General features: G+C 37.4%; 2 protein-coding genes and 2 non-coding genes across 4 annotated transcripts; 3 read left to right on the forward strand and 1 right to left on the reverse strand.

Annotated features, from left to right (window-relative positions):
* Positions 1–7,089: 7,089 nt before the first annotated feature.
* LOC105439441 lies at positions 7,090–8,192 on the reverse strand. The gene is made up of 2 exons (XM_030993752.1): positions 8,081–8,192; positions 7,090–7,595 (listed from the first exon to the last, which is right to left on the reverse strand). The coding sequence occupies exons 1-2, from the start codon at positions 8,124–8,126 to the stop codon at positions 7,090–7,092; spliced, it is 552 nt and encodes a 183-aa protein (XP_030849612.1). The 5' UTR covers positions 8,127–8,192.
* Positions 8,193–9,245: 1,053 nt separating this feature from the next.
* Positions 9,246–9,318, forward strand: TRNAK-UUU. Its single transcript has one exon. It is a non-coding gene; the product is annotated as a tRNA-Lys (tRNA).
* Positions 9,319–9,498: 180 nt separating this feature from the next.
* Positions 9,499–9,571, forward strand: TRNAK-UUU. Its single transcript has one exon. It is a non-coding gene; the product is annotated as a tRNA-Lys (tRNA).
* A 42,255-nt stretch (positions 9,572–51,826) lies between these two features.
* LOC105444566 (sn1-specific diacylglycerol lipase alpha-like) lies at positions 51,827–114,684 on the forward strand. Its single transcript, XM_030994107.1, has 18 exons — positions 51,827–52,066; positions 68,613–68,714; positions 74,526–74,688; positions 84,402–84,486; positions 86,709–86,921; positions 87,584–87,708; positions 88,134–88,284; positions 93,912–93,980; positions 98,381–98,542; positions 99,686–99,766; positions 100,358–100,500; positions 101,331–101,472; positions 102,454–102,668; positions 103,831–103,957; positions 104,684–104,863; positions 105,843–105,990; positions 107,954–108,544; positions 111,531–114,684. The coding sequence occupies exons 2-18, from the start codon at positions 68,666–68,668 to the stop codon at positions 111,911–111,913; spliced, it is 3,027 nt and encodes a 1,008-aa protein (XP_030849967.1). The 5' UTR covers positions 51,827–52,066; positions 68,613–68,665; the 3' UTR covers positions 111,914–114,684.
* The last annotated feature ends 2,428 nt before the right edge of the window (positions 114,685–117,112 follow it).

Here is a 117,112-nt window from a genome sequence, read left to right on the forward strand (position 1 = left end):
CAAATTGGTTTTTAAAAAAGCAACACATTTACCATTTTGGCAACATTTTTACCAATCACAGGCAACAACTTTACCAAGAAATGGCAACAAGTTTACATAGGAAATCCCTGTCTCCCCCTCCCTCCCCCTCCCTTGCTTTGGGCAACACATTTACCAAATTGGTTTTTAAAAAAGCAACACATTTACCATTTTGGCAACAACTTTACCAATCACAGGCAACAACTTTACCAAGAAATGGCAACAAGTTTACATATCAGGAGAAATCCCTCCCTCCCTCCCTAACTTTGGGCGACACATTTACCAAATTGGTTTTTAAAAAAGCAACACATTTACCATTTTGGCAACAACTTTACCAATCACAGGCAACAACTTTACCAAGAAATGGCAACAAGTCTACATGTCATGAGAAATCCTTCCCTCCCTCCCTAACTTTGGGCAACACATTTACCAAATTGGTTTTTAAAAAAGCAACACATTTACCATTTTGGCAACATTTTTACCAATCACAGGCAACAACTTTACCAAGAAATGGCAACAAGTTTACATAGGAAATCCCTGTCTCCCCCCTCCCTCCCCCTCCCTTGCTTTGGGCAACACATTTACCAAATTGTTTTTTTTAAAAGCAACACATTTACCATTTTGGCAACAACTTTACCTATCACAGGCAACAACTTTACCAAGAATTGGCAACAAGTTAAAATAGGAAATCCCTCTCTCCCCCCTCCCTCCCCTTACTTGCTTTGGGCAACACATTTACCAAATTGGTTTTTAAAAAAGTAACACATTTACCATTTTGGCAACAACTTTACCAATCACAGGCAACAACTTTACCAAGAAATGGCAACAAGTTTACATGTCATGAGAAATCCCTCTCTCCCTCCCTTGCTTTGGGCAACACATTTACCAAATTGGTTTTTAAAAAAGCAACACATTTACCATTTTGGCAACAACTTTACCAATCACAGGCAACAACTTTACCAAGATTTGGCAACAAGTTAAAATAGGAAATCCCTCTCTCCCCCTCCCTCCCCCTCCCTTGCTTTGGGCAACACATTTACCAAATTGGTTTTTAAAAAAGCAACACATTTACCATTTTGGCAACAACTTTACCAATCACAGGCAACAACTTTACCAAGAAATGGCAACAAGTTTACATATCAGGAGAAATCCCTCCCTCCCTCCCTAACTTTGGGCAACACATTTACCAAATTGGTTTTTAAAAAAGCAACACATTTACCATTTTGGCAACATTTTTACCAATCACAGGCAACAACTTTACCAAGAAATGGCAACAAGTTTACATAGGAAATCCCTGTCTCCCCCTCCCTCCCCCTCCCTTGCTTTGGGCAAAACATTTACCAAATTGTTTTTTAAAAAAGCAACACATTTACCATTTTGGCAACAACTTTACCAATCACAGGCAACAACTTTACCAAGAATTGGCAACAAGTTAAAATAGGAAATCCCTCTCTCCCCCTCCCTCCCCCTCCCTTGCTTTGGGCAACACATTTACCAAATTGGTTTTTAAAAAAGCAACACATTTACCATTTTGGCAACAACTTTACCAATCACAGGCAACAACTTTACCAAGAAATGGCAACAAGTTTACATATCAGGAGAAATCCCTCCCTCCCTCCCTAACTTTGGGCGACACATTTACCAAATTGGTTTTTAAAAAAGCAACACATTTACCATTTTGGCAACATTTTTACCAATCACAGGCAACAACTTTACCAAGAAATGGCAACAAGTTTACATAGGAAATCCCTGTCTCCCCCCTCCCTCCCCCTCCCTTGCTTTGGGCAACACATTTACCAAATTGTTTTTTTAAAAAGCAACACATTTACCATTTTGGCAACAACTTTACCTATCACAGGCAACAACTTTACCAAGAATTGGCAACAAGTTAAAATAGGAAATCCCTCTCTCCCCCCTCCCTCCCCTTACTTGCTTTGGGCAACACATTTACCAAATTGGTTTTTAAAAAAGTAACACATTTACCATTTTGGCAACAACTTTACCAATCACAGGCAACAAGTTTACCAAGAAATGGCAACAAGTTTACATGTCATGAGAAATCCCTCTCTCCCTCCCTTGCTTTGGGCAACACATTTACCAAATTGGTTTTTAAAAAGCAACACATTTACCATTTTGGCAACAACTTTACCAATCACAGGCAACAACTTTACCAATCACAGGCAACAACTTTACCAAGAAATGGCAACAAGTTTACATGTCATGAGAAATCCCTCTCTCCCTCCCTAACTTTGGGCAACACATTTACCAAATTGGTTTTTAAAAATGCAACACATTTACCATTTTGGCAACATTTTTATCAATCACAGGCAACAACTTTACCAAGAAATGGCAACAAGTTTACATGTCATGAGAAATCCCTCCCTCCCTAATTAACTTTGGGCAACACATTTACAAAATTGGTTTTTAAAAAAGCAACACATTTACCATATTGGCAACATTTTTACCAATCACAGGCAACAACTTTACCAAGAATTGGCAACAAGTTTACATAGGGAATCCCTCCCTCCCTAACTTTGGGCGACACATTTCAGTGGTGGATCCAGGGGGGCACAGGGGGCACGTGCCCCCCCCCCCCCGGCCAAAAAAATATGTTAAAATCAGCCCTAAATTCGCCCAAAATATACTGAAAAACAGGGGCGTGGCCTAAAAAAAAAGCCAATGGCTGACCTAAAAAGGTGACCTTAACCCCCCCCCCCCCCCCAACGGAGCAAAATGTCAAATTTAAAAATTTCGTGAGCAAAATAAAAAAAAAAAGTTTCCTCTGACCCCACCTCCCGCTTATTTTTTTGGGGGGACTAAAATAAAAGAAAAAAAAGTGTCCTTTTACTCCCCCCCCCCCCCCGCTTATTCAGCGGCTGACTGAGTCGTTGCGATTTTTTGGGGACTAAAAAAAAAGGAAAAAAAGTGTCCTCTTACCCCCCCCCCCCCCCCCCCCCCCCCCCCCCCCCCAGTATCCCCCAGTACGCTGCCAAATTGGCTGTCAGTTTGCCAGGTTGTTTGCCGGTCGGCATGGTCGGTGTGCAATTTTCAGAATTCTAAGTCGTACTTTCTTTGGCACAGGTTAATTCATAATGATTGATATTCAATGAGATAAGCGGTATTCGCATTTCCCATATCGACCTTTATTTTTGTAATTTCATGCAAAAGAGAAGTTCTACACTAAGTGGATGTGATGTAAACTTATCTATCTGAGTATTTTCTACCGGTTCGGAGGTTGATTGCAACATCTCTCCATTTCATTCTATCTTCTGCCATTCTGGTGCACTCTTGCAGTTTTAGTACATTCCAGTTCTTAACATTCTCTTCCCAGTTGATTCTGGGTCTCCCTCTAGGTCTACTTCCTTCCACTCTTCCTTCCAATACATCCTTTAAGAGGCTTTGGTGCCTTTTAACATGACCAAAGTATTTGATTTTTCTCTCCTTAACTAATCCTACTAGTACAATTTGTTTACGCCCTGCCATGTGCAATATCTCTTTGTTGGTTTTCAATCGTTTCCAGGATATTTTCATCAAACTTATATAGGTGTATAATAGGCTAATTTGTGAAATTAAAAGACGGAAATCAAGAACAGCAGTTCATTCTGAGTAAACATCAAACATCTGTTACTATTGTTATTCTCATCATCAGCAGCAGCAGTAGTAGTAGTAGTCAGTAGTAGTAGTATAGTAGTAGTAGTAGTAGTAGTAGTAGTAGTAGTAGTAGTAATATAGTAGTTATATTATTATTATTATTATTAGTAGTAGTAGTAGTAGTAGTAGTAGTATTGTTATAATCTTTATCATCATCATCATCTGATTCATCATAATTATAGCAATAAAATTAGTAATCCTCATCACCATTGTTGCACTTTTGTTTTCATTTTTGCAGTTCATACGTGAATTTCTTGCTGTTGCACAAAAATGCCACACGTTGCGCCCCTCTCTTTTCCACTTCCTGTCTTTTGAATTGGATGCTAGAATTCTTCTAGAAGCATATTGCCGATAAAACGTCATTACATTATGTGAACTTTTAACTTCAAAATTTATAACGCATTTTGTTTACCCTCTGTTACATATCGTAAACTTGATCTATTTCAGAGTGTTCGCTGTAACGATGAAAGTTTTTCATAAATAATATTTCATCATACATTGACGCAGAGCTTTGTTTTACGTTCTCTCTCTCTCTCTCTCTCTCTCCCTCCCCTCTTTCTCTCTCCTTCCCCCTCTCTTGTTAAAAATGATTACAAAACATGAGCAATGATATTACATTTCCCGCTAATTTCACGATGTAAGGTAAAAATGCGGTTGGGCTTGGGCAACCAGCCAAGTGTTTCCGACACTAAAAAAATCATATCCAGAAATAAATGCGACCATTTGGTTTTAATTTCAGTTTCAGTTTATTGTTTCATATTTCACATGTTTCTATTTGACACAATGTTTATACAAAATAAAAGTTACTAACAAACAAACATGAATTATGTTGTCAGATATAAGAACAAAATAAGTCTCTACCTGTTTGCATGGAGAGTTACTTGAACAGATACTGCAAGAAGATCGAATTATGGAGGGGGCAATGAAAGCAGCGCATGTAAGTTATTGGCCTCAAAGGTTATTGGGATTTATAATCTTTGAAAATAAATGGAGCGAGTAATGCATGAGTTAATAACATATGTATAAAGAACGAAATCAAGAAAGCAGGCTCAAAATGCTATAGTTATGTAGGAAATTTTTTTGATCTTCAAAAGGTCGTGGTATAAGAGCATAGATGATGACTCTTTAAGAGGGACCGTTCTCAATATGTTTAGTATAGGGTCCTACAGTGGCGGATCCAGCCGGCGGGAAGAGGGGGGGGGGGGGGGGCCCAATCCGTGGGGGGGGGGGGGTAGGCACTTTTTTTGTCCAATTTTTCAGGAAATATTTTGCGCCGACTCAGTCAGCCGGTGAATAAGCGGGGGGGGGGGGAGGGGAGTGAGACCACAATTTTTTTTTTTTCCACCTAATTCGTGAGAATTATTTTTTTTAATTCTTTTTGTTGTTGTTGACCCGTCAGCCCCCCCCCCCCCCGTGGATCCGCGCCTGCAGAGGATCCAGACGGCGTCGAGGGGGGGGGGGGTAGCCAATTCTGAATACAAAATTGAGTGCCGACTCAGCCGGCCGGCGAATAAGCGGGGGGGGGGGCGCTTTTGTTTTTTTGTTTTATAAAGGTTAACTTTACGTTATTAACCTACTTTTTTATCGTTTTGGGGGGCTAGGGGGGGGGGGGGGGGAGGGGGCCGGGCCGGGATAATCGCTACTTGGATTCGCCCCTGCTTCAGATTACCAATCTATACAGATTATTATAAGGATAACAAGAAGAAGATGACGATGATGATCATCAACAACAACAACAACAGCAAAGAAAAGGAAGGGAAAACAACAAAACGTTAGAAGAGACGAAGAATAAGAAGAAAGAAAGAAGAAAAAGAAAAGGAAAGGGAGAAGAAGAAGAAGAAAAGATGATGGAGAAGAGGAAGAAGAAGAAGAGATGATGATGGAGAAGAGGAAGAAGAAGAAGAAGAGATGATGATGGAGAAGAGGAAGAAGAAGAAGAAGAAGAGGAAGAGATGATGATGGAGAAGAGGAAGAAGAAGAAGAAGAAGAGATGATGATGGAGAAGAAGAGGAAGAAGAAGAAGAAGAAGAGATGATGATGGAGAAGAGGAAGAAGAAGAAGAAGAAGAAGAAGAAGAAGAGATGATGATGGAGAAGAGGAAGAAGAAGAAGAAGAAGAGGAAGATGATGGATGATGGAGAAGAGGAAGAGGAGAAGAAGAAGAAGAAGAAGAAGAGATGATGATGGAGAAGAGGAAGAAGAAGAAGAAGAAGAAGAGGAAGAGATGATGATGGAGAAGAGGAAGAGGAAGAAGAAGAAGAAGAAGAAGAGATGATGATGGAGAAAGAGGAAGAAGAAGAAGAAGAAGAAGAGGAAGAGATGATGATGGAGAAGAGGAAGAAGAAGAAGAAGAAGAGATGATGATGGAGAAGAGGAAGAAGAAGAAGAAGAAGAAGAGGAAGAGATGATGATGGAGAAGAGGAAGAGGAAGAAGAAGAAGAAGAAGAAGAAGAGATGATGATGGAGAAGAGGAAGAAGAAGAAGAAGAAGAGATGATGATGGAGAAGAGGAAGAAGAAGAAGAAGAAGAAGAGGAAGAGATGATGATGGAGAAGAGGAAGAGGAAGAAGAAGAAGAAGAAGAAGAAGAGATGATGATGGAGAAGAGGAAGAAGAAGAAGAAGAAGAGATGATGATGGAGAAGAGGAAGAAGAAGAAGAAGAAGAAGAGGAAGAGATGATGATGGAGAAGAAGAAGAAGAAGAAGAAGAAGAGATGATGATGGAGAAGAAGAGGAAGAAGGAGACAATGAAGCAACAAAATGTCAAACTTTAAACTCAATTTTAAATCAATAATTTGTTGATCCATTTATTCAGCAATCAGTCGATTACTTCAATTTTTCCTTCCTTCATCCAACAACTCTTGCATGAATTAAACAAACAACCAGTTAGTCAATTATAGAATAGAGTTACTCATTCATCCACCTGTAAATAATTACTTATTATACAATACAATTCACTTATTCATCCATCTATCTCAAACCAATTCACCTTCTATCCACTAATCATACGCCCATTCACACATTCTAACAATCTCACAAAGTTCTGATTTATAACAGGTAAATTAATAAGTAGTCCATGTCCGCATTATTTAACGTTGCCTCATTTAACATTTATTGAACAAAATATACAATACCATGACAGTACAAAAATATAAATATCAAAGATGGAGTATTAGTTCATTAGAAATGTATTATTACAAACTCACAGATCATCATTATTTATAAAATTGAGCAGCAAAATGTTAATACAATGAAAATTCATTTTTAATCTACACCTCAGCATTAGTTATTCGAACTTCATGATTCTTAACATATTGGATTCATATCAATATTCGGAGACTAATCGACAGTATAGATAACGGTTGCATTTAATTGACAACAAGGAAATCGTTCATTAGAGTATCCTCATTACAAGTTCAATTATCAGACCCGGACAAGAACTGGAATGCTATGTCGGTATTTCTTGAGGGTGAAGGCTGCAGCTGCTACGATGACGGTGAGAAGACCCATCACTGCGAAGGCGATGCCGACACCACGACCCGACGCGCCCGACGTCCTGCTCAACAGCTGGTCCGCATTTCCTGCTTCAGGGGCCGCTGCTCTTCCGCCGGCTCTTCCGCCGCTGAGGAAGGGGAGAAGGTTACCGCCAACTTGGTTGCCGTTAACGCCGACCATGGCAGGTGTGTCAGCAGCGTCGACATCATTGATATCGGTGTCCATATCGAGGTCGGATTCTTCGGAAGATTCTGAATCTGAATCCATGCCGAAGACGCTGGTAGACGCCCCCACGGAGCCTCCAGCGGCGGAGCCCCCGACGACGGTTTGATCGAATGGGAAGTCGAACATGGTTTGTTTCTGTGGTGCTCCAACAACATGGCGGACTTCCCCCGTCTTTCCTGATCTCCTTGCCTCGGTCACCAGACAGCATGCTGTTGAGATAAAGAAATAAAATCATGAGAAATGTGATTATTCAACTTCTATGTTATAGATCAGTAGCACAGTCAAGAGCCTCACTAAACCATTTTCAGAGGGGGTATATTCAAAATTTAGCCACAAGAAAAAGGGGACGTTTGTCGGATTGTGAAAAGGCCTTGTGAAAAAGATATCTAGCAGTATTTTTCTTTCTATAATCTATTAACAAAAATGGTACAGCAGAACTATTCAAGATCTTAGCGTGCACCAGATATCATAACCCATGCACAGAATTGCATTTCTCAAAGACAAAACACAAATAAAATGCATTAAAAATTAGCATGATGGAACAGAACTCCCTGAGCATTGTAGAAATAATTTTTTTCTGTGACGTCTTCTAAGTTCTAAATATTAAGCCACTTACAGCTAGAATCAAGGGAAAGTGCAACAGTTTATTAAACTATAGTAGATATAAATATATAAAGACAGAAAGTTAAACTACCTGCAATAAGAGCGAAGAGGCAGATTAATTTTCCAGATGAAGCCATTTCGATTTAGAAGAGAGAACTTGAGAAGAAGATGCTACTTTATCAGTTCTTGAGCTGGTGTTCTTTTGATCTTAGATCGCAATGTGCACTGAAGATTCCAACAAGAATCTACCGTATTTATACCTTTACTTCCCGAGCAAAAAAGTGGGCGGGGCTGGAACACCTTGCGGCAGTTCGGATCTTTCAGTTCTATTGAAGACGGTGTAAGAATACAAGTTTGGACGTCTGTTTCCTCTGACTTGGCATCATTGGACTCATTGATTAATTCAACAAACTCAATTAGAGGCTGTTGTAACTGGTAAGCACGGAAGACCCATCGGTTGATAAGCTTAATTTCCTTCTTTGAAGCATACAATTGTTTTAGGCATCGCATTTGACAGGTAGATTGAAGATGAGGAGCCAAGTTTAAGGAAGAGAAGGGGGGGGGGGGTGGGAAACACGATCGTAGTTAAATGCTTTTTAAGAGCCAACATAATAGAACAATGATAAAATAGAGCGGTGATGAAAGAGTTCGAGAAAAGTTCATGTTGGAGAAACAGTTCTTCTGTTCAGGGAGGAGGAAGAGGGTGTGAAGGAAAAGAAGAAGAAGATGAGAAAGAAGGATCAAAAAAGAAGAAGGAGAATAGGTGGAGGAAGATGAAGAAAAGAAGAAGAAGAAGAAGAGAAAAAATGAAGAAAGACGACCAAGAGCAACAAGATGAATAATAAGAACAAGACAAAAGAAGAAGAAGAAGAAGAAGAAGAAGAAGAAGAAGTCTTAGAAGAAGAAGAAGAAGAAGAAGAAGAAGAAGAAGAAGAAGAAGAAGAAGAAGAAGAAGGAGAGGAAGAAGAAGAAGAAGACGAAGAAGAAGAGGAAGACGAGGACAAAGAAGGAAGGAAAATGAGGAGAGGATGAAGAGGAGGAAAGGGGTGATGATGATGATGATGATGAAGATTATGATGATGATGAAGATGAAGAGGAGGAGGAGAAAGACGAAAAATAAGAAAACAAGTAAGAATGAGACAAATGAGAATGAAACAAAATTTCATTGTTATTCTTTGCGTTTCCTTCTATTGTAATATCATTATTCCCTACTTGTATGTGCTGATGTTATTCTATGTTTTCATAACCTTGTCGAAGCCCGGTTAGCTCAGTCGGTAGAGCATCTGACTTTTAATCAGAGGGTCGCGGGTTCAAGTCCCTCATCGGGCGAAAGTAGATTTTTTTTTTTTTATAGCGCTTAGAGACTTTGGTGGTAAGCGCTTTAGATAAGCAACGTTTTCATTATTATTGTTATCATTATTATTATTTATCATTCTATTACTATTATGATTATCTCTTATCTGTCCCTTTGTTCTGTGTTTTGTTTTATGTTTTCATTTCTTTGTCGAAGCCCGGTTAGCTCAGTCGGTAGAGCATCTGACTTTTAATCAGAGGGTCGCGGGTTCAAGTCCCTCATCGGGCGAGAGTAGATTTTTTTTTTTTTTTTTTTTTAGCGCTTAGAGACTTTGGCGGTAAGCGCTTTATATTAGATAAGCAACGTTTTTATTATTATTGTTATCATTATTATTATTTATCATTCTATTACTATTATGATTATCTCATATCTGTTCCTTTGGTCTTTGTTTTGTTCTTTCCATCTTCTCTTCTTTTCATTATGACTAGGCTATGTATTATTTATCATTTTATCTTTCTATTTTTCCTTGTTTCTTCCCCGCATTTCTCCTTTCCACTTGTGATACTAAATGTACGTTAATGTATTTTCTTTCTTCAATTTCTACCTCTTCCCGAAAATATTTCTTTGCCTTACTTCCAAAACTCATTACTTTCCGGAGAACATACACTCACTTTCAGGGTTTGTTTCCACTCTGCCCTTTAGAGCGGTGGAAGAGAACCGGTCCAGAAGACCACATACCCGGCGTGGTCTTGGTCCATGCAGAGGTACGCTTCTGGTTTCTGGTGTATCTCTTCACACTCACGTTAGACCGATTTAGCTAATATATAAAACCGGTCCAATGGAGTGAGTGAGAATGGGGTCTGAGTCATAAGCAATCTTGTAATTAACGATGACACCCAGCCCAATATTGATGTCTGAAAAGTCTGAGTGGTGCGGGTAAATATTGGATCCTGACCAAGTTTTTTTCTCTTTCATTGGCGTATCCAGCACAAGATGGAGCCGTTGTACGCCCCCCCCCCCCCCCTCGTTGGAAAGGCCAGGGGGGAAAATCGTTTTAAGTGTAGAAGGCCTACATGTATATCTACGCCATGTTGGGCTGCTCCAGTCTACTCCACCTCCTCTCTATATAGAAGGGATTCCGTCCCTATTTTTTAACCAATTTTTGGAAACGTCACTGATTTTAGCCGTTAGAAGACACTGAATTGCATAGAATTACTACGAACTAATTAAAAATCAGTTTAATCAGTAAACGTTGATTATTTTTCTTAATGTTACAGGGACGGTGTTTGGTAAATATTTCAAAAAGGTAATAGCAACATAGAGAGTACGTATGCTCGAGGATTCCGATCAACAACCTACATTTACTTTATCTGATCCTCGTCGAATAATTTTCAAGCTAGAGTTCAAGGGCTGATCAGAATCAATTTAAATCAACCTCGAGCTGGGTTGAAAGAATTTGTCGACAGGCTTAAATACCTGCCATTTTAGCGCACGTAAATGACAGAAAAAAAGTAAAATACCAAGGTGAGCTCTCACCAACAACTATTTCATAGCACAATGCCAAGGGAGAAAGACACATGCAACTCTGCCAAGCATTGTGAGCCTTTGACTCTGTCAATGGTATTCATCTGGCAACGGAAGTACAATACCTGGAGAGTTGGTTTGACAGTCCAAGTCGAGACAACCCGTTTGACAGTCATGTCGTGACGTTGCCAGAGCGAGTATTGTCTGATTCATGAACTTGATATTGCATCTGTTGTAAAGAAGCCGTGTAGATATACGATATTGATGCCAGCATAAATTGGGCAAATCCGTATAGTGATAATGGGAAACGATCAACCTGAAAAATTGTATCTACTCCAGGTTGCGACGTAGATTTTGCCAGCCAAAGATGGAAATGGAGTTTTGGGTGATCAAGATGAATAGAATGCAGGTAGTTCAAATATGCGCGCTTATAGGGCTACCGAATATCACCCGGATACCAGTGGCGGATCCAGGGGGGGGGGCACAGGGGGCATGTGCCCCCCCCCCCCCCCCCGCGGCCAAAAAAAAGGAAAGTTAAAATCAGCCCTAAATTCGCCCAAAGTATACTGAAAAACAGGGGCGTGCCCCCCGGCCCAAATATTATTTTATTATATCCCCACTCCCTTCCCCTCCTTCCCCCTCCCTCCCTCCCTCACTCCCGGGTCCCTCCCTCCATCCCTCCCATGCTTAGGGCAACACATTTACAAAATTGGTTAAAAAAAAGCAACACATTTACCATTTTGGCAACAACTTTACCAATCACAGGCAACGTCTTTACCAAGAAATGGCAACAAGTTTACATGTCATTGGAAATCCCTCCCTCCCTCCCACCCACCCTCCCTCCCTCCCTCCCTTGCTTTGGGCAACACTTTTGGCAACATCTTTACCAATCACAGGCAACAAATTTACCAAGAATTGGCAACAAGTTTACATGTCATGGAAAATCCCCCCCCCCTTTCCCTCCCTCCCTTGCTTTGGGCAATACATTTATCAAATTGGTTTTTAAAAAAGCAACACATTTACCATTATGGCAACAACTGTACCAATCACAGGCAACAACTTTACCAAGAAATGGAAACAAGTTTACATGTCATGGAAAATCCCTCTCTCTCTCTCTCTCTCTATCTCTCTCTCTCTCTCTCTCTCTCTCTCTTCCCTTCTCTCTCTCTCTCTCTCTCTCTCTCTCTCCCTCTCCTTCTTCTTGTTTTTATCTTTCTACTTCTTTTCCTTTTTAATTGAAAAAATTAAGTTGGCGAACAAAAAATAGCTGTGATGGGATTATCAGAAAGTGCGAATTTTTGTCTGAATATTGTTAAACTGTTATTCATTTAGTCGCTCATATATTACATAAAAATAACCTAATCGGCAAGTGTGGCTTTCATGACTGATAAGAATTAAAGATTTAACTGTAAAGAGGACCTTCAAAATCGATGTGTTTTTAAACCTGGGAATTAATTGATATACAGTACCACGATAGCCTCTCGCCTCCCAGTGCGGTAGGCCTACCCAAAACCATTCTTCACCGTCTCTGATATAATTTCTCTTCAAGAATCCTATTTCTGGAGCTGTAACTGGGGCACTTCATTGGTAACTTTATTTACATTTTGATTCATTCATTCATATATTTTTTTCCCTCTGTGGCAAATTCATTGATGAAGGATGCAAACCTTTGCCTTTTGGGGCAACAACCTCAGAAAGAGAGAGAGAGAGAGAGAGAAAGAAAGAGAGAGAGAGAGAGAGAGAGAGAGAGAGAGAGAGAGAGAGAGAGAGAAGAAGCAGCAGCGCGACTCCTAACATGAACAAAGAAACATAGATCAATATCACCAGTTTAAAAAAATTGACATTGGCTGCCCATTCAGTCCCATATCAATTTTAAAGTTTACTATTATTAAAGATACTATGTCCCTTTTGCAGCCAACATCAAATTCTGTAGAACTTTGCAGGAATAATGAATATGTCATGTATGTCTTATCTGTGAAATTTAAACGTTAGCAGTGTCCTAATATTCAAATTAAACAAGGAAGCTCGTTTAATTGCTAGACTTCACTGTCAGACACTATTGAGTGACTGACTGGCTTTTTTCTTCTTTGGTAATAACATACAAATGAGCTGTAAAGAGTACATGAGCATTTGTCTACATCAATAACCCACTTCTTGTAATGGCCAAAATTGAACTGATTGAATCTTTACGCAGCATAAAACTGACGACCATTCAGTACAATGGTCTGAAAATCAGACTATTACTTAATACTGGCTCTATAGCTCTTAAGTCGATCCGACAACAAATAGTCGTTATTTTCCCACTTAAAGACATTTTCAAGCCCCCTGTTTTTTAGGGAAGTTGTAAATTAGTATTGTCTTTCAAATGCCGTTGGAATTTAACATTTTCCTTTTTTGGCCTGCAAATTGGACTATAGTAGCTTTAACTTATCAACGTTTCTATCAGTTTGCGCTATCATATTTCATTGAATTGTTAATAGTTTAAAATCCAGAAAGAATGCTGCAAACTGTGAATAAAATCTTATGAGGAAAAGTCATTTTCATATAAGGCATTAAGCAGTCGTCACTCTTAAAGAAACAAATAAAAAGTTCAGAAGTAATTTGAAACATAAATATTTACCAGTTTGTAAGATCTCACAAATATGAACCCAGTTATACACCATTTTCACTCCTTCTGTGTTCTGTAAGGCTCGATTATGTTCTGTGAAGCGCATAGAGTCATGCAATTATGCCTATGTGTTAAGCGCTATATACAAAAACATTTAATTATCATGACATTAGGAAAGAATCTTGAACCTTAAAGACACAGCAATAAGGGAGTTTACAGATAGCACATGGTACAAATGACCCCAAATATCCACAGATCTTTTACACATGGAGAAGTTCCACTTTGAGCATATTAGAATAATAGCTGCCAAAGTCCTAGATGTGCTTCATGAATACCTTTTGTTTGCCCTCTTGAAAAAAATACTTCCACCTGCGTATCATAGAATGTTTCGTTGGTGCATAAATGAATAATGTTACATAACTTTCATGAGCGCATATCCAGTATTCATCTCTGTGAGTTTTACATTTTTGGTACAAATGACCTTTATCTGCCCATGCGCAGATTGTATCTGTAAACTCCCTTATTGCCGAAGCAGCTCTCTCAGGGATAGGAAAGAAAGAAAGAAAACAACAACAACAAAAGAAACAGAGAGAGAGAAAATTCAACAAAGAGTGAAGAAAGAAAGAAAGAAGAAAATCTAGTGTCTTGATTGACAAGCAAGTCAGACTATGTTAACGACCTAAGCAATTAAGGTAAGCTAATGAAGAACGTAATTAAGATAAGGTGAGCCACATGGGCCAAGAATCAGAGGACCATTTTGTTAGCTATAGTAAATTTCAATTTCAGTTCAATTTCAATTTATTTATGTTTCCAACAAAACATTACAAATCAATTATAAACATTTACAACAATTTAGGAATACTATTGGAAACAGAGGGGTCCACTAAAAAGCAATGCTTGTACAAGTGTGGACACCTCAAATGATTCTTAGGAATAATGATTAATTCAATTAACAAGTCCGTAACTACAAAAGGAACTACAATATAGGGGGGATGCCAACAGAGACGAGAACGGGACTAGACAGTAAGTCATATGTCAACTATTCCACTGTAAACGGTTTTCATTACTTTATTTTCATTTGTATACTAAATTTATCACTGATCTTATCAACACATCAATCGAAAGCTCTTATTTTTCTACCAACTATGTTTCCTTCTTTCCTTTTTTGATATTTTCCCCATTTTTGTTCTTCTCTTCTTCTTTTGTTCCTTTTCCCTTTCTCTTTTTATTTCAATTTCTCTACTGAATGTCTTAATTTTATATATATCACTTTCATATCATGCAATTTGCATGTATTTCATATGTTGCATTTTCATTTGTAAATCCAAGATGTATCAGCTTTGAGCTGTGAATTTGAATTTTGATCAATAAACCTTGTCAATCAATCAATCAATTAACTATAAATGGAGGTAGAATGTTCAGTTGGATGCCCGGCCTCAATATTAAATTGAAGTAAACACACCTACACACCTAAATATTGCTCTCTGACATGGTTAGTCTTCTGATTTAGATGTGATGCTCGAATGCATGAATGAAGAATGCTTTAGAAAAGAAGAAAGAAAATGAAGAAGAAAAGAATACAGAAAATAAAGGCAAGAAAGTAAAAAACAAAAACAACCGAATCTCAAAATCAACGGGCAAAGCTTTGATGTATCTACCGAGAGAGGGAGCTGGTACAGTTTTCCATAAAGAAACTTCATTGAGTAAATAAATACCAATTTACGGGCGGGCACTTCGCGGATCGGAGCATCGACAAATATGAAGGGTAACATTCTACCATCGAAGATTCCGTGTACGGGGAACGAGACGGTACCTAGATGCGGTTGTAATTCGTACACCTGCAAAAGGGATCACAACAACCAATATTCTTACTTGTTGGAGCTAAAATCATGGAATTGTCAACGATTTCTAACAGGTGTGAGTATACCAATGGATATACCCAGACCTAAAGGATAACTTAACTGGATTATAATCAGTTTCTTCTCCTGCGATTTGGAGTGCAAGTGTCGCTTGGATCTTTAAGAGTTTGTGTCCTCGAGTTTGACTAGTGCGGAAGTGGGTTGATCTTTCGCCGCCGAGATGCCGGGGTTGATAGCGCTGGGCCGCCGCTGGTCGGTCGGCAGTGATGATCTGGTGGTTCCGGCGATTGTGTTTCTTGTGCTTCATGTTATATGGTAAGTTTTTGTCATCTTTGTAATTATCTGAAACTTGACGCGAGGGAGTTGAGATGTAAAGCTCCACTAACGCAAGTGTGTCTGGATATTACCTGTAAATTGTGGTGTTCTTCTGTGCCAGCGATGTATGGCTTCTATTATTTCTAAATTACAGTTGTCAGTTTTCGAAGTGGCTCCAGTGATTAAATTTAAGTGAATTAATTTTGATTGACTAAATTTCCACCACCATGCACCACCTCATCCTATCATTATCACCTTCTTCATAATCATCTTCTGCATAATCATCACATTCACCATCACCTCATCATCATCATCATCATCATCATCATCATCACCTTCATCATCATCCTCATCAACATTTGGAGGAGGCGAGTTGGCTCAGTCGGTAAAGCGTCTGCCTGTCGAACCAAAGATCCCGGGTTCGACTCCCACCGAGGCGGATGACTGAAGTCTGCGTTGTGTGCTAACGTGCCCCTTCCCTTGTTCATAGACGCAGGTTATGTCAAGTGGAAAACACTCCGTCCCTCGGATAGGACGTTAAATGGAGGCACCGTGTACAGGAGAGTCACCACCCTTGCACGTTAAGAACCCATTGCACTTTTTGTATAAGAGTAGGGGGAAACCTCGGTGTAATGGTCCACCTGCACACCCCAATCAGGCCGAGTATACGGCATCTGCAAGAATCTTCAGTATTGAAGGAGGCAGATTATCTTGAAGAAGAAGAAGAAGAACATCATCACCTTCATCATCATCATCATCGTCATCATCATCATCATCATCATCATCACATTCATTATCATCATCATCATCATCATCATCATCATCACATTCATTATCATCATCATATTCATTATCATCATCACCTTCATCATCATCATCATCATCATCACCTTCATCATCATCATCATCATCATCATCACATTCATTATCATCATCACATTCATTATCATCATCATCATCAATTCATCATCATCATCATCATCATTATCATCATCACCATCATCACCTTCATCATCATCATCATCATCACCTTCATCATCATCATCATCACCATCATCACCTTCATCATCATCACCATCATCACCTTCATCATCATCATCATCATCACCTTCATCATCATCATCATCATCATCACCTTCATCATCATCACCATCACCTTCATCATCATCACCTTCATCATCATCATCATCATCATCATCATCACCATCACCTTCATCATCATCATCATCATCATCATCATCATCACCACCACCACTACCAACACCCTTACTATCATCACCATCACCAGGTCAACTATCATCATCACTACCACCACTACCACCATCACTACCACCACAACATTACCATCATCACCACCAACCACACCACCGACACCACCACCCCAACTTCCACCAGGCACTGTATCATCACAATCATTCATAAATAATTATATTGACATCTTCCTAACCTGACCGCACTGTCAGCACCAATCTACATGCTGAAGTGTCAACTCAAGATCTACACCTGACCCTGATTCATTTGTCTGGTATTGCCGTCGAGGAATATCAATAAACTTGCGTTTAAATGATTTGAACTGATAAATATAATGCTGTTATAATGATTATATATATTTTGTTTGTTTGAATGTTTGTTTGTTTGTTTGCTTGGGTAATTGTTTGCTTCATACCACTATCTTACAGGAGTATACAATATGGGGCTTCCATTTGCATAGATCTGTCTTTTTCATTCATACATAATATTTTGGTAAAGTACTGTAACCAAGTAATTATGGTGAAAAAATAATACTGATGTTATGATGGTGTTGCTAATGTTTGATGATGATGATGATGATGATGATGATGATGGATAATGATTTATAAGCAGGGCTGATTAATGGAGTAGGAGAGTGAGGCAGTTGAAGTGAGATAATATTTGTATTGATGATAATTTACATGTACATGAATCTGAAATGAGGTTCATGGTGGATACTCTTTCCTGCACACATTGAATGAGAGAACATTTACTGCTTTATTTTGAACTAGAGTCATTATTGCTAATGTATCGTCTCCTTTCGCTTTCCATCTTTGTCAGTCAAGTGTGTAATGATCGAAAGTGTGCATTGATAGAACATACATGTACTTGCATTATGTATTCTAATTAATTAACTTGTGCACCAATTCAACTCTTTATGCACATTGCACACTACATTGAATGAGAGAACATTTGCCGCTTAATGTTGAGCAATAATGTATCATTTCCTTTCACTTTCCATGTTTGTCAGTCAAGTGTGTTATGATCGAAAGTGCACATTGATAGCACATACTTGCATTATATGTACTCTAATTAATTAACTTGTGCACCAATTCAACTCTCTAGAGCTACATTATAGTCTAATTCACTCTTCACACGTTATATCATTGGTAACATGTGTTAGAGTGAGTCACTGTTTGATTGGAGTGATATATATTGATTTTCTTTCTTTGTTCCTCCCCTCCTGGACTTCATTACAAGCAGATCAATGAATCAGGCTGTTCACTAATTGAGAGATTGCTGCATCTACTTGGTCCTCCATTATTGGACAGCCCATTAATTCTTAGAGATAGAGAGAAATATGACCTTTTTGTCCGATATGACAAATTAAATTTACACTGTACAGTACAGTACAGTATGCACACTTCAGTGTAGATCAGATTGTTTATTTATTTTGTTAATATATTGTTTTTGATAGCTTTTTTGATTACTTACTTGTAGCCATAATTAGGCATAAATAAAAAAGTTGTAACTCATTAGGAAGTTTTCTTTGAGGAAAGAGCTTTATGACTAAAACTACTACTATACCACAGCCAAATTAGGGAGGGGGCACAACCACTTTTGCCCCTCTTTGAAGTTTCAAGTACGCATTTACTGTACCTTTTGTACACAATCCTAAATGTGTGCTTCCCTTTCAAGTTTCAATTATAACCTATTAAAAATACCACCCCAACAATACTGCTAAGTGCTAACCTCTGTTTCTTCTTACCTGTTGGATTTTTTTTCTCATAAGACTACCCCTTTTTCACAATATCCCGAAGTATGACACCCCCCCCCCCCCCTTAACAAAATCCTGAATCTTCTCCTGGGTCACATATAATGCGTACATGTAGCTTCCTGTTTTTTGGCCTTCAAGTTATTGTTTTGAGCCCTAGATTTCTCTCTTTCCCCGAAATATTCTGTTTGCGAAGGATACAAAATTGACTGTATTCCTAATTTTTCCTTGAAAGATTCCTAACTTTTGGTTGTGAAAGGCTGGCAGGTATGCCAATGCAGTAAATCCCCAGATTATAAGTTTATATCCGAAATCTCTGTGTGATTCACGCAGTACTCTATACTGCTAACAGTAACATTATGGTTGCAATAGCTTGCAGGCAGGTATGTAGTTATTCAATTGGCGCGCTTCTAGGACTTGCTACTCTATACATTTGGTATTTGCCCTTTGACGACACAACAAGAAGGGTTTATTTGATCTCAGCCTGTGTAATGTAGGTTTTGTATTTCAGCTGCTGCTTAGCACTTCAATCGCTTACAGCCTGTACTTTGTACATGCACAGACCTAATCCACATACCAAATACATACTGTACATGTACAGTGAAGTTTAAGCATGTGACAAGGCAAGGCATTAATCTATATTTGCCACTCCATACCCAGGAAAGAAATGGGGACCTTGTACGATGACAAAAGCAGTTGTGTTAGTAATTGCCATGTGACCTCACAGTCACCATATATGCTAGGAATACTCCCCAGGGAGTGGAGAACTGGAGATGGTTCACATTGTGAATGAATCCGATGAACAGGATAATGATTTCTGTAAAGCACTTAGAAACGGTATATCCGTATCAAACGCTCTATAAATCCAGATTAATATTGCTATTATAGCATTCACCATCTAAAGATGGAAAGATGAAATATCCTCAAACACAAATGTTTTGTCTTGTCTTTATAATTAATGAGCTAAAGTGCACAAAAAAAGAAGATAGAAAGTTCTCTGACTGACATTCCTTACTACCGGTACGTCAAAAATGTATCCAACTTGGCACATCCCCTTGGGACGAGTAGGAGTTTAATAATTGAGTTTTACAAATGGAGCACCCCTAATGAATTCCCCAAGACCCAGGCGTGATTGCCAATTTAGCATCGTCCGTGTCAGTAGTGGTTAGGTATTACCGTTTGATTTACGTGCATGGACTGCAATTTCATATTCACTTCAGGAGGGTATTTTTAGGCATGTCACAGCTAATTCTTTTACTAGAAGAAAATTTGTATCAATTATGTTTTTTTGACTGGTTTATTTAATATGAACGTATATGTTGTTGTACATTTAGTTTTGTTGAATATATCCTTACATGTTTTGTAATCAATATGTAAATTGTGAGCAATTAAGCCATTGGCTACCATTCACAAATGTAATTTAAAGTTAAACCTATGAAACCATGAATAAATGAATATGAAGAAACATACAAAAAACTAAGCTGGAGGGACTTGTACAGAGACACATATTGTATGAACAAGCTTGGAATATAGAAATTTGTCTGGGAAAGAAGTAATTTATAGTTTATATGCATGTAGATGATCTATATGCAAAACATATTTCTAACAGGTTACACTATATTTCCATGAGATAAAAATAGCTATACTTTGGTCAGCTTATTTGACCTACAAATGTTTATGTTTAATTTGTCATGATAAAAACGTTTATCTTATCACTGGGGTGTCTAGATTAGATGATATCAAACCAAGTTCAATTTGTTACCCTACTTATTCCAATTTTGCTGCATACATTGTACATGTACATGTATAGCATTTGTTATTTCATTTTGTTCATTTCTGAAAGAAACTTCAAATTAGTCAATTATTCCACAAAGCAATTTTTCATCAATGTTCATCAATTTAATTTAGTTGAAGAAACTTCCTGTACATTTCACACCATAATGTGACCATATTTAGCTGAATTAGTCCCTTTTAACTTTCGACACTGAAGTGAAAATGTGTCTTTTTTTCTGCAACAGTTGACACTAAACTACAGTGTATCATTGTACGTACCCAGGTATATACAAAACTATGAGGAAGTATAGCCCTTTAGAAATGTCATGTATGATTGAGCAGGGTTGCATGCTGTGCTGAAAGCAAGTTAATCATCTTGTGCAGAGTTTGAGATATTAATTGACTATTAAACCTGGAAAATGCTGGGTTAAGTGGTCAAGATACGACTGTCATCATGGAAACAATTTACTGGATGGAATGTACTTGTTTTCTTACACTGTATTGGGCAAAACACTCCTTAATTTTCATGTAATGAATTCAGGGAAAAAATTAATGTTTATTTTTCGGGGGCTACTTTTCAAGCTTGCCCGCATGAATATAACATTCTTAAACTTGTTTTGCATTGATTGCATTGAACTCTATGCAAATTTATGGGGGCTCTTTTCTGATTTTCAGGGGCTCTTTTGGGCATTTCGGGGGCTAATTCGCCCTGAGCCCCCGTGTATTTTTTTCACTGAATGAATTATGAATTTTTCAAATCAAGCACAAACCAATTATGACAATGAATATGAAACATGCTCATGAAAGGGAACTATTAAAATTGAGACCCCCTTTACATGTACAACAATACTCTGCTAACTATGATATGATGAATTGGAATTTATTTTTTCAATAGTTCCCAGCCAGTTATCTCATTTTCAATATGTAAATGTACATGAATGACTAGATACCTGTGAATAATGCTTTTAAAAGTATGTTTAAAAACATTTCATTATAATTAAAACTGTTTTCCAAATGGATTTACATGTACACACTGTAGTAAAAAAGGAACACAACAGAGGCAAATTTTTTGATCATTTTGCTTGGATTTGTTTTAGAAACATTTTGTCTAGCTTGTTCATGACATACCTGTACACATTGTAGTTTCACATGGAGATGAAACTAAAAGGTTATGATTATGGGAATTATACTTATAATTATACTTGATTCAAAATGGATTCTCAATTCTCTTTCTGCAGTACATCGTAGACTGAGTACATGTACTACTCTCATTTATACTTAGTCTACTGTTTACACATAATGTCACTGTTAAACCATTCCATTCTTTTTTGTATAAAATATCCTAATGGTTGCTGAAAGAGATGTTATTCCCTTCAGTGAGATGGAACGTGCCGTGAACTTTAATTCAATAAGCGACAAGTATTCATCTATAATGCAGACAGCCATGCATGGCATGGCTGTGTCAATGGAATCAGTGAATTTCATTCAGGATGTTTTGGAGACTGAAAAGTCAATAGAATTTAATGGAAGGTTGTGTGTTTTGTTCGGGGCATGGGAGTGAACTGTTCGGCATGCTGACCGTGGCAGTATATGTGGAAATGGATAATGGAATCTTTAACTTGATGATGAATACATGTACTTACAGTATATACTTTACAATTCATAATACGTGTAGTCCCCCCCCCCCCAGAATTGATACTATTTAATTTGTGTGAAGAACTAACAAATGTTCAACTCCTAAAATCAGAGATGGAGCTAGGAGTTGGAACGCAAGGGGGGGGGGGGGGGGGAGGGGGGCAAGTCTCCCCTCCTGGCACAAGTAAATCTAGTGCAAAAATATGCACAGAACAGAGTCCCCCCCCCCTCCCCCTTTCTCATGATTTGTTCTTGTGCCTGCTGGTACTACAGTAATTTTAGATCAAAATTAAGGGGCTCTTAAAATATGAAAACCTTCTTTTCTGTTTGTCAAAGATTTTTCTTTAAAGCTCTAGTGCCACCCTCCCCCACCCCAACTCCCACCTGTCTTGCAAAAGAAACCAGAGTCCTTCTCTGATTTAAATTGCTCTCAATCCTCTTCACTTTTTTGTCTATAAATTTTCTTTCACTTTAAATATAAAGTTGAGTTCTGGTCATGCCATTGCATTGTGAAAGAAACGGTGGGGAATCGATCAGAAAAGATTGATCATCTAGCATATAAGTATTGGTGTGTAATGCAAGGTTCTGGAATCATCAAAATGATGAAAAATTTAGCCCAGTCTTGGTAAAGTTAAAGGCACTGTACACAGAAAGGTGTATATTGGGCTACACGAACATGTGGCATAAATATCCTTCCCGATTTTTATGTCGTTACATGCCATATTTAGAATATGAAAGCATTCAAGGGGCCTTGCTTTTCAAGGGGCCTTGCTTTTCAAGGAACATTTTTTATCTGATGGGCTTCCACACTTGCATAATAACAATAATAACGCTCACAAGTTATTGTTCACCTCTTCCCAGAACTCAACCTTCTCTTTAAGGTATAGTCAGCTCTGGTCTAGCGCATTGTAGGTATTTGAAGCTGAGATGGGGTTGGGTAGACAAAACACATGAAATGCATCCTCCCCTGCCTTACAAGATTGATTTCTTGTTGTTGATATCCAATCTGGCTTCATGAATATTTGGTCCCAGTACAGGGACTGATGTAATCACGATGTCATCGAATAGGACTGTGTCAACCCTTTCGCAACAACGTCTCCATATTTTGTGGTTTGGCTATTCGGAGTACGGCCTACAAAATTTGCAAGATACATGTGTAGAAAGGGCAAAAGATTTCTGCACACACTGCATCCATTCTTGTTTCATGACTACAGTTGTATTGCATTTGATGCTAGAAATTTTGAAATTGAAAAAAAGCTTTAAAATTCTTAAATTGGCAACTTTTTGTAATGACAAGGTTTTCCTGAATTTATTTTGAGTAGTGCCCCAAGGGAGAAGGCACTTAGGAGAAAATCAGAAATGACATGTTATGATATTTTTGTAGATGACAAACCCATAACTATACATCACAATCCACCAACGAAACTGCAAATTTATCACTTTAAAATATCAGTTAAATACCAAGGATGCATCACCCTAGAGTGACCTCAAGATTGTTTTTCTTCAAAATTTTCTTTAGTTTCACAGACATCTCATAAAAATAACAGAATGGTGATGACTGACTCAAAGTCATGGTTGCCATGGCGACATGAGTCAGTCAGTCAGCCTTTTGTGGTGAGCTTTGTTGTGGTATCGATGTCACAAGTTTGAAATCAAAACATATCTTTTATTCCAGCTGCTCTTGAAACAACTTGGTTCTTGAAGTTGGCATTGAATTTGATAATGTGATACATGTATGCACGGCACAGTCAGTCTCCAAACCCCATTTTATATATAATTCCAGAGATGTTTATGATGTCAGTAAAAGTAAGGAGAAACTCCTTAAATTGTAAAAGTAAGGAGAAACTCCTTAAATTGAGGAAGGTTTTGTGAACAGTGTGTAGCAAAGGTTGCTAGCCACATCATTTTCTTTCTAAACAAAAACAATGATTGATACTCTGATTAGTATTGCAAACCAATGTGTACATACATGTACATGTATAACAGTAGGCCTACTGAAATCCAGGTAAAAGGATTATGGAACCAAAGTTGAATTTTCCAACGATTTTTGGAATCTCAATTTGTCTTACATCATGTTCTCTGTTGTTTTAAAACTTGTTTGGGATAACAAGGCTATTTCAGATTTTCTCTGAAAAAAGAAATTGAATCTACCTTCTTTTTTTTTTGGGGGGGGGGGGGGTTGGCCTCCAGGAAATGCTGTAAAAGCCATCATTAAATCAGAATACATTGGATAGTTTATACATGTAGGATAGAGCCTCTTTCAAACTGCATTTTCAATAGGTTGTCTATTTGCAATGCACACAACTTCATTAACAATATCCTACATTGTAGTCGTGATTCATCTACTTGTCCAAAATAATGTACATACATCTACAATGGACCGGTTACTGAAAATTTATTGATCTACCGGTACCTACAGTGTATTAATGGGCAATTTCGGCCTCCAGAAATCTTTGTAAACACCACCACAAATACAAATACATTTTATAGTTATAGGATAGTTAAAGCCTCTTTAAAAATGGTTTTCAATAGGTTGTAAATTTGCAATTATTAAAATTTCAAGAACAACCCTACATGTACATGTACATGTATATTGTATTCATCTACATGAACATACATCCACGTAGATGAAAAGTAGCTTTTGAGGATAGATATTTTAGTACCCTAAAAAGGTCCAATAAGACCTGTGGCACTCTTTCTGGATGGCCTTGTACATGCGAGTGTCTGACTAGATGATACAAGCCTGTCTGTGTATTTTTCTATTCTTTGGCCCTGACACGATTAAACTAAAGGGAGCTACTTTACACGTAGATACAATTTACATTGTTAATGAGTTATACTCGCTTCCCTTCAAGAAGAGACTGAGAGATTTCCTACTGGCAAAGCTTTACAAAGAAAAAAACAATCCTTCAGGCTTTTGTGACAACCGATTCAGATGTATTTGTTAGATCTATAGACACTGATTTTGTGTCTTCAGTGACCTTAGGCTGAGGCCTCTAAAGTTTTGTTTGACTACCCCCCCCCCCCTTCCACTCCCAAAAAGGAAAATAATAAAAAGGGGTGTGTGCATTGTAGTCTTCATCACAGACTATAATTCAACACTTAAACACAATTCCATAAATTCTTGAGCCGAACCTTTGGCTTACGTGTCAGAAGCAGGTATATTAGTAATAATAATGTCAACTTTAAAAAGCATACATCCATTTTATATCCATTTTAAAAGACTGCTCAAGGCACTCTGTACAACATTAAAATAATTACTGTATATAATACTAAAACCAGAACGTAAACAAATGGTGCTTACATGTATAAGTTTCTTCTTGAATACTTCAATCAATATGGTTAAGTGTTCCATAATTTGGGTGCAATGTTAGCAAAAGCTCTGCCCCCCCCCCCCCATTTGTTATTGGTTTGGGTGTACACAACTGGAGCTGTGAACCTCAACGTAAGTTCCGTTGTGGGGTGTAAGGTTTCAAAATCTAAATGGGGTAAAGAATGAAGAGTGTTTTGTATTAAAGTAATGAGTAACAGCTAGCTTATACATGATTCTTTTTGAGACTGATAACCAATGAAGAGAAGGTATAGTACAGAGCCTATGGAGTGCAGTAAACGGTGTAGTCTGTCTAGTATCACAGTTTAGACACTATTTTACACACTATAAATGACAAGGGGTCTGTGACGGTCCGCAGGCTACACTGGTGCTGGTTTTTGCTGTGGATTGCAGTACATACCAATGCAGTCTACATGTACATGGAAACAAATATTTGAAGATGATAACATGGTACAAGCAAATATACAAAGAAGATGATATTAATGTAAATGTGGTGGAATCCTAGAAAGTTTGGTACATTACAGATATGTAAAAATAAGTACATTAAAATACAATTTAGAACAGAATTGTAAATTAATAACCATATTCAATTTTTAAAAATATATATGTAAGACATATATATATATATATGTAAGCAATAAATACTGTTTAAACTTTAAGTTTAAGAATGAGTGTACTTGATGTGTTGTATATTATTATTGTTCTAGACTAGATGGAATCTGTATTACTAATGCGCTTTATCTACATGTATACCTGGTCCCAAAACAGCTGTAGTGTGAAAGAGGCATGTAGTAATACCTATGGAGGCCCACTTGTCTTATTGGTAATGGATAATTTATGGGGAACATTATTGTGGTACAAACAGAATGCCATACCCCAAGGGAAATTTAACATGCAATTGTCAGATGCAGTAAACGTTGACATCTTTCTTTTCCCTAAAAGCTACCTCTCCAGAGTGGTGGTCCTACATTTACATTTAGGTCTGCATGAAGTCCATGCCTCTACTGCAAAGTAGCTGCATCAAATATTGCATTTAGAATTTAGTAGTTTAAGAGAGGTCCTTAGTGTAAATGGCAGTCCCCCCAAAATCCCGGATGGTGTTTGATAGTGGTTTTGGGGCTGTATGTCACATGGCTTTCTGTTTGATTCCAGTTACCAGGACATGTATTTACTGATTTAAAAAGAAGCAAGTATTTGAACAAAATAAAAATAAAGACTTTCAAGTTTTTATTTAATATACATATAATACAATGTATGCTCTTGAATATATAGTTCAATACTGGTCGTTTGGTTACAGAATGCATTCCTATTAGCATAATATTCCAAATATGAATAACAAACTTAATTATGTATTGAGCATTCACATACATGTAACCATTGGCTTTCTGAATGTGTTTTGTGCTTGCATTTATAATGGTATTAGAAAATGAAAATAACACACTAGTTAGTTAATACAATTTTTGACTGTTCAATTAACCATTAATGTGTTTTGTGCTTGCATTTATAATGGTATTAGAAAATGAAAATAACACACTAATTAGTCAATGACATTTTTGAGTGTTCAATTAACCATCGGAATATAGAGATACAAAGTAGAGAATGGAAATTATACTTAGAATAATGATAGAGTTAGCTTGCACATGGACTATTCATATTCAGGCTGATTTGCATTGCGTTTACCTCATATATGTACACTGTACATGTAATCTCTCTTTCTCCTTCCCTTCTCTTGGGTGAGTGTGTGTGTGTGTGTGTTGGATGTGTCTGCTTGTGATTATTATTAATGTTTTACTTATAATTTGTTAATTTTGTCAAAGGGGCACCAGTCCACAAGATCCTGATCTCTTTTGGTTGCCCCTAACAATATGTTAATTTTATACATGTATATGATTATGTCAATATGTTTTATTGCATTGTACTATTTTCTTTTATATCGTTGAATAAAGATGAATCTATTGCATAAATGATATATTTTTTCTTTCCCCTGTTTATTCTCTTTGGGGACGTGTCAAAATGCAAGTTATTCACCTGACCAAATACCATTTGTTTTGAATTTGAACTTGAACTTTTGTTCTTTTCTGCATGGTTGCCAAAAGCAAATACAACATTTGCTAGTTACATTACAAATATTTGATGTGTTTAAATCTAAAAAGTGCTGTTGGTTTAGACTTTAGAGGCAAATATTTACGAAGTCAAAGGATGAGTACAGTCATGGCAAGAGTCATGATGTTAATGGAGATACAGATTATGCCAACTGTACATTTGTTGTTGTTAGAAAAGTTGTCAATTTGAAATTCAAGATTTGAATGGAGAAAAAGTAGTTGAGAATGAGATCTACATGTAGATGTAAGGAATTGAATTATTTGTCACCTGTCCTGTAATAATCCACTTCCTGAAAAAAATCTTTACATAACAGCAGCTTAGAAAACAAGAAAACAATGAAGTAATGATGTGTGCCTGTAAATATACTGTATGTGCCTGCCTGCAAGCCAATTAAGTTTGTCTGTGTCTCAGAATTGCCTTGATGGAGAAAATGCCTTTCACATTTTAAAGACTTAATAAACTAATTTGACAATTTGCATGGTTGAGTGAAAATGATTCTGCAGTGTATTAATGCAGTGGACCATGGTACATCTAGCTTGATGTTGATGGTAATGATCTGCAACAACCGTAAAGTTCTTCAAAGTATCAAGTCCACAGGCACCCCCTACTCTGTTCAGACACGAATCTCACAATGTTTCATGAAATAAACCTCCAGCTATACAGGTTTTAAATCTGCTTGTGTGAACAAGACCGAAAGATGTACAACAAAGACTAAAAAATGTCATATGTAGCAAATATACAGAATAACAACTTAATTAAGAATAATTAATAATTCAAGAATAAAAAATGGAATTGTTGAATTATTGCCTTCATTGAATACTTTCATATACCGGTATATAAATGTGAGCTTTGATAAATGTCACATTTTTAATAAAGGTTAATCAGAACAACTCAGTTTTTCAGATACTTAAATAAATTACAAAACTAATTGATAATGGTATGAATAATTTAGTTGTTAACTGTAGAATAAAATGATGAGCAGTAAAACAGTCTTTTGTATCATGTTGGTACCCAAAACACGATAGCAATTACTTTTGAAAAATCACAGAAAGCCAACTTAATATAGCCTTGTGCTGCACCTGTTGAAATGTACGAACATGACAATTACTAATTACATAATATGAATTATGAACATGATTTCTGGGGGAATACAACATGGTATTGAAATTGCCCTTGGTTTGATTTCTTGAAAGTCTTTGTGACCGTGTCTGGAGTGTATGTGGTCATTTTTAAGTGCTTCTTGTTTTTGAATGACTGTTAAACAATCTCTTTCTCCTATGTGAATTAAGTGGCCGTTACCTTCAAATAAATTGAGAACTGATGGTTTTGATTGAGCTAAATGTAAATGACCCGTTAAATTGCAAGACCGGATCTAATTAAGATTCAATCTATTAAACCATGAGCTTGGATAATGATAGGGAAAAAATAATTTGTGAGCCTTCTTAGTTTTAGTCATATTTGGAAGAATATCATAGTTTATTATTGAGCAAACAATTAAACAAACAGTAACAAATTCAATAAGTGACTTTTTTCAAATTTATCTACAGTATATATGTTTGAAAACCTAATGGCTCAGGAGTGTTCAACTTTTTTTTTCTTCAACTTTTTTAATTGTTCCACATTTTACAAAAAATATAGACACACATATAAAATAAGAAATTATATAATACATGTAGTATAAATGAGCACGTCTCAATGATTCTCAATTCATATTATAGATTATAAAGTAGAATCTGAGGAACCTATTAAAAAGCAGTGCTTGTATAATATAGGTTCCTGGAAAAATAAGTATTGTAGAAGAAAAAACCGAAGCATTAGAGAAGGACGTAATTTAGAGGGGAGCCTTTTGAAACACAATGGAATATTCTTATGACTTGTGGTGATTTCCTCCTTATATACAGGGCGTATCATAATAAAGGATATTGAAGTTTAATGACGATTTATATGAAAACTACTGATTTCATAATCAAGCATTTTATGTCTGTTGTAAAGGACAGAATGTCCTATTGTTAATGACACCCCGATCATACTACTGTCACAGTTGACTGAATAACAAAGCACTGCACCTTTCACATGGTGGACAGCAATGCTTTGTTATTCAGTCAACTGTGACAGTAGTAGTATGATCGGGGTGTCATTAACAAGAGGACATTCTGTCCTTTACAACAGACATAAAATGCTTGATTATGAAATCAGTAGTTTTCATATAAATCGTCATTAAACTTCAATATCCTTTATTATGATACGCCCTGTATGTCTATTGTAAAGGCTCAGTGACGTAAATGCTGTACTCCAATTCATTCAATGGATTTACATTAGTTTGCAGTCCTCAAACAGAAAATGTGATTCAGTTTACTATCAAACAATTAGATAATTATTACAAATTCAAGTGACTCCTTCAAAATTACCTGCAGTATATGTTTGGAAACCTAATGGCTCAGGAGTATTCTCATATTCATATTCATATGTGGTGATTTTCTACTTGTATTTTAAAGGATTAGTGATGTGAATTCAGTCTTTCAGAGCGTTTCATCTTAAACTATTTCAAGCTCAAACTATTGAAATGCTGTTCCCCAATTCATTCAATGGATTTACATTAAGTTGCAGGAACTGCAAATGTGACACATCATCACTGTTGTATCACTTGTAGATCATTTTCAGCCGTACAAAACAGACTTTGTGGACATTTTTTCAATTTAAACATGAGTGTGAAAGGAAGGGGATGACTGGTCGGCGTCTGTGTGTGATGAATTGAACCGTTAGATTTCCCAAGTGCATTGGATATGCGACAATCGCTAATGTCTTCCGCAAACAGAAGCTTTTTGTAGTTGGAGAGAGCTCTCGGCTCTTCAAATAAATGGAGCGGAATGATGGAATCTATTAAGATTTATCTAGATCGGGGCAAGCTTGTGTTGTTTGTGTACTTTGGAGAGAGACAGAGTGAGAGGGGGGAAGAGGTAGGGGCAGAGAAAGAGAAATAGAGAGAAAAATAGAAATAGAGAGAGAAAGAGAGAGAGGGAAATAGAAAGAGAGAGGGGGAGAGGTAGAGGTAAAGAGAGACAGAGAGAGACAGAGAGAGAGAGAGAGAGCGGGGATGTTGAAGTAGAGAGAGAGAGAGAGAGAGAGATAGATAGAGAGAGAGAGAGAGAGAGAGAGAAAGAGAGGGGGGGTGGGGGAGGGGAGAGGGAAAGACACACACCCAGCTGGTTACTTCTTGGGAGTACTGGTAGGCCTTCATGCATTGTTGCAACGTACTGAGCGGGAATATAGAGGTGTCATTCTTGCAAAGTAAAAGAAATCTATGAAAAAGTATTGTGTACAAATTGTTGAGTGTCTGACCCTGGAGAGAAAGAAAGAGAGAGAGAGAGAGAGAGAAATGGAGAGAGAAATAGAAATAGAGAGAGAAAGAGAGAGAGTGAAATAGAAAGAGAGAGGGGGAGGGGTAGAGGTAAGGAGAGACAGAGAGAGAGAGAGAGAGAGAGAGAGAGAGAGAGAGAGAGGATGTAGAAGTAGAGAGAGAGAGAGAGAGAGAGAGGGGGAGAGAGGGAGAGAGAGGGGGTGGGGGAGGGGAGAGGGAAAGACACACACCCAGCTGGTAACTTCTTGGGAGTACTGGTAGGCCTTCATGTACATTGTTGCAACATACTGAGTGGGAATATAGAGATGTCATTCTTGCAAAGTAAAAGAAATCTATGAAAAAGTATTGTGTACAAATTGTTGAGTGTCTGACCCTGGAGAGAAAGAAAGAGAGAGAGAGAGAGAGAGAGAGAGAGAGAGAGAGAGAAATGGAGAGAGAAATAGAAACAGAGAGAGAAAGAGAGAGAGTGAAATAGAAAGAGAGAGGGGGAGGGGTAGAGGTAAGGAGAGACAGAGAGAGAGAGAGAGAGAGAGGATGTAGAAGTAGAGAGAGAGAGAGAGAGAGAGAGAGAGAGAGGGAGAGAGGGAGAGAGAGGGGGTGGGGGAGGGGAGAGGGAAAGACACACGCCCAGCTGGTAACTTCTTGGGAGTACTGGTAGGCCTTCATGTACATTGTTGCAACGTACCGAGTGGGAATATAGAGATGTCATTCTTTCAAAGTAAAAGAAATCTATGAAAAAGTATTGTGTTCAAATTGTTGAGTGTCTGACCCTGGAGAGAAAGAAAGAGAGAGAGAGAGAGAGAGAGAGAAGGAGAGAGAGAGAGAGAGAGAGAGAGAGAGAGGGAGGAGAGAAATGCACTTTCCAGGGTCTGTTGAGTACCAAGGCCAAGGTCACATGTTCAATTAGGAGGTTTGAGTGGTAAAGGAGTACAGGTGCATTGTATTAGTTTCTTTGTATGAACAGATCATGAACTTGATCTTTGAGAAAAAGGGATATGTGATGCTTTAAATGTGAAGAGCTGAACATTTTCAAATACACAAGTTTCATGCACATGTACACTAAATGTATGTAGGACTAGAATCTATGCATCTAGGGTTGCGTTTATCGACCAGATTTTTTGCTAGGATCAGGTTTCTCAAACGTCTTTCAGGCAAATTTAGAAGGTGATAAACGCAAAGCCTTTTTTAAAGGGCTTTAGATATGGGCATATCTAAAGACGCAAAAAGGTGTGTTTTGTATGTGACGTACAGCCAGAATCACGTTTCTGAGAGATCGATAAACGCAAAGCTGTTTTGAACCTCACATACAAATAGGACCACCCAGGTGTTGTGTACAAGCATGTGTGAAGTTGACCTCCGAGAAACTATCTGCTTCCCGGGTCAAAACAGCTGGGCAGACACAAGGCCTTTATTTTGAATCGTGAAGGGACGATAAACGCGACATCCCGCAAATCACGATCGTATAGTGGGGTATGATAGTGAGGTTCAATAGTGGGATACGATATGTACATATCTAGTGGCAAGCCCCGATAAACGCGCCCTCAGAGTGGTTTCCATATATATGGTATTTGAAATGGAGATGTTCAGAATTGAATGAAAAAAAAAAAACATATACAGTTAACCCATTGCCTGTGGGAACCGAGTGATCCCTGTATTAAACCAATAGGACTTTGACCATGCAGTAGTCAACTGGTTCACAACTAAATTATTCATACTCTTACCAAGACCAAGTTCTGTAAATATTTGAAGTATGTGAAAAATTTGATTTGTCCTGAAATAAATTTCTTGAGAATTGTGATACATATTTAAGCTTACATCCAAAAGTAATTTACCAGTCTAGCTTTCATTCTCTTAGACTTTGAGTTATGAAATAACAAAAAAAAAAAAAAACACATATCAACTTTACAAAGGGTATGAAATAAATAGTTAAAGATAAACTTTAGTTCTGGTTAAAAAAAGAAAATCAATTTTCACAGAATCTAACGAAACATACACTGAATGTTCAAGATTACAAATAAATGTCATATGCCAAACAATTTTGGAAGAAAATGTATACTGGCTGAGTAATGAGCATAGAAAGATAAGGAAATCAAGTAGTACCAGCCCCGACGCCATTTGTATTGTCCCATATCCATCTTTCTGTGTAGTGTGCTTGTTACTTTACCAAGACTGAGCCAAATTTGTTATGAATTTGATGACTCCAGAACCTTGCAGTGCACACCAATACTTACAAGCTACATGATCAACTTTTGCTGATCATTCCACACCTTTTCTTTCACAATGTAATCGCATGACCAGAACTCAAGTTTATCTTTAAGTTGTTAACTGTATATACATGTACTGTAGACTGCATTTGTAAACTTCAGGCTGATTTGTAATTATATAGAGGAGCCAACATTTCTTATCAACAAATATTTGCTCCAATCAAACTTAGTTTATGTGCATGTACATTTACATTTACCTGTAGCGTGTAGAGGTGTGTATATTGGTCCATACATACATGTACATGTACAGTGTAAATACATGTAGCAGACCAGCCAAAGGGAGTGTCGTGGTCGAGTGGTTTAAGGCGCTTGACTGGAGATGCGAAGGTCGAGGGTTCGATTCCCGACACGGCAGTAATATCCTTTGGCAAGATATTAACCTGCACTTGCTACTCTCCACCATGGTGTCAAATGGGTACCCGGTAGGATGCGGCCGTCATTGTTTGTCAAACAGCTTGTGAGCGTCAAGTAATGCCCGGCTGGAATGCTCCCCAGGGAGTGGAGATTGTGCACACAGTGTGTGTGGGCAAGCACTGAATCCAATGACTGGGGTAATAGTATATTTGTAAAGCGCTTAGAGACATTTGTATTCAGCGCTATATAAAAATTGAACATATTATTATGTAATTTTTTTTCTTTACTTTGCACAGCATTTGAGGGTATTAATATACAGTATGGAATTTTATTAGAACTCTTGTGAAAATACTCAAGAGTAACATAGGGGTGGATGCCAATTGGATTTAAAGATAAAATTGTCAATTTGGGCTCAAAATGTGAAAAGTTGACAAAATTAATGATTTTTTTTAACTTTTTGACCTTATATTTTTTATCTGATAAAAACCTTTCAATTGATACAAAATTGTTATGAGTTTGAAGTAATAAACGTGTTTGATAACTTTTTTTGGATAGTAAAATTATAAAGTCAATGAATACATGTACATGTAACAACTGACTCAGCACCAAATTTTTTGCATTTCACAAAAGCTTCTTGAAGTTACAGGTTTTAGAGTAGGTACAGTAGGTGTAGGTGTTCCTCCCCAACTCGTCCTGTATTTGACCCAATTCCTCGAGTCCCAACCACCTTGCTGTGTTGGTAGACACAGTAATGTCAATATCAGATGGCTAGATAACCTTCCATGACCTTTGTGAGAGCCTTACTGTAGCTGAACATTGTAACTTACAGTGTACCATACTCTGTAGGCCTACTGAACTTGACATATAAAGTGCTTTTCAGTATGAAGTAGAAGAAAAAAAAGATGGATTCAACTTGTCAAAACACCCATTTCTACTTTGTAGTTTGTATTATTCTTGTGCCCAAAACGCTTCTGTCTGCTGAGGTTTTAGCTAGTGATATTGTTTTGCAAAGATTTTAATAAGTTTTGAATATAGGCTCTCTGGGAGAAGTTTCAATTATTGTAAATTATTATTTCTATAAAATAAAAATAAAATCATCAGGTTTTCTGTTAGTTGTTCAAGTATGGAAGAAACACCAGAATGTGAGAAAATAGGCAATTTTTGCTTCTAGTGTAAAAGCAGCTAAAGACAATTACCTCACTCATTCAATTAAGTTCATTTTTCCAAACCAAGAACGATCTATTTCAACAATATCACGCTGAATAAACAAAGGTCCTTTTCAGTCTTGTAGACTCTCCTTCCCGAAAGCTTTTAGTGACTGTATGACATTGAATTCATTAAAGAAACAAGAATGATTTCAGTACCTACCACTCCCTCGCAGATGCTATGTTCACATGAGAATCCATAAACCTGAGATCACTATTATAGTTTAATTCTATGCGAATCTCAAATTGGCAATTTGGTCAGTGGATTGTGACATCGATCATGCTGATAAATTTTCTATACGTCATGTACAAAAACTTAAAAGTGCTTTCTTGCCTTTGGGAATTCCTCAAAATATTTTATGGTTTAACTTTAATAGCAAATTTTTATAGGTCCTGTAAAGAGATTAGACCCTCTTGAGTCATACATTTTTGAAGAAAAAAATAGTCATATTGTATGTTGGCACAAATGGGAAAATTGTCTGTCACTACTTCACAGAGACATTACCGATTCAGCCAATTTGAAGAGCCCATTCCCATAGTGATTACAATTATCACTACTTTCACATTTTTGTCTGATTTCATTCAAACTTTCACCAGTCTACATGTACTTCTCTGATTTTCTGCTTTCTTCAGAGTACCGGTAGTTTGATATCAAGGTTGGGTTTCCCTTTAAAATTAAAAATTATGTTGGCCCATGCGAACACAGCTCTTGAAACTCCATGCATAAAAATTCCAGGGACATAACCTGTGTAAACTTGGCCTTGGTCCTGAGGGCTTTGTACTTTTGTCAAGGGTTTGAGTTCCCTAATCCTGTTTCAGACCCTCAATGCTGCATTCACACTTTACTGATTTATGGTTTATTAAAACACTGAACCTGGCAGTCCATGGGCTGAATTACGTTCAAATAATAAGATAAAAACAACAAAGTTTTGGTATGGCGTCATGGATTTGGTTCAAATGAACATATTGGAAGCAATATTCAATGATCATTGTCGCGGATGAAATCGAGTCTTTATAGCTCCCTCTCAACAAGATTGATATTACTTTAGCTATAAAACAATGTTTCTTGACTATAATCAACCGATTTGCTATTCCTGTTTGGAAATTATATATCAGAAATGTTTTAGGGGGTAAATTTTGTACATCCCCAGGGGCATCCAAATATACTAAAATGTTAAAGAAGTACTATCCATCCAGTTTTCAAAATTTCCCAAAACTCTGCCCTACCTTTAAAGGAGTTTTGAAACGTTGCTTTTCGTCATTCTGACCCATGGCTGACCCGGATCCTTTCATTAATGTGAATGGAGTATAACACATTTAGATAACAGATGGTGTGTCCATGCAGGTTGAAGAGATTTACAATTAAGAAACGCTGGATTGCGTCTGTTGGTATTTTATAGAAGCATCAATTAGAAGTTGATTGCACCGTAGTCCTACAAGTGTTCAGGCTGAGAATGCTTACGATTTGGGAATGAAAGGATGGATTTACATGTACGTCTGTCAGAGACACATCGTTTATAGTGTTTAGACTACTGCACTATACCGTCCCTTTTCTAGATGAAACATCCAAGCCTCCATTGTGACATAGTTGTTTATTTCAATCAGTGATTGATGAGCGGGCTCAGTCCTGTAAGAATTGCTCAGATGAAAAATGTTCTCATCAAGATAGGTTTATTTGGGTCCAGCACATTCAACAGCAGATACTTGTGTATATATTTATCTGTTCAAATATAGCATATTTTTTTAATTATCCATAGTCAGTCATTGTTATTATTGTTATAAAAAATTGCATATTGTCAAATTGAATTGAGATGTGATTGTCAGCTAGGCGAACGAGATAAAGGAGGAGAAAAAGAAAGCGGAGCAGGACAAGAAGTGAAAGAATAAGATGAAAAGATGATAAGGTGGAGGGAGGATATGCAAAAGGAGAAAGAGAGATGAAGGAGGAGAGGAGGTCCAGAAGAAAGATGATTAGGAGAAGGATGAGGAGAGAAAGAGGAGAGGAGAAGAGGAGGAGATGGAGAATGAAAAGGCAGAATGTTAGAAGGGCGAGTAAGATGAAAAAAAGGGTGCTGCTGAAGTGCGGATGATGATTGGAGAGGTGGTAATGAGGAAAAGGAGGGGGTAATAGAAGGATGGAAAAGAGGACAAAGAGGAGGAGGAGGAGGAGAAGGAGGAGGAGGAGGAGAGGAAGAGGGGGAGGAGGAGGAGGAGGAGGAGGAGGAGGAGGAGGAGGAGGAGGAGGAGGAGGAGGAGGAGGGGGAGGAGGAGGAGGAGGAGGAAGGAGGAGAAGGAGGAGGAGGAGGAGGAGGAGGAGGAGGAGGAGGAGGAGGAGGAGGAGGAGGAGGAGGAGAAGAAGGAGGGGGAGGGGGAGGAGGAGGAAGGAGGAGGAGGAGGAGGAGGAGGAGGGGGAGAGGAGGAGGAGGAGGAAGAGGAGGAGGAGGAGGAAGAGGAGGAGGAGGGGGGGGGGGGAGGAGGAGGAGGAGGAGGAGGAGGGGGAGGGGGATGGGGAGGGGGAGGGGGAGGGGGGGGGGGAGAGGGTGTAAGACCAGAAGGATGCTGATGAGAGTGATGAGTAATAATCAGCATCCGATCATCCTCTGATCTTGGGCTCATGGCAGGATGCCATCTACACTATCATCTGAGGGCAGACAGGGAGGAGCTGAAAGGTCAACAAACTTTGCCATTCCTCACCTATCTTCCAGCTTGAATGAATAGGCCTATTATAGGCCTCTGCCTCATATACATATAAGAGATATTTATGTACATGTATGTATACTTTTTACAACACCCTCCAGTTAGTAATAGTCCTCAAAATGAGTTATGTAGCAAAATAGTGTGCTACAGTTTGGCAGTTACAATTACAACCTCAAATGACAAATGTGAGGTATTAGTTTAACGACCTGTTGCTGCTTGTTTAATAGGGCATTCTTGCAGTGCCTATGGAAAGGTGTAACTAGTTAATGTCTGTATGCTGCATGAGACTGACATCATTTACCTCCATTCACTTGTCATCGGTCGAGAGAGAGAGAGAGAGAGAGAGAGAGAGAGGGAGAGGGAGAGGGAGAGAGAGAGGGAGAAAGAGAAAAAGAGAGAGAGAGAGACAAAGAGAGAGGGACATCTATAGGACTTTCACTATAACTGCATCTAAATATTGGAATAGGCTACCTTTAATACTCATTTAAAAAGGGACTTAAACCTTTCTTTTTGTAATCCAGATTTTTAGGATTCTGTAAGTTTTCATTTTATTTTTTGTAGGATTCTTCTTGTTGTAAGTGCTTTGGGCTGCTCCGGGAAAAGCCCAGTATATGAATAATAATAATAATAATAATAATAATATTAGACACCACCTTATGGTATTGAACCAGGATCTCTGCTAGTCTGTGACACAGACCCCTTTCTCTACTTCCTCAATTTTCTACTTGATATTTTCCATGTCTCCATAGGTGTAGGACAAGGTGTTTTTTACTTCTCAGAATGATGTGAGTCCAAACCTGTAGGGAAATTCAACCTTGATAGCAAACTACTCTAGAGGAAAGCAGAAACATCAGAAAATGTGACTGGTGAAAGTTTTAATGAAATCAGACAAAAAATAGAGAGCTGTGAAGTTATTGCAATTGGTGGACCACTTTCCCATATGTTCCAACACGAAAAAATACTAAAATGTCCATTTAACAAACAAAACGTATGACTTGGGAGATGCTTTTCACTTTAGAGGATATAACGTGCTATCCAAAATATATTTCGAGTAATGCCCTTTAAAGGGAGAAGGCATTTTATAGGAAACAAAGATGAATTCAATATTTTTGTATGTGACAAATGGTAGAGTTATCTGTGAATATGAGAATTAAGAAAATGTTGAAAACACTTACTTTTGCTCTACGGTAGTTGTATTGTTCAATATTGATGAATTATCTGTATGTACATGTAGGTAGAATTCTTATGGATGTTTGTCAATATCATTTTCTCCACTTTTCAATGATGATTTTTTTTAAAGAAATGGAGAGATGTCGCTTAATTTTCTTACATTCTGGGTGAAATTGATTCACAATTCAGCTATAGCTTTTTTTTCATGACTAAATATGCATCAAATGTTAAATAGTGCCTATAAATGTTCCGGGTTTACTATACAATCAAAAGTTATGTCAAACTTGAGAAATAGCGCAGGCGTATGGTTTAACAAGTCTGAAAGTGAAGACTAGAAAATATTAGCAGTATATTTTCTCCCACCATTTAGTTTATGACAACTCATCAATTTTCTGTCTTTGTGAGGGCATCCCCAGCTACAACTTCATCATAACTAGATATTCACACTTTCATTTTTTATTAGTCTTAAGTTAGCAGACCCGCATGTATCCAGTACATTATCGTTTATTCTCTTGTTGCTTTATCATGCTTGAAAATGCTTGTACATCGTATTTGATAATAATAATGATAATAGTCTGGATTTATAAAGTGCTTACGGTAATACGGAGTACCGTCTCTAAGCGCTTTACAGATATTATAAACTCCAGTCATCGGATTCATTCACGCATAATGTGCACGATTTCCACACGCTGGGGAGTATTTCCATCTTATGGTCACCGTGAAGGCATAATTATGGCAATTACTAATAGAAATGACAATATTTATTAATATTTCAATATTGATATAGTTTGACTCTGATATGTTTTGAAGAGTAATATGGCAAAGAAAATTTTCAAATAGCGAGTCAACAGTGGTTCTCTCTCAGATGTTTGTTCTGGGGGGGGGGGGGGGTAAATAGCATGGTTACTAGTTCATTCTGGTACACAAACATTAAAAGCAAATACAGTAGGTGTAATTTCTATTTTAACAAAATAAAAGATAATGTTTTCCTTGAGACTGTCCAATATGTTGTCCATGCAGACATACATTTTAAATTTGAATGTATTACAAAAATGGCCTCTTATTCACATGCTTATCAAGTAAATTTCAGACGGCAAAACTGTTCAATGTACCGTTAATTATATTTCCAGAGTAGTGGTTAATTGTTTCTTATGCCTTGTTTGTATTGCTGGGAAAGCAACAGCTGGCAATCTTTGCTTGAAAATCAAACGGCTTGCTTTTCATCAGCTCCGTGTTCAGATCAATAACTCATTTCAGATCAATTTCATTTTTCGTGGTGGAATTTATTGTTTTAGAAAAAAAAGTGAAAGGAGAACTAGCATGTTGTTAGGCACCTGATAAAATAATTGTGGTCATGTAGATTGTTTTAAAAGCATATCTGGTGGTCTTAGTTTAACCTTGACATGCCTTTGTGTATCGGGTTTTTGTTTTAATGAGGTATGATCATATGGCATTTTGGCTAAATCATGATTGAAAACACACATTTCTCAGTGTTTCAAATAGGGGATCTCATTCTCAATCATGATTAAATGATCCATGTTCGTGTAGGTAAATGGGAGTTATTACTTGCTATACCTTGGTTCTAACTAAAGGTTTATGTGGAAAGTAAACCCTTCATTAGTACATTTTCTTGTCTTGGATTTTCTAAAAAGACTGTCTTCATTGGCTCAAGTTGTCAACAAATAAATTGCCGAGATCCGCACCTCCCCCCTAAGAACTTGATCTATATTTTACTTGAAAGACGAGAAAGTACACAGCGCTTAGGGACATGTTTTAATACTATGCGTTAAGCGCTATACAAGAACGGTTAATTATTATTATTATTATTAATAATCACTCTGGATTGAAATAACCAGTTGCACAAATATCATGCCTGTGTTCCATCACGTAGACACATGTACTGTATACACATCAGGGAATCATAACTCTATTCTGCTATCATGTCCTGGGAGTTATTATTTGCTGTCCCTAAGGTCTAATGAAAGCTTTTCATGAAAAGTACACCCTGGCTACATCCTCTTGTCTTGGCTTTTCGAAAAGGGCCTGTTTTCATTATCCCTAGTTTTCAAATATAGTATACAGGTAACTTGCTAATTCAGAGAGAATTTGAGATCTGCACCACTACTCTAAACCGATGTAGTCTTGGCACATCTAGCAGAAATCTGTTACTCTTAGGATAGTAGCTAGAGCTATTATTCCCCACCAATTTATATTTTGTTCTTAAATAATAATATGGTATAATATGACATTCATGTATATAGCGCATATCACATTATGATATAACATCTCTATGCACTTCCAAAGGACTTTGGATATTATTAGCCAGACTTCAGCTCCAGCAAGGAATGAATTCATGGAATGAATCATACATGGTACCCAGTTACTACTCTTGGGTCAAGTGTGGCAAATGTAGATTAATGTCGTGCCAAAGGGCATTAGTGCCGCGGCCGGATCCAAACCCAGTACCTTCCGCAGTATTGATGAATTATCCACTAAACCACAACACCTCCACATAGTCTCCCAGTTGACCAATTAGCAAGGTAACATATTAGTGAAGACGCACTTCAAGTACAATATGTTCTAAAGCTCGATTTAAAGCCACACTGTCCTACTTGTAGCTACTTGCTCCCTCTATATAGAAAACAATGCCTAATCGGTGACCATTAGCCCCCAATAACCTTTTTTTTTGAAAGTTAATTTAATTCTACGGGTTATAGTCTTCTCTTAATTAGAACACTGTGCGCTTAGAAACATCAATATTAAGCGCCTAATAAATGTTATGTATTATTATTATTATTATAGGCTTTAAAAGCTTGACTTTGTTCGGCCAATGCACGATCGATCGTCGTCTTCCCAGGCTAATGGTGATCAAGCCCTTGATGTCTGAGCGTCTCCATGGATATGCATGGGGATGATCGTGTCGACCGTGCCCTGGGGCAGCAGCTGCAGAGACACGCCTTATCATTGGAGACACGGGCCTTTAAGAGCCTGTTCAGTCTGTAGAAAATATATTTTAAACTTGTATAAAGAAACGTGTAAAGAATCATCATACAGTGAAAGAGGTGTACAGACTAGTCGCCTGTTCAGGTTAGAGGGAATTTATGAAATAATAATAATATTTGATATTTTTATAGCGCAAATATCCACCACACAATGTGCTCAAGGCACTCTAATACTTTCCCGGCTCTGCTAGCTAGGCTACCATTTTTGGTGCTCACAGCATTCAATGAATTCCTTCCTACCGGTACCCATTAAACACCTGGGTGGAGAGTGGCAAATGTAGATTTAGGACATTAGTGCAGCGCCGGGAGTTGAACCCCGAACCATGAGATCCAACGTCCAAAGACGTACTCACTAGACCATGACATCTCTATGAAACTTGTTTAAAAAAATGTTGTTTTAAAAGAATCATCAGACAGAGAAAGGGGTCCTTTATAGACAGGTTTCACTGTACAATGTAGTATGGTAATCTGAACGGGGGGGATAGGCCTCTCATTAGATCAATTTCACACCTCAATACAAGCCGCTACCATCAATATGCACTGTCAGGTTTTATTGGCCGCTCTCTGAAGTGTGTAAACTGCCATCGTGTCTACACGGGGCAGTTTTCACGCGTGCAGCGGTCGTTCGACACGTGCTCTGGTGACAATTTCTCAGTGATAGATTTCCTATGCTAATTGAACTAACTGCAATCCTTCACGAAACTCTGTAATCCTAACCCTATATCTAATCTGACTCCCAATTTCAACCCTAACCCTGACACTATGTCAGAGCTTGACACTGACTGTCTTGGAAGGGGGTGCAGATTTAACTATTTAAGGTCTGTACATGTACATGTATGCCTGAGCCCATATGTGAAAATTTAACTATTTGGGGGATCTTGGATTAGAATTTGGGCACCCATACATGTATGTGTTCAAGTCGATATAGCTGGTCTTAATGTTGACAACTTCCAATTTTCAAAGCTTTAGATTAAGAGTTTTCAGATAGCTGTTACCGGTACTTTTCTGATAGACACTCTAGCTTATAAGCTAAAATTGCATTCCGTGTGCATAAATTTCATGTAATTCTTTACTTTCTTCCTACTCTGCATCTGCTAGTTGGGCCATAGAATGGCGGATGAAGTTTTGTCAAGTTGATTTCAAACACTCTAGCTGTAGACATAAAGTTTTGGGAGTGATTGTTACCCTTTTAATACAATCACAGTGGAGGAGAGAATGCGAAATATTCAATTTTTAAATGAATAATACTGACACTAATGATGACTGCCAGATGATATACTAATGTCTAGTCGCAGTAAAATAAATTACTTTGTTTAGAATTACTTGAAATCAGACAGTGAAAAATAGGCATTAAATGAGAGAAGGGATTCATGGCTGCCCAATCAATTTTGGATGCTAAAAAAAAGAATTAAAACGCTTTATAGACTGTATCATAGATCAATGTTCTTACACCAACGCTTTAATATGGTATCTAAGAATGGAAATGATTTTTACAACCAAGTGTACAGAGAGTTGGATTCACAATTAACATTGAAACATGTGGTTTACCACAACTCATTGAAAAGAAAGAGGAATTCAAGGTTGCCATAGTTGTATACCGAAACAAAAAGATAAATTACTATTCAGACAAAATCAGAGTCAATACTCGTACACCTACACTTTATATACTATCAGATAATGAAAAACATCTTATCGTTACGCATATTTAAAAAAAATGTGTTCACCATAGACAATGACGATCAAGATCTATCACGACTCATTGAAAGAGAAAAGAAATTCAAGGCTGCTGATTCATTTTTTGTACACCTAAGCAAAAAGAAAATACCATATGCTATATATGGACATATGTGTAGATGGATATTCACATACACAATGAAAACTTTATATCCAAACATACATTTTATAACATGTGTTACGATAAATAGTAAATAATGGAAAATGGGTTTTACATGACTCATTTTTTAATGAAAACTTTGTGGAATTCACAGCTGCAGAATCAGTTTGGAACGCCTAAACAGACAATCATGTATATAATATAAAAGAAATATTATCAGTTGAATGATATCATTTAATTGTATACAAAGCATATACTGCTCTGAAACTAGGAATTTTTGCACATGCACAAGACTTAAAGGGGAAGTCCACCCTAGTAGGTTTTAATAAAACAGAAAAATTAGGAAAACAAATTAGTGGCGTTCCCCTCCCATTCGCTTTGTACTAAACAATTATTTAATCACAACTGGTTCAACACTGGATCTAGACAATGAAAAAGGCGGTAAAAACATTGCGTATGGAATGAGTATTAAATTGCGAGCACCTTAACATGAAGAAGTCCATTCCAGACAGCAGAATCGATCAATATTTATGCGTTTGAAGAACGAAGATGTCTTGATCAAACCGCCGCCTGTTTTGATCGACTGAGGTGATGTTTGAAAGCAATAAGTGCTGCTTTTGCCCCTTTGATGGAGATGTACGTGTCTGTTAATTTAATTAAAGTCCTTGCCTTTTTGTCTTCCACATGCACACTCTTCCTCTCTCTCTCTCGCTCTCTCTCTCTCTCTCTCTCTCTCTCTCTCTCCCTCCCTCCCTCCCTCCCTCCCTCTTTCTCTCTCTCTCTCTCTCCCCCCCTCTCTCTCTCTCTCTCTGTTTATCTTTTTTTCTGTAGTTCTTTATTTCTTTCTGTCTCTGCCTGTTGCATGTTTTCTTGAGCCTTTAAAGGGATGGCTCACAACAAATTCCATTAATTTAAAAGCTTAATGTTTAACCATTTTGGGTAAATATCCTTTTATAGAAATATCTTTCTCTTGTTCTATCTGAAATTGCTTTGTATACCGGTATTTTCATTCATAGTATACCTTGTACAATCAATTCTGAACTCATTTATTACCACGAAACAGCATCATTCATCACCCACTAGTGCCGCTTGTACACCTATATCAAAATGCAATTACCCAATATCATGAGGCACAATTTGATTATCTCTCAGTATTGCCAATTTAAAGGGGCAGTCCACCCTGATATTCAGTTGGTATTTAGAAGTGGAAAATGAGAGGAACAGGTCAGTCAGTGACAGTTTGAGCAAATGCAGATTAAAACTGAGAAAGTTATGAATTTTTGAAGTTGCGATCAATGAAACACAAATTGGCAACTGTGTGACATATCTTGCAAACTCCCTTCCCATTTGCCCTGTACTAAAAACTTAAAAAATATATAGTATCCCTTAATGAAATGTTCAATCATACATTCATTCTAAATATAATTGTTGCAAATATGTTTTGAGACAACTCCTGTATAAAACAAATCTATTCCGTCTCAATAACTAAGAAAATGTAATTTTATAACATTTTCAGTTTGGACAGGAGCTCACAAGAAACATCACCGTGTAACTTATTTGTGTAGCACTGATGACTACTTTAAAAATTCATAGCTTCCCTATTTCTAATCCGATATAGCTCAAACTGTCACTAATTTGTTTTGTCTCATTTTCCTGCTTTTATTAAAACCAAGTTAATATCACGGTGAACTTCTCCTGTAACAACCCGACTCCACGAACCTGCCACATGCCTGTATCACCCGAACATACATGTATGGATGAAATTGTATTTTGTTTGAACTTGCCAATAGTGCAAGCGGGAATATATCAAGTGTACATAACTATATACTTTCCAAGGATTGAACCCATTATACATGGACATATGGTTCGTAACATTCTGATCAGCAAACCAAAAAATATCATTAGAGTATACGTTGCTACGGGCCGAATCTAAATTGGTGCTTTCGCTCTTTGTGCCATCTGCCTATAGATAAGGACGTAACTGACATTTTAGTTATAATGATAAGAATAATAATGTATGAAACAAATAATATAATGAGCATTTTAAGATCCTATTTTCTGTGTAACATGAACAAGCCTATTATAATCATAATTCCCATTCTACATTTATTTTACAGTTATTGTTCTACATATCTAACATAAATTTTACAATTCTTCATTTTATTGTCACCATATACATGCTACAATTATATATCATAAGTAATACTCGTGTCTATACACTTTGCTGTCATATATGTACATGTTTATATAACATTTAATACATATTTTACACTCATTTCAATCAAGTAAACATTTCACATTGAGGAATTTACATTTAGGAAAGGGAGGCTCTTCTTTTGGTTGTACGACACTTGCTCCATGATAATTTTCTACACTGACTGAATTCCTAACTTCATTGCTGGACACCAAACTATATACCTAACCCTATAACCTTTACTCTAAACCTATACTTTTGACCAACAAAAATAAAGCCTAGAGCAATAGAGAAAATATTGGAGCTCTATTCCTGTTCGTAAACAACCTGCAATAGATGCAATAAATACACAGCAGTTGTATGACGTAATTATACGCTTCCTAATGCAAGAACATGGTACGGTAGACCATTTTACGTATGACTGATGACCTGTGTAGTGGTAAGGGGCAGTTGCCTGCAATGCGGCATTCCAGATATGTGTCGGAACCTCTGCCATATGTTTTTGTGTTCATTGCGTTCATTTCCTTCATGCTTTGATTGAAACATTACAACGAAAGATAGATGGAGAGCAAGAGAGAGAGAGAGAGAGAAAAAAGAGATTGAGAGAAAGAGAGAGAGAAAGAAATATCATCTGTTTATAAATATGCATAGAAAGTGATGATAATAATGATGATAATAATTAAACAACAATGATGAAAATGGCGACAACGGCTGCCTATTTCAGGCTATGTTTGCTATGATGTGATGCTCACAGCTCTTCAAAATTATCACCTTGGCTACAGTTGAGCCACCATAGTAGCTAGTACTCAAGCATACTCTATTTGCACCTGAGTGGAGAGTGGCAAACACTGATTAATGTCTTTTCAGAGGACGTTAGTGCTGGACTCCGGTTTGACCCCTCAACCTTATGAATGAAGGTCAGTGAATGAACCACTGTACCATGACACCTCAACAAACGTGCAAGCTTCCTCATCAGGCCTGTTTTCATCAGCTCGAGATTGCCAAATAGCCAGCTATTTCGGATTTGGGAAATAAGTCTGAAGTTACAAATCGCTTCTCCATCAGCTCAAGAAATTAGCGCGAGATATTTTACTCAGTGTTCGCACATAGTGCTAGACTTCGGGCTTGCGAAGACACACTGGACAAATAGCGGGATATTTGGCAAACTAACCCAAGATATCTTGGATCATTATCTCGACCAAATAGCAACTGCGGGCTGATGAAGATGCAAATTAGCTGGATAATTTGCGATCGGGATAGTTAAAATAGCGTTTTATTTTACAATCTCGAGCTGATGAAGACAAGCCCATCTGAATAGGGTATAATTTGATGAAATCATTACTGTTTACACAGGCTGTTGTTCTTGCACCCCTTCTAACGCCTCCTGCGGTTGTTTTTCCTATCAGTCGTAGACTTTTTATTCTTCAGCCGGGTTCACACGACAATCTGTAAACTTAAAGTTTAGCTCCTGGTTTTAAACCTCAAGATTATCTTTAAGTTCAAGACCAGGGCAGACAGTCTGGGTCTCGGAAATTCAAAGTTTACTCTCTGTTTTAAATCATAGTAAGCAATCTTATGGTTAGGCCTAACATGAAAACTACGAGTAGAAGGAGGTTTTTCACTCAAAGTTATTTGCCACGTGAATGCAACAACTTTGAGGTTTTGTCAGTCTGTTGTAGCAACGACTGCTTGCCCCGCTAGTAGTTATACCATTTCGAGCAGTCAATGTTTAAATGCCTTGTGAACCCGCATGCTTGTCAATGTAACAGGTAACTGGTTCAATCTTTAAGGTTTGGCTAACTGGATGATTAAAACTTTGACGATTCCATGGAAACATGCCTTTTTGTTTTCATTGTGTCGTGGTTTGTTTTCTTACGACTGTGGCATCTTTGCCCGAATGTCAATGCCAACTGAAGCAGGCTGTAAATGTGCTGATTGGAAAATTGTTTCCATTTAGAGCCTGCATGAATACACCTAACGTAATTATGATTGAATTTTAATGAAAGCCAGTCAGTTTTCAACTTGAGAAAGCCTGTAGCGTGTTCTGTTTGTTTGTGTGACATGTGTGTGGGTGTCTCTCTCTTCCCCCTCTCCTCTCCTCTCCTCTCCCTGTCTTTCTTGGGCTCTCTCTCTCTCTCCCCCTCTCGTCTCCTCTCTCTCTTTCTTGCGCTCTCTCTCTCTCTCTCTTCCTCTCTCTCTTTCTCACTCTCTTTCTCACTTTTTTTCTCTCTCTCTCTCTCTTTCTTTCTTTCTCTCTTTCTCTCTCTATTTCTTGCTATTCCCATTATCATTCTGTTCCCTTGTGTTTAGCAACTTCTTTCTCATTTTCCATGCTTGCTTTAAAAGGGGGACATTATGCAAGTCGATTCATTAATGCAGCATGGACATTTAAAAGTTGCATTCCGTTAAATGAATTATGATTTTGCACACACTCACTTTCCAATGGTGATAACTATCTTTTATTTTGATCCCTCTCATAGTTTAGAAGGTTCAAGACAGAGAAAGATAGGGAGAAGGTTGAAGAGGAAGAGAAAATGAGAGAGAGTGAGATAGACGAGGGAGGGAGGGGATAGTGATAAGGATAAAGAGGATAGAAAGAGCAGGAAAAAAGAGAGAGAGAGAGAGAGCGCGATAGGGATAAGGAGGATAGAAAGAGAGAGGGAGAGAGAGAGGGGGTAGAGATAAGGATGAGAAGGATAGAAAGAGCAGGGAAAGAGAGAGAGAGAGAGAGAGAGAGAGAGAGAGAGTCCAGTAGATACATCTACAGGCTTTATATGCAAAGCTCTGGTTTTAAGCTTCCACATCTAAGACAGATATGAACACATTAATCCTGCCTCTACTTCCATACAATTAATGTTGTGGCAGGGATTTGAACCCTGTACCACGAACTTCATAGTATAGTAAATTTTCACCTAGACCATAGCACCTCTCTACGGAGAACCAGAAGGCATTAACTCCTTGTCTGTCCACAAAAAGGCAGTAACAGCCTTTTTGCGGGCAGTTGACGGACATTGAACATTGAGATAATCCCTGAAGCAGCTTTTTCAAGCTTAAAGAGAAAGTCCTGGGGAGAGGTGAAAAACAATTTGTTATTATAAATGCAAGAGTGGAAGAACATTAGAGAAAAAATGTTTCCTCAAAAGCATGGCTCTTCAAATGCCTTAATATTTTAAATGTGGCATGTAACATCAAAACAATCAGGACAGATTTTTATACCATATGTTTGTGTAGTCCTATATACATCTTTCTGTCTACAGTGCTTGTTACCTTTACCAAGACTGGGCTAAGTTTCTTATCGTTTTGATGATTCTAAAACCTTGCAGTATACACCAGTACTTATATGCTACATGATCAACTTATTCTGAGCAATTCCACACCGTTTTTGCACAATGCAATCGCATGAAGGGGGGGGGGGGTGTTTCACAAAGACTAGGATCAACTTTAAGTTGGACTTAAATATGGCAGGCCGTTCATGCCACTGTTTGCTCCAACTATTATGATATTTTTTCCTTCAATAATAAATTATAAAAAAAAAGTAAATTCTGTATATTTGTGACCATGATTTGTAAGTCTCTTGAGAGACCTATGCCAGTTAATGGTGAGAGCAAACAGTGGTATGAACGGCCTGCCATAGTTAAGTCCAACTTAAAGTCGATCTTAGTCTTTGTGAAATACCCCCCAGAACTCATCCTTGTCTTTAACTGGGATGGGATGTGTTGTGACAGCAGGTGATGATGCAGACAACCGTATGTAAACATGAACTACAGTACATGAGCTCATGCCGTTCTCGCCTTTAGCAGACACTATATCAACTATGAGGCTGTGTTGACCTACCTTGACCTAAGCCTTGCACACCATCTGGGGGATGTGTGATGGCTTCTGCTTCATGACCTCAAGCCAGATCTTCCTATCTTGTGACGTTCTGGTCCCTTCTGTGAGGGATCCTAGACATCTACTAGCACAATGGGCCTTTACACAATCTAACCATTTCTTGGCTGGTACTATGAGGCTGTGTTACGTAGCTGATTTTACGGGTCATCTGACACCTTCTCTTGTGACAATTGCTCCAGGCTTTATTTCTTTGAAAGTACATCTTAGGGTTGTGGTTGCAATTAATAATGATAATAATAGTAATATGTCTTGTTTACCCAGGGTAGCCTCATCAGTATTAATACTGTTCTCCCTGAGGGCCCTGCAATCATGTTGTTAACCCGGCTCTAGCCGAGCTACCATGATGAGGCGCTCAAGCATTCAAGGAATTGCTTCCTATTGGGTACCCATTTACTACACCTGGGTGGAGGGTGGCAAATGTAGATAAATGTCTTGCCAAGAACATTAGTGCTGTAGCGGGACTCAAACCGTGGCCCATATGTGATACAGCGACGTATCCATGAGAGACGAAGACACTTCTATTTAATTGAGCTCGAGGTTAGGTTTAGAGTTAGGAATACGGTTAGTTATGCTTAGTTCTGGGTCCATGGATGAAGTAAAGAGTTCAGGTAGTTTGGGAAATTAACAGTGGAGGGATTGTTGCAGGAGCAAGTGTTATTCATCCAATTTCATATATCATAACAAATCTAATCTACATGTAAATATCTAAATATGAGAGCGTTGATGTTTGAGTGTGTGTGTAATTGGGGTTTAAACAGACGTGTATCAATCAGAAATGATTATTTACGTCTGGGGACCAACCTTTAAACGTCACCATCCATAAGTCGTGACTCAGTTAGTTGCATGCCCTCTTAATTCAATACAAGATCATGACAGGTGCATGAAGACGCTACATCTTCTGCCTGAACGCCAGCGAAGGAAATCTTATCGTTAATGTTTCGCCAGACACATTCACATATTAAAGCTTATCTACACTAGTTTGGCCAGGAGGGATTAGACCTCTCTGCATGGTCACTGACAGGTGGTTATCTCATCAAATCAGCACTCAATTAACATAAGAAAAAGGGGATCCTGGGGATCACTGGTCACCGCTTCGGCATTGTTTGCTATATAGAGGGCGCAAGTAGCTATAAGTAGTGCAGTGGGGCTTTAAAGTTGCATGCCCTCTAATTCAATACAAGATCATGACAGGTGCATGAAGACGCTAGATCTTCTGCCTGAATGCCAGCGAAGGAAATCTTATTGTTCATGTTTTGCCTGACACAAGAGTTAAAGGGATGTCACCTTAATGAACAATATGAGTAACTAATTGCCTGTCTGACTACCAGACAATGATGCCATACACTGTATATTATAAAGTCATTATAGTTAATTACACAATTATGAAAATTATAGAAACGCATCGAAATTCACATTAGATGTTAGCAACTACATAAAATGTTTTTTCTATTCTAGTTTGGTAGGAAATGTGTATTTTCAAGCATTGAAATGTGACGAGCGTGTGTGTGGCTCTCTCTCCATCCCTCTCCTCTCTCGCTCTCTCTCTCTCTCATATTGCTTTCTAACTGGCTTCTATCGGAGTCACACCGATGAAAATACTGATTGAATTTTCCTTATGTAAACAAAGGTGAAACCGCAGTTTTCCCCCTGTCGCTTTCTAACTGCCTGTGAAATTCACTCGCTGTGGCGAGCCCTTGCCGGAAGTGAAGAATTATTGCGTAATTATTATTATCTCCATCTAGCTAGCATGCAGCATGTTCATCCATAAGTCAACAAACACAGCTGGTTACGATAAAGCGCGCGTATACTGCGACCTTTGACCATATTAATCGCTGTTTTAATCGCCTTTTTCTTCTCTGTTGCTTTCTAACTGGCCGTTTCATCGGATGCATCCGGATGTATTCGATGAAAATCAGTGCAGTTAGAAAAGGGTATCAGTCTTTTGGGTATTTTAAAAGCTATTTTTAAGCCACTATATCTAACTTAGATATGAAAGCATTGATGTTGCCTTCTTGTTCAATAACAGATCATGACAGGTCTTCCAAGCATGGCTGAGCACTGGATGATTCATTGCAATGCAAACCTGTCACAATGGTCAGATATACGACTTAATAAACACCCCATTATTTATCTGTCGTCTCCCTCTCTCTCTCTCTCTCTCTCTCTCACTCACTCTCTCTCTCTCTATCTCTCTCTCTCTCTCTCTCTCTCTCTCTATCTCTCTCTCTCTATCTCTCTCTATCTCTCTCTTACCCTCTTTCTTGCTATCTCTTAGCGTTTCTCTCTCTCTCTCTCTCTCTCTCTCTCTCTCTCTGTAATATGAGGGTCTTCTAAGCATGGCTGCTGAGCACTGGATGATTCATTGCAATACAAACCCTGTCACAATGGTCAGACATACGACTTGATAAACACCCCCATTATTTATCTTTCATCTCTCTCTCTCTCTCTCTTTACAGGGCCATCATCCTGGTGTGTATCGTCTCGCAGTCGTACTCCTCGCAAGCCTGCGCCAAGCATCTCTTCATCAGTATCCTGGGCTACCTGGTCCTCCTGGGCTGCTCCATTATCACCGAAGGGGTGATCGTTTTCCTCAGCCTGAGAGGGACCATTCTCTATGTCAGACCGAGACATCATATCAAAACAGTACTCTACATCAAAGGAAGTAAGTGGATAACGTCTTCTACTGTTTCATTCCTTCGGAGTCAGAAGGGCATTAATTTGTATCAGTTTACACTGATTCAAAAATAAGGATGTTGAAGCCTCACTGTCCTACTTGTAGCTACCTGCTCCCTCTATATAGAAAACTTCTCCAATCGGTGCCTGTTAGTCCCCCATGATCCTCTTTTTCTTATAATAGTTGAGAGCTGAGTTGATGAGATAGCCACCTGTCAGTGACTTAGCTGTGTGGTCTAAACCCTTCTGGCCCAGTAGTGTTGACGGTCTTTAAGAATTTTTGAATTTGCAATCCATCAGACACAAATTGCCAACTCTGTGACTTACCTTTTAAGTCCCCACCCCCCTCCAATCTTCTCTACATAAAAAAACATTTAAATTTTGTTACTCTAGTAAGGAAATTTTCAATCATAAAGGTACCCAAGATATGGGCCATTATCATAACAAAATGTTTCTCATACACTTTCAAAAATTCATAACCTTTTGATTGGATCAGAATTTGCTCAAACTTTCACTAATCTGTTTCTCTACTCCTTCTGCTTCTATGAAAATCTACTAAATACAGTCTAACCTGTCTATAAAGACCACCCTAGGGAGGTATGAAAAGTGGTCTCTATAGGCAGGTGGTCTTTATGTACGAGTTCCTTTAGTACATGTTTCAATGAGAAGCCATTTTCAAGGGAAATAAAAAAAAATGTGGTCTTTCTATACAGGTGGTCACTAATGCAGGTTTGACTGCTTCATGATAGACTTTGCCTTTAATTCTGAGTTTTTCTGTACTTATAGTCTTCAACTTGTCAACTTTCTAAAAACTAGTTTTTGAGAAGAGAGATTAAACGTCCGGCTGGCAGATGATGATGCGTTAGCCTCTTTGGAGAAAAACAAACTTGGAATTGATCGTGATTTCCTGCGATCACTCCCAAATCTTGTATCGACCAATCAGAAACAAGGGCTTGGAGTACATGTGCTCTAATTTCGCTCTTCCGTTGGCAGCTGAAATGGATGTTTGCCTCTGGCGCTTCAAGGGTTAATAAAGATAAAATTGAGTAGGGCCCCTACATGTCATGCAATTACACAGTAAAAAGAAATTGTCTAGAGGCATTTGGTAAAGTTCGATTATCTAGTACTAGTAGCGGTATACTGTATATGTACTATGGTTTAAACTTCCAGATTTACTTTATATTTGTAATGTTATAATGTCTATCTTATGTACATTTGATGTTGTTATCTGCTAAGATATTCTGTCTTTTATCTTTGTATAGTATGATGATGATGGAAATAAATGCAAATTCAATACATGTACCGTTGAACCGATTCAAAAATCAATATACGCCTTTTAAAAAATGTGAAAGATCACAAATGATTTCATCTTTACCAAGGCCCGATTTCACAAAACTTGTCATCAGTGACAAGTGCTAGTTTTTGTTATAAGCTACTGAAATCCTTGCTTCTGATTGGTTATCAGCACATTTGTCAATGATTTTTGTCGTTTGTCAGTGAAAAAAGGCTCTGTGAAACCTAACCTTCTCTTTCACCAAAGGTCATGTGCTTCCTTTATACATGTACGTGCGACGGATCACGTAAACTAGAACATTATACACTCGAGTGACATGTTTGCTTGACATTATTAAAAAGTCATCTCTCATCTCAGGAGTCATGACGCAAGGTATTCCAGAGCGCTAGGCAGCAGTTAGCCGTACACATTTACCCCTCCCCCCCCCACCCCTTTCCTCCTACTCTATTCAGAGCCAAAAGGGCATTAAAGGTAAAGACCAGTATTGGAAACGCCCCAATTTCAAAAAATGAAATGGAAGCTCTCATTACCAATCATGTGAAAGAATATTTTTTGACTAATACATGATGATAAAAAAATTGCCGGGAAACCGCCTACTAATTCATATATTTGGTAAATTTGTTTCTCTCATGGTCTGTGAGAGATATAGGGTAGTCCCATATACATCTTTCTGTGTATAGTGCTTGTAACTTTACGAAGAATGGGCCAAATTTCTTATCATTTTGATGATTCCAGAACCTTGCAGATGCTAGATGCTAGATGATCAACCTTTTCTGATCGATTCCACAACGTTTCTTTCACAATGCAATCGCATGACCATAACTGGTCTTTACCTTTAAAGATAAACTCCAGTTCTGGTAAAAAAAAAAAATATTAATTCTCACAGAATCAAACGAAACTTACACTGAATGTTCAAGATTACAAATAAATGACATGTGCCAAACAATTTTGGAAGAAAATGTATACTGGCTGAGTAATGAGCATAGAAAGACAAGGAAATCAAGGTAGTACTAGCCCCCGACACCATGTGTGTTGTCCCATATATAGCTTTCTGTGTACAGTGCTTGTTACTTTACCAAGACTCGGCCAAATTTATGATGATTTTGATGACTCCAGAACCTTGCAGTGCACACCAATATATTTACATGCTACATGATCAACTGTTTCTGATCCATTCCACACCTTTTCTTTTACAATGCAATTGCATTACCAGAACTCACCTTTATCTTTAACTCTGTGTTGCAGTTTATGAGTTAATGTCCTTCTGGCTGGCTACAGACAATATGCTCCTACAACAAGTTTCATGAAAGATGGAAGGTTGGGGGTAGGGTTTCACTTGGATTTTATGTTAGGTGTAATGTTAGGGTTATGTGCAGTGTATAATCGAGGTTTGAAGATTGGTTAGTGTGCGAGGTGGACTGCGGAGCAATTATTGCAGGAATACATTTTAAGAAGCAAATTATGCAAAATCTAGATAAAGTGTCATAATAACCTTCATTTATTTTGGACTATAAAAGGAAATGTTTTAAATTTGAATGGTGGTGGTTATTTTACCTGACTGCTAAGAAAGCATAAATGCTTGTAAGTACGCAACCAGACGGCCAACGTCTTTAGGTCTTCTCCGAGGGACCTGGTAATGAGGATTAATGCCTTACCAAAGGGCACTAGCGCGAATCGCCTTGGCTTCGAACCCGGGTCACCGGATTACGAGACCACTGCTCTACCGACTGAGCTATCGCATCTGTCAAGAGGAATGATCAAATTCATTTTCTCAAACTAATTCTTTCATTCAGATATGTCACAAAAAGCACTTTCATTTACAAATATCACTAATTCTTACACATTTTGTGTTCCGGATGCATCTTTTCATGCCATTACATTTCACCAAGCTACCTTAGTTCATTTAAACTGCGAGCGACAAGGACTTTTGCCGGTAAACTAGCTTTGCATTGTATCTATTTGGGTCAGGGCTTTCAAGAACAATTAGCATGGCCTAGCTAGCTTTCAACCCCAAAACAGCATTTCAATAATTGCACCTGTCATTTAGCTGTTATTTGAATACGGTAGAGGCTGGATCGATGCGTTCATCTCTGGACTTAGATTTAGGGGCTCTGCAAGATTTGTATAATTTGCATCTTTCTTTGCTTATTTCTTCACCTGTTGATCAATACATGTTGGGGGCTCCAAAAAGACCAATGTTATTGTGTTTCATTATTTTCCTATATTTATATTAGAAAAATGTACTAGTGTATTATTATAGCTAGTGTAACTGGCAAGAATTGTTTTGTTTTGCAGTGATTTTACACTAATGCCAGAATTTATAAACAGGATTGATTTCAACCTCAGGTTTGAAATTCCATAAGCATAGTCCACTCATGTCCAGTGGGCGGTCAGTAATGCCCTTATTTTAGTCCATAGTGGAATTAAAGTATGAGTTTACACTATGGTAGGAATAAAATCATCACAAATTCAGGCCAGAGAGTTCCTTTAAAGCCCCACTGTACTACTTGCTCCCTCTATTCAGAAAAAAAGGTTTGTATCAGTGACCATTGGTCCCCATGATCCTCTTTCTCGTATGTTAATTGAGAGCTGATTTGATGAGATAACCACCTGTCAGTGACCATGCAGGGAGGTCTAATCCCTCCTGGCCAAACTAGAGGAGATAGGCTTTAAGAGGCATAGGAATGGGCTCTCATGGGGAATTCAATTCAATTCAATTCAAATGAGGTTTTATTCAAGACTTGTCAAAAAGTTCAAAAAGTTCAAAGACTAAAAATGCAAGTTTACATCAAACATACAATCTTATAAAAAAGCATTCAAAAACATATAGCAAATGGGAACAAAAATATATAAATAAATGAATAAATGTTTACATCAAAACATCAAAGCAGTAACAAAAAACAAAAAAAAAAAAGATACACAAAAAATATTGACACTATTCGAGGTATTTACCCAATAAATACGGTGTTGTCAATCACCAGGATTATCCTTTAATTCTATGACTGAACGATCTCATGTAAGAATTTGCATTTATCATCTATTCCCCCAAGTCTGGAGTCAGAGAATTTTGGATCTCTGCACATGGAAACTGATGACACAGATACCATAATGTCTGGTAGCCAGCCAGGCGTTAACTCATAATTCATCAAGTCGGCACCCTATTGTCACGTAGCAGACAAATGCAGACAACATACCTGTAAGTGTCAAGGATACCATCAACAATAGGATTTCCTACTCTGTATTTATAACACAGTATTCCAGGCAGAAGAAAAAAAAACGTGAAGTTGGATTCTCGTTGCTTGATTACAGTGTGAGAGAGACTTTCTGGAAACAATTTGGAAAGGGTGGTATCGTAGGTTTGATATACACTATACTGTGAGGTTTTGGAACGATCCAAATAAAGAAATGGAAAAAAACTTGCTAAAAGTCTCACAAACTGCACATATAACTGGGTACATGTGACAACACACATGTGGCATGAGAGATTGGTCCAACTTTTTGTGCTATTTCTTGACTTTTTTTGCTATACCTCGTCATATTTTGAATTTGAGGGTGTTTGAAGAAGAAAGCTTCTCAGGAGACATATCTACAAAGCTATTTCCTCCAAACTTAAATTATTTTTTATCTTTACCAGAATGCAAACTTCTCTTTCAACTTGTATCGTGTGACACCATTTGTCTTTTGTCAGATGATATCAAATGCAGCTTTATGTAATGGGGACAACTTATATACAATAACATTTCTTTTACTGGCTAAAAGATGTAGCATCTTCATGCACCTGTCATGATCTGTTATATAATGGGTTCAAGAATGTAGCCAATGAGAAGCGTCGAAATGGATCACATGTGCATGCATTAATTTTTACCATATGCACGGAGAGTGCATTTTGGTGATAACAACCATGCGAAAAAGGTGCAACAAAAAGTCATAATGCACGCCAAATTTTGTGCATTGGATATTTATGAGAAGTCGCTCCATGCACTACACAGTTTTTTTATGAGGCCACTGCTGCCGCGATCGTCTGAACTGTGTGCGCAAGTTGAATTTGTTATGAAGGTTGCGGGGAGACATTGTTTTGCTAAGATTTGATAGAAGACCCACTTTATAAAACAAATAATACACAGGTTTTTGTTCGTCATGTATGCGCGGCCTCATACACTCACACCTGTGTATTATTTGTATTGAACTTGCGGGCAGGGTCAATACTTTCATATCTGGGTTAGATGTAGTAGCTTAAAGTCAGCTATGTAATACAGCCCTTAAAGGTAAAGACCAGTTATGGTCATGCGATTGCATTGTGAAAGAAACGTTGTGGAATCGATCAGAAAAGGTTGATCATCTAGCATCTAGCATCTGCAAGGTTCTGGAATCATTAAAATGATAAGAAATTTGGCCCATTCTTCGTAAAGTTACAAGCACTATACACAGAAAGATGTATATGGGACTACCCTATATCTCTCACAGACCATGAGAGAAACAAATTTACGAAATATATGAATTAGTAGGCGGTTTCCCGGCAAATTTTTTATCATCATGTATTAGTCAAAACATATTCTTTCACATGATTGGTAATGAGAGCTTCCATTTCATTTTTTGAAATTGGGGCGTTTCCAATACTGTCCCGAAGAGCAATAAAGGTGTTAGCTCATGAACTTTATGTTTACATTTACAATAAGCTTTTCTTTACTGGCTTTGAAGGAGAAGATGTAGTGTCTTTAATGCAGGACAGGATCAATGTGTTCATATCTGAGTTAGATTTGATGGTGGCGTAAAATTTGTTGTAAAACACTTTCTCCTGCGACAAATGCTGCTTGTTAATTTCCAACACTAACTGTTTCTTAAATTCCACTCTGGACCCAACACTGCATATGTAACCCTTCTGGTTCCCCGTAGTTGGGTATCATGGTCTAGTGGACACTTTTATAGACTATGAAGCTAAAGGTACAGTGTTCAAATCCCCACTACATCACTGATGGTACCTTAAGCCCAAACTGGGAACAAGGCGATTTTGACAACACTTTTTAAAGACCCCTGTGCTCCTTCACCTGTGGCAGAATTATGATGAATAGGGTATCATTGGACACAAAAAAGGTAGATTCCATCGTGAAACCAAGTTCAAAGTCATAAATAGTAAGGGCTTCTTAATTAAAGATGAAGTTGAGTTCTGGTCATGCGATTGCATTGTGAAAGAAACGGTGTGGAATCGACCTGAAAAGGTTGATCATCTAGCATATAATAATTTGTGTGTATTGCAAGGTTCTGAAATCATCAAAATAATAAGAAATTTGGCCAAGTCTTGGTAAAGTTACAAACACTGTACACAGAAAGATGTATATGGGACTAAACGAACACGTGGCGTAAAAAACCTACCCCCGAGTTTTACGATGAACATGACATATTTAGAATATGAAGGCATTTGAAGAGCCATGCTTTTTAGGGAACATGTCTTATCTGATGTTCTTCCACACTGGCATAATAAGAATGATAAAGTTCATAAATTATTTTTCACCTCTTCCCAGAACTCAACCTTCTCTTTAAGAGCTACCAAAGTTTGTATACGCACTGTATATTAATACAGATTGTATCACATTTAATGCCTTCTTGATGTTGCCATTTTGAGCAAGTACATGTGAGCTGTGACTCGTAGGGATTTCTGCACAGCTCGGCCTAGTACTGCAGCTGTTTGCTATCCTCCTACATTAGCTACGCAACACACCACTCCTCAGGCGGTGTGTGGAGGTTCTATATATGCTAAATGCCGACTCTTCTCCTTCATCTTTTCCGCTCCCTTTCTCTCGATTCCCCTTCCTCTGCAGTAGCTATTCAACATCCTCACTTCCAGGCAAAATATGCAGGGGCAGGTCCAGGATTTTGTTAGGGGGAGGGGGAGGGTGGCTTGCCCATTTCTGAAAATTATCTGATAAAAGAAATATAGATTTCTTAATGTATTTAAGGAATGTGTGTTTGGATCTAAAGGAGGGGCATGCAGATCCTTGTCCCCTCCCCCCCCCCCCCCCCCCCCCCCCCATCTCTCAAATCCAGCAGTGAAAAATAAACACCACCTGTTCTATATTCTGTCATTATCTCTGTTTTATCTTCTGCTTTCTTTTCTTCGCATTCTTCATCTGGCTGTCTCCCTATTTTTCCCCCATCTTTTTATCTCTCTTGTAAGTCTTTTTATCACTTTCTATTTTCTGTCTCCCTCTTCCACATTTCTCTCTCCATCTCCCACTCTCTCCCCCACTCTTTCTATTATCTCCCCTATCTGTTTTCACTTTGATGTCTCCTCTCTCTTTTCTTCCCCATTTCAATATTCCTCCCCCTCCTCTTTCTCCAGCATCTCATTCTTTCTTTATTTTCTTCCTCGTTTCATTTTAGTGTCTCTCCTCTTTTCTCTTCCCAATATCTGTATCCCATCTGTGCAACACTCTCTTGTTCGCTTTTTCTCTCTCTTTCTCTCTCTTTCTCTCTCTCTCTCTCTCGCTCCCACCCTCCATTTCTACCTCCCTTTCTTTCTCCCTCCCTTCTTCCCTCCATGTCTCCCTTCCTCTCTCCATCTCTCCCTTCCTCCCTCTCTCCCTTCCTCCCTCTCTCCCTTCCTCCCTCCATCTCTCCCTTCGTCCCTCTCTCCCTTCCTCACTCCCTCTCTCCCTCCCTCTCTCCTCTCTCTCTCCCCTTCCTCTATCTTATCCCTCTCTCTTCTTCCATCTCCCTTCCATCTCCCTTCTCACTCCTCCCTGCATCCTGGGAGATGAAATGAGGTGAGGAGTGTAAGGAGTGGAGGATAGCATCTTTCTCTTTCTCCCCTCCCTCCCTCTCTCTCCCCTCTCTCTCCCCTCTCTCTCCCCTCCCTCTATCTTACCCCAATTTCTTCTTCCATCTCACTTTCTCCCTTCCTCTCTTTCTCCCCCTCCCTCCCCTCCCTCTATCTTACCCCCCCCTCTCTCTCTCTCTCTTTCTCTCTCTTCTTCCATCTCCCTTCTCACTCTTGCCTGCATCCTGGGAGCTGAGATGAGATGAGGTGAGGAGGGTCAGGAGTGGAGGATAGCATCTTTACTTTCTCCCCTCCTCCCCCCTCCCTCTCTCTCTCCCCCTCCCTCTATATTACCTCTCACTCTTCTTCCACCTCCCTCCCTTCCTCCCTCCCTCCCACTCTCCCCCTCCCCTCTCTCTCTTGTCTTCCATCTGCCTTGTCACTCTTCCTTGTATCCTGGGAGATGAGATGAGATGAGGTGAGGAAGGTCAGGAGTGGAGGATAGCATCTTTACTTTGGAGGACTCCTGGGGATATCAGGTGTCTGCAAAACAACCGATTCTAGAAACTTCAACGTCACATTGGCAGCTTTCTAGTAGACATGATAAACAATATTGCATGAAGCATTTTAAGGTTAATTCCTGTTCTGTAGGCTGTGCCAGCAAGTAGTAGTGGTATTAGTAGTAGTAGAAGAATTAGTAGTACTAATAGTTGTAGCAGTAGTAGTAGCAGTAGTTATAAAAAGTAGTAATAGTAGTAATAATAAATAATAGTAATAGTAGTAAAAGAAGAAGAAGATGGAGAAGAAGAAGACAAAGATGAAGATGAAGATGAAGAGGAAGATGGAGAAAAAGAAGGATAAGAAGGTGAAAAAAGAGAAGAAGGAGAAGGAGAGAAATGAGAAGGAATTGAATCAGAAGGTGCAGAAGAAGAAAAAGAAGAAGAAGAAGAAGAAGAAGAAGAAGAAGAAGAAGAAGATGGAGGAGGAGGAGGAGTAGGATGATGATGACGACAACGACGACAACAACTGTTATTGGATAGCTTGTTTAGCATAAGGGTACGTTGCCACAACTGGTATCCCTGCTAGATGCTATTCAAGATTAAAGAATGATTTTTTTGGGGTAGAAAGACGTATACCTCAATCAGGTACATGTAATTGACTCTATTTAATAAGGATCAAAACCCAGGACTGCCGCAATATTAGGAGCAAATAGTACTTGTCAACTGTGTGACAAACGTTGAGTGTAAGTGTTTGTTTGATTAGTTAATCAAAGCAGGAAACTGGATGACTACTTAGGGATGCCGCCTGTCATTAGTGAGTTAATATCTACCTCTGATGATGTCATGCATGTTGGTACAGCTAACATGGGAGAGATGCGCTGGCAATATTGCATTTATGTCATCAAATATATAGATGAGGCTAGGTTTCGGGTTGCAAGTGGCTTTGAGGTTAAATTTAGGGTCAGGGTTAGGATTTCCATAGGTAAATAGATTAAAATCTCTATATGGTACTGAATATAAGGATCCAATATTTCTGGGTCTCTTCCCAGGCAAAATGGCTACATGCAACTGGAATCTCTACAAGGTATAAATCAAGATTTAAATTTCTTTGGATATGCAGTACAAACTTTATGTCAGTCATGAAACATTAAAGCTCATCTGTACTAGTTTGCAGGAGGGATTAGACCACCCTGCAAGGTCACCGACAGGTGGTTATCTCATCAAATCAGTTCACAATACATTAAAAAAGGGGATCTTGTGGATCCATGGTCACCGATTAGGTATTTTTTGCTATATAGAGGGCGCAAGTAGCTATAATTAGTGCATTGGGGCTTTAAGGGATGCCAGCCCTCTATTAGTGGGTTAATATCTACTTCTGATTATGCTATGACTTTGATAAGGCTTATATTGATATCCTCCAATGTTTGCCCTGATGACTATTGCTTTGGGCTTTCTTTGGTGAAAGATATTAAGTTAGGATTATGATTGGGTGCTATGTCGAGTTTGGAGTTAGGGTTAAAGGGACTGGTATCTTTGCCTCAGATTCTAAACAAAATCCTCAATTTAGCTCATGCTGCAATCATAATGATAATAATTTGGTCAGTCAGAAATCCTGTAACTTTTACAAGTCGATCGCCCGTCTGATTATCTAGATATTTATGATTGGAAATCGAAACTTCAAAATTTGTTTTCCAACAGTTTTTATAACACTACAGTCTATTGGGGGAAATGAGTATGGTAAAATCGGGCACTTAAAGATTTTTAGGTAAAGTGTTTGATCTAGGATTTAAATTTGCAATTCGATTAGACTCGTGGAAAAAGTGACAGAGCAATTGTTGTTCAAACTTATGTCATAAAATTGCACAGAGTATTAAGAGAATCCAATACGTCAGGGTCTCTTTTCAAAATATGAGTGTTTAACCAACTAGTATCCCTGGGCCCCGTTGCATAAAGAGTTGATATCTATTGCAACTTATTTATTTGTGATTGATATCAACCGAAACTATGTACAGAAGAGATAGAGGACTGCATACATGCGATTGATTAAAGGACTTGTAATTGATTTTGATCAATCACAACTCTTTATGAGACTGATTTACAGTTCTTTTGATAGACATTCATACCTCTTATCAACCATTTAGGGTTGACGGCCTGTTGTAAGTGATTTACTATCAACCTCTGAGACATCCAATTCTTCTGGGTTTCTGTTTAGAAAAGAATGCAAGTGAATAACCAACTAGTGTCCCTGGAAGGTTTAACCGAAGATATATAGTTCTTTTCAAAGCCATTTATACCTCTTAAATTAATCGACCATTTAGTTTTGACACCCTGACGTTAATGATTTACTATCTCCCTCTCATGTCATGACTGATGAAAAAGCTTACATGGGATGCACTGATTTTTGCCCTGACAACAATTGCTGTAGGATTTTTTTGATTTTTTTTCTCGTCAAAGATACAGGGTTATGCTTAGATTTGTCATTTAGTTTTAATTTAGGGTTATGGTCAGGGTTAGGTTTAGGGTAAGGGTTAGGGTTGGGGTTAGGGTTTGGGTTAGGATAAGCTAGTGGCTATTGTTATATTCGGGCTTGATGTTAGGAATTGTTTGATGTAGGTGGTGTATGATATTGACCATGTTGTAGGTGTTACATGAACAACATCAGGGGATTGAATGATTTCAGTGTCTCTTTTCATGCTGCAAAGTTAAAACTGTAAGATGTATTTTAAATTTGTATAGTTCTTTAGTACTTTAGATATATGCATACATATACATACTTGATGCTTGTTTATAGTACTTAAGTTCTTTGGATATAACATCTGTTTGGAGCCAGGAGGGCGTTAAATGATTCAACTCTGTGTTTAACTATTAGGAGTAAAAGCCCTTCTGTGTCCAAACAGTCATAACACACATTCAGTTGACCGACCCGCTTCTATGCAGACGGAAAGAGTTTGTTTGGACGCTCATATTATTTTAGCGATTATCCCGGTATAACCAACTGACAATAAACCTAATTGACCATTACCTTAGACAGCCAATCAGAGCTTGTTATATTCGCGCCTTGTTCCTTTTAGTTTCCGTTTATATTGATCGATTTCTACTTTCTGTTTCATTCTTGCGTTTTACTCTGATGAGTGCTAGTCGAAAAGCTTTAGTATGGATCTTTTCAATGCTATTCTCGATTAATACTTAAATACATACATGTACTTTCTGTCTTTAATAACCATTTAGGGAGGTAACCAGCCATTAGTGAGTTAATATCTACCCCTGATCATCGTGTATGTTGATACAGCTTTAGACAGAGGATGAGTCGTGTTTGTATAAACAATGTCTGATCGGTTTCTCTGACCGTTCCTTTCATGTTGATAGTGATACATGGGCTTGATAGAGTACACAATTCATGGTTTCCCGGGGCAACCAGCATGCTAGCTCCCTGTGATCATGTCATGTATGCTGACACAGCCTTAGACGGATGATGAGTCGTGTTTGTGTAAACAATGTCTGATGGGTTTCTCTGACGGTTCCTTTATTGTTGAAATTGTCTTTCATTGTCTAGAGTACGCAATTCATGGTTTCCCAGGGCAACCAGCCTGCCTAATAGCTACCACAGAATGTGGAATATAAGTTAAAATGGTCTGATGTGTTTCTCTGACAGTTTCTTTAATGTTGATACATGGGATAGATTACACAGTTCATGGTTTCCCAGGGCAACCAGTCAGCATGCTAGCTACCTCAGAAGGTGGAAAATATGTAAACAAGATCTATTTGGTTTCGCTGACTGTTCCTTTAAGGTTGATACATGGGCTAGATAGAGTACACAATCTGAGGTTTACCCAGGCAACCAGCCTGCCTAATAGCTACCTCGAAATGTGGAATTTATTTTAACAAGGTCTGATGTGTTTCGCTGATTGTTCCTTTAATGTTGATACATTGGGTACACAATTCATGGTTTCCCAGGGCAACCAGCCCGTCTGCTAGCTACCTCTGAATGTGAAAAACATGTAAACAAGATCCGATGGGTTTCTCTGACCGTTCCTTTAAGGATGTTTATGCGTCGATATAGTCGTTCGTGAAGTAAAACACTGAGCCAACGGGTATTACGCTCCCGCACAGACGTACGCATAAAAGGACACTAGTACGCACAGAAGCGTAATACTCGTTGGCTCAGTGTGCTGCCCTCTATATACCCACGCATGAGCAACTTTAATGTTGATACATTGGCTAGATAGGATACACAATTCATGGTTTCCCAGGGCAACCGGCCCCCTAGCTACCTCAGAATGTAGAAGGGTTTATCTCTTGTCAGGCAATTCATAAAGGAACAGAAACCCCAAAGCCAAGGCTTACTTTGAATCGTTTGGTCATGGCATCAGGTCAGGTAGCCTTGTTACCCGACCTTTTGTGAAAACATGACCCTTTATTCACAAAATATGTAGAAATAAACCCCTCTCATCTACAATTGGTCTGGTTACAATTACCGGACACCTTGTGAACACCATTCAGAAAATCTCTGAAAGGTTGCATCCTTTACGTGCATTCGCACATGATCTTCTGTTTTCGTTTCACTAAAGGTCATGAAACGCGACTCCCCGACCAGACATGATGACCTGATAAATAGAAGTAAGCCAAAGCCAATTAGAGATCCCAACACCCTCGCCAAATTTCTCCTTTTATAATACTGAACCTAACATTGTAATCCAAACTCTCTCCTTCGAAGAGAAGGTGGAGTTTTGAGCCTCCATAAACTTTACGGATATTAGGAATGATATTAAGTTGTAAACAGCATATTGTTTCCCCAATTCATACTTTTATATCCCTTATACATGGTTTAGGAACATAATGCCCTAACCATCATTTTCTTTTTCAGACTTTCCATTTAAAAACATTCACACAATTAACAAATATGGTATAGTTCTCCTTGTCTGAAAGGGTACGGGTCATTTTAATAAATGAGGAGACAAGTCTCCTTCTGAGAATGCATTAAAGCAAATGTGACTTCCCACAGGGAAGGAAAACAGCATTTTAGAAGGAAAGAGAAACAAATAGCAATTTGCAAATTAAAGAAATTCAATCCATGAGATGATTGTTACATGCACTGAATGTTCAGGTTGGATTTCCTTACGCTTGGGCCAATCCAAAAATCAGACAAGTAGTGTATAGCATTGAGAGAAGAATGGATGATTTTCACGAAACCATCACAAGTACAAGTTCGCTGACAACTCATTAACATGCATTGTACATAAAATTTTAAAATGTCTCAATGGGATTTTGCTGGACTTGTATTTATGATGGCTTCGTGTAATGACACTCAGAATTCCTTTTGATGTACATGCGCCTCTTCTTAGCTCCCCCAATGGTAATGCAATTCAAGTATAAGCTCTGATATCTCTCTTATTACCCTATTATCGTTATTTAATTTACTTTAATTTGGAATCTTGTAAAGCCTGCCTATTCCATTTGTCAGTGATGCCTCAGTTGTAATGATCATGTAATCATGGAATGTTGCGAAATGCATTTTTAGTGTTTGGAGGAGAGAGAAGGAGAGATAGAGAGAGGTGGGGGGGGGGGGGGGGAGAAGAGGAATAAGAATACATGATGAATCTAATGTCCATAGTAATATTATATCCGTAAAGTTTTTAGAGACATTATAGATGCATTAGACGCTTTGTAGAATCAAGAATATTAAGTTTTAAATTTGAGTCTGTAGATGCAGACTACCATGCAAGGATGATGATGGCGATGAGCTGGGGTTTGTTTTGAGAAGACTATGCTTAGAGGGTATCATGTCAACGATGATTAGCTGAGCGCATCCAACCTGTTCACGCATTTTCATTGATTTGCCCTCCCCTACTCATGAACAGCGTACCAATTAGCTTTATCTACGGACCTAGTCGTGATGCCCTAACCCTCGGCGAAGGGCAGCATAATAGTGATTGGTTTACTGGAAATAGAATTTTGGTCATGTCATATTAAAGATAAACTCCAGTTCTGGTTAAAAAAAGAAAATCAATTCTCACAGAATCTAATGAAACTTACACTGAATATTCAAGATTACAAATAAATGTCATGTGCCAATCAATTTTGGAAGAAAATGTATACTGGTTGAGTAATGAGCATAGAAAGATAAAGAAATCAAGGTAGTACTAGCCCTGACACCATTTGTGTTGTCCCATATACATCTTTCTGTGTAGTGTGCTTGTTACTTTACCAAGGCTGAGCCAAATTTGTTATGAATTTGATGACTCAAGAACCTTGGAGTACACACCAATACTTACAAGCTACATGATCAACTTTTTCTGACGCATTCCACACCTTTTCCTTCACAATGCAATCGCATGACCAGAGCTCACCTTTATCTTTAATGTACTCCATGGTTTTGTTCCAGAGCCAGAGCTCATATTTAGCTTTTCAGAGCAATACAAAAGTGTAGATCAGTAACCACCCATGTTCTATGCTCTACAAAAATATAAAGGGAGAGAGAGCGAGAGATAGTGCCAGAGAGGGTGAGAGGGACAGAAAGAGAAGATGAAATTAGGAGAGTGAGGAAAGAGGGGGATGGAGGGAAAGAAAAAAAAGGGAAATATGAAGAAGAGGAGGGAGACAAAGGAGGTAGATGAAAGCAGTGATGAAAAGTGTGATAAAGGGATGAACAGAGAGAGAGAGAGAGAGAGAGAGAGAGAGAACAGCAAAAACCCTTCAGTGGTAGCACATCTTATTTTTAGTAATCATCTGAATTTCTGTTTTACCCTACTCAGAGGTCTACCCTTTAGCTTTAGAGTCTAAATTCTCAGACTAGACCACAAAGGAGATTCACCTGCACTCTTCATTAAATTCTCAGCGTATTGCTTATTAAATTGGTTTTGTAGATTATCTCAAAACATGAAGCATCAAAGGATGAGCCATGTCGACTGATTTCTCCTGACAATACATGTATGGGAATTGTGTAGTCTTAGATTTCAGTCTACTTTGCATAATGTTATCTGTCATTTTGAATACGGGCATATAGATTTCCGCTCACATTCGTAAACACGTGCATGCTAACTTATATGTAAACCAGGAGAGTATTTCACAAAACAAAATGGCAGTTTTTATTATTAAGCCAGAGAGATTCTTGCTTCTGATTGGTTATCAGCAGTTTTGTCACTGATTTTTGTCATTTGTCAGTCACAAAAGGCTTTGTGAAACACCCTCCTGGCTGAATTTTGCATTCCTTTGATTGATGGAGTGTGGTCTGTTAACATCCCTATACCACATCAAAATGAATGTAATTCTGTAACAAAATGAATCAAGGAAATTAGTTTACTTATAAAATTAAAAATGCATAAAAATGAATAGGTTGTCACATATTCTGATTTCAATTGGACCACTGAGTAACATGTTTATTTATTCATGAATACTACCTTACTCCCTTTTCAGCTTTAATATTAATAATAATACAAATAATGTTTTTATATAGCGCATTTTCCATATACATGTTTCAATGCGCTTTACAGTTATATTGTGACAGAAGAGATGAGATTTGAGATATTTTTTGAAGGTATTGACAGATTGTTGGTTACAAAGAGATATGGGTAGGTTATTCCACAGTTTGGGAGCAGCAGTTGAGAAGAGTATCTTTGTCATGTAGAGTACTGCCTTGTCTCGTTCTCATCTCTGTTGGCATCTCCCTTTTTTTCCCTATTCTGTAGTTCCTTTTGTAATTACGAACTTGTTAAAATAATTACTCATTAATCAGATGAGGTGTTCACACTTGTACAAGCATTGCTTTTTAGTGGACCCCTCTGTTTCCAATATTTATTTCTACATTTGTTGTAAAAGTTTATAATTGATTTGTAATGTTTTGTTGGGAACATAAATAAATTGAATTTAGTTGAATTGAAGGCTCTGTCACCAAGTGTGGGTAGTAACTAGAACATGACGTTTTCCAACTTGAGGCTTTCGCTGCTTCTGCACTATTAACCGAGCAATTTCTTTTATTGTTTCTTTACAGCACTTATAGGAGTCAGCTTAATATGGTCCATACTGAGTATACGCTGGCTCGTCATGTCCTACTCGGATTGTACTATACATCAAATTAAACAAACAGTATTAGGTAAGTCATTACACTTATTTCTTCTTTTTTCATTTTTATAATGATAATAATTTTAATAATAATATTCGGTTCTTGTATAGGACATATCACATTATAACGTCCCTATGCACCTCCAAAAAGCTTTGGAAATTATTACCCTATCTTTAGCTCCGGCAGCAGTTATCAGCGCACAAAGCATTTCAAGGAATTTTTTTTTTTTTTTTTGTGTAAAATGAATTTATTGATAAATATATGCATTTGAACAAAACAAACAATCATACACAATCAATTGAAATAACATCGTAGCATCTTAGCATAGTTCAAATAAAACATGTTTCGTTTTCTTGAATAACAGTGTTTTCAAAAATGCATATCTTTTTTGTTTTACAGTTTGCATATATGATAAGAAAATTTAAACTTTTAAATATTTTGTTTTTCAATTTATAACCTTCAATTAAAACGAACTTGTCAAAAGAAAAATTAACATTGTAAAGTTTTCGAATTATGTCTCCAAATTTTAACCAAAACAATCTTGTGTGCTTGCACTTTACAAATAAATGGAGATTGTCGTGTAACTGATCATCATATAAACATAAGGGATTGTTACACAATTTCCATTTAAATAAATTATACCTATTTGGTAATAAGTTGTGTAATAACTTAAAATTGAATTCTGATATTTTGTTTTCTTTCATAGCTTGTAAATTAAACGACCATATGACTTTCCAGTCGATTTGCTCTGCACTATTTAACATTTCTTCCCATTTCTCTTCTATTGGAGGTCTAACAATTGAATGAATAGACAACGTAGAGTAAAAAAACTTCGACTTTCGTTTAGTGTTAACATTCATTAAAACATTTTTCATGACACCTTCATTTTCTTCTCGTGTCGCATCATATACATGTACCTGTTTTAACATATTCTGTTTCCAAACTTTGGGAATTGCATTTACTATGATATAATATTCTTGAAACAAAGAAGCATGTTTTTTCTCAAATCTTTCTTCAATTTCTCTCAAAGACATAAATCTAGAGTTTTTTACGACATCATTAATTTTCAAAAGGCCTACATCGAACCATTTTTTAATAAATAGTACATTTTTGTTGTGATCTCTTATATTTGAGTTAAACCATATGTTTTCACTTCTAACATTAGTACATTGTAAATCAATTGGCGTCTTACATTCTACTATCTCTTTAAAGTCAAACCAAGTATATACCATATTCTTGTAATATTGGGGCATTTTTATATTCTTTAAACAAAACTTCATATCATCTTTTGTACATTTACTATTTAACACATATTTTAAATTGCCCACTTTTTTAAAGAAACCATCAATTATCTTTTTCCACTTTGAGTTTTCGTGGGAGAAGTAGTGCAATATCCACTTTAATATAAAACTTTGTAACAGAGCATTCAAATCAACCATTTTTAGTCCTCCATACTCATAACTCATACAAACCACTTTTCTTTTTATTTTGTGTTTTTTTCCATTCCACAAAAAAGTATACAGTAAAGAGTCAATGAGTTTTATTACATTTTCCGGCATGGAAATCATTTGAGCATTGTATATAATTTGAGAAACAAGAAATGATTTGATTATAGTTATTTTACCAGAAAAAGTTAAGCGCCTCGCTTTCCATAGACGTACTATATTTTCAATCTTTGATATTTTGGGTTTCCAATTAAGGTTTATTAGGTTTTGTTCATTTTTCCCAAAATGAACCCCTAATATTTTAACATCAGAATAGGTCCATGGAATGCCATAAATGTTTTCACCAGTGGTGTCTCCATTAATGTTAACTATGGAACTCTTTGATTTATTCAGCTCTAAACCTGAAAAATTTCAAGGAATAATCCTACCAGATACCCATTTACCTCACCTGGGTGGAGTGTGGCGAATGGAGATTAATGTCTTGCTAAAGGATGTTAGTTTTGTGGAAGGGATTCAAACCCAGTACTTTCTAGTTCACAGTCTGGAGACATATCTACTAAACCACAATTAAGAAACATGATTATTGGAATATTCTTTACAAAGTCACTAAGGTGTAAAATATCAGAAACAAGATCAATGCTTGTATGATTGCTATAACAAATTTGAAAATTCATTCTAAAGAATCAACTCCGAGTCAGTGAATGGCAGGGACAGTTCTGCAGGACAGGAATTTGTATAGAATAAATCAGTAGGCTGTTCTTCTTCAAAATGGCATCACTTACAATCTTGTAGTATTGCTTCATATACGCATCTGGGCTCTGTTTCACAAACCTTGATATCAATAACAAGTTACAAGCTACTGTTATAAGCTACTGAAATCATGTCATCTGATTGGCTGAGAGCAAATTTGTCATAGAAATTTAGGATTTGTTCCAGATAACAAGTTTTATGAAAAGGGCCCCTCAAAGGAATACCCATGAAAATATACTGATGTCCAAAAGTTTGAAAGGTTGCTCATTTGCGATGAATAAGAGTGATGTTGAATTGTTAACATGATTGTGACATAAAGATTGTATTTCTTATGCTCCCTTTTATAAAATGTTATTTGTGTCGCTGTATACACAAAATGTTATCCTACATGCACACCCACCCACACCTATACACCATCACTCACCCACACACACAATACACCCACACCTCCAACCAACACATGCTCTCCCTCTCTCTCTCTCTGTTTGTCTCTCTCTCTGTTTGTCTCTGTTTCTCTCTGTTTCTCTCTCTCTCTCTCTCTCTCTCTCTCTCTCTCTCTCTCTCTCTCTCTCACACACACACACGCACACACACACACACTTACCCACACACATACTCACAAAAAGGTATGTTTTAGCTGTTTCTGCCCATGCATCTGGTAGATTATTTATGGCTCTGTATTATTAAGCACCTAACAAGCCAAAATATGAAATGAATTCAGCTCTTAATAGGTTAATACAAAGTAAATTACAGTAAAAGTGCATGTATGCCAACATTTCATTACGAGAATACACCCGACGGTGGCCTGTTCTTATAGCGAAGAAGACAAAGCAAGGCTGCTGTCCTGTTATAATTCTGGAAACTTCATTATTTAATATTCTGCTTTCACCATAATTTGCTTTTAACATGATTACCCTCTACATCATGCATTCTCTAAAAAAAAAGTGATTAAGAAAATTGCTTGGAAAAAATTTGATAGGTGCACATGATATTATTTGCCATTAAAGATTATCTCATCAAAATGTCATTTATTGAATTTCCTTTGTGTCAGATAATTAGCTTGCATACTCTTTCATTATCTCTGTTATTAGTTTATTTTTCATATAATTCTTGTCCTTTCCTTTCTATACTGGAAACCTAATTCCACTGCCTTGAGCAGTCCTCATACAAATAATGTTATGCCATACTTTGTTTATGCTTTGAATCCAATGTTTAATGTTGAATAATAATAATTGGATTTAAATAGCCGCTTTTCCAGAGGATACAAGGTGCTTTTCCTTAGTCTGAGTACCAATTAAGAATTGTAGAGGTTTGGTTTTAGATGTTTTTACCCCCCAAAGAGTGAAGAACTATTTCTCAAAAATGCAGGTGGTTTGTTCCATATGCATGTGGCATTGGATTGACGGGATTTGAAGCCAGCCTGCTTTCAGGATTTGGGAATAAGAAAGGGATGATCTGATGAAGATCGAAGTAAATATGATGTTCTCTGTTTGCTGAAAAAGTGAGGAGCTGTATAGAAGAAGTAGGGTTGACAAAGATTTTGAAGTAGATTTTTTGTTAAAACTCTGTTGTAAAAAGACCCACTTACAACTGTAAGATGGAAGTGATATCTCTAAACCAATTTTGTATCAGAAATGTTTGATTTAAAGTTAGCTTTAGTAGTTTTAGAGTGAAAGAATTTATTGAGCCACATAAGCAGTTAATTTTGGCTCAATTTATCAAAGCTACTTTCACACCTACTTTCACACCACACTTAATGCTGAATACATTTAAGTTGATGTGAAAGGCGTATGTTACCAATTGACTGGAACATAGATTACAGTCTGATTTTAAAGTTAATCTAGAATATATTTTGAATATGAAATGGGTATCTTAGCGATTGACTGGAACATTGATTACAGTCTGATTTAAAAGTTAATCTGGATTATAATTTAAATGTCGAAGTGTTAAGTTAGCAAGTGACTGGAACATAGTGTACAGTCTGAAATGAAAGTTAACCCTGAATATATGCAATGTGAAAGGGGTATGTTAACATTTGACTAAAACAAACATGTAGATGGAATTCTGATAATTGTTAGTGTGAATACAGTCCGATCTGAAAGGAGTTCATTTAACTATATAAGCTACATGTGTAGGGGTGTGAACAGTATATTCCGATACTCAAGTAACCCTGAATATATCAAATGTGAAAGGGGTATGTTAGTGACTGACTGGAACATAGATTACTGTGTGATTTTAATGTTAACTGGTATATATTGTAATATGTGAAAAGGATATGTTAGCGATTGACTGCAACATAAGTAAAGGTTTGAGTTTTAAAGTTAACCTGGACTATTTCAAATGTGAAAGGGGTATGTTAACATTTGACTAGAACATGCATTCAGGTAAAAGAACGAAATTAAAGCAGCCCTGAATATATCAAATGTGAAATGGGTATGTTAGCGATTGACTGGAACATAGATTAAAGTCTGTGTTTTTAAGTTAACCAGGACTATCTCAATTGTGAAAGTTGTATGTTAACATGCATTCAGATAAAAGAACGATATTAAAGCAGCCCTGAATATATCAAATGTGAAAAGGGTACGTTAGGGTCTGACTGGAACATAGATTAAAAGTCTGATGAGGGATGTAGATGTAGGCGCCACGTAATACAACTTGTAATGAGTGAGATTGGAGGCATAATGAATATGCCATTAGACGTAACCTGATTTACAGGTACTGACTTCGACACACTCTTCCGAGTAAAGATTCTCTCTTAAAGGAACCAGTCAGCATTACATTTCTTAAGAATATGGTCAGGTAAATAAAAGTCAGAGTTGTCTTTAGATGATGTTATCTGATCGGGATAAGTCAGCATTGCAAACATATCATTAAAGAGGAAGTCTACCCTGTTACTAAGTTGGTGTTAATAAAAGCAGAAAAATGAGAGAAACAAAAGTGAAAGTTTGAGCAATATCCAATTCCAAATAGGAAAGTTATGAATTTTGAAGTTGTCATCAGTGAAAGAGAAATTGGCAGCAGTATCAGAGTTTATATTCCATATACTAAGAATCTTGCTCTACGATTGGTCAAAAGTAAATCACGTGATGAAAGATAGTTCGCCCATTATTGATGGGAGAAGCAAAAAGTTTGTTACACTGTGTAGATAGTACTACTATCTACACAGTGCAACGCACTTTCACTGAAGATTATCCAAAAGCGCACTATAACAGGCGTAATTAAGCGCGCATTACCAATGAGCGCAATTAAAGCAAACACATGCGCGTACCGTACCCTCAAGGGGTTGGGTTAAACTTTTAACTTTTTTGGTGTGAATTCGAACTGGTGTCTTTCATGTAAATGCATACACGTCCTTTTCTTTTTGTAGTTAAATTGTTTTAGATGTGGAATATAAAGCAAATAATCACCTTTTGGTTTCAGGCGATGGCAAACTATCACTCCCTCGTCGATCAGAATGTATACGCTATCTTTCCGAAGCGATCCAGATCGCCTCGGCAGTGATAGTTTGTCCCATCACCTTCACCAACGGTAGTTATTTGCTTAATAACTTCCCTCTGGCTCGGTTGGATTGCCCTCTCTTTAGCCAATACATCGTTATCAATATTTTAAATTTACTATCTCATTTTTCTTTCTTTCTTTCTCACAGGCCTTATTATATTCCATTTCATAGTACTACTAGCCCTTTCTATTCTCACATGGTGCGTATGGGACCGAGCGGGGCAGAGCTTCGTCAAATTAAAAAAGACGGAGAAGGAACGGAACATCAAGAGAACAGCCAGCAGGGTCGAGAGGAATCTACAGAGGGAGCTGTAAGTATGCTCATCTGAAGAAATTATTTTTATGGAAAACTGTTAAAGCCAATATTTTGGTATTTTGGATTTTGTATTTTTGCAGGTGACAGGGACAGTTGTTTTTTGCGTTAATTAACCCAAGCTACTTACATGATTGCAGCGTGCATTGTTAGCTCATTTTCACATGATTTGAATGTGTGACCCTACAATGATTTGCAAAAGTTGTGAAAATATGGGGTTAGGTTTGTTTGTTTTACCTGACTGCTTAGAAAGCATATGCTTGTAGGGGACCGATTGCCTTAAGTCCTCTCCGAGGGTCTCAGTACTGAAGATAATACCTTATTAAAGGCACTAGTGCATCAACTTGGTTTCGAACCCGGGACTTCCTGGTTAAGAGACCACTGCTCTTCCACTCAGCAATCACGTCTCCTTAAATGAAACTGTTGCAAAAATAATGGCGCATATAGTAATACATGTTATACTTAAATACACAACATTATGAATTAAAAAAATAAAATAACATACCTGTGCAGACGGTCTTAGGTTTTTTTATTTAAAAAAACAGCTCTTCCAAACGAGTCTTCATAATAATATACATATGGACATGAATATGTATGATGTTCGTAACAGTATATTTAATCTTGAACTGGGTATGAATAATAGGTTCATATCTTCTATAAATGATCAGCACTTGTATTTCTGAAAATATTTTTCTTGAGAAGCGCTGGGCTTGTTCGGGCTAACAGAGAAGCACCTACTTTGATAGGCCTAGGTTCTCATCAGAAGAGAATCCCCTTTCTTCTTGAGAAAAATAGGAGAGAAAATCTGTGTTCTGTTTCTGGGTAAAAGACTAGTAGGTTCATATCTACTAATGATCAGGGAACTGTTTCACAGAGCCTCTTTTCAATGACAAATGACAAACTCAGTGACAAGTCTGCTGATAACCAATAATAATCAAGGATTTCACTAGCCTATAACAAAAACCGTCATTTGTCACTGATGACAAATTTTGTGAAACAACTCCCAGCACTTTTTATTCTCAGTCTTTGAGAAGCACTGATTTATCCAATATTTTGATTTATTTTGTTATAGTTATTTATTCATATTCCACTAATTTTTTGAGTTTATGACAAATATTTTACATTGATATGAGAGAAAAAAATACTACAGAGCAGATGAAAAGATTGAGATGTAGAACAAAACAGTAATGGCTAAATGTTAAGGAGTGTACTGAGGAGCATTTAGCTTGTTATTATTTTAATTAAGTATTGGCGTCACCTGTGCCTGGGAGGTGAAAAGCAAACTGAATCACTGTAACCCTTGGGTCTCTTCTCCTGGTATAACTGATTGGGGGTGTGCAGGTGGACCACTACACCAGGGTTTCCCCCTACTCTTATATAAATAGTGTAGTGGGTTCTTAACGTGCAAGGGAGGTGACTCTCCTCTACACCAGGCATCCATTTAACATCCTACCCGAAGGGCGGAGTGTTTTTCCACTTAACATAGGAACTGGGGAGGGGCATGCATGTAAACACAAAACGCAGGCTTCAGTCATCCAAGATATATATACACCAGACTTAGCATAGTAACCTGACAACCACATTCCATGACCCAGTATGTGGTCTATGTGGTATACCACATCGTCACAGCGTGGTATATGTGTGTGTGGGTGTACTGGTAGGCCAAGGACCCAGCTTTTAAAGGTACCATTCAGCGAATCTAACTGAACATGAGAATGGCATTTCATTTAGAAATAGTATGACTGTTGAATACCAAACCCAATAGAACTCAGGATTCTATATGTGGAATGTTCATGTTCAATTGAATAGATGATTGGAGAATAAATATCAAAAATCTTTTCAGTCGAAATAGAATTTTAAAAGAGCATGCTATTAATTAGTAATCATAATGCAGTCAAACCTGTCTATATCGACCACGCAAGGGAAACACAAAAAGTGGCCTTTGTAGACAGGTGGTCACTATAAAAGCAGGTTTGACTGTATATGGGATTTGTTAAGTGCTGAATCCACTTGAAATCAAATGCTCAAGGCCCGCTTTTGAAACCAAAAAAAGAAATACAAGAGATCACATAAAACCATCTCCAAGTGTACATTATAAACAAAGGAACAGATGTAAAATAGAGCATACAAAAAGGATTTGTTAAGAATTTTTTTAAATTTTAAAGGTAATGAGAAATAGGGGGTGTATAAAAACATATTTGCAATAATTATATTTAGGGTAAATGTTTGATTGAACATTTTCTTAAGGGAAAATATAGTACAGGGCAAATATGGGAGGAGATCTCGCAAGATAAGTCACAGAGTGGTCAATTTATGTATATATGATTGATTGCACCTTTAAAAATTCAAAACTTTCTTCGTTTTAATTGGTTATTGCTCAAACTATCACTGACCTGCTTCTCTCATTTCTCTGCTTCTATCAAAACCAACTTAATATCAGGGTCTACTGCTTCCCCTTTAAGCTAATCATTTACTGTGTATAAAACCCCTGCTGGTACATGGGCTTGGTGACATTTTAATAGGGCATCGGGTTGGTTAATGATCTCCTAATGGTTTATAACTGACTACTGACCCAAGCTGGGTCCTTCTTGGCCCCCCCCCCCCTCTACCATGCCCCCCTCCTCCCCCCCCCCCCCAATCCACCTTGAAGCTTGAAGTTTATTTGTTCCACATTTACATCAAAAACATTTTTTTTTTTTTACAAGCGTATAAGTGTAGATTACAAAATAATTTAAAGATTTCAAATCAAGTATAATGTACAGAAAATAGGTACAAATATTTAGATATGACAGGCAAGGTAATACAATGTAACATGTGGGGAGCCTTGGGCTTATTATGAAAATATTTATTCATACTTATTAAAAATTACTAAATCGACCCAAAATACATGAACATGTATAAACTGTCACTCATGTAATAACTACCGGTATCTTTTTATTCAAAAAATTAATAATTGAAAAAACTACATGCAATGTAAGTGACATCTCAACAATGAAAACAAATCCTCAGAAAGCCCCTTTTATGTTTCCAACAACAAAAAATTATTCATGAAAAGGAAAATTCTAGAGCTATTTTGATGCATACAGTGGTTTGACTGCAGTTGTAGGGGCTAATTGCCTTTTGCCCTGGGCCCCCATCTAATAAAGAGTTGTGAATGATCCAAATCAGTGGCAAGTACTCTAATCAATCGCAACTTTGCGGTCTCCTATACATCTTAAGTACATAGTTGCGATTGATATCAATCGCAAATAAGATGCGATTAATATCAAATCTGTATGTGATGGGGGCCCTGGTATATGATGAGCTTTCATTCAAAATGTTCCTTTGTGTCACGTTCAAGTCTTTATTGCTCTCTCAAAAAGGATCATCATAGCAGGGATGCCCTGATTTTATTGTATTATTTCCTCATATTACCTCATATATCTGTTTACCCATAGATTTCAATTCAACTCCATGTGGTTTATTATCAAAACAAAGTAGTAGTGCGGGAATAAGTGCATAGTGTTTACAATGTAAATATGGTCATGAAATAGGATCATTGATTAAAAAAAAATTGATTAGAAGTATTACAAATCAAACTCACTTTTTCATATAAGTACCAATCTTTGGAAACAAAACGTTTATCATTATGCAAAAAAGAAGTAAAAGAACACTTGAATATTTGGCTGAAAATTAGGTGATGTATCATCATAATGCAGTATAATAGACAAATTATCTCAAATGTATTATTACAAGATAAATAATTATGTGGGAAACAAAGCGCAATGTTGAATGTGAAAGAAATGAGTCAAAAACTATTTATTTTGATTTAACAAACATTAAGAAAAAGTGTCATGATTTAGAGAATGCCAGTTAAGTTTTTAAAAGTTGGTTACCGGTATATATATACATTCTAGCTCTACACTGTGAACATGACAAGATGCACCAAATACATGTATAACTGTCAGTGTTCCTGGTACATTTAATCTGGGAATAAATTGAATCCTGTAGGTATATAAAATCTGTGACTCAAAGCCCTAAAAAATGATTTTGTTGTTGTTGTAAACATTCTGGTTCACATTCATCCATTCATATGCTGTGAATTTTCTATGTTAGTACTGTACATTTTATCTGGGACAAATAAATATTAAATCCTGTATGTATACCAAACCTGTCACTCAAAGCCCTGAAAAAAGAAAGAAATTTTGGGCTCAATGCTTGCAATGCAGTGGCTGTTGGAGTTCTGTGGGCAAAATTGCCCCTAGCTCTCGTGTATTATGAGCTTCCATTCAAATCTGTTTTATGAACCTGTCACAAAGAAATATCAAAGCAATGATGCGCAGTAATGTCAATATGGCTTCCGCAGGTCGGTTCATATTTAGAAAAGCAATATATCCAATATTTTCTTGACCTTTTCTTAATATTAACTTAAGGGCTAGGCATTGTGACTCGCTCTACTTTCTCTGTTTACACTCTTAGTATGGTGATTAAAGGGGTCGCTTAGAATTTTGTAGGATAAAAAGATTATCATTCTTAGTTAATATATGGACTGCTGATTAGCAAGGGAGCATACAATAAGTGTTGATATTATAGAGGTATCAGTTTTATCTTCCTTCCTTTATCCTTTCCTTTTTAATTTTTTTTTCTTTACTTCTTCCTTTAACTGATAGAAATATGGTTATCAGGTAAGTAGGAAATTAGGTTAATAAATGAAAAATAGAGGGTTAGAATCTTTGTAAATGCACTTCAGCTTTCATATGTTTTTAATGCAATTTGCTGAAAGTTTGCACAAATTTAGATACAAATTACTTTTTGGAATATCTTATTCTTCTAAATTTAAATTTGTTCATGTCATAGATGTTTTTAAAATCTCTGTTTCTTCAATCACCTCTAACCACTGTTTATCCAATCATCATTGTCAATATTCATTGAGCAGAGGCAATCATATTTGCATGATCAATAGCCCATAATGTGATGGTCTGGTAGGCTACCACGGTACTCGCAGGTTTAATTGACCGGAAGATGGTATAATCTTGTGAATCTGCAACTAGGTTTACACGGCACCATCAAAGTTTAAAAGGGCAATCCAACCCATAAGCTCATTTTTAATTTTAATTTTTCATGGCAAAAATTTGCGCCTTGCCGTCTAGTTTTTGATGACTTATGGGCGCAATTTGTGCATGTTCTATGAGCGCAAATTTGCGCCTTGCGCCCGCTTATTTCAAGGGTTGGATTAAAATGATGGGCTAAACTTATGATTATGGACGTTTGTGTGAACCTGGCTCGTACAAAAATACATAATCCCGTCCATCCCCTCTTGAATTTGATGGTCATCATGCTTTTAAAAGCTTGCGTAATTGAAGAATGATTAAATCCTGTGGTCAGATGCTGTATTCTCCAATTTTAATTGGCATCCATTTTTGTTTAATTCAGGTCACGGTTTTGTCTTTCTGTGCATGGACTCATATTGCATCAGTTAATGTTCACACAGGAGTCAGATAACTTTAAGTTTAGCTCATAGTTTAAAGTTTTGAGATTATCTTATAGTTAAGGACCATGCCTAAGCACCTGTGGTTTCCGAAACTTTAAATTTACATTACCCTCACCCGAAGACTCTCTGAGAGACCAGAGGGTACTTGTTGATGGGACTTCCACCAAGTCTGGTGTCAGCGAATTTTGACCTTCTGCACATAGAAACTGACACTTACCTCCCTTCAACTACTGCTTTGAGGTTGTGACAGCTTGAAATTAGGACAAATGCTCATCTGATTGCAAACCATGAGCAGTTATTTTTTGTTGAAGCTGTGAAAACCCATGTCTCTGTTTCTTGGTCATAGTATAAAACTGTAAGATTTTGCAAATCTAAATAAAAGTTTTAAATGTGGACAGTGTCGTGCGAACACAGCTAATGCAAGAAGTGAAATCCCCTGTGGAATTGTATGCTTGTCATGCTTCTATCGCATTTCGGAATCAAAGAATAATTGAATTCCGCGGCCATTCTGGTTGTAATTGTCATCCATTTCCTATTACAGGACATTAATTTGGACTAATTCAGGCCATTTTGACTAATTGAGGCCATTATTTGTCTCTCATGCAGCCTTAGGGCAGAAAATTTATATTGACATTGAAACGTTCATTCAGACTTTCAGTCCTAATCATCCATCACGAGCCACTGATTTTATCTCAGTAGGCCTGTCTTTATCAGCTTGAAATTGATAAATAGCCCGCTATTTCTGATTTGGGAAATAATCCCGAAGTTACAAATTGCGTCTTCATCAGCTCAAGACTTGACCTCGGAACTTGAAACTCAAGCTCAAGAAATTAACTCAAGATATTTTGCTCAGCGTTTGCGAATAGTGCGAGTCTTCGGACAAATAGAAGGATATTTTGCAAAGTAGCCCAAGATATCTAGGGATGATTATCTCAACCAAATTTCCCGCTAACACCAACATCGAGCTGATGAAGATGCAAATTAACTGGATAATTTGTGATCGGGATATTTGGCAATCTCGAGCTGATGAGGACAGGCCTTCAGTCCTAATCATCAATCACGAGCCACTGATTTTTATCTCTGTTAAGTGGCCTTCGATGGGGATGTCATGGCTCAGGTCTAATCAAGTTCACGCTAAAGCCACTAATCGAGAGAATCAGTACAGTAAACATTGGAAGGCCGGTTAAGGGTGCAGACCCTGGGATGGAGGGGGTAGTTGCCCTTCTTTGCCCTTTCCTAATAGTCTGCACGCACTGACTCTAATTTGACACTTTACCACAATTCCCAAAGCCTTGAACAGAGACTGAATCTGTCAGTAATTTTTGGCAAAGCTTCTCCTGAGCAGTTAAAGTACATACAGAGCCTACTGTAGTCTTATTTTGCAGACACTGCAGACATTTGGTTTGTGCATGCAAATTACCCTTTCCTAATGATTAACTTTGGAGCATTTGCTTCTGATAAACGGATTCACCCCTCCCACCCACATAAAGTCACCCACATATACCCACCCACACATGCACACACGCACCCACGCATACACATTGTTAATAAATTTGGATGTTCTTGAGCGAGGCAGTCCCTGCTTAATCAAACCATGCTGGCCCAGTAATAATCTCTATTTGGACAAATTTTGTGCATCACTCTTAGTACCACCCCCCCCCCCTTTGTGGGATTAATTTTGCTCTATTTGCTTCCATTTAATAATGGGTTTGCCCTCTTCTTTCTCACCACCATCACCATTCCTGAAATTTGATTATTTTGAGGCAGTCTCTAGCTGCTAACCTACATTATATATAGGCCCAATTGGTTGGTGGAAAGTGCCTTTAATGTACATTAATATCTTCCCAAAAGACATGAGGGCTGAGGCAGGACACAAACCACAAACCATGTGACAATGATAATAATGATAAAATGGTGCTTATAAAGCGCTTTCCACAGAAGCCTCTAAGGGCTATAACAAACAAAATACAATGACAAACGGTTATATATTGAACAAAAAATTACAAATAAATCTACAAATTACAAGTCTGCAGACGTATCCACTAGACCCTGGCACTTCTGTCTGTGTATAATGTGCAAAATATACTGAAGAAGAACTCTACTTGTAGCAAAGAACCTACTTCTCTATTTCAATAATAACCCAGTTTCCCACATTACTCATACATGTCCACATCCATGTTCAATCGATCGTAATATGAGAGGATAATGGTGAGCGAGCATGGACAAAAAGAGAGAAAGGAAGGGTAGGATGGATTTCACAGGGCATCTTCCTTACAACGACGACGGTGATTGAACTATTCTTGCATCCCGTTACATGGATGTCGGCCACGTCTGAACGGAACTAGGGCAAAATAGGATATTGTACTAAGCCCCTTTCACATATATATGACAAGATAATTCAACTACTTCAAAAGACCTTTCACGGTGGAAGCCATTTTATGTTTAAATAAACGGCAAAGGGGGGGGGGAATATTTATGTGCCTGGTTCGGATATGACTTGGTTAAACACTGCAAAATAGCTGCCGTATTTTTGCTATGCGTACATGATTGGCAACTGGGTGCAACAAAGACCCTGCGCGTAATCCCTGAGCCCTGTGTTATACGATGTAGAAATATGATGTGTATGGCATTTAACGTCATAAAAACTCTGTGGTTTTGCTGCGTCAGATCTGAACGAGGCTTTACGGATACCAAATAAATCTCGTGTACGGCTAGAATGTATAAAATCAACCTCAAACAGACTATACTTGGCATTCTGTGGGTTAACGGTTAATTATCCAAATGAATTTGATATCTTCCAATGGGTAAACTTGATATGTATGTTTAAAGAGAAGGTTAAGTTCTGGGAAGAGGTGAAAAATAATTTGCGAGCGTTATCATTCTTATTATGCAAGTGTGGAAGAACATCAGATAAGACATGTTCCCTGAAAAGCATGGCTCTTCAAATGCCTTCATATTCTAAATATGTCATGTAACATCGTAAAAATCCAGGGTAGGATTTTTGCGCCACGTGTTCGTGTAGACCTGTATTCTGTGTACAGTGTTTGTAACTTTACCAAGACTTGGCCAAAATTTCCTATCATTTTGATGATTCCAGAACCTTGCAATACACACAAATTCTTATATGCTTATATCAACCTTTTCTGGTCGATTCCACACCGTTTCTTTCACAATGCAATCGCATGACCAGAACTCAACTTCATCTTTAAGGAGTATGAAGCAAAAAAGAAATAAAATAAGCTGCAGCACGAGTACAAGTCTTATATTTACATGTACATATCATATGCCACACTCGCCATGGTATGGTAAGGGGGCACCTGGCACCTGGCTTCAATACATTAAACGCTAAGGTTACAGGTGCTAAAATCAGGGTAATAATATCCAACGTCCTTTTGAAGTACATAGAGACTTTAATAATGTGATATGCCCCTGTAAAAATTGAACTATTAATTCTATTAACTCGTTAATCAAACTCGATTAAATTTCTAAGAGAGTGAAAACAATCTTTCATGTTTTAACATAATTGCCTTCATGACCTTCTTTTTATAGGTCACTTTTAGCATTGTTTCTGCAGGTATACGTGACATGTTTTTATCAGAGGATGAAATATGACCTCAGCTACAAGATTTGATCACCACAATGACAAATAATCAATCCAATTTTTAATTGATTTTTTTTTAATGTTGGTATTTTAGATAAATAAAAACAAATAGAGAAATGATTAAATAAAGAATCTACCCAAGTAAGCAGCCAGGACACGTACGGCTGTAAGTCCTCTCTGAGGGACTTTGTGATGACGATTAATGCCTTACCAAAGGGCCTGAGCGCAATTTCGAATTCGGGACCTCTCGGTTACGAGACCACTGCTCCACCACTGAGCCATCGTGCCAACTTAAAGTGACTCGGTAACATTGTTGTAGGTCGATGAACAAAATGTGTAATTTTGGTATGAAATGTTACTTATTATATTCCTTCTACTGTACCAGCCCTCTAACATGCTACAAATCCTGAAAAAATTCTCAACCCACCTTTATGGTTTTCTTTGAAGGCCTCACTGTGCGACAACCTCTAACAGTAAATTCACTACCTAAGCACCATTTTCTCTCATCTGAACAATGTTACCAAGTCCCTTTACAGTAGTGTTTGTTCTCATAATTAAGGTCTTTATTTTTCAAAACTGAAAAAGGTTTGTGGTCTGCTCAACAGTGGCTGAACTATTTCTTTCTTTCTATGTGTTTCAGGAGAACTCAAGCCAAGTATGAACAGAACTGGGACAAGAGGTTGCGATTCTGGTTCTGCTGTACCGCTTCGGGAGAAACTCAAGAGGTAAGTCACTGATATGTATGCCTCAAGGAAAATCCTGGAATATAATTCGCTTTTTTCCAGTCAGGGAAATGTCAGGGACCTTTGGGAAAATCTCCCAACATTAGTGAAGAATTAATCAGGGAAATTCATGAGCTCACGAAGAAGGTACATGCATAGACTCTGGTAGAGCTAAGACCAGAGTAATGATATCCAGAGTCTTTTAAAAGTGCGTAGAGATGTTATAAATGAGAATGTAATATATGCATTTTTAACAAGAATGGTATATCATTATTATCATATTTTTTCTTGTGGCAAAACAGCGTTTTTTTAGAAATAGCCTGCAATATATATAAATAATAAATAATAATAATAAGATATTTGTATACTGCATCTAGAAATAGCCTGCAATATATATAAATAATAAGTAATAATAATAAGATATTTGTTTACCACAAATTGCAAATTGCCTCTGTAATTTTGAAACTTCATTTAAATTCCGAGAAAAATCTGGACATTCTGTTTTCATGATGTACTGGTGACACCAATGTACTGTTGAAGGAAATGTATATTGGATCAAGTATATGATGCTAGCGAAAGCCAAAGCACTTTCATCATTCTAGGGTTTTGCGTGCATGCATTTTCTGGCTCATAGGGGAATGAACTATCAGACTGAATACATGAAGATAGAAACATTGCTAAACAGTTGCTCTTGTTAAAGGGCAATCCAATCCTTGTAAGAATTTCATTTGTATGAAAGCCGAAAAATTAGAGAAACGGAATGGCAAAAGTTTGCAATAAATTGGATCAATAATAAGAGTGCGAGGAATGTTTGAAATATGATATAACTAAGGCTACTGGTATGCACATTTCGATTTGGCAATTTTGTCATCAAATTGTGACGTCACTCACGGACAACTCTCCTGTTTGTCATGTGAAAACATTTCATGGATTTCTGTCTTTCTCCTTAGCTCCTTTTCCCTCAGGGCCAATAATCAAAATGTATTTGTGGGTAGCATTATCATTGAAAGTTTTTTAAATAGAAATATACATACATAGTCAACAAAATATAGGTTGTCTACTGGATTATTTTTATCTTATCTTTTTCATCTAAATTGAATATTATCCCCCCTCCTTTACCTTATTTTCCTCCTTCTCCTCCTCCTCATACCCCTTCTCCTCCTCATACCCCTCCTCCTCCCCCTCCCCCTCCCCTCCTACCTCCTTCCCTCTCTCCTCCTTCTCCCCCTCCTCCTTCTCCCCCTCCCCTCCTCCTCCCCCTCCTCCTTCTCCCCCTCCCCTCCTCCTCCCCCTCCTCCTTCTCCCCCTCCCCTCCTCCTCCCCCTCCCCTCCTCCTCCCCCTCCCCTCCCTCCTCCCCTCCCTCCTCCTCCTCCTCCTCCTCCTGCTCCTCCTCCTCCGTCTCCATCCCCTCCCCTCCCTCCTCCTCCCCTCCCCCTCCCCTCCCTCCTCCTCCTGCTCCTCCTCCTCCGTCTCCATCCCCTCCCCTCCCTCCTCCTCCCCTCCCCCTCCCCTCCCTCCTCCTCCCCTCCCCCTCCCCTCCCTCCTCCTCCTCCTCCTCCTCCTCCTCCTCCTCCGTCTCCATCCCCTCCCCTCCCTCCTCCTCCCCTCCCTCCTCCTCCTCCTCCTCCTCCTCCTCCTCCTCCGTCTCCATCCCCTCCCCTCCCTCCCCCTCCCTCCCTCCTCCTCCCCTCCCCCTCCCCTCCCTCCTCCTCCTGCTCCTCCTCCTCCGTCTCCATCCCCTCCCCTCCCTCCTCCTCCCCTCCCCCTCCCCTCCCTCCTCCTCCCCTCCCCCTCCCCTCCCTCCTCCTCCTCCTCCTCCTCCTCCTCCTCCTCCTCCTCCTCCTCCGTCTCCATCCCCTCCCCTCCCTCCTCCTCCCCTCCCTCCTCCTCCTCCTCCTCCTCCTCCTTCTCCTCCGTCTCCATCCCCTCCCCTCCCTCCTCCTCCCCTCCCCCTCCCCTCCCTCCTCCTCCTGCTCCTCCTCCTCCTCCTCCTCCTCCTCCTCCTCCTCCTCCTCCTCCTCCGTCTCCATCCCCTCCCCTCCCTCCTCCTCCCCTCCCTCCTCCTCCTCCTCCTCCTCCTCCTCCTCCTCCTCCTCCTCCTCCTCCGTCTCCATCCCCTCCCCTCCCTCCTCCTCCCCTCCCCCTCCCCTCCCTCCTCCTCCTCCTCCTCCTCCTCCTCCTCCTCCTCCGTCTCCATCCCCTCCCCTTCCTTCTCCCTCTCCAGAGTGCCTTTTCAGACATTGCCATCCTGTTCTCAGAGTTCTTCCGAGACCTTGACGTTGTCCCCACCGACGTCCTTGCTGGTCTGATGCTACTCAGGGAAGAACAGAAGCAACGAAGAAGAGCCATAGAGAACTCACCCCAAAACAGTGTCTTCAAGTTCTTGTCGGGTGTTGCTGTAACGCCCGAGACCAAGTTCCTGGACTTACATAAAGCAGTATGTTCAAAACATGGGATTCACTCAATTGAAACATTAAACTCTAAATAAAAGCTTGTATCAATAATTCAGTTTCAAAGTTAATGGTAAAAGCATGTCTTTATACAGCAAATGACTTGATAAACTTATTTGATATAACAATTTCATGATTTTCAAGGCTTGGATTTTTTTTTCTTCAACAAAATTATTCCATGTTTTTGAATGTCTTTATAGTGTAGTGTTCATTTTTTGTTTGTTCAAAATGTAGTCCATTCCCAGCGATAGTTAGAAGGAATTGTGTTCTTTGATTTTCATTGATACTTGTATACATAATATAATAATAATGATAATAATAACTAAGTATTTTTGTAAAGCACATACCGGTAACACATAGGCATAATTGCATAACTCTATGCACTTTACAGAACAGAATACAGAAGGATTGGAAATGCTACACTGGATTCATAATTGTGAGATTTCACACAGTGCTAACTTAATATGTTTTGAAAATACTTCTAAACTCTATATTTCTAAGGTATTCCGGCACTTTATTCTATAAAACAAGGGCTCCATATGAAAATCTCCTATTGTGGTTTTATGCAGTATTTTTTAAAGGTAACGTTCATAGTTTTTACGTCATTTGCATTGTTATTTCTTTTATTCAACCCTCTTTAATACTACAGGAGGACATGGATCTATTTGAAGAGCTCCATTATTACTTCAAGTTTGCTGCAGCATCGTATGGTTGGAAGGGCTATGTGATGGTCTATGGTGCTGAGGGGTGCTGCACTATGACAAGGGAGTGCAGGTTGGTCAATCATTTGTGATATTTTGGTCCTACGTATAAAGTTACATAAATGTTGGTGCAAATGGCCACATGTGGCATGCCAACCACTGTGTCATCTGCATTTATGGAAAATAGAAGGTTAAAAGCCACATCCTACATCAGTTTACACGTAAAGAAGGCCTAGAGAATCTTGCTTTGACATTAAAAATTGTGGTAAGAAGGAGTAGGAGAAGAATGAGGATACTTTGGATGGACAGTCTGCAGAAATAGTTGGAAGAGAGAGGAGTGAAAGAACTGGGAGTGGTACAACTACAGAAAGCTAGAAACCAAGGGTTGTGGAACAGCGTGATCGCCACAGTCAAACGATACAGCACTTAGAGAGAGAGAGAGACATCCGTTATGTTTATTCAGCCTCCGTTTATTCCTCTTTTTCTTTCATTTCTCAGATGCTGCTGTTTTAAGAGACGTCGCCACTACCACCTGGACGAGACCTCCGACCCCGATGCCGACAACTGCTGCATGTGCAACTTTGCCGCCCTCAAGAAGATGTCGGGCCTGAGCAACAACGACATCGTCTACGCCACATTCCACGTCTCGGTCAGTAACAAAGACGAGTCCTCCGTGACCGAAAGCTATGGGATAGATACCGAGGGTACGGTGCTGGTCGGGCAGACAAACGAAAAGGGGGGCTTGTCGTTCGGGAAGAGGGACGTCTTAAATTCATCAGCGGGGCCAGGTCATCATAAGACCCCCCTCGATCCGGCTCAGACCCCCGAATCGGGGATCTGTCTCAAGACCAGCCTCTCCTTCCAAGAGGAGATGGATGACCGCATGATGACGGGGTCGTTGACCTCGGGGGATGTCTTTGATGATGGTTTACTGTCTTGTGGTGGTCGTTTTTGTTCTTGCTTGCCTCCCTCTCTCTCCCCCTGCAGTACAGCTTGTTGTGAATCTGATGTTTTATCTGCTGGGAGTGTATCAAGCCTGTCACAGTCAGAAAATCTGGTATGCCATTTGTTCCTTTTTTTTAATTTTCTATCATTTTGTAGTCTCATTTTGCCCTTCAGTTTTTTCAGTTTGTTGCATGGCATGCTTTCAAGTTTGAGTCTTGTGGCCCTCCTACCACCCTCTTTCAGATAGTGACTGCCTCCCCCCACTCCCATCCACCCCATACCCCCTCCCCCTTCTCCCCTCCACCCCATTCCCCCACCCCCTACCCCTCCCTCCACTCCATCTCCTTTTGGAACTAATCCTCTCTCTCTCATCTCTACCGATTGAATCTTGATGTAGTAAAGTAAACCTAGCTCATTGCATCTTTTGTTAACCATAAGGATACACAACTAAATCCTATACTATAGTATAAACGTCTAGTTCTTTTTTTTTGTAGCAAAATAGATTATACATCCATTAGTTTGTCTAGTCGTTCAAATTCCACAGACCATAAACTGTACATTTTGGTGATCTGATAACAAGATCATATAATAACCATTTATACATCTAGAACTTCTATTATGTATTTCGATGGTTCCTCAATTAATAGCGGACACACACACACTAAATTAGCAGCACTTTCAGTAAACATTTTGAATGATTTACAATTTGTATGGCTCCAGATCCTAGTTTTTTTCATTAGAAATCTGCAGAAAAAATGTATCTTCAAATGAGAATCAGAGATCATTGTTAATGTATGAATTTCAGAGGCCTTTTGTTGTAAAAACTAGATTAATGTACTTTTTAGATCAGGATAAGTAGAAAAATGCTTCTCTTTGAAATAACTTGCAGAATAGAAGAACTGATTTACAATGCACTGCAGGTATAGTTCTGTTTCCCCAATAGATACCGGTACTCAAATATAGAAGAAGAAAAAAGTTATTAGTATTCCTTCCAGTACTATGAAACTGAATATTACCTAGAAACACATTTACCAGTCGGTTCGTTAACAAATATAGCAGTTGAAGTTAACTGTCCATATTATAAAATAATAGTTGTATGTATTTTGGTTGTTCTGTAAGTAGTGTTTTACATTCTTGTTCAATTACATGTATATGATAATTCCCTAAATTAGATAGTAATGTGGGAAATATTTTCCTTAATTCTGACTAAACAGAACCAAAGGTCATTGTCCCTCCCCCCCTCCCCCCTAACCTGTGCCTCTCCTTAAATTTGGGCATGCTTTTCATATTCTCGTTTCTCAATCTGCTTGGAAAAAACAATCAAAATCTTTGCCTGTTTCTGCGGCTTTTATTTTTCTTCTAACTCTAACCCTTTAGTTCCAATTGCTTGATCTCTCTCTTTCTCCCTCTCTCTCTCTCTCTCTCTCTCTTTCTCTCTCTAGCTATCTCCTCTCTCTCGCTATCTACTCTCTACCTCCCTTCACCTTCTCTCTCTATAACTCCTTTTCTCATTGATAATCCCTGTCCTTTTCTTTTCTCTTAGTGTATGTAATTTCTGCGTTATGCTTTCTCTTTCTTTCTCTCTCTCTCTCCCGATCTTTCCTTCCCTTTCTTTATCTCTCTCTCTTTCTGCTGTATCTTTGTTTCCATTTTTATCTCTCTCTCCTCTCTATCTTTCTCACTCTCTCTCTTTCTCTCTCTCTCTTTCTTTCTCTCTCTCTCTCTCTCTCTCTCTTTATCTCTCTCTTTCTCTCTCTCTCTCTCTCTCTCTCTCTCTCTCTCTTCTTCCTATACCTGGCTCTATGTCTTTCACTATTGCAATTTAACTATTTCACCCTGTCTGTATACGTTTATCTTCCTATCTTTCTCTTCTGGGTCTATCATCCCAATTTTTCCACTCTATTTTCTCAGCTCTTTAAAAAAAATTATTGCCTTGTTCATTTCAGACTTAAGTGGAACTTTGCCGCAATTTTGCTTTAGCTACTAGCCTCTTCTCTGCACTTCCGTCTTCCTATGCATTTTCTGGAAATCTTACTCATTATTTTTTGAGATACCTTCAACTATTGCATGAGCTATGTCTCTCATAGCATTAGCTACAAGTAGAAGTTTCTGTGCATAGTTGCTTTGCTTTTCTCCTTTTCTGCTTGGTAGTGCTTGCTTACGGTAGCCTTTCACCACATTTTAGAAAACTTTTTAATTCGGCCAAAAAACATGTGACAGCGCTTGATATGCACTTGAATGAGGCTTGGCTTATAAGATACATGAATGCTTCCACATACTTGATTTAAAGGTAAAGACCAGTTTTGGTAATGCCCCTCTCTCAAAAAATGAAATGGAAGCTCTTATTACCAATCATGTGAAAGAATATGTTTTGACTAATATGTGATGATACAAATTTTGCCGGGAAACCGCCTACTAATTGATATATTTGGTAAATTATCATATCGATCGGGCCTGGATAGATATCGCGAATGCACTTCAACATTGGACATTTGGGCATATATTTCAATTTTACCACTACTGGTCTATAAAGGATTGATGTAATACATATCTGTGAACAGCATATAGTTTTTTTAATTTTCCGATCATTGCTGTTTCATTGACATTTACATACAAATACATGATTCACAAATTGATTCTAGTTCCAGACAGTTTTCAATTGCCCAGAAAAAGATATGAATAGTTTTATAATCTTTCATGAACTTCCAAACAATTCTTTGAATCCTTTGCTTTATTTTGATTAACCATTATCTGGGTAAGTATAAAGATATGGACCACAATTTTAAACGTCTTGCAACTTTTCAAGAACTTGTTCCAAGGACACCTGAATATTTTTGTCCTTTCCATATGGTCTGATGAACCTTTGGGTAAATATATCAACAAAACTTTGGAATTCCGGGAGAAAAAAACAAATAATTTACGAGCCATTGTGTTAAATAGGTCTACTTCATTTTCTCTTTGCCTATTGCCTCTAACACTTTGAATCGAATTTGCACATATTATGAAGTTTAAAGAACACCAAAAGAGGATAATGCAGGCAGAGAGTGAAACTGTTATTTCTACAGAAATTATCTTGTTGAAGGATGTGCTTGCTTGCAGACTGTCTGTTCTTGTGCTTCTCTTTCAATAATTGCATATCTTATCTTGGAAGGATGCATTACCGGTACCTCATGACATTTTCTATACTCTTGCTTCTGCTTTGCCTTTTAATAGTTTCTTGCTTTTCCCCTCCCTGTATTTGTCGCGTGTGTTTTCCTCCCTGTGAGTGGAGTAGAGTAGTCCGGCTGTAACATCAGTGTGGGTTTGTGCTTGTGTGTTCTTGGGATATTCCAATCTGGTGACAGGTAAATATGTTCTGATCTAAAGAGTGGAGCTAAAAGAGCAAGCTAAAACTCTGTCCGCGTCTTGGATACCATTATTAATGTATATGGGTTTGTGTGTGTAATAACCGAAGATGTGTATTTTGTGTACTGCTTGTTAATGGTTTAGGTACACAAATTAACATTTAATTTATTATTGTTTGTGTCAGTTATGATGTACAGAGCATACATTGGAAGCCTATGAACCCCCCCCCCCCCCCACACACACACACACACACACACACATACCCTCTGACCCACTACTGCTTCAGATTATGAGTCGGCAATTCTTCCAAGCAAAACCAATCTCTTCTTGAAGCAATAATGGCAACTTAAGTTTCAAAAGCAGTTTTGGTTTTGAAATGGGGAGCAAACAATTACTCTTAACTCTATGACTTCTATACGTTCATGTATACACATAATCACTATCTCCTTTTCCTCTCTATCAGCTTTTTAATAGCTGCAAAGACCTTGTCCCTTTCATTATTCTCATATAAACAATTGAGACGTTTGTTTTGAAAGCAGACTTGGTTTCTAAATGTGTGGTCAATAACAGTAAAGGCAATGTGTAGTTTACAAATGTATGCATCGTGCCTTGTACATGCATATTGAAACTGCACTATCTTAATTTGCAGTGATAATGATAGTGATACCAGACTTTTGAAAATAATCATGTGTGTATTCTAGATGATATTCAGCGAGTCACGTTTTGTAATGTGATTGTTTTTTTTTAAACTGATTTGTTTCTTGTATATTCATGAATTTGATAGTGCATATTAACGTTATGTGTATTGTTTAATAATCACACATTTATTGTAGTGCTCTGTATGACCTCCTGTACATACTGTTCACTGTATTGTACTAAAACCCTTAGACAATAGGTCATTATAATCACCACAGTGACACTAGGTGAACAAATTGGTATCATAAAGGAGCTAATGGCCACTGACCGTTTGATAAATTTTGTTTCACGTTTTTAACTTGGTGTAATCTGTTTATCTGTCTGTCCTGTTTAATAGACAGGACAGACAGTTTTATTGACCCTTTCATATGCTTGTATGTGACAGAGATCAACAGAGACGCATTTTTTCAGAAACAAAAAATGTCATATGCATTTCTTGTACCAAATAGCATGGCATTGATTAGTGCAGACCAAAGATAGTATTTTTACTATAAATGTATGCATATCATCTGTTTGGAGCCAGAAGGGCATCAACTCTTTTAAGAATAATGAATTAACACCTTTCTGGATTCAAACAGACGATTTCTCCTTTGTATGCAGTATATATATATATATTGTCTGCTTAGTACCAGAGTGGTGTTTAAGGGGAAGTCAACTGTGATATTGAGTTGATTTTAATAGGAGCAGGAACATGAAAGGAACAGTTCAGTGAAAGTGTGAGCAAAACCAAATCATTAATAAGATCAAAATCAAAAAATTAATAAAATCAAACACAAATTGGCAAGTCTTTGACGTATCTTGCGAGGTTCCTTCCCATTTGCCTTGTACTAAAAAACTTCCAAAATGTATTTCTTCCCTCAAGAATATTTTCAATCATACATTCAACCTAAGTATAATTCTTGCAAATATGTTTTTATACAATCCCTGTATGACACAAATCTACTCTGTCATCGATATCTAAGAAAATGAAAGTATATGAAATTTTCTTTCGAGAGCAAATTGGAGAGGAGCTTGGAAGATACATCACAGTGTTGCCAATTTGTGTTCCACTGATGACAACTTCAAAAATTCATAACTTTAATATTTTTAATCGGATATTGCTCAAACTTTCACTGACTTGCTCCTCTCATTTTCTGCTTCTATTAAAACCAACTTAATATCAGGGTGACTTCCCCTTTAACTCGAGGCTAAATTATATGTGTTAACGCCCTTCTGGCTTCAAGGTACATATGATAAACAGAACAATGAATGATTACATAACCAGTTATCTATGTGTGGTTTGTCACGTAGCATGCTCGTAAGGTAGTTAGACAACCTCGCATGAAGAGAAAGGTTGCGAAAGCAAGGTCCGCGGCCAAGGTAAAGACTATCCACTTTATGTCTTCATGCTTGCATGGTCTGATCTGATGCACGATGCAGTACTAACTCATGCAGTGATGACTGCCTGTCGTGCAGTGTGACATCCTAATGCTTTCACAGCACAGTTTTTAACAATGCGGCTTCTATAATATACGTTAGCTTATCGCGATGATATCATACATATATATATATATATATATTCATAATATATGGATGATGGGACAAGTGTAGAGTGATAGATAAGGATCTAATAAACAGATATTGACTGCTTTGAGGGGCATGGTAAATATTATATTCCACATACTAAGAATCTTGCTCTACGATTGGTCAAAAATAAATCATGTGATGAAAGATAGTTCGCCCATCATTGATGGGAGAAGAAAAGTTTGTTGCACTGTGTAGATAATAGTACTATCTACACAGTGCAACGCACTTTTACTGAAGACAGGAGTACTATCTTCACAGTGCAACGCACTTTCTTGTTCACGTTGCGTATATGTATGTACGTAAGTACTGCATGCACTGTCAATATCGTACACCGTTTGCTAGCTGTTAATTGATGATTTGTTGCTCTAAAATGACGGAAGAAGTGAAATGTTTCCGATGTGGAATATAAAGAAAATAATCACATTTGGTTTCAGGCGATGGCAACTATCACTTCCTCTGCAATCTGAATGTATACGCTATCTTTCCCCAGCTTTGCTCTGGAAAGATAGCTACATCCAGATCGCCGAGGGAAGTGATAGTTTGTCCAATCACCTTCACCAACGGTAATCATTTGCTTACTATTGCCTAAGGTGATCTCAAAACTGCACTGTGCCCCAAGATATAGTCGGGGGGGGGGGGGGGGGAGGGCGCATAGTGCAGTCTCGAGATCACAATCAAAATCACAATCAAAATCACAATCATCTTCATATGCGATGCGTCACCTGACTGTGAATCCCAAGGTCCGTGGTTCGCTTCCTGCCGCGGCACTAATGTCCTTTGACAAGACATTGTAAATGGGTACCTAGTAGTATTTAATTCTTTGAAATGCTAGAGGGCTGTAAAGGCAGCCAGGGTAAAAATCGGGAGCGCCAGGAGTGTCACGTCTGACAGATATGAGCGCTATACAAGAACCCTATATTCAATATTATTTCATCATTACCATTTTTCACAGATTTAACATCGCAGGTATTATAAGATAGTAGACATTGCTTGATCTAAAGGCTTATGTAACGATTTAGAGCTGAATTATGATTTTATCAAACTAATAATGCAAGGTTCCAGCGTATTTATTTTTGCACAGATTGGAAGAGCTTTGGTTTAGAATTCCACACACTGCTTTTATACAACTTTAACTAATTCCACTAACTCACTGAACTTGTAACTATAAAAGTAGGTAACGAGTTATCGTCTGCACTTTTGTTTTACATTCTATATTGAACAGCAATGGATCAATGGATACTACAATTAGATACTTTTTGTACACGAAAGAAGAAGAAGATTCATTCTGCCTGCTGCTATTACTTTGCACACATGTTTTATACTGAAAATGTTCACAGATTTGCGAGTGGTTCTGAATCTTGAAAATATTGTGTCTTTTATTTTGTATTTATTAGAAATGGTACATGAATATTTTGTTTTACAAAACATAAGCACAAGATCATTACAAATATGAAGAAAAAAATACCAGTAACTTGAAAGATATATCTGTACATGGAAACGATATGAATAATTGAAAAGTTATTTATATGTGTATATTTATTACTCCAATTTAGATTACATGTTTATAAAATGACCAACAATAATTACTAAAATCTCTTGTATTGATAATTTACCTGTTTGTTTACTGTATGATGATGACAATTCATATGTGGGTAAATCTGATAATTATAATAGAAATTGTAAATCACCCAAATTTGCAAAAGTCAAAAAGTTGCATGTTGCAAAAGTTCTGGGTCGAGTATGATGCGCTTCAAATCGATATTATGTTCATGATTTGATTAATGAAAGTGTGATAAAAGAGGATCCTATGTGTTTGATTTTCTTTTTTTCTTTTGGGAGCACCGATTTTAATCTAGGCAGCACTTTACAGAGCGACCCTGAATTTTTGAGACACGTCTTATTACTGCACCCTTCTTAACATTATGTGTTTGTTGTATCAATACTTTCTTTGCTTTAAATCAGGAATTATTTCAACAAGAAATTATTTTTTGTTGTAATTACAAGATTATACATGCAATCTTTATTTAATACTGGGTTTCTTTACAAATTTTAATTACTCCAAGGTAGCCTTACATTCAAAGAAAGTCTTGTTTTAATAAATCAAATATTACACTATGGTACCTTTAGAACATTAAATATTTTTCGATAGCAAATGCTTTTTTAAAACTTGACAATGATGGTTTCATTCATTACACATTTAAATGCACAACTACATGTTCAGTACACCATAAAACCGCAGGTTTAACAATATAGTTGTCATTTATTTACTAGAAAAGAAATGAAATGGTCCACATTAATTCTTCTATGTTCTGCCTTGCTATCAGTTCACAAAATTGCACCATGATTACTGGTAACCTTTTAGAGATTATCATTTTCTGTTTCTTTTTTTTTAAACATTTGAACTTTAATGGCACAATTGTGTATATATCCACAATGGAATTGCACTTTTTAGATGTTAAATAAGCAAATAAAAAAACAATTTCTTTTTATTTATTGATTGTTTCCATTTATAGATGCTGCTTCAAATAAAGATCTGATGTACATTGTATGAAAATTTGTGGTGAACACATCTAATCTGTAAAATGCTGGTCATTTAAGACCAGTATTATGTTTAACACATAGACTACTAATTCTCTAATTGCCGTAGGCCTTAATACATGGACCACTAGATTTCTAAGGACACTGGGTTAACATTGTACAAGCTTTCTTGTGATTGGTTGAGTTTCAGACTGCTGATAATACATGAACATGTAACTTGCATTCAGGCTTTCAGCTATGGCTTCTATATATCCGGGCCCAAGTTGCTTGATTGAATTTACTAATTGGAGTCACTGCAGTAATTGATATCAGATATGTTTGTGTGTGAACTATATTAAAGTAATTGGGTGGCATTCTTGAAAGCAGACTAACTTTAGTCCATGGTTTAATCCACCGACTAAGTATGGAATGCCAAGTGTCCATAACAAATATTTTTTTGAAAAATTTAATCTGTCACTAAATTTAAATAAAATGTAATAACATAATTAATAAACAACATTATATACCTCACTTAAGAAATCCAGCCATCTGATTGGTCGAATTGCATTCATAAACTTCAACTGTTCCTGTAAAATTCCCGGTAACCATGCTTAAAACATTTCAATATTTTTAATAACCATGGTTATTAAAAAAATAGGTCAGTCTCCATGGTTACCCCATAGGTTTACATGTTAAAAAATGGTTTGAGCGATGGAGGATACCATACGTGTGCGAAAAATTGGTCGGCAATTTCAATACAATTGAATCTCGATCGATCTTACCGACAATTTTATCTTGCATTGTTGACATGAAGACGAAAATTAACTCTCAAAAACAAAAAAACAACATCTGCCGATAGATCTTGATCTAAGTTCGTGCCAATATGCATTGCAAAAGTAAAAGAAGGGTCCGTTTCATGGAGCTTTTGCGAAGCATCCCTCACGCGGAGCCGTTTTCAATCCATTTTAATGTATATATTAGAGAAAACTGCCAAGCATGTTAACGACGCGCGCAATAGCCGAGTGGTCTAAGCGTTGGTTTTTGATACACCTCTTGTTGTACGCAAGAGTTCGAATCCCGTCTTCGACAAAAATGTAAATTATTTTTTATTTTTTATTTTTTAGTCTATTTTTTTTTGGCATATAAAAGTATTAATGACTGCTTTAATATTCGAGAAATAGTTGTTTTCATACGCTCTCGGGAAGGTTACAATTGGGCTATTCCCCTCGGCAAGCCTCGGGGAATAGCACAATTCTAACCTTCCCTTGAGCGTAATAAAACAACTATTTCTCTCAAAGCAGTCATTAATACTATAATATAACTCTGACATGATTATGTTATCAGGGTAATTTAGGGACATATCAAATTATTCAAAAATATATTCCTATGGACACTTGGCATTCCATACTTAGTCGGTGGATTAAACAATGGACTAAACTTAGTCCGCTTTCGAGAATACCACCCATTGATTTGATTTCATTGATTTCATTACAGGCATTCAATTATTCAAACTAGCCAATTGGAATATTGCTAGTTTGTGTTCAAAGAATTTATTTTTTCTTCATATGATCAGTAATCGTCATTAAAGTGTAAAAGTGGAAAGGATATATTAATGTTGCCAATTTGATGAGGTAGAGGGATGATTTTTGAGATATTTTTGGTTGTTTAACCATCAGGTGTGGGAGACGCCATTCTTCGTAGCATTGGATCATGAGAGGAGTCGTGTTGTGGTGTCAATCAGGGGCACGCTGTCCGTCGCCGACATCGTGACCGACCTCAGCGCAGACACAAGCCCCATCTCAGGTCAAGACGAGGAGTCACCGTACCAGGGTCATAAGGTAAGCGTGGGGTAGGTAATGTGTTGAGATGTGAATATGCACCACACAATTTATATAGTGCAGCTACTATATAAATGAGATCAATTTGTATAGCACAGCTACTATATAAATATACTCTACTGTGCCTTGCTAAATACAAAAATCCTAATGGTGGTACTTTACAGACACACAGTAAAAACTTTTCAATAGCTCACTTTGAAGACAGCAACAGATGAGGCTTTCCTTATGTCTAGTTTGGAGCAGCACAACTGAAAGTGCAATGTCTAAGAGTTAATGTTTTTGTGTCAGGTAGCTTTATTAGCAGCTTGTCCCATGTACTTTGTAAATTACGCGCATATGTATGTGATTTATAAGATAATAATTCAGACAAATCATTTGGTGCTTGACCGTTCAATGCTTTGTAAAGAGGTGTGAATATGTGCCAGATAATTGTTTAAGACATGAGCTTCTCCTGGCTCAAGGCATTTTGGGACTTGTCAGATATATAAAGCATTAATTGCATCATCCAAAATTAAAACTGGAGTTTGTGGAATATGTCCTCTTTGTTTTCCCCATACTTGTAACAAGCAGAACAGGTGATTTGATGATTCTTTTTTATAGTGAATGGATGTATAGGACAGAAAATGTTTAAGTTTGTTTTTTCTATTCATTCTCAAATGATTTTTCTTCAATGTTCATGTTATTTGAACAAAAAAATTATATCAGAATTAATCATAGCCATACTATTTGGAACTAACAACCACCCTTGGGACGTCCCCCACCCCCCCATCACGATTTGCCCTACAAAGATGAGGACTCAAAGAAAATATTATTTCTGTTCATTCTCATAACTAACAACTACCTTTTGGACATCTCCCCCCCCCCACCCCTGGACAATTTGCCTTGCAAAGATGAGTACTCTGAGAAAAATATCAACTTCTCCAAACAACTACGCCAAGAAATAATTACCCCAAATAATTCTGAATACCACTAGCTCTGGGTAATTGAATTAGGGGGGCTTAGTCCTGAGATTGGGAGGGGGAGGGGGCAATTGCCATAGGGGGTAGCTGTCCTAGTATCAAGAAACAAAGTGAACCAGAGGGATGGTTCGCAGACCATGCCTACAAAAGCCTCTAAGATCTATTTCCATGTCATTCTTTGCAGGGTATGGTGGCAGCAGCGAGTTACATCAAAAGAAGACTGATAGACGATATGTTACTCCACCAAGCATTCACTTCAGATGAGGTATATTGGCAATTGATAAAAAGGCTTATCTTGTTTGCTAACATTTACCGGTACAAGCATTATATTTCAATTTTTTGTTGTTGTAATGTTGCAAAACACAGAAACACAACAAATTAATTTGATCATGGTCAAAGTAGAATGAATTTATTATGATTAAATTATTTTTTTGAGGTGAACAATTTTACAATAAAAATTGCAATTATGGTGCTGGTAGATAAATGATTAAGTGAAATCTATGAATACTCTGTGGTACCACAATCAACAACTGTGGTCATATTTTTTGTTACCAGCTGTTCTGATTTTTCCTAATGTTCACAGGTTTACTAATTGTCTTTTCGATATTTAACCAGATTGTTATCTTACTCCAAGTGACAAGTGTACTCAAAAGAAATTTAAAGGGATATTGATCATGAATAAATAGAATGAACAGATCGATATAGAATCGCCATATTTGGTGAATTTCACTAAATTAAACAAATATTTCAGATATTCCCTCTTTTTGTCAGTTTTTTTCTCTCCATATAAAGAGCCTTTAGAAAAATAAGACTTCATTTTAATCAAAATACATTTTCTCCTTTACCGCTTCCATAGGAAAGAGGAACACCGAATTATCAACTGTTGTTAGTTGGTCATTCGTTGGGAGCTGGGATAGCTGCCATCTTGGGTATCATGCTGAAACCAGACTACCCCTCACTCAAGGTCTATGCCTACTCTCCTCCAGGAGGGTTGCTGTGGTGAGTTGGATGATGGTGGTGGTGGTGGTGGTGGTTGTGGTGGTGGTAATAGTGGTGGTGGTAGTTGTGATTTTAGTGGAAGTTGTGGTGATTGTGGTGGTGGTAATGATGATGGTGATAATGATGGTGATGATGATGGTGATGATGATGGTGATAATGATGATGATGATGATGATGATTATGATGGTGATAATGATGATGATGATGTTGATGATGATGATGATGATGATGATGATGATGATGTTTTTGATGATGATGATGATGATGGTTATTGTTGATAGTTGGTTCTTTCAGGGGAGCGGGTAGAATGGTCATATTCGATATCATAATCAGACCAGACTAGTCTTAAATGAGTAAGTATCATGATAATGATGATGGTGGAGGTGGTGGTAATAGAGGTGCTTTCTGTGAATATTTCATTGGTGATAATGACGATGAGGAAAAGGATAATGATGATAGTGGCAATGAAGATGATGATGGTGATGGTGATGGCAAATATACAGAACATAAAACAGTAAAAACCAAAGCCATAGTACATTATGATTACAGCTAATAATTCAGTCTAATCTAAATGACATTACCGGTACATTATCATTTTTTCTTTTTCTTTTTTAAGATTTTTTATTTCTCAACTCAAGTACTACTTATAAGCACATGCATAAACAAAACAAAACATTAAAGTGCCTTCAAAACAGTTTTAAAACACTTTATAAAATACATTTATATTAATTTCCTTATAGTTCTTGACACAAAACACAAAACATTACATTATCTTGTAGAATGAAGCTTAACTTTCAAACACCTTCAATTGCTCTCTTCACCACCTCCAGCAAGGAAGCATCTGAGCATGCTGCTGAGTTTGTAACCTCTCTAGTGGTTGGTAAGGATGTTGTAGCTAGGATCGGTCTATCTCAGATGGAATTCCTCCGAGCTGATCTCCTCAACTGCATTAAGATGTGCAGAGACCCCAAGGTAGGCCAAAGTGCTTGATTTAATATATAGGATTGTCAAAGCTCACTCCACTTTCGTATAATAATAATCCACCGAGAATGACTTTTTGTTGATTAATTTTCCTGAGTAATATGTATATATATTTATGCAATTGCAATACACCCATCAAATTGATTAAACTTGCAATTTCACACCTATTCTAACAGGTTGATAATAGTTTTTTTTTGTTAATGAACCTGTTAAAACAACTTAATGTAAATGTTCACTAGCTTGTTTCATTTTTGTTATATTTTATTATGAATGTGACAATTTTTTTCCATATTTTAGATCATGAATAAAACAAAAAATGTAGTAAATTTGAAATGAATTAACATTTAATGATAATCTAGATTGAAGAAGTAAGCCATTGCACACAAAAATGCTTTTTATGATGAAAATATACGTTATTTGGAGTTATTCATCAACTTAAATTTCACAAAATCCAATCAGTATATTTGGGTTGCAAATTGTAATAGTATGAAATACCATGATGTTTATGCCCAGTATATTTATGGAAGAAAAGTATTACCTAAGTGGTGAGTTTTTTAAGCAAGAACATGCTTTGGGGGTTTGTGCTGAACCTGTGCCATTTTGAAAAAGACTTTTCATCCAAGTCTTAATATTTGTTCAATATTGCAAAGGTTTTGTAGTCCTAATTTTGGTATTATATGGAGAGTAAGAAAAGAATTCTAGCTAGGAAAAAGAAAAACAGTACTTAGGTTTTATGAATTTTTCTAACTTATTTTCTTGAAATAACACAGCACCTCTGAATAAAACTTTTAAAAACAGGGCCCTCTCCACGGTTCGCTTTAATGAAAACCTCTCTATTTCCAAGGTTCAATTTTTTAGCAAACCTCAACCTGCATGCTGTTATACCAAAACATGCTTAAAGTTTATATCATTATTTGTAAGTTGTGACTCTTTCTCCTCCTTCAATATCTGTTCCACATTTCCTTCCACTAGTGGAGAGTTATAATGGGTGAGCTGCTCTGCTGCTGTACGGTCCACTCCAAGAATCTAGCCCCTGTCGAAGACGTGGATGCGCCGTCTCCAAATCCATGCCGACTCGACAAAGCCTTTCATCCCACCAACCACGCCCTAGTGCTGTCAACGCACAGCCCGCTCTTTTTACCGGGGAGGGTGCTGCAGATCGTCCGGAATAACCACAAGAGAGAGGGGTAAGATTACTAATAATGATGAAACCCTTTTTTTAATTGTGTTTTTTTTAAATACTGTTTTTTAGAAGAAAAAAATATAATTAAGCATTTAAAACTGAGAAATATCAGCTCAAAGAGGGAGTAAAAAAATTGAAAAAAAGTATTTAAAAAAAGAAGAAGAAGATTTCCGACCAACCGACCCATGTTTTGGCTCCTAAAGGGCAATACAACATTTTTTTTTAGGCCCAATTATAGCGCATAACACATAGGCATAGTTGCATGTCTCTATGCGCTTTACAGAACAGAATACAGAAGTAGTGGAAATGGTGCACTGGGTTCATAATTGTGAGAGTTTAAGAAGCTGATTAGAATGTGTACAACACAAATTCTACACACAAGCCCCCTTCCTGGACAAAAGATATGAAAATGAATGCCAGCATTAATTATGGGCATGTGTCCATCCCAAGTGCCTATAAAAAGTAAATAGTACGTGCTTATAAAACGAACTGAAATATTTATTAATTTGTTAAAACTGTGTACTTTGTTGTAAACTGACTTGAAGGGAGCCAGTGTATTGGTTTCCATGCCAGTATAGATATATTTAGGGTGTAGATAAATAAAAGAATGTTTTTTTTTAAGGAAAAAGAAGTAAATAAACAAGTGTAATGTTAAATGTATATATTAATCTCACAGGAAGTACCCAAGACTGTCTGTTAAAGCTACTGAGCATTTTAAACAGTAAACAAGATCCTTTAAATGAAAGATACTGGTCTAGGTAAATAATAATAATAATTACGTTTATATGGCCCTTAATACAGGCATTTCTAAGCGCACAGGTGGTACTGCCTAACTCAGTATAAATATTCAACATGTTTAATAAATTTAAAGCAACAAAATAGAATAAAATATTACTAATACAATACAATTCAGTTAAATGGAATTAACTACTTGTGTGCGCCTCCAGTATACTATAACTGATGAAAAAGGTGGGTTTTGAGTGATTCAACGGATGGGGCATTTTGAATAAAAATGTGGTCTCTGTACAAAGGCGGTATTTTTATACAGGTCGTCTTTCCATACCAGTGGTTTCTAAAGCAGGCTTAATCATGTGCACGTACATGCAAATTCAAGATTGGATCGAATATCCACTCAATAATTTATTTATCTTTCTCTTGCCACCCAGTATCAGCAGGAAAGACTGTGCCTACTACGGTATCTGGAGGGATCTAGAGGACTTTAGTGAGGTTCTCATCTCTCCAGTCATCATCAAGGACCATCTGCCAGGAGGTGTCATGACTGCTCTCAATGGGGTCTGTATATTCTGGTCCAGGAACTATGACCTAGCTAGTCTAAAGTAGCCTATTAAGTAGTCATTTGAAATGGCCAACTTGGAATTCATAAACTTGACGAGGGTTTAATCTGTCTTAATTGTCAAAGACCATTTACCAGAAGGTATCACATGTATGACAGCTCGTGAAAAGCTTTGTACTCTGTAAAGCCCCAGGAACTACAACATAGTCTAAACATAGCCCTATCCAGGCTCTAGTGGTCTAATCTAGTCTTAACTCTTGAATATGTGAGCTCATGAATACATGCAAGTTGAGTAAGGTTCAGTTTCTTCTGTCATTTTCAAGTATCATTAACTTCATTGGATTCTTGATAAGGTTCTTGATAAGAACTCTAGACCTGTGTAAGTACTCTCACCAGGTCTAAACTAGTTTGTACATATTTCAAAAAAAGAACTTCTCCAAGGAAAGGGTGTAATGAATTTAGTATTTAGATGCTTGAATTTCTGCATCAAGCATAGTGTTGGTTAAAAATTACTACCAGCTAGGGGCCCATTTCACAAAGCCCTTTTTTCAGTGAAAAATGACAAAAATCAGTGACAAATCTGCTGATAACCAATCAGAAGTAAGGATTGCAGTAGCTTATAACAAAAACTGTCATTTGTCATTGATGACAAGTTTTGTGAAACGCCCCCCAGGTCTTGCTCCACTAATTAAGCCATGTCTTTTATTTCTTTCGCTCTTTAATAGTGCATGGAGTATGGCAAGAGGCATGGCCTACCGAAGCGCTTTTCGCAGGTCGGCAGGACCCCGATGAGTCCCCCTTCTCCGAGTCAAGATTTCAACCAACCACCCTCGTCATCGTCGTCCCGGTCGTCCTACCTCCAAATGAAGCCAGCCAGAGAGGGTGGTCATACTGTACATTTCCAGGTAAATAAACTTCCTTGCGTTTCTCAGAAATAGTATTTCACTTGATTTCTTCAAAATACATCTCTTAGAATTAGGCAGTCTCCATCAGTTATTACCTTCAGAAAGGCCTTAAAACACATCTTTTTGCAGTTTGTAGTTGTAACACTCCTTTTCTTATATGTATTCATATCATTTTGATTTTCATTCACTGTAAGCGCTTTTGGCCTTTCGGAAAAGCACGGTATAAGTAATAATAATCTCAAAATACATCTCTACGAATCGTCTTAATTTGTTCATAGACTATGAGACACCTAGTGCCTGTATCCTCTGGAAAAAGGTGCTAGGTAAATCAAATTACAGTAAAATAATTTCTATTATTAAACAGGATTAGGCCAACTTTTAATCAGGGCAAACTTGGCATTGCTTGAAGAGGTTTCAAGATCATTGCTTCATCTAAATAGACACAATTATATTTCTTTGTTTTGTAGAGATTCATTTCCAGTATCACCTTTGTAGTAACCATTGTACGTTTCATATAAATTAATCTTGAATGTGGGTGATCTACATGTAATAGATCGACTCATGCAGAAATGCAAGTAAGTATTTGTGATTGGTTTAGTTCTCTTGGATGACTCAACCGGATTTCCACTGAGCCTAAGTTTTCCCTTGTGCGACTGAGCATTAACCTAGCAGCTGATATACATACAAGTAGTAACTCATTTGAGCTGCTAAAATACATGTTTTTTAGGTTTATTGGTTTGTTTGTTTTACCTGACTGCTACAAAAGTTTGTGTCTTTGTAAGTAACGAGGGACCGACAGCTTTATGTCTTCTTCGGGGGACTTGGTAATGAGGATTAATGCCTTGATACCAAAGGACACTAGCGCATCGACTTAGTTTCGAACCCGGGACCTCCCAGTTACGAGACCACTGCTCTACCACTAAGCCATCACGCCTCCATGTTCATTTCTTAAAATTTCTTTTTCCATGAATCTCTCCAGGATTCCCCTTCCAAATCATCAGGGTCTTCCAAAAAGTCCTCACCTACCAAGAGATGGGGAAACAAAGCCTCAGAATCCAACAACAACTTGCCTTCAGATCTACCCTCAACACCTGAAGAGCGGGTGCCATTCTTGCCTTATTCCTCAGGTATGTGAACTCCCACTTGATTGAAATCCTAATTGAATTCCATTTTTCAATCCCAAATCCAATTTTTAATTCCATTTTTCAATCCCAAATCAAATTTTAATCCCAATGTTAGTTCCTATTCCAAATTCTGTTTGCTCAACAACTACTTACATGTACCTTCAGGTCTATCCTCAACACCAGAAAAACAGCTGCCATTCTTGCCTTTTGCCTCAGGTAGGAGGGCAGTCCATTTTCAATTTCAAATCGCAATTCCAAATTTAATTTGAAATCCAATCTGAGTTCTTTCTCCAACCTAATATTCTAGTTTACCCTCAAAACCTGAAGAACATTTGACATTCTTACTTGATGCCTCATGTAGGAGGACATTCCAGTTTGAATGAAATCCAATTTGAATTTAAATTTGAAACCCAAAATTGATACGAAATCCAACAATCAAAGGATTCAAACTTGAACTCCAAATCCAGCACCTGCCATTCTTGCCTTATCCCTCAGGTATGTGGACACTCAAACTTTATTGCAATCCAATTTGAATTATAAATTTTTAATACCAAAGTTAATATGATATCCAATTTGTTCCCTGACTTAAGTTACTAATCTTAAGCCTCCACACCTTAAGAACGCTGCCATTCTTGCCTTACACCTTGGGTAGGAGGAAATTCCAATTTGAGTGACATCTAATTCAAATTTCAAGTCGAATGTAAAATCTAATTCAAATTTGAATTTGAAATCCCAATTTTAGATGAAATCCAACAATCAAAAAGAATTCAAACTTAAATTCCCAATAAAATTAGAAAAAACAATTAAAACAATGACTTGCCTCCAGGTCTACCCTCAGTTAATTTTAAATCCAAATTTTTCCCTGCCTTAAATTTCTAGTCTTAAGCCTCCACACCTGTCATTCTTGCCTCATGCCTTGGGCCTGGCAGTAGGACATTTCAACTTGAGTGAAATTCTATCTGAATTTGAAGTCAGACCCAATTTGAATTTCAAGTCAAATCTAAATTCTAACTCATAATTAGACTTTGAAATCCAATGTTATTTCATACTCTAACTTACTATTCTGGCTGAGCCCCCACACCCAGTAGGGCAAATGGCATTCTTACCTTTAATACGCCAAAGATAGGTGAACAGTCCAATTTGACCAATATCCAATTTTGAATTCCAACTATTTCACTTTTCATTTCCAATTTAAATTTTGGAAACAAGTGTGACTTTATTATTTTGGTATCTAAAGAATAACTGCCATTTTTGCTTTTTGCTTCAAGTATGTGGACAATCCATTAATACTGAAATTCAAATTGATTTCCAATTTTTAATACCAAATCTAATTTGAACATCAATGTTCAAATGTTCCAAATATATTGCCTGGTTTAACGTTGAGAGAAGCTGCTGTTCTTGCGTAACAACTGAGATAATCCAACTTCAGTGGAATCCAGAGTGAATTTGAATCTTAAATTTAAATTTAATTTTGAATATGTTGGTGCATATGCCAACCTTGCTCTTTTGTTAACAACAAGATCCTTTCTGGTCTAGCATGTACACCTGCAGAACAGCTGGTATTCTTTCTGTACAGCTCTGTTAGGATGACACTTCAATTGGACTGACATCCAATTTAAATTTTAGTATACAATTTCCAAATTTATTTTGAAATCCATTGTAAATTCACCCTCCATTTTCTTATCTAGCCTCCAGATTTGAAAAAACAGCTAACATTCTTGCCTTGTCTTTCAAATAGTATGATACAAAGATATGGTTGGCTGATGTCCAATTCTAATTTCAGACATGACTTTATCGTGTTATTTTATTGTTATCATTTTCTTCATATTGCTTTGATATTATTTGTTTTTCTTCCAATCTTGTTTATTTCCTTATTTCCTATGGAAAACATCTCTGCAAATGGTACTTGATCTTCTCTACACCTACAACATGTTTTCTTGATACCTTGGGATGTTTTCTGTTAAAGCAGAGCAATCTATTCCTGATGATAAACTAAGAACTAACTCCCAAAACTACCAGCCCATTGCAACTCTTCCAAACCTTGCCTCAAATGAGGGCGGTGCACTACACGAGCGTCTGGCCCCACTGGCCAGCAGCGAGTCATTCACAACGACCGAGTCAGCGAGGTCCTCCATCTCTTCCACGAGCTACTCGTCCGTTCTCGACCGCTTCCAAGGTTTCCCAAATACCAAAGACGAAGGCTACTGTTACTACGTCGCAAACGAATCCCAATCGACCTTGCATAACACTACCGAAGATTCCGGGGAGGACTCTGACAAACCAAACGCAGTCATGACAACGGCTACCATAGAATCAAGGCCTTGTAACCATGACAACAAGATGGAAACATCTGTTAAGACTTCACCATCCCCGGTTGGACCTTGGAGTTTGTTCCGGGGAGGTAACAGTCATATGTTTGATGAAGAGGGGAACGTGAAAGGGCGTACCTCCACGGATGATAGGTACACGTTGACCTATGATGGGATGGATCTCGACCCCGCTACCGGTAGTGAGGGGGGCACCGATTCACCCCTCTCATCAAGACCACATTCCAGTGGTGAGTAGTCCATCCATCTTCTTTAATTTCTAGTGTGCCTCAGTATTCATAATAATAATTCATTCATGGAGTAATTCTTCATTGATTTCGACCATCTCTACACACATTTTAAAATCTGATTTCTTTTTTCCCTGCTGGGTACTTTTATGAAGCACTGAATGAATGCATCTTGTTTAAATAATTCAAAGGTAATTTTTGCCTGTGTTATGAAAATATCTCTTTTGTATTCCAGATGACATTTTGCGCTATCTATGTATGGAATTGGAATAAAATTCTTAATCTATCGTGCGAATTGAAATGAGTCGATATGTACTTTCGTCAAGATTTTCTTTTTACTATAATGTAATAAAAGTGTGTTACCGTTCATGTAAGGAAACACTTTGTAACTCATCTGTTTATATTCCTTTTAACTTCAAATTCTGTGTAGTATGAAGAGGAGTGAAGGTAATTGATTTTCAAGTATATGCTTAAGAATTCTTAGGCACAATGACTTGTGCAATTCTAGCTTGATGGCTATGCATTCTGAATAAATAAAGTAATTGGAAAAAGCAGGAGCTTAGGGGGCTAAGAACTAAAATAATGCAATTCTAGATTGCTTTTGGAATGTTGTTTCTTATTACTGTTTGGTGCGTTCTTGATCTCATCAATTTTACTTCATCTTTTTATCTTCTTCATGTTTTCAACTTTGCCGTTCTTGCAGGCTTTGAAGTTTATGTAAGAATTCTTAAAGAGATTTTGGAATGTATATGTATTAATTAAATGTGTGGTTTGGAAATATATAGTGCATGCTACGATGTACTATTTTTACATTTTAGGCGTGACTAGGTATATACATTCGTTTTGTTTTCACTCGCACAATAGCCTGTCCCACTGTTGTACTGCACTTTAAATTCTAGTGTCACATTGAGTCGGAATGCTCCTATTATTTTGTTCATTTCATATCTTAAATCTATATTGGTCATGCATCTAATGTTTTATACTTGAATCACTTTTGCATGTATATTCCATCTTTTAAGGATTGCGATTAGGGGCTTGTTTTAAGTAAGCAGCATTGCATGGATTGGTTATCAATCGCTTTTTGTAGGGGGAATTGCATGAAATCTTGAAATGACATAATGATCAAACATGTTAAACTTAATTCAGCTGAGTTTTTATTCAAATATAAGCAGAAGAAAATTTTTTTTACATAAAGAAAAGGATACACAATGCTTGTGTACGTTATTGTTTGCATGAACTGAGTTATCACACTGAAAAATATCAGTATCTTCATTTATAAATGCAAATGGGGAATTGAATAAAAGTGCTTCTTGTTAATTAATGCCTAGATTTTAATGATTTATTAAAAGCTTACAAATGTCCTGGGGATTTTCATATTAGTGATATCATTTTCTTTCAGGAAACCTGTTCCGCCTGCCTGTATGTCTGCATGTATTGAATCTTTAGAAAATATATTTATTCTACATTTTAATTAAAAATCATTTTTATAGATATTTAAGAAGGTATGGGAATTATAATTAAATTCTTAAAATGTGAATAATTTAGTTTCTTTTAATAATTGTGATGTGTTGATGAATATCTATGCATGGAGTTTGTTTTGATTGTGTTTTGAGTTACATAATTAAGAATCAGGCAACATTTCACATTGAAAACCATGCACTTTCTGGATCCCATGTACATTTGTATATGTACATTACTTTGCCAAATGTCCAATCTGCTCCAGTATTTGCCAATTAAACATAAGAAGATTATAAAAAACTATATTTTCATCTTTCATGCGGAATCAAACAAATGTTCATACTTTAATGACATGTCAAGGTATTTTCCATGGGTACAAAATTGAGCTTTCTAGTCAGACTTTAAATTCAGTTTTTTGATATTGAATTTTACTTGAACAATACCTATACTTTAACAGTAGATGAAATAAAGTTTTGTATAATCTTGCATGAAAAAAGCAATAATTTGTCTATTGCAAGGTAAACGTTAGAAAAAAGTTTAACTAATAAAATTGCATAAATGTGATTAGTTGAATACTAATTGCAGTCCGAGGTAGTGCTTTGTAGTACTAAAGGAAATATTAACCTTTTCCCTTGCCATTTCCCATAGTTTAGGAGACCAAAATATACAAAGGACCACTTTAAAAAAATTAGTTCTGTATTATAATCAAACATAATAAAAGAGTATTGTCTATTTCTAGTGCAAAAACATAAGTTAACTTGTATACTATGTTTTAACATTTATTTAATATTTAGTATGCAGGATTATAAATTAGACGAGTCTGAAGAAAATATTGTGAGAAAGTAATTATTTTGATAAAAGCTAAAGGTAAATCACAGAGTATAAGAGCAAGTCTTGGGATGTAAGATCTGTAATCTATTTAGCACTAGTACATTTGCTATTTTCAATATGAGAGATATTTAAAGCGAGATACTTCTTAAATGTTCAAGTGTGGGAAGCTTTAATCCAAGCCCGTATTAGTCAAAAGATGATCTTCTGTAAGGTGATCTTAATGATAAAAGCAATATGAAGAAAAAAAAAGGAAAATCTGTACAGCTTTGATCTTATCCAGCTTTTTTTAATAGTTGAAAGATATATCAGATACTTGAACTGTTTCTCAAGGCTGCTGCAGATTCGAAATGGGCTCTAAATCTTAACACTAGGCCCATAGGTGCTAATAGGACAAATATAATGTTTTAAGTTCTGTATCCCGTTTGTGCCAACTATCTACGTACCATTTAATAATAATAATAGTGGGTTCTTGTATAGCGCTCATGTCTGTCAGACTTGACACTCCTGGCGCTCCCGGTTAATACCCTGGCTTTAGCATGGCTGCCATTACGGCGCTCTAGCATTTCAATGAATGAATTTACGGAGTTAAGGTCTATTCCATCTACGTTTCATTACCTTTCATTGAAAGAGTAGGAGTTAAAATGCTGTGCCAAAGCCCTACCTCTATGGTTTACTCTTTTAAACTGTCTTTGTTCACCAGTGGGAGCCTCTGCAACCCAACCATACGTCCCTGAGGCTAAGCTAGGCCACGGCTACACCCAGTACCACCCTGTCAGCCCCGACGGCTTCGACACCGACGACGATATCGACGACGAGGCTCTCTTTGCCTCCCTCAGACCAGGGCTGTATGAGAACCACAGCAAACAACCGAGAAAGAGCTTCACGCTACCCGTCGGGACGAGTCTACCGCTGTACGGAGACGACCTTGAGGTCAAGGAAGGGTCACCGGAGGTTCGTCCAAGGAGGAAGAGGAGGCGGAGCTTGGATACGGTGTCGTCCGCAACGTTGACGTCGTCGGGTAGTTCCCATAGTTCACCTCAGCGGCAAGGAGAAACAAAGCCTCTGGCCTCGGGTGCTCTATGACACTTATCTTGCACAGGAGAGACAAGAACTCTACCTTCTGAATGTTTTATGAAAGAAACTGTGAGAGAAATGTTATGCCACATAGAATATTGAATTAGGTGGGTTTTTTTTAACTGTTGGTGGGTGAACTGCAGTATTCATTCGAGAAATCTGCAGGGCATATATTCTACTAAATCAGTCAGACATCCTACAAGACACAGGTCATAAAGGAATAACTTAGACTTCTGTCTAAGTTCCTTTGTAAAAAATTACTTAAGACCAGGTTAAGTTCTCTTGACATACGATGCCCACACCAGAGCTCAAGATTAGCTTTCACGATCAGTTCTACGGTACAGTTATGGAATTAAGGTAAACTTGACCTTTGCACCCTCTAGCCTAAATCGGAAAATACGTCGAGATTTGTAGAAGTGTCAATAAAGAATGATTGCATTCTTCTGTGGTAAACACGTACATGTATATTCATAGATTGTAAATGACCTGTGTTCATGCCTTATATGATCAAAACTTGAATCCTAAGTGCCTAGCTTCAAGCTTCATTATCATTTCTGGTCTGAAATAAATTTTGTACTTTATCAAATATTTGTAATTTCAGAAAATAATATGTTAGGAGCCAGAAGGGAATCGATTTATTAAAGCTGCTCCCAAAAATAAAATTTTGGTTACCTTTGACGGGTATCAAATTTTTGCTCGTCTGGTTTGTTTAGCATGAGTTTCATTCTAGAAAAAATTCTCATTGTACTGCACATCTGGGCCCTGTCTTATAAAGAGTTGCGATTGATCTGAAACAATTGAAACTCCTCTTAACCAATCGCAAGTTTGCGGTCCCTATCTAGCATGCACATACCGTAGATATGCTTGATATTAATCGCCATCAAAGTTGCCTTTAATCGCAACCGTTTATAGGACAGGGCCTAGATTTGTTCAATTCTCCTTCAGTGGTACAATGGCTCTAGTAAGATTTGAACCCATGTCATGGTCTCATGGATATTCAGTGTTAAGGTTTCATTTCTTTAAATTGTGATTTTATTAAAAATCCATTGCGTTAATTTTTCATTGGTCCCCCTTAGTCCATAGTCACCCTGGACATCAGCAAGGTACCTTACTAACTTCATGATTTATATTTGATAATTCTGTATGACGTTTCTTTAATAAAACATGTTTATATTAGTCCGCAAATATCTTAATTGAATTGGGAAAAGAAATATTTTTAAGTTTTGACACCCTTGAGTTTATCTACCATAGTAAATGCCAAATATATATGCAATTTCAAATTTTTAAATTAATTAGATAGTATTTATGATGAACATTGAAAGATAAATGGTTTGTTATTTGCTCTTTATGATAATACCAAACAATGACATTTAGAACGGTCTTTGGGAGATAATTTGTTGGCAATCTAACAATTTTCAAATAATATCATATTTTCATAAAGTATATGCAACCAGGGAGAATAAGAAATTAAAAATATGTTAAAGTATGTGGAATGTTGTACATCTACAGAGTTTAACAATTAGCACATTGACAGGTACCTTGTTTCAAAACGAATTATCGTCTAGAAAATATACATTGGTTCTATAAAAGCCTTAATTATGAATAGAATATCAGTCATTACTTGTAGGAATGTAAAATTGTCTGTACTTTCTCAGGTTTTGAAGATTATTAATCTTTTTTAGTGGATGAAACTTGCTTGAAAGTTTTGTCCTAAGTGTATTTTCCATTGGTTATATCTACTTTAATACAGTACTACTTTACATATACTAGCTTCTTTTTTTAATATCATGCAAGTACAGATTGAATGAAATTATTCAATGCATTCTCGCATGTGTAAATTAAATGTATATAGAGTTATATATTTAAAAGAATATACAACCCATATGCAATAGCTTGTAGTTAGAAAAATAGATATTTTCAAATAGTTATGAATTACACTGCAATGAATTTGTCAATTTGTCGTGTACATGCAATTGTATTTTGTATTTGTCATTATTGATGTATATAATTCCTTTATTGTTTATAAATGTTACAGGCCTTTGTGATTTGTGAAGAAAATGTGAAAAAATGTGCAAATTATTTGTCAATCATTCTACTTGAGTTCAAAATAAAGCAAAGTCAGAGCATGTCCCCCAACAACTGATTGATAATCCATTGAAGAGATTAACTTTTCTTAATGAATTTTAATATAATGGTATGCTTGACAACTTCAATTTCTACAGCAGATAATACTATACATATATTCCAATATGTATTATTCCTGTGCTGACTTATAGTGGGAAAAGAAGCAGTTGCTTCTTAGTTTTGCAGATTAATTTCCCCTCTCCAAATTATTGAGTACCTTTTCACTTTTTACCCTTGCCATTGCACTTGTTGGCAATGCATGTTATAGCAGAATAAAACAAATGTTCTATAATTGTACAACTGCACTGTAACAACCTCTGTCTAACAATTCTGTCCAATTGTGTTATTCTTGAAATAGTGTTTATAAATCATAGTAAATCCTTTCAATCTTTGTAATACAGACTTTGGATTTACTGTAGATCTCTTAAAAAGATGCGGTCATTGATGACTTCTCATGCACAGCTTGTATGTTCTATTATTTCTTCTTTTTGTGTAATTAATAGGTAATATATTATCTTATGTCTTCATAGTCAATCTGATGATTAGTTAATTTTTTAATTAGCAATAAATTGAAAAATTGTGATATTCTATTGTAAATTCGTATTCACTTGCTATATTTGTACAGCTGATTAATTAAAAAAAGGGCCAAAGATAAACCTAGACTCAATTTATTTTGTAAAAAAATATTCGTTGTTTCACTGTTTGAAAAAAAATAGATTACAGAAAGTGTATATTATTTAAATGAGAGGAGAGAGAGAGAGAGGGGTCAGGAGGAGACAAAGGAAAAGGGCAGAAATAGTAAGAGAAAGTAAAAAAGATACATACTGTGAAAGCAGATATTTTAATGGTTGACAAGGACATAGGCATTTTTTTAAATTGTTTTTCTGATGATTTATCTAGTAGGCTACTTACAATACATGTTTGCACATACATTGCACGCTCATGTTCACGTTGTTGAATTTGTGAAGTATAGTTAAGCTTGCGTATATGAAACCCTTTCTAACAGGCTTTCACCCTCACAGATATGGCAGTCATTAAACTTTGAGGAAAAAATGGCTAATACAGCCTTACAGACATGGAAGAAAGATATGTTTGTGGGAAGACAGACTACCGGAGGGATGATGCTACCAATAAAAGAGAACGATAATATATTTTTTTCAAAAGATTAGAGAGGTGAGGAGGGGTGAAGATAAAGACAGAGAAAGTGAGACAAAAACGGAGGTGTAGTAATGGTCAGGATGTGGAAAGTGGGGAGTTTTAAGAGTCATGAAATTCTGAGAGGGGGAAAATGGCTAATACAGCTTTTTAGACTGTAGACATGGAAGAGAAAAGGAAGACAGACTGCAGGAAGGGATGATACAACAAAGAAGCTAGATACCGGTAGATGAAAGATTTTTTCTTCAGAAAGAGATGGAGAGGGGGAGACAAATACAGAGAAAGGGAGGTGTATAGTGATTGGCATGATGTGGATAAAGCAAGGATTTGGGAGGAAGCAAAGATGAACTACAGGAGGGGATAGAAAGATGTACTAGATATGGAAAAAGAAGAAAGATATGATTGAGAGAACACCGATGTGAATTCGACACTAATTTATTGAAAGATTTATTGAAAAATATTTACTATATATTTCTTATCTTATTTGTATGCCTCTTTCATGTTTATTGTATGATACAATTGTACATGATTTTCATTTTAATTACTTTTGTTAACATTTTATTCATTGTATTTGTTATTGTTCAAATGTTTGTACTTTTAATTTGAATTTGTATCTTTTTGAATGCAGAAATAAATTTAGCAAACAAACATACAAACCCACAAATGCATCCACCCACACACCCTCTCAAGCACATGCTCACACTACGCACACACCATACACGTTTGTCCGTTGTCTGCTACTACATCACAGAGTCCTCTAAGTGAATGTACAGATTCTAGGAGTGTCCTCAGTTGGATACCCTAGATGAGAGCACACACACCACCACATACACACACATAAACACCCACTCACTCACAAACTAGCCATTAAAATATACCCATACAAAACTGACGGTAGGTTCTTGTGCTGCACGTGCAAAGACAAAATGACAATCAATACATTTCTTTAACATTTATTTCAAACCATCATTTTATTATTCATGATTTCCACATCGCAAAAACTTTAATATCACAGGTAAAACAGCAAGCTGGCACACTTTCAATTTTAACATTTGTTTAAATGACACAATATTTATGGCATGTAATGCTTAGATACAAAAATAGATAAGGTAGGCATATATAAGTACTTCCCTACATGCAAATACAGAGAGATATAGTCTAAATGAGACTGGCTTTTCACCAAAACTTTTTTTCTCATGAAAGAAATATGCATGCATCGCCATATATAACACTCTAAAACCATTCCCATACAATGAAAAAATGATGTGCTTATTGTGTACATTGCTTTTGTAATATGCTTTTTACAAAGTAGATAAACATTTAGATACCAATAAATGTTTTAAGCTTAAATTATGAGTCTTATTGCCTGCAATAAGTACTTTTGTGGTTTATTTTTTAGGAAGGTACACATAATATCACATTGCTATGTCCATACATTTAAAACATACATTTATAAATCATTATTATTAAATTCTTTAACAAAATCATGATCACATTGCCGTTGGAAGTTTACCCATTATTATTCCAGATTTGAGCAAATCATTTGTACAATTCCACTTTAAAAAATTGCATACATTTTCCATGATGAAATGATAAATAATTCAAGGTTTATCGGAATATTTAAACATCACATCAGTCAACAGGCATTTACCAAAACCTATTATTTTTTGCATGACCAGCACACCTTAAAAATCAAAATTCTGTCCATTTAGATGGAGGTAAAAAAAGAAAAATCACCAAATATCAATAAAAAAGACCTGAATCTAAAATGCCTAATTAATGCCAAATGAAACAGTCACACAACTTTGGCACATTTACAAGTGAACTTGATTAAACAAAATAATTCAGGTCTATGCCAAAAATTAAAATAACAGCTGATATAATCCACAGCTTGCAGCAACATAAACATCAAATAAGAAATAAATATAC

This window comes from Strongylocentrotus purpuratus, unplaced genomic scaffold (assembly GCF_000002235.5).
Source record: "Strongylocentrotus purpuratus isolate Spur 01 unplaced genomic scaffold, Spur_5.0 spur5_contig_850, whole genome shotgun sequence".
NCBI classification, from domain to species: domain Eukaryota; kingdom Metazoa; phylum Echinodermata; class Echinoidea; order Camarodonta; family Strongylocentrotidae; genus Strongylocentrotus; species Strongylocentrotus purpuratus.

What these genes read in the sequence shown, in the direction of transcription:
- LOC105444566 (XM_030994107.1), top strand. Translation starts at nt 68,666, where the DNA reads ATGTCCTACTCGGATTGTACTATACATCAAATTAAACAAACAGTATTA. An exon ending in AATTAAACAAACAGTATTAG is followed by an intron (nt 68,715 to 74,525) that starts GTAAGTCATTAC and finishes TCTTTCTCACAG; the next exon opens with GCCTTATTATATTCCATTTC. An exon ending in CCTCCAGGAGGGTTGCTGTG is followed by an intron (nt 100,501 to 101,330) that starts GTGAGTTGGATG and finishes CACCACCTCCAG; the next exon opens with CAAGGAAGCATCTGAGCATG.
- LOC105439441 (XM_030993752.1), bottom strand. Translation starts at nt 8,126, where the DNA reads ATGGCTTCATCTGGAAAATTAATCTGCCTCTTCGCTCTTATTGCAG. An exon ending in CCTCTTCGCTCTTATTGCAG is followed by an intron (nt 7,596 to 8,080) that starts GTAGTTTAACTT and finishes TTATCTCAACAG; the next exon opens with CATGCTGTCTGGTGACCGAG.